A 144,179-nucleotide genomic window follows, 5' to 3' on the forward strand; every position below is an offset into this window, starting at 1 on the left:
TTTCTGAATGGTGTCATTAGCCAGGGTGCTAATCCATATCCTTGATCTGCTAATATCAGTGCACCACATGCATTTTCTCGAATCAGCCTATATGGAGCAGAATTCCTCCAAATTCTCGAATCATGCACTGATACTGGCCAAGAACAGTCTACACTTGTAAATATTTATTTGCTGTTGCAAGTAGCTTGCGCGTTCAAGGTTGCCATACCTTTCCTGTTTAGGTATTCATCTCCATGAACAGAAGGTTTGCTTATAGGAATATGAGTACAATCCAATGCTGCTATTGCAAAAATAAACTTGAAATTATCTTGCCATGCAGCCTTTGCATCCTCTAGTTCTTGCTGAGTCCTTGGAAATTTAATCCAAACATTTGCCTTCTCTGTTATTTTTTTCAATACATAACCTATTGTTTTGGAAACAGATGTCTGATGAATACCTACATCTTCACCAACACCTGACTGGAAGCCTGGATCACCAACATAACGAAGAAATACCCTAATTTTTTCTTGGCTTGATAGAGCTTTGCCTCTTGCCTCTTCATACTCCCCAAGAAAATAGTTGGCTAACCATGACACATTTTCAGGGTTAAACCTGTAAGTACTTTACAATTTCTTTCGGTAACACTTCTTCGCACATCATACACTTTCGTCTTCCTGAAGCCTCGCAAATTCATAAATTCTGCCATTTTCAACAGCTAATAACTACATATGAGATTGCATGATACCACTCTCATAAAAAATGGAGTATAAACTCAACAAACTAAGTTTATACTTTCCTTATTCATATCGTTTCGGAGTATAAACTCAGTGGTTGAGCATTTCCCCCACTCCCTGAGTATCTACTCAATAATGAGTTTATACTTCAGTATTTTATTAATATAAAACCAAGTTTAAACTCCAAATATTGTGAGAAAAAGTATATACTAATTTTTATTCATATCACTCAATGTTGTTAGTACCAAAACCACAAAATTTATATCATGCGTTAAGTATTTACTCTAGGTAATACTTACATAAACCTAATTAAAAGACACACGTAACGATACGTGAGAGCAAAATGAAGGGAAAAAATATTGTTTTGAGAGTACTGAAAAAATACTGTTTATGCAAAGAAAAACTTATTACTACAGAATATGTTCAACAAAAATACTAAATTTGTTCCTCCAGTAAATTTTAAATGCTAAATATGAATGTTATTTGGACTCGAAAATATCATACCTAGTTTCCAGGCACGTTACATAATGTCTGTTTCGTTGCGTGCGGCAATGACGTTAGTCAGTGTTGGAATGGAAGGGGCTTATACAAGCATACGAGGCCTTAACCGGAGGGGTAAGAAGGAGTGACGTGTGAGCAGGCGAGGACTACGTAACGCGGCCGGCGACTCTGGACGAGGGGACACCTCCCCCTCCCTGCCCCGCTGATCCTTGCCGCGCGTGGCCCCGCCAAGGACAGCAAGGATGCGCGTATATAAGGAGGCGGCGGCCGGCAACCCCCATCACCGCTACCATGGCTCTCCTCGCCGCCTCCCTGACGGCTCTGCTGGCGCTGGTGGCGGGCGCCGCCGCCTCCATAGCAGCCCACGACCTGGCCCCTGGTGAGTATGCTTCAAGCGCGCCGCACAGCCAGTAGCGCTGCACGCTGCTCTTACCAGAACTGTGCGCCGCCCGCAATACCACATTCCATCGCCCGAACTGAGGCCTCGCGGTGTCCCGTTTGTTAACTCTTAACCCCGTAACTAATGTAATCGTAACATGCAGTTAGGAATTGTTAGGGGAACCCATGCTGTGATGTAGTTGAAGTCACCCTTTAACCTCAACCATCGCCATTTTTGTTCTGCCCAAAACATTGCGGAAATGGTGCTTGACGTCTGATTATGGTTAGTAAGTATGAATTAGAATCACCGTCGTTAAAAAAAACTGTCATTGGAGTAATCAAAAGTAATTTTAAAACTGTTTCCACTTGCAAAAACTACACTTCAGCCAATTTTTTGGGCGTTTAACCAATATGGCGAAACAATTAGCAGAAGAAGAAAAAACTGTTTCACACTCTTACCATTTAACCATGCCACTAAATAATACGACACGTAAATAATTGTGCAAATTTTTTAAAAGTTAAAGGGTAGATTTAATTCAGTGGCATTTAATAGCTTGTTATTTTCTTTAGTTTGCTTTGAGGCATGCAGTATCACGATATCTGTGGAACCTATTCTCTTTAGATTCCAACCAGGAATTCAAGTAATGCGTTTGATTTTGAAAGATACACGTGTATGTACTAAACATATCAAAAACACCTCGACCGTTTTTGCACATACATGAACTAAAAAATTATATTGGCCATACCTGTCTATGTACCAAATTTTTTGAAATCCAATGAACTGTTCGAAAACTACCTTTGGCAAAGTCACATACAGAAATACAAATTACAGTCGCTCTAGTTGTAATGGAAACCTCACTAAGCTTGGTCGAATGCACACAATTTTCGAAATCACTAATTATTTATTTTCTGCTCACTACAAAATTTGATCAATCAGCTGTTTGAAGTATTATCAAATACTTATAAATCACTGTTTTACACTCTCAGTAAGGCTAAAATACTTAAATTTTGGTTTCACCCGTATCATTCCTATGAACGTTTTACCTTCAAAAGTTGATTTTGAGTTTAAAGAAGTGCGAATGATTTAAAACGCATAATTATCTGTCAATGCTGTAAGCATTCGCATTTGAATTGTCACTCAACACCTCATTCTTGGACAAGCGGAAAGCTGTGGCGTTTCTTACGCATGACAAGTAGAGTCTTGTAAAATTATTTTATTTAGTTTTACTTTCGATTTTTTGGAAAAAGAACGTGGGCCTCCAATAACTCAAAAAAGTATTTAAATAGTTTAAAATGAGCAGTTGGAGACGGAAGCTGAAAATTTGAAAATGCAGTAGAATTTGTCAACACACGAATATGTAGACTGGCTGAACATATTATGGCATATAGGACTGTTGACTTATTACCTAAGCGAAGAGTATGAGGGGAAAAATCCAAAGGTAGACATAGGTGGGATGGGCTAGTTTCAGGACAGAAGAAGACATTGAGTTGCGCTAAGCTAATCCCAGGACTAATACTCAAACAGCAATATGTTTGTGAAGAGATATGTATCGCGCGAAAACATTGTCCTTGTTTCATGTACCGAGCTCATTGTAGCAAATATATTTTCACACAAACCATGACGGATTGACATGAGGATTAAAATAAAAAATAAATTTGTCCTCTTATTTATAAAATATTTATAAATAATGGTTTAAAATACATATATTTTATCAATAAAATAAATTAATTCAATTATTTACTCCAGCCTAAAATATGAATTTCTTCGCCAAGTAATAATATTAGGTTTCAGTTACTTTGTTATTAGCTAAGGTGGGGCTATTCTTACTTATAGTCTTTTGACGTGCAGTGTATTCAGTAGGATAACCTTTCTCTATTATCTTCCTTACATTACAACTAAAGAAATAAAGCTTTTAAAGCAGCGTTTCTTTCTTGTAAAATCATTTGCCGCAGTTTCTTGCGAAATAATGTTTGTTTACTCTTTCACTGAATTCTTTTGCAAGGTGGAGCACATTTAGAGTTACGGTAAATGGATGACACGATCCTTATTTACTCTTTTTGGATAGATTTGATTTATCGACGAAACTACAAAAGCACATTGCAAATAGCATATTTATATTTTTTGCAAAAGCAAGTTTGTTAAATATGGATTACAGGGCTTACACTCTTACATGGTGGAGGGTTAAAAATTAGCTTTCCTCTGACTGACTCGTTATAATTGATTTTCAAGAGAAATAATTTTTTTTCATATTTTTATACAGCCATAATTTACATTTAGACGTGTAGCTAATTTATTGTTCTTACTGTTGTGTTCTCTGAGTTAATGAATATCCTTGTAATGAAAGGCTTTCAAAAGAACACTTCAGTAATAAAAAATATTAGCTGTATTTTTGAAGTATGTATTCTTAACTACCAAATCAATGAAGCTTATATGGACATAGTTTGTTTCTTGATAATTTATAAGTAACCCACAATTTTTCTTTTCCAGTTATTTATATTTAGAAGAGTATAAAATCCCAAATATGCATTCTTGACGTTATGCACTTTTCTTTTCAGGAAAAAATAACGAAGTAACCTTGAAGTGCAAATTGGGTGACAGCGATTGCATAAAAGATTTTCTGCAGAACGATCTTATTGGAAAATTCAGTCAAGGTAAGTTGCATGCACCACCGATTCAGGTTTCGTGAATCTGTTCGCTGTGATTATTAATTCCTCACTGGAAGAAACAGTGTACGAATTTTAAATCGTGAAAATTCCTCCAAACAATTAATAACCCAGGCACGTGTACTCCGAGAGTTCTGCTCCATACATTAAGGCTTGTTTGCTCTTAACTTGCAAACAATTTACTATGTAGGTGTTCTGAGTATTTATTGTTTCAAAATAGAATGATTAATATTGTAACCTGAAAGGAATTATAGTAAATATATAAACGAATGACTTGAGTGTGTTCAACACATAAACGGGTAGAGATTCGTTTGAACTGTTGTCGTCAAAACATTTTCTCGGGGGATGTTTCGGTCTGTTTCTCTGCCTGCATCATGAATTTTCAACAGACTCTTTTAACATTAATTTATATTTAGAGTTATAAATAATCCAGACATATGTTTGCAATTCATTTTACAAAATAACAAAACAATAATTTTATCCTTCATTTGACGAATTATTTCAGACACTACCCATACACATGTAATGCACAATAAAATATGTTTTTAAATGTTCAACATACACATGATATTCTACGAATACCATTTTAAAACCACTGTTAGAAAACAGAATGAAGGAAAACTATATGCATGTACATAATCACAGAAATTTAATGAAACAGTAAAGTGAAAATTCAAAAAAAGATTTTATTATGTATAATCATCCGGGTTCCCGCCCACTCGGACGAAAGCCAAGTAATGTGAAGCTCTATGAATATAACGCTAGTGCGTGTTTGGAAACTTCACGGCGCACTATCAGACTGGCCCCTGAGTCTGTATGCAAAGAGGCGGTGAGTCGTGCTTGCCGTGTTGCGTCGTCAGAATCTTAAGGGGTCCGCGTGAATAGGGTAATTTTGTTTCGCGCGGTTAAAGCAAGAAGGTCTCGGGACCTTCAGGACTCCAAACCACTTGCAAAGACTCGGTGATCACGAGTTTGAGTCGCGCCGGACTGCATGATCGAACCCGCTACCAGGGCCGTCAAGGACCCTGATAACGAGACGTATTTGCAGCGACGTAAACAGTTGTAACACTGGCCAATGTTCGCAGCCAATAAAAAGTACCCAGAAAATAATATTTCTTACTTTCAGGGCCCACATTATGATTTCTCCTATCATCCCAGGTCGCATTGTTCGCAGACTTTTGAAGTTCAAAAATGAAATGGTATAATACTGCTTCTACAGGGATACATTTTCTGTGTTACATACATTGTAGTAACGTTTAAAACCAAAATTTCTTAATTTTTTTACTTACGTAATAATGTACCATGTGTTATTTTTTACTCACGCAATTATTAACATAGACATGAACATAAATTGTGTGTTAGTGGAAGATCCGCAGTCAGGAAATTTACATTACTTCGATTAAATACCCGTAACGTATTCAATCGGGACGTATTCTGCGATCATTTCGCCTTAATCAGTGAAGATAGTGTGTGACATTTGAATGGATTAATAAAAACTTCATTTGCTTCATATAAGATGATCAATATTTAAGATATATTGATATAAATAGGATAAGTTTTGATCCAGCTAGTTATATTTAAAAATTGAGGAAGCTTCATAGAGCAACCTTTTCCAAAGGTCGGGATCACTGGTCACTAAGAATGCCCTGCCCGAATGTTACTTGCATTAATTGCTCATAGATATATACACATATTTTTGAAACTAGCGGTACCCGCGACTTCATTCGCGTGGACAGAATAATTCTCACACAAAAGATGGAGAGATACTTTAAACTCTAACACTGAATGACAAGCAAACACAGCATAGAGATTTCAAATTTGGAGGAAATATTCCTCGAGTACTCTAGGGGTGCACTAAGGAAAATGTTTTTGAAATAACTTTCCTAAAGGGGTGAAAACGGTTGGTAAAATTTGTACGATGTGAAATACCACTCACTTTCTAGTTCATCCCGAATTCTCTGGAACTATAAGACATACTGACTTGAAATTTGGCAAGTACATTCCTTTGGCTTTATAAACAGCCGCTAACAGAGTTTATTATGAAAATCATCTCCCAAGGAAGGTTGGGGGGGGGGGGGTTACAGAGGTATTAAAATTAAAATTTCCCTTATTCAATGCTACTGCACTGGTGGTGATTTTTTTTGTATATTTAGCTACGACTATTGCATTGATGATGCCTTCTGCGTATCCTGAAGTCTTTTACATTTTTAATTCTTTATTCACATTCAGATATTAATCAGCTACCAAAACGGATTGTGGAGGCGTTAAAGATCAAAATTTCCCGTCTTTCAAGTGTACGTCTTACAGACTTGACTTGATGCATAAAGCCCGGGCAGCCCCGGGTACTTCAGCTAGTATGTAATGATTTAAAAACAGACACAGAGAGGCCCTTTTTACGTGACTGATTTGCACTGATGTGTGGACCGACATCCCTCGCGGCGACGAGGCGGGCAGGTGAGGTGGTGATCGCGCGCTCTCTGGCTCCAGGGTTCCCGGACTACGGCGTCAAGTCCCTCGACCCTCTGGAGTACGGAGAGATCTCCTTCAAGTACGAGGTGGGCGCCGGCACCAACATGATCGTCACACACAAGGCACCCATCCTGTACGGGATGGGCCAGACCAAGGTCATCGACGTGACGTGAGTGTGCCTGCGGGGCCGTCTTGTTTTCGCCACTCCGCAGTTTTCCTTTCAAGTGCTGGCATGCGAGTCTCTCTCATTACATTTCACGAGCTACAGGTAGCTCGGGACTCAAGTGCGTACCCTCACTTAAAACTATTAAAACTAAAAAAAAAATCACCTTAAACACTGAAATATGTCTTGGCTTCATGCGATTTCTTCCCCTGCAGTAGCTTCAGGCATTAAACTGGGTTTGTCTTCACAATGAGTAAAATACGAACTTCATAAAGCTACGGCATTGTATTTTATTATGTAACTAGAAACGAGTTTGTAAATACATATGCATGCAACTGTATCACAAGGCTTTGTCGATCTCAACACGAACAGACCCTGAGGTGGCAGACTAAGGCGAGACTTTGTTTGTTGTGATCATTTAGACCCAGCCCCACTTTGAAATTCCCGACAGTCTATTTTATGGAGGTCGAGTTAGCCAGAGTTTCAAATGATGTGTGTGTTATGGCGAGTAAGTGTAAGAGCTGAGTTTTTTCTGCAGTTCGACTCTGAGCGGCTCCAAGTACTCCATGCAAGCACACGTCCTCACCCCCAAGTACCTCTACGAGGGATCGTACACCTGCGTCGGCGAGTGGATGCAGTTGCCTTTCAGCTGGAAGGGCAAGTTCAACATCTCCCTGGGTGAGTCTGTCCGTGATGCTGGCGCACCGATCCCGGCCGTGTTCTGGAAGCGAGTATTCAAGTCCCTTCCGAACAGCACCGGTGCGCGCCGCGTGGTTCCAGCTTCGCACCGACTGATGCTTGCACTCGCAAGTGCTGCGCTTCCAATTAGAAACATACCATTATTCAGTACTAGCGTGACATGTGACCTCGGTAGCGAGTTGACTCATATGTTCTAACTTTGAAAATACACGTATAATACGAAATTTGGACACGAAATCGAACGTAGAATTATTTAAAATAAGGTGGAGGGTGATAAATATTCGAAAATGGTGTTTTTTAACTAAATTTTCTGACGCGAATCACACGTTGTTCTCGCACCCTCTGCTAGATTTCGCTGCCAGATCAGCTACGTCAACTACTGAATTATTTGATTAGCAGACCGAAATTATAAACTATATAATGAAACAGCTCCGAAAAATTGAAAAATACTTGAAAAAATACTAAACTCTAGCTTTGGACTGGATTTTCGACAAAGAATTGTGTTAAAATACTGCCAATATTTTTACAATTCACTAAACTGTTAATACTATAAAGTTTCTCTTTGGCTTTTTGAACTATATTCGCGCCATTCTCCACAGATGGCAGCTTCATGGTTGTTACACATTTCCGTTCCTTGGCTTCCGTTGAATTCACGTTATTACTCCCACCAAATGCAGTATACTGAGAGCTAAGACGTTACACACTAATAATACATGAACACTGGGTATAAATGAAATTTATAACTGTCAGGTACACACCGAGGTAAGTTTTCAGCACATCAGGAAAAGTAGTAATGTTAAATGAGATGGAGGTCAGCATTTCTTTACAGCAACATGTCTATGTTTAAAAAAATAACAGTTTTATTGGATAAACATAATATCATAACACGTATTCTTCCACATCAGTGAGGTTTCAGAGAGCTGAAACCTTACACCGCGTAGTTATAGGCAAGTGCGACGTTCGCTGGTTTTTCTGGCGTGGTATCGCCTCTAAGAGCAAGGCTCTGTGCTGGCACGCAGTCTTCTCGTCGTGCATAGGACAACTATTAACAAATTGGTAACATTATATGGCGGGGAAATTAAGACAATGGTGTAGTATTCTTGAGTGCTTTCAAGAATGTTTACTGGATGTTTCAAAGCCAAAACAATTCTGAAATTACCCATTTCATCCATTTACATTCTTTTAAAAATACAGTTTAAAAAGGAAATTAGGAAACTACTACTCACCTGTCATAAGCCTGTTATTAAATGCTTTCCTAAGTTCTGTACATGGTATATGTGCCCAGCCAGGTAGGAAATACCCTTAAAATGGGGTTTCACAAGCCAATTTTTTTGATTTTATTTTTTTCCTCATTACTATTAGTTAAGAGCTATTTCTGTAAACTTAACACTATAACTCTTATTCATATGTTGTTCTATCACAAATATTTTCAACAGATGTTTCATAAACAATTGGGTTTAAAACAAGTGCGCAAGTGACAGAACAACAAAATCAAAAGAAGTTTAGTGTTTAATTTACCAAAAAAAATAGCGGTTAACTAATAATAATGAAGTGTAAACAAAAACAACAGAATGGCGTGTGAGATCCCATCTTCAGCAGGCCCTCGAGAGTGTTCAAGTGCAGGGAATGCCGAGTGCCGTGGAGGTGAGGCTGTTGACTCGCTGAGCCGCCACGACGACCAGGGACCTCCACCGGGACTTCCTCGGTTGCAGGCGACGTGTACGACACTTGGACGGTGAAGGCGAACCTCGTGACGAAGGGAGACGAGTCGCACCTGCACCTCGAGGAGGTCACCTTCGACCCCAGGGTCACCACCTTCAAGGCGTACGCCTCGGGCCTGTTCGGCGACATGGAGGAAGTAGGTAAGCGGCGACATGGAGGAAGTAGGTAAGCGGCGACATGGAGGAAGTAGGTAAGCGGCGACATGAAGGAAGTAGGTAAGCGGCGACATGGAGGAAGTAGGTAAGCGGCGACATGGAGGAAGTAGGTAAGCGGCGACATGGAGGAAGTAGGTAAGCGGCGACATGGAGGAAGTAGGTAAGCGGCGACATGGAGGAAGTAGGTAAGCGGCGCCTGACTGTGACTGACTGTTGCTCTTCGAGAGCGCAGTCTACTCGGTGTTTGGCACAGGGTTGCCAGCCACAGCATTCTTCCCTGCTTCGAGAACCCTCTCGCTAGCAGTCTAGCGTGGCTGACATTTATGAGCCCACGAGCTGACGTACCCAGCACTTCCCAGGGCTTTGCAAATACTTGAAAGACGAGGCATTTAGATTTTTAACGTCCCCACAACCCGCCTCGGAAACTGATTAAGATCTGAAAGTGAATAAAGAATTTAAACTTAAAAGACGTCACCAGGAGACACAGAAGGCAACAGTGTAATAGCCGTTGCCATGGAGACGAAGAAAGTATCACAACAATGCAACAGCATTGAAAAATATATATAAAAAAGTTGATCTCTAACGCCCTTGCAACCCTCTTCGTGAGCTGATTTTTCGTAAAATTCTTTCTTGAGGGATGTCTCGTAGCAAAACGAATACACTTGCTAAATTTCAAGACTGTAGGATTCATAGTTCCTGAGAACTCATGATGAGTGAGTCATTCAGGGGTATTTCGCTTCATACAAAATTTACCATCCATTTTCACCTCTTTATGGACGGAATTTCAAAAAATCCCTCCTTAATGCACCCCTTAAGGTATTAAATGAATATTTACTCCAGATTTCAAATCCCTGGGCCCACTGGTTTAGGATTTGTGTTGTCAGTCAGTCAGGCAGTTAGTGTTAGAGTTTTATTAAGTAGATAAACGTAGAAATTTAAAAACCACAAAAGTAGTATAGGAATGGGGCCCCGAGCGCACGGCGCTGGCGCGTGGTGTGTGGCCGGTGGTGTTTTCCGTCATCTTGGATTGTGATGTCACGGCGGCCATCTTGGATGGTTGTGACCTTGACCTTTGACCTTGACATTTGACCTTCAAAATGTGTCAAAATCCGCCAAAATTGGGCAAAAATTGCCCAAAATTCCTCAAAAATCGCCAAAATTTACATTTCTTAGGAAAAAAATTCCACCAAAAAATCTCAAAAAATTCCTCAATTCAAAAATTAGAATTTCGAAAATCCTCAAAAGTCGTTTTGTCCTAGAAAGAACCCAAATTCCTAAAAGAGGCTTAAGCATCCTTGTCTACAGCCTCCGATAAGCCTCTGACGTCATCTAGGATTATGACCGCCATCTTGGAGGAGTGTAACGGGACATAGCGTAACGGGACATAGCGTAACGGGACATAACGTAACGAGACATAACGTAACGGGACAAGTAGATCACGGCGGCCATCTTGGATCCGCCATTTTGGATGACGTAATTGTGTTCTCGAAAATTCCGGCATTGTGTTTTCCGCCATTTTGGATGATGACGTCACCGTTACAATTTTCGTTACGGCCACCATCTTTAACTTTTTTATTTATTATCCGATTTTAACGAATTTTTTTTTTAAAATTTATAAAAAATTCAAATAATATAATTTTAATAAAAAATATTTAAAAAATAAACTTTTACGACACGGAGTTCGGAGTCCTCGGTTCTAACCCGGTGAGGGCAAAAAAATTAAAAAATGGCGACCGATCCTTCCCTCACAGTGACTGCTGGCATACTGACTCCCACCACTTTTTTCATAGCATATATATCATCCGGCAGTATGACGTCATGTACGCCATCTTGAAATTTGGACGCCATATTGAAAATCTTTATTTATTATCCGATTTTAATGAAAAAAATTCCAAAATTCATCAAAAATTAACGTATTTGAATTCTGTTTGATTATATCGATGTACGTCCTTGGTTCGATTCCCGGCGAGAGTAAACGGTCGATCCTTCCTCCATGAAAGCTACCTAGACTGATCTACCACCAACAATACCAAGGTATATATCGTCAACTGGTATGACATCATGTCCGCCATCTTGTCTTCATCCGCTGGAGACCACCATCTTGTTTTCGTCCGCTAGAGTGTGTCGATACCATGTAGTATAATTATCTGGTCACCATACTTGTGTCCTCAACTGTTGACATTGAACATTGACCTTTACCTTGAACCTTGACCTTGAAAATTGACCCTGACCTTGAAATTTGACCTTGACCTTGAAATTTGACCTTGACCTTGAAATTTGACCTTGACCTTGAAATTTGACCTTGACCTTGAAATTTGACCTTGACCTTGAAATTTGACCTTGACCTTGAAATTTGGCCTTGACCTTGAAATTTGACTTTGTCCTGGAAATTTGACTTTGCTTTGTCGACCATCATGGATCCGACATTTTATGTTCAGTACATGCTACCAGAGGATACCACCTGCTGGAGTACGCCATCTTGTGTGTGTACTTGTATTATAGAGTACATTTCCATCTGGATAATTTTATTCTAACCCGCTACAGTGCAGTAATCATTTATTACCGAGGTGCCCCCGCCATCATGAAATTCGACCGCCATCTTGAAATCATGTAATAATGTAGCTAGAAAAGCGGGAAAAAATCCAAAATTCATTAAATAAATCACTCATTAACTTACATATCGATTCGATCCGCTCCAGTCCTTGGCTCTATCCTCGATCGATGCAAAACATTTAATTTTATGAAAAAAAAAAAAATAATTCCAATAAACCATGTTCATCATTCGTAAAGAGACTTTAAATCCTCTACTACCATCATCATATCAGACGACAAGACTACCATATTGGAAATTCGTAATTGTAATGCTAGAGATTCGGGAAAAAGTTCAAAACTCATTAAATAAATTTGTAATCTATATACTGATTGATTAGATCGACTAAGGTCCTTGGTTCGATCCCTTGTCGATACAAAACAACTTTAATTTTAAAAAAGTACCAGAAAAGTGTAAGGTTCGAGGAATAAAACACCTAAAAGTCTTTTACAAACATAATATTTATTACACAATTTCTATCCTACTACAGAATCACTTGCGAAAGCCAGCAATCTTATAAAAATTTAGCCCTGCATAGACGTACAACGACTACTTCTTAGCTCCAAATGGCTCCAAATGCTCCAAACGGCCTCCAAATGGCTCCAAAAGCTCCAACAGCCTCCAAATGCTTAACACAGTTCCAAATGGCTCCAAATGCTCCAAACGGCCTCCAAATGCTTGACAGCTCCAAATGTTTCCAGCAGCTCCAAATGCTCCAAATGCTTGACAGCTCCAACAGCTCCAACAGCCTCCAAATGCTTGACAGCTCCAAATGTTTCCAGCAGCTCCAAATGCTCCAAATTCTTGACAGCTCCAAATGCTTCAAAAGGCTCCAAATGCTCCAAATGACTCCAAAAGGCTCCAAATGCTCCAACAGCTCCAAAAAAAAGGCTCCAAATGCTCCAACAGCCTCCAATGCATAACACAGCTCCAAATGGCTCCAAATGTTCCAAACGGCCTCCAAATGGCTCCAACAGCCTCCAAATGCTTAACACAGCTCTAAATGGCTCCAAATGCTCCAAACGGCCTCCAAATGCTTGACAGCTCCAAATGTCTCCAGCAGCTCCAAATGCTCCAACAGCTCCAAAAAAAGGCTCCAAATGCTCCAACAGCCTCCAAATGCTTAACACAGCTCCAAATGGCTCCAAATTCTTGACAGCTCCAAATGCATAACACAGCTCCAAATGGCTCCAAATGTTCCAAACGGCCTCCAAATGCTTGACAGCTCCAAATGTCTCCAGCAGCTCCAAATGCTCCAACAGCTCCAAAAAAAAAAGGCTCCAAATGCTCCAACAGCCTCCAAATGCTTAACACAGCTCCAAATGGCTCCAAATGCTTGGCAGCTCCAAATGCTTCAAAAGGCTCCAAATGCTCCAAATGGCTCCAACAGCTCCAAAAGACTCCAAATGCTTCAAAAGGCTCCAATTGCTCCAAGAGCTCCATCTTCAATTGGTTCCAACTGATTGCTATTACTTTTATCGAACTTGGCATGATTACTAACATGTCTTTATCAGTATACATTTTGGCTGGCAGTGGTAACGTTTTTTACACCTTTAAGTTATAAGTTTTATTTAGAAATCAGATTTCGATAAATGATAGCTTCCATCTGGAAAGAAAATATATTAATTTATCTTCAAGTTTATACACATACATTTAATTTAATCCATTATTGTATGTAGCCAGCTTCCCTCAGTTCTTTGAGTATGAAGGATATTTCTTTAATGTTCGAATAGTTTCCTGCACAAAGCGATCCATGTAGTAGTCGTAGCCTGTTAACCAATATGTTAGGATCTTCCCATGAGGTATAATCAATCTCTTCTGCTTCCTTCATCATCCTTGCATGTTTATAATAAATATTATCTCTGGTGTCTATCGTTTTAACACCAACCACAAGGCCACTTTCGTCATCTTGCCAGTGATTATCACAAGCTTGATCAGGATAATTTATTTTATTACGTCGTTTCCATCGTTTTGGTCTCAAACCACCATCACAGTCTTCGCTCTTGCATGCTTTTGGTGCTTCAGTACAGTACTCAATCATGTCAGCCTCAGATGTGTCACCACAATCTTCAATCATGCCAGCATCTGATGTGTCACCACAGTCTTCAATCATGTCAGCACCACAAACTTGATCAGGATAATTTATTTTATTACGTCGTTTCCATCGTTTTGGTCTCAGACTGCCATCACAGTCTTCGATCTTGCCTGCTTTAGGTGTTTCAGTACAGTACTCAATCATGTCAGGCTCAGATGTGTCACCACAATCTTCAATCATGCCAGCCTCAGATGATTCATCAAAGTCTTCGACCTTGTAAGCTTCAGGTGGTTCTCCATCTTTCACATTTTCATGGAGACGACTAGATATTGGAGTAAATATATTTTCATTTCTAATGTGGTTACAACTTCCTTCGTTTGTTTTAAATTTTAAATTATTATCTTGATCTAGATCAGTAATTTTAGCATTAGCTTTTTCGCCTTCGTTCCTCTTCCGCGATGTTGTAGCCCAGTCTTCGTTATCTTTATTCATCTTAATTGTACAGGTCTTGTAATGTCTATCCAAGTAATATCTTCTACCAAAGGATTTCTGACACTGACTGCAATGAAATGGTTTTTGACAAGGACCCAAATTACACTCGCTTCTCTCATGTCGTTTAGCATTCTTTCTCAAGGTAAACACCTTGCTACAGTATCTACAGTGATGACGTTTTGATACAGCAACAAATCCCGTTTCAGGATTCATATTAGTTATTGAGACTAATGCCAGATGCAAACTAAGAGTTTTAAATTAGATATATTACTTAAATAGAATTTTTTAATTATTTCATCAGCGAGAATTAATTTATCTCATTCAAAGGTACTTGTTGCAAGTAGTTCTGCTTTTCAACAACAGATGTCGCCACATGTTACTTGCAGGTAAATAATATTTAGTTCTTTTATGCGGGATGCGGGATGCTCACTAACGATCGCAAAAGAAGGATGGCTTCGCTAGACTCCAAGGAGAAGGAAGTTCGTCCATCCTGTTAGTGCTTCTTAGATTTCTCAGAGATTATTTGACTGAGTAATGATATTTTTTTTTTTATATTTCCACCTGATAAAAATATTACAAGTGCTGATTTATTGGCAGAATTTCAATAATTAAATGCAACCTTGAATAAAAAAAATGACATGACTCATTAAGTAAAAAATTCTTCATGCAGAGATCAATTCCTCATCAGTAACCAGAAGCACTCGGAGAAAACCATCAGATGTCTAGTCAGGAATAATCAGAAGCACCCAGAGAAAACCATCATAATATTGTCAAGAATAAACGGGAGCACACGGAGAAATCCACCATAATATTGACAAGAATAATCAGGAGCACACGGAGAAAACCACCGCAAGTTTTCTTTGATATCATAAAATTTCAGGGGAAAAAATAATAAAAAATAAAAATAAATTATTAAAAAATAAAAAAAATAAAATAAAAAATACATAAAATTCTGGCTTGTACTAGAACTCTATCTTTGTTCAACAATGAGAAGTTCACAAGCTACTTGTCCCGTTACGTTATGTTTCGTTATGTTATGTCCCGTTACGCTATGTACCGTTACGCTATGTCCCGTTACACTCCTCCAAGATGGCGGTCATAATCCTAGATGACGTCAGAGGCTTATCGGAGGCTGTAGACAAGGATGCTTAAGCCTCTTTTAGGAATTTGGGTTCTTTCTAGGACAAAACGACTTTTGAGGATTTTCGAAATTCTACTTTTTGAATTGAGGAATTTTTTGAGATTTTTTGGTGGAATTTTTTTCCTAAGAAATGTAAATTTTGGCGATTTTTGAGGAATTTTGGGCAATTTTTGCCCAATTTTGGCGGATTTTGACACATTTTGAAGGTCAAATGTCAAGGTCAAAGGTCAAGGTCACAACCATCCAAGATGGCCGCCGTGACATCACAATCCAAGATGACGGAAAACACCACCGGCCACACACCACGCGCCAGCGCCGTGCGCTCGGGGCCCCATTCCTATACTACTCACAAATAATTTTCTTTTTTATAAATTTTTAGAGATAAATCTTTAAATAGCTTTAAAACTACTAACGCAAAAAATCGTTAAGTGTTTTGTCGGTTCAGCGACGGACTCAGCAGGAAACCAGGAGTGCTCTACGAGAGCGCACTCTGACTCCCCCACGGCGGGCTGGGAAGGGGGAAGCATAAAGCTGGTTCATCTACGTGGGAAAGGGTGAAGTCAGGATAGGAGAGGGATACAGATGTTGCGCCATATTGGAAAAAAAAATTGTTTCGGTTTTGAGCATAAGAAAGCGTTGAGTCCACATTATGAATGCCATAAACATAAAGAGCAATATTCCATTGAGCTATTAGTCTATGGAATGAATGTATGTTCTCTGTATTCGAAGTCAACTGGTTAGCAATTTGATAGTAAAATAAATCTTAGCTGCATAAATGCCAATACATGATAACGGGCTTTTGTATTGTTGGCGTCTCCATGGAAACGGTTGCTTGGAGTCGGGTTGGATTTGTCGATTAGTTAATACGAGGTTTTACGAAAATCAGCTCCCAAGTGTGGTTTAGTTCTGGCAACGCCAGGTACTACAGCTAGTATGCTATAAATTGTTTTAATATATTGAAAATAACTCGCTAGGAAGAATCGTGAAAATGAAATCATTCTGAACAAACAAGATGTCAAGACATCTGCAAGGAATTATATTTAAATTTCATTATAACCAAACAAAAATAAATGTTTTTCTATGTATATAGGAAAGGGAGTTGAGGGGTCGTTCTCACATTGACTTCTAAGTTTTAACGTAGCAAAGCTTGCACACGAAACCTCCCTTATTTCTTACCCCCATGCAATTATCGGGGCGCTGCCTGGGAACGGTGTATACCCGACTACGTCTACCACGGTGTGCCTCGCGGTGTTGCAGGCAAGTTCGCGCTGGAGATGACCAACAAGTACTGGAAGAACTTCTTCCACGTGATGTGGAGGAACGCGGAGCCGGCCGTCATCGGCAAGACGGTGGATGAGATCCAGGGAATCTTTGCGAACACGCCGATCAAGAAAATGTTTTATCTGTGATTCCTCCACCCTCCCGCCGTTCTTTTGACAAGTAACAAGCTCCCCGTTTAGACTTCTGACACTGAATCAGGATTACGTTTCAATAGAAGGATCTTCCAGAAAACTCGTTAATGTTTAAGGGCCCTATTTCAAACACCATGAAACCACGCACAAGGGTTAGCAATAAAGCCGGTAGGTACTTCAACATTATTCCATGGTTACTGATAAGACGCAAACTCATTTTTTATAATTATTTTAATTAATTCTGTTGGCATTTTAAAGGGTCGAAACTGAAGATATGGGATTACTACTTAGTGGTATTGATTTATTTGTTGATGAGTTTATCCTCAAAAACCTAAAAAAAAAAAAAAAAAACCGTCACGCAGCACGCGTTGCTGTTAAATTCTGTGGCGGTAAACATACTTGCTTCTGCTTCGGTCTCGTGACTACAACCGGTATGACTGAAACATTGCGCGCTACATGAGATGTCGAGACATTGACTGCACCCGAAAATGCCATGCTTGGCGCCTCAGATACAACTGCATCAGGTATGTGGGTTTGCTAACACTTTGCGCATTCTCTGAAGAAATAACCTAATCCGTCTCTGCTAGGTTCTTGGTTGCCCAAGCTATGTAGCCCGGTATGTAGCCATGAAAACAAGCAACGATATACGTGATGTACGTTACGTTCAAAACATCATATTGCACATGCTTTCTGATCGGACCAGACAAACGATACAACTAATCTTAATAAATATAGTTCTTGCTTTTGGAAAGTTTGATGCCACAAACATTTCCATAGTTCCAAAGATATCTACAGGGTAAATACATTTAAATTGTTTTAAAATATTTCGTCACTACTTTAACACGTTACGGCAAGCATATTGAAGCGTAACATAAACAGGTATACATTGACTTTTTATTGCAATGTATATATAAATTCTTACGCTGAAATCCAATCCAGAATCTCCCATTCCGAAGTTAACGACTTAAAAAAACCATGACAACGAAAATAGCATTTATCGTTTTGTAAATTTTATTAATTTAATCAATAAGCAACTCTAAAGTTTGTGAGATATTTTAATGTAAGCAATGTTGTCACTTTTTTAAAATGAGGCATTTTTTGGATCTATTTAATATTGATTTAAATATTATAATTTGACTACGAAATATTAATTTTATGTGAATTCTTCCAGTACTGCAATATGTGTTATATCAACTATGATTACATGTGCTTAGTCATTAATTAATTAATTCATGTGAACAATTTTTGTTACATTAATGAAGTGCAGAGTCATTCTCCGCTAGATAGCGCAACGGTTATCAATACCGATTAGGTAACACTTAAATTAACTGGGTTAGCATAAGCATCAATAAACCCTTTGGCCTAGATTCCTCCATTCCTGATTGATATACATTTCCCCTTAAGTCTGCCAACGATTGCTTTTAGAAAATGTTCACCCCCATAGCATCTCCGTAGTTTATATTCAACATATTTTTATTTCCTATAATGAAAACTTTTGTGTGTAGGACATTGTTCATAATACTTATAACTAGTCTATAGAAAATATTAATAACATTGTTTGTAATTGATACCTCGTGTGATGTATAATAACAGGGTAAAATTTATTTTGTATTTTACATAGGAAATAAATTATTAACAAAAATATTGTGTTTATTCTGAATTTTTTTTATATATGTGTCACAAAATGTCGGAAATACTTCGTGAGGACAGACACGAATTACAGTATTGCCACTTACGTTAGAAGTGACAAACACATTCACACAGTGGTTAAGTTGGTCACTGCATCTGAGCACACACAATCGTGTTCTTCTTGATGACTGTGATTGTAAATAAACACTACCTACGCGTAAACAATGATGTAAAACGTGGAGCAAAATACGTTTTTCGTTATTTTATGTTGAAAATAGCCAAACACAAACTACAAAATTACACCATTAACGAGCTTAGCTTTTCTCAGCTCTGGTTGTACGCTGAGGGTTTAGGCTTTTTGTCACTATAATTTTATACACGAAACCTGCTCACTATTTGAAGTATAATGCTGTTTTAGGCGCTTCGTTTGGATCTTTGGCTCTACACATATTCACTGTTTTGTTCCCATGATGCTTTACATACTGGTGCATTATTATTTTATAGTTCATATTCTGTATTCAACTTAGGAACTACGTGCCGAAATAAGCATCTCTGAACTATGAAGATGTCGTCTACGATCTTCAATTACCTTAACCCCCCTTTTTTTTTTAGCTACACAGGTTTCATTTTGAGTAACTGGCATAGAAATGGCTAAATATTTTTTTTCTAAATGTGCAGTTTTTGGTCTTACAGTAACCGGTAGGTACAGTAATGATTTTAAACTATATCATTGTTAACATTTTGTTAAAAGTTGAACGTAAGTCCAATATAATAAATTGTGTTAAACTTAAATACTCTCTTCCACCAGCGCGCCTGCCGACTAGCATGCTCCTGCCCCAACAGCACTCGCGCTTCCTAGCACGAACAACGAGTTGCCCCGACGACTGCGACACAGTGACGAGAAAAACAGGCGACAGCCCTCTTCACCCGAGTCCAGCATGTCCGCCCCTGTCACACTCAAACCAGGGGTCTTGAAAAACAGTTCTGTTGCACGCCCTCAACACTCGTACACAAAGTCAATAATAGTTGCCTCGCGTTTAGAAGTAAGTGTCGGGAAGTAAGTCAAGGTCGGGCATATAATTAACTGCCATGACATGCCAGCCAAAAAACCAACCACCGCAGTCACACACATAAACCAACCACGAGTATTTCCTTCAGGGTTTCTGCTCATTATCTCGTGTTCGCTCGGCGAGCAAAAAGTGACACATCAACGCCGAGCATTTTGTGCCGTTAATTAGTAATTTCGACACGATATATTTTAAATTTTTATTATGATTTTAAATTTTTTGTGTGGAAATTTTATTTGCTCTACTATAGTGTAATTTTAATTTGTTAGTCTGGTGTACTCCTCTGAGTTAAACTTTGTCTCAGTGCTCTGAAGCCCCTTTCCCATCGGCGTATCGGATATTTTGCTGACCTAATCCCTGACTGGCAGACAGCTTACCATTTCCCCCGCCTTTAGTCACGCCTCAAGCCTGTAATATCATTTCTCTTCGTGACCCTAACTGCATAGACAAGCCTGTAGCTTGCAGGCGACCAGTTCTCAGAGACGAGCTGAGATTGGCCTTTTTCATCACGTATTAGCGTTATGTTCGCTCCTCTGCAGCCACGACGGGACGCTTGTTCCCAGCAGCGTTGCATTTTACCCTCACCCCCCCCTTCTCAGTTCCAAGTAAGACCAATGACCGGTCGTAACCCCCTGGACAACCGTGCCCGTCCCCAAGGTCTCCTCGCAAAAAAACGTGTACACCAAAACTGATTGCAAGCGCTACCTAGCGACCAAGTCGCGAACTTCTCCGCTAGCCTACCCTCTAGGGCGGCAGAGAGCAGCACCTGCTCTCCCTTGAGTTATATGGACGCAGAGCGAGTCGATTGTTTTCAACCCAGACCCCTCCGACAGAGTTCTCTACTGTCGCCCAGTGATGCCAACTTCAAAACTCCTGCCAGAGTTTTCCGCCCGCATTCGGGCAAGTTCGGAACCTTTCGGCGGCCCGGACCTCCCTCCACCTGTAAGAGCTGGCGCCCACTTTTAATTACGGGACGCGGTTTGCCGCGACACAGATCAACTCGCGTCGCGTCCGCAGACAGATCTCCAGAGAGTATCGGCGAATCGGCAGACTCTGCAAGACTTCATCCGACCGCTAACGACTATGTAGTCGCTTTGTATAAGGGATGCTATCCCTCAAGTCAGTCCTAGTAGATTAGTCTGTCTGCATAGTTTAATTATTTGCCTTCAAAATTTTTCTCTTTTAAATGTTCTCATGAAGAAATCATCCGCGTCCTGCCGCGCAATTCGCGAGTTCCAGACCCTGGCTGACTCCACGACTGGTGTTACAATTTTCAGACCTCGGGTGCGTCTATACACATAAAACTCGCCCGACGAGTCCCCAACTCGATCCACGAGTTGACGCAAAACCTTCTTCGCTAAGTCGCTCTCCGCTGCACTGCCTTCGGGTCCCTCCTAGGCGACTGGGCTAAGTCCGATTTCCCAAGAAACATGTAAGTCGAGCTTACCCGTCCCACAGACTAAGTCCACTTTCGATGTTCGATGCGCGCTCGTGCACAGTGGCGCTCCTGGTGGTCTGGCTGGGCGGCGGCAGGACGACGATCGTGGAGTTGTGCTTCGTGCTCCTTCCTCCCACACTCTCTGTGCTCTGTACTTTTTTTCCTGACCTAACTTAAAGCTACGAGTGTGCGGGAGGGGTCTGGGTAGGGAAGACTCTAAGTGCGTCTCAGGCCGAAGCCTATACGCTCTAATCATGCAGGGTGTTAGCCATGCAGGAGAAGAAGCATGCATCATGTGCTAGGAGGGGATTGTCCAGCCATGGCAGCGATTGGAGCCATGACTATCTCCCCTCACTGACTATTCCAGACTAAAACTAGATAAGTTGGGCCCAGGTAAAACCTGCATGGACACACGGAAAACCCTGGGCTCTTACATGCGGGGTGCAAAAATCATGCATTATGCGTGCAGGTTGGTTACGGGAAACAAAAGGATGGACCTGGAAGAAGGGTTGGACAGAGTAGAAAAGATTATACTGTGTTCCGATGGGGCTTATACATTATCATCGAGCGCGTTTCCCCTTCTTCCTCGAATCGCCCAGAAGACCCGTGTTACTCTTGCTTCGGTGAAGACTAAAGGAGGGGTGGTAGTTACGTGAGCTGACACATGGCCACGTGGTCAACTCCCACCACTCCACTGCTTCAGCAGAGGCGCGCGAAACCTGCGGCTATAACTTTCCTGGAAGATAGGCCACCCGCAGCACACGGGTGTTGAGGGAGTAGAACCATTCAGGGGTACAAAGTCCAAGCCAGGGGGAAAAAAAGTCGTGTATTATTTAGACTCTTTTGCTTACATTTTTAGCAGGGATGTTTAAATATGTATCCAAATAGCACCAAATAATATAACGTATTTTTGAAAACAACTGACGATTGCAGAAAACTTAAGCTTAGATGTGTTGTTACAGAGGTGGATGTTTTCCGACCGAACTATTAACTACTATTTAAGTAAAGCTGAATTTATTTAAGTAAAGCGGTGACCTCCCCTCGTTTTGACCACCTCTAGGGGAGGTGAGCCGACAGTAGAAGATGCACGGAGGGATTCTGACAGCGCCTACCTGGTAGGCAAGCAACCAGTCACCACTGTCGGACGGGGAAAGAAACAAAGTTATCAGAAGACATACCAGATATATTATTACTGAAATAACACTGCAGCCTCCCTGGATCCCTAGGTCCCAGTAGTAGCCTACACTTCCACGCTGAAAGATACACAAATACAATGCCCAATATGGTTTAGGCAGCCAAAGTCGGGTGTTCTGAACATTATAGCTGAGTAAGGAGTGATCTTAAACAAGAGAACAAGCATAATTGTAGTAACTAGACGTTATTCTTATTTATTTTCCAAATAATGTAACAAAATTTCTATATTCAGACAAACCTCAAATGCAAATATGTGATTAAATACAGCACAATAACATACAATAAATAACATGATTTTAACGAAATACAAAGATTAATGCCGCAGCACGCTGAATAAATGCATATACATGGATATACAATTGTAATTTTGATATAGTGCGCCGCAACGCGTAATATGCAAATACAATTAAACATTAAAAAACATTTTAGTGAAATGTTACAGCAAACGACCGACCCATGGGTCAAAAGGGCAAACAAAAGACTATTAACCCACGTGAGACGGCATATTTCACAAACACGGAAACGTCCGCAATCATGAAATCTAACGGGGTGAACGCACGAACAAGAAACTTCGTAGACGCGAGAACAAGCTATATAAAGATAAATATATTTCATAGCCCAGACGGGTCGAGACTCATCACAGAACAGAAAACATAACAGATAAGAATTTAAGAATGTACTGATCACTACAAAAATGTAATTACGGAATCGTAACACAAAAAAACAAAAGGAGAAGACACTGGAGATACACACTTACCAGACATGGCCTTGCAACGCTCGATGTAGAAGCACCGCGCCCATCACGCACTAACATCAAACCAATTACAGGTAGCTAAACACACGAATTTGAATATAAAAAAATAGAAAGAAGGAGCACGAAGAATTTATAAACCACCTTAAAAAACGCGACTATCCTTGCGCTACATAGACCATACTAACACCGCATCTCGTGCGATAATAATAATAATAATAATGTGACATTTTCTTCCTCATATTAATGTGACTGCTTATAACTATGAAAATGATTTAGAACTGTTGTTAACGGTAATAAATTATTTCACATTAAAAGCACTCACGAATCAGCGAGAAGAATCGGCCCTAACCTGTGGCGAGTAAAAATTCCCAGACTTCAAACTGGATTGTAAAAACCGTTAAATCAGCATATATGGCCAGGAATTCGAATCCGGGCCTACGGTTGCAACCAATTATCGCTCCGTGCAGAGGAATGAGAACTTGGCTGAAGCAGACGCACTTCCATGTTTCTCAAGTTTTTTTTTTTTTTTTTTTTTTTTATTGGGCTTGAAATCTTGTATATGGTAACATGCAACGACTCTAACCAGGCATATTGGGACATTGAATCGGCCGTGGCTGGATATGATACGAAAACATTTTATTCTTCCCACTCTTATGATTGGAAGGTCTTTATTTCAGTGCGAAGGCAAATCAGTGATGTTCTCTAACAACAGCTTCGTTCTCATCGAGCAATCAGGAGCCGATCAGAGGGAGTGAGACAGGGAGCAACGCGTGCTGGAGACTAACGGTGACATTTCCTCGCGCTACATAGTCATCTCTAGCCACGGCCTGGGGTATGCCTGGAGCGATGAGGGAGAAATTCTAATTTCCGATAAAGTGACCTAGTTTTCAAGCTTACCCGTTAGAGAGTATCTTTCATAATAGCTACATTGATTGTGAGACGAAATTCATCAGCTATTATCACGCAAACAAACCAGCGAAAATTAATGCACTTCATTTTGGTAGCCACATACTTTATTTTTGGTGTGGCATACCAGAAATGTTGCATCTCCTACTAATTTAAATAGAAAATTTAAAAAATTTAAAAAGAAAATTTCTTACAAGAGAACATCAAGTGATTCTTGCAGTAGTATAGGAAAGTATGTCCGGGGACAGGGTTCAGGGTTGTGGATCTGGAGCCGGGTCAATGACCGATAGCTCTGACGTCACGGCGGCCATCTTGGACTCAAAAATTCCTCAAAATTCCTCATAAATTACTCAAAATGACTCAAAAATTACCGTTTCAAGGAAAAATTTCTCGTTTTCTTCCTCAAGAATTCAAAATTTCGGATTTCGAAAAACTTCAAAATACGCTTGCCTTAGAAAGTACACAAATTCCTAAAAGTAGCTTTTAAGTCCTAAGAGCTAGGCACTCTAAGCCGCAGACGTCATCTAGGAGTATGACGTCTCCGTTGCTATTTCTGTTACGGCCGCCATCTTGAAAATCTTTATTTATTATCCAATATTAATGAAATTTTTTTAAAATTCATAAAAAAATTAAATTAATAAAATTTTCATAAAAATATTTTAAAAAACATTAATTTACGACATGGAACTCGAAGTTCTGGGTTCGAACCCGGTGAGGGCAAAAAAATAAATAAAAATGGAGACCGATCCTTCCCTCATGGTGGCTACTGGCAGACTGATCCCCACAACTTTTTTCATAGCATATATCATCAGTTAGTATGACATCATGTCCGCCATCTTGAAAATCCGTAACTTGAAAGCTAGAAAATCAGGAAAAATTTTAAAAATTATAAAAAAATATATATTAATTAAATTTTAATAAAAAAATTTAAAAACACAGTTGCACTTTTCGTTACGGCCGCCAAATTGGAAATCCATACTTTTATGCTAGAAATTTGGAAAAAATCTCTAAAATTATAATAAAACTTTATTAATTACATTTTAATAAAATACTATTTAAAAACACACGTCTTGATGTCTTTGGTTTGAACCCAGTAAGAGAAGAAATAAAAAAAATGTATATAGATCCTTCTTCCATGAAAGCCACCTGCCGACTGACCCACCAATACCAAGGTATATATATCATCAGCTGGTATGATGTCATGTCCGTCATCTTGTCTTCGTCTGCTGGAGGCTACCATCTTGTTTTCGACTCCTAGAGTGCGCTGATGCCATTTTAGTGTAATTTTTACCCGCTAGAGTGGAGTAATCATTTATTACTACCGTGGCACCCATTATCTTGAAATCTGGACGCCATCTTGGAAATGTGTAATTATTTAGCTAGAAATTCGGGAAAAATTCACAAATTCATCAAAAAATTCACATATTTATGTATTGACTGATACGATCAATATTCGTTCATGGTTGGATCTCTGAACGAAGCTAAAAATAAATTTAATTAAAATACCAGAAAAGTGTCAGGTTCGAGGAATTAAACCCAGCAAGTTATTTTACAAACATAATATTTATTACATAATTTATATTCTACTATAGAAATATTTGCGATAGTTATAAATTTTATAATAATTTAGGCCTGCATAGGCGTGAAATGACTAATTCTTAGCTCCAATCGGTTCATACTAGACAGAGACCAACCAGATCCTTTACAGACATAGTCCTCTTCTTGACAGAGTTTCTGGATACCGTGCTTAAGAGTTTGCTTCACATCGTCAGAACTGTAAATTACCGCAGCCGATGTCTTGAATGCACACTTCTTCACTTTGTCATCGAACGAATATGTCTTTCCATATATACAGTCCAACCACAAGTTATATTTCAAAGGTCCGTTCGTTGCTATGTAAGCTCATTGATAATGTTCTGTCTAATATCGTCAAGAAAATTACAAATGTCTTTTGACTCATTAATCGTATTTATATAATAGTAGTCCTTCAATGTTTCACGAAATGCAGACTGCGCCAAGTAGAAGCCATTATCATTCACCTGTAGAGCACCGATAACAGTCTTAGGTTTAGTTTCATGTCCAGACGTCATACCAATCGGTTGCTCCTCATCTGTTTTTTTTTTCCTGTACGCTCACGAGCCTTCAACCTAAACCGAGGAGTCGAAATTTCTGCAGGTAGTTCATCAGTAGGAACACGGACTTTACCATTGCATTTTTTCGCATGTCGTCGCAAACTATCAATTCGAGTAAACCATTCATGGCACTCATCGCAGCGAAACTTCATGCGAGAAGGATTCTTCTTGCATTTACTCCGTTCATGTCTCCGTGCATCATGGGAAAATGCGAACGTCATATCGCAGTAGCTGCAAGGATACCGTGCTGATGGAGACGAACCTTCCAGATCCGAACCAGATGACGATGTTACTGCAATTGTACCATTTCCAGGCATACATGACGTCGTACCGACCATGGCCTCTTAGCCCGTGCTCCGCACCTCCAGAACTGGATCCCGTTTTCGGAGCGCACCCCTAGCCCAGCCGGAATGAGTCAAACGAGCGCCCCGGGCGTGACCTCAATAAATTCGAATAAACGTCAGGACACGAGACCCCGGGGACTCGATTCATAAAACAATCAATGAATGAGACACTAGAACAATAGTAATTATTCATAAGCATTAAGCAAGTGCGTCGTAGGTAATCCGTGCGAGCACCGCCACTGGCCTTAATTACAGTGACCGTGAACCTGATCAAGTCAGGTTAGGAGAAATCCAACCTAAACAGTTTACATGGAGACAATTTGTCACTATATTGATAGTCGCCAACTTGGTGCTACATTTCAAATCATTAAATAATACAAAACAGCTGTTAAGCCTTAAGCACCCAATTACCAGGAGCTAGATTTTATTTAAGCTCCTGGAATGTGTTTTTTGTTATAATTCAACCAATTAATATAATATAAGTTTTTGGCGCCGTCTCACAAGGGAAGTGAAAGTTTCCACCCCCCTCCCTTGCGAGGCGGCCATGTTCGACAGTCTCGAACCACTCCGCGCCGGGTCAAGACGTGTTCGTCCGTGAGCAGCCTTCACCTTTGTGCTCACCAATAGCTCCTTCTGTAAGTAATGTAATCACGTAACCTTCTAATTCGCTGCTGCTCACGTCGACTCGGCGTGTATTCCGCGGAACCGGGCCTATCCCGACCGTCTTGTTAGTGATTCCGCACCTCGTCGCGGATCACGCCACTTACGGTACTGGCCGACTCCAGCCACAGTGTTTTTTTAGTTAATTCGCCGCGCATACGCCTGCCAGCTCCAACGTCACGTAAATGTTACAGTTAATTTAGGGTCACGCTCGTTGAGCCCTCCCAGACTCGTTAACTCTCGGCGCTGGCCGTTTCCAGCAAACATTGATCACGTTCCCGCGAGACTGCCGCGGTAAAACCCAAGGGTTGTTGCAGTGTAGTGTTTTGTTTTAAAGTGTAAATGTAATACGGCGTAGATGCCGCACAGCACAATAAGCGCGGTTTGTGTAGCGACTTTGTACCGCGTAGTGTACGTGTAGGGCGTACAAGGTACCCACGCGTACCACCGGAAAGTACGGTACGTGAATTAAACACCGTTTAATATAAACTGTGTCGTCTACCGTCATTCTGCACCCTTCCGTCCTCCACACGGCCGAGCGCCGCAATTCAGGATAGGTTTCAAGCCGCGTACCTGGCGGGGCACGCTGGGGCAGAGTACCCACGACCCATCACCAACGGCCTAGTACCGCACTAGCCTGGCGCCCCCCGGACATCAGCAGCATCGCGACGCCCGTAGCGCCCGTCAGGTACCTTCCGTGCCTTAATCAGAGGCCCGGCGACGGCATTTATTATACATCCTACGGAATGAGGAAAATGGCCTTACTCGTAAAATTGTAATGTAACTAGCTTCATAGAATTAACATTTTTGTACACTGGAATAATTGAAGTAATTGTAGATCAATATTTAATGAGTGCAAATCCAACGCAAATATTCAAGGTTTTTAATGTGTATAATAAATTACTTAAAGTCTACAAAATGTGTTTTTAAGATGCTGAAATGCGAGGTAAGTATTTTTTGTAGTGTAGTTTGTTGGCACAGGGCAAGCAGCACAGGCGCTCTAGGGGAGACATAAGCTCGTACATTTCGAATGTTGATGAGCTTTGCACAGGCTTGCAGTCTTTCAAAAATAAACTCTGCTGAAATTTAAGTATTTTTTTATATTAGAAAAAAAATATTACTATGCGTAGCATATTATCCTGCTTCATTAAAACAGTCAGATATAATTGTAATTCAGTTTTTGTGCCTTACAGCACCTATTATGACATAAAATAACAACAAAAACACAATTACACATCAATGCGACAAAACACGAAAGAACACATCAATAAAGGTTACTTTGGTTTTCACAAAAATCTTTAACCGAAACTAAAATGGTGTATACAAAATAAATATGTAGATTACAAAAGAGTTACCAATGATTATTCAAAATGAGTTATAATTTTTTACACATTTTATAGTTGCTAATGGTTTTAAAAGTGTAACTAATTCTGTATATATTTGCAAGTTGGATTTCTTAATCCAAACCAAGTCATTCTGTCTGAACAAAAAAAAAGGCAAATAATTGTTTATAATAAAAAGTGCATTACTGATTGAACGTTTAATAAATATAAAATGCAAGTAGGTTATATAGGAATGTAGAATTTTCAAAATAATTAAAATGCCTGAAATATTTAAATATTAATTTCAAAACTTTTTCTGCATACTTTCAATTCTTTTCTAATTAAAATCTTTTGATGCAGAGAAAGTTTTAAATTTAATAAGACCTAAAGATCTTCATGTGTTGCTAATAGGATTATCTACATGTTGGTGAAAAAATTCTTGGCATCCAATATAACTCGAAGGTCTTAAAAGAGGACACCACGTTTAATGTCATTACTTACTAATATCTAATAATTCTGATTAATTAAATTAGTTTATATGACTAAAGGTTATACAATAAATTCTATCGTAATTCAGAGACGTTTGTTAACTTGAAAATCAGATCCGGACAGCTGAAATATCTTGCTGAATAGTTTCACAAACATATAAACCAATTTTTTTTTTCATCAGCATATTTCCTTGATCAATTCTGATGACAGTTGGAATATCATTTATTAATAATTAAAGAGTAGTTGGGATAAACTACTACTTTGCGGAACACCTAATACCATGAAATTGCATTTGCAAATTTGACTGCAAAGCGTCTATTTGTAAGATAATTAATCTAAAGATTATGTTGGAAAGTATCAAAGGCTTTGCTCATTTTGTGTGTACAAGTATAAATCCAGATGTAAATAAAAAATATGTATACATATATAAAGCGTGTGTTAAAGACGAAATTCCTGATTGAAAACTATGTGGTTTTACAGAAATCATATTTTTAGAAATGAAATTTATGTGCCTATGAACATATTTTTCGTCAAAAACTGCTAAAATACTACAAAACAAAGGTTTCTGACTAGAATTTAACCATCAACAATACTTCAAGAAAATATATACCGATAAATGTTTGAACACACAACCACTCACTGACTGATGCACTCTTAATTAAAATATTTTTGTACAAAAAATGTTTTTAATGTTTGTTTGAGCTTTATATAAAACATGTTAGAATGATAATTCTACAGTAACTAAAACGCTACAAAACTAAAAAAAAATATTTTTGCAAAACTCCGTTCCCCCGGAGAAACCCCCGGTATGGCCACCGCATGGGGAGCCCAAGAAAAGAAACGGGCTCCCCATTTGGAAGCCACCTGGAAGGTTTTTTTCTGTTCCACCCACCGTTTCTTTGGTAGCCTGACTTGTTACAAGGGATTGTATTCCTACCAGAGAAAATGCCACCATTTTGTCTGGGCAATCCGCCTTGGAGGAGCCGGGGCGCGAACCCGGGTCCTACAAGTCACAAGGCAGGCGCTCTACCCCAGAACCAGAGTGGTAGAGCGAATAGTTGCAGTCTTCTTAACACTGGCATGATGTTATTCCACGAGTTTACTGTAGTTTCGTGTGTCATTAACACGTGCAGTAACCTCGGTAACGAACAAATTTATGTGTTCTTATGTTGTTCGTTCAGCATGAATTATGTAATTTTATAACATTGAAATATAAATTGTATAACTAGTCTGGCAATTTTTTAGTTACTTTCCTGCATACAAACTTATAATCCCGCTGTATAATAATTATATAGAAATATACACTAGAAAAAACATATGGTTTCAATTTCTTTCAGAAAATATTAATAAATTATTTTTACCTAGCATTTCAAAATTATCAAATTTGTTATGATTTTTACAGCTAAGAAACATGAAATTAATTTTTGTGATGGAAATAAAAACCATATCATTGTAGTTAAACCTAAAAAATTTTGTTCACGGTAGGGGAATAATATTATTTGGTATTTATAACACTTTTTTTAACAAATACGCATCCCAAATACACCAAACTTATTTATAATGTGTTACAATATTTTTTAAAACATTGTGCAAAAGATCCCGGGTGTAATTTGAATTATTATGTGTAACTGTAAAACACCATTGTTCGTTAAAAAAAATTGCTTGTCTGTAAAGTCGGTTTACGTACGATAGATTAACGTGACAACGTCATTACAAAACATTGATTAAATGATTGATCCAGAAGAAAATGAATTATCCTATTCGGCCTGAGACTGAGCCGTAATAGGTTTTGCAACCAAACCATTTAGGCATTAAAAATATTATATTCTTTAAGGAAATTTTTTTTTAATTTTTCAATTTTTTGTATGATAAAATCTACCTCTGCATACTTTTATGAATAAAATTGAATCATTTCTATTGAATTATCACTATTTTGTATGGATACAAAGAAGGAGTGAAATTAAATCTACAAATTAATTAATAAATTTACTTTTATTTGCATTCATTAATTCAAATATATTTATTACTTTTGAAGTGTCGCACGCACCGTATTTATTTTTACAAGTACAAAAAAAAAAGTAGTGGCCGGGATACGATCCGTCAACCATTGGTCGTCAGCGATACTTACCGCACGACCACAAGTCCATATTGGAAATAATTGTTTCCGATGTTATATATATATAAATTTTGTTTTGTTTTGTGGAAGTTTTAAAACGTATTTGAATATTCAACAGTACTTTGAAATAACCCTACCGATTGTTCTGAAAATTGGTGGACAATCGTTAGATTACATAATATTAACAATTCAAACGACGAAAATATAATTGAAAAGTAAAATCGATGGTTGTTCCAATCGAGTGGAAGAGAGATGCCACGCATGATTACAATGAGCATAACAGGACACATCCGTAGTGGGACACTTTTTCGTGCGTGCAGCCAGCGTTCATCGATTTATTAGACGTTGTCACGTCAAAAGTTTCAGTTCTGCAATAAACTAAATTCTGCTTATTTGTACAACCTAAAAACGTTAAAAATGTAACTTTGGCAAATAATTATGCAAAAAGTATACGCTGTATATATTTTTCATTCCGTGAAAGTTAAACAACTGAAAAATTCTAAAACGTGATCAGTGATTAATTTAAATATAGGTATAATCATTACCTGAAATGGGAGGCACCCCCTTAAAAGTGGATTATTTGTCATTAAATTATAGAAAATATATGTATACGTATAGGCTAACTATGAAATCCGAAACCCACTCACTCACTGACACACACACACATGTATATATATATATATATACATACATATATATATACTATCATGTTAAATAGCTTACATAGTGCCATAGGTTCTTCGCTGGCCACAGAGCATCAGCAACATAAGGTATTTCGGGCCTTTCGCGTACAATGAGCAGAGCTAGATATTTCTGTTTGGCGACTTCCTTAGCCAAGCACGGGCACATCAGCTAGTTCATTTTATAACGTGAAAGGGATAAATTCGAATGTTAATGATAATAATATTGACATTTCTTACCGTAAATTAGCAAAACAATCGTCTAAAATTTAAATAACAGATTATATTAAAAAAGTTTATCATCATGAGTTAATTTTGAAAAATTTTCCTAGAAGGGGACCAACCTCCTTTCCCTTTTTTTTTCTTCTCTAGGGGCGATTCTATACCTCTCGGGCTCCCCGGTATGATATCTTCCCAAATGTTAGGGTGCCGAAGCAGTAGATGGCCCTGGGCCCCAAAAAGTATAGGGCCGCAACCGCATGCATTCCTTCCCCGACATCCTCCACGGGGTGGATAACCGCCGTGGTCTTCCAGTTTATACGTCTGTCTGTCGATGGGTAATGCGCCCCATCAATCCCTCCGCTTTCCTTACACCTCAGGCAAACTCCCAACATGTCACGTTTGAGAAAAATATGTTAGGTAATGAAATGAAAAAAAAAAAAGAGTTTCTGCTCAGTTAATTAGAAGTGAAAGAAATTTCAAAGTTTTCCCTCCATTAAAATAAGCCATGTTTGTTGGTGTCATATTACGTTTTATATTTGTATTAGCTTGATACGTTCAAAGTTAATTAATTTACTTATTATCTATTACAAAACTGTATTATTTAACATCCCATTATTTTATGTGACTCATATTGAAAATGTAATGTTGATAAAATTAGGTATATATTTAAAGTTTCAGTATTTGTGACATATTACGGCCAATGTATTTTGAATTCCGGTCATAGTTCCTAGCCGTTTAAAAAAATTCAGTTTAGGGGAAAGAGATACGGAAAAATTTATTTCTGAATAAATGGTTGTTTATTGTCACTTCGTGGAGTTATTTGTTAAAAATTTAATCGTCTTTGTATGTCATAGGACAAGATCGATAAGAAACTAGCATAATATTAGACAATAATGCTTTTGTACAAATCTTGTCGAGCACTTTGAATAACACTTTTTTTTTAAAGGTTGAACAACCTTTTGTGTATTACTTATAATATCATTGGACTCACAAAAATATTCAGGAAAGACCACAACTAAAATAAAAAAAATCTTCTGTTAGACAAAATTTAGAATTAAAGTAAACGTTGCTATCTTTGATGTATTTTAATTATTTTAGGTTTACAAAAAGCAAATAATTCGTTGGATATAATTATTTTCTGAAACAAATGTCTTTTTAATACTTTTGTACTAAAAGTTTTATTAAAATATTTTAAACATAGGAATTAGCAAATCTTTTCTTATCTGTAAAGAACATGATACTTCATCTCATTATTTTTAGATATTACATTTTATGTTAGTGTTCTGGTACCTAGTTGTGAGTATTTTAATAAATTTACTTGAAAAAATTACATTGTCAAAAAGGAACTTAATCCTACAAAAAATGCCAAGCAATTAAAAATATGTAAAACTGCTTTAACCCCGCAGTAAGAATACGTGTATTTTTCCCCCGTAATATATCAATACAATTAACAAGTCTTAAAAGTTTGTTTTTAGGTACTTAATAGTATGTACCGTAAGCAAGTGAACAAAATAAACAGTAGGACAAATATTAATATATACATATAAGAGGATTGCTGGCTCTTCATTCATAGGTGTTTCAATATCATCACGAATTTTCGCGAGTTCAATTTTGGTGCTAAAATCCTTGACCATCAATTAATTTCGGACCACTTCTTAGTCTTGAGATATTTTAGATTATTATCGTTAGGGTTCAAGAGGGAACCTGCAACGTTCGGGAAATACATAATTAATTATTTTTGTGTAATTGCAAATAATGTTTCTAACAAAGGCCCAAAAAATAATGATATGCTATTGCTTACAAGCAAAAAAAAATTGGGTTGAATAACAAACAATGTTGAATTCAATGACTATAAATTTGCTACCACTACATAAACAAATAAAAAGGTTATGTTGAGACCCATATCAAGAAAGCTGTTTTTTCTTTCGTTTATTTAATGTGTCAATTCGGAAAGAATAAAAAGTTTTAATTATTTAAATGAAGGTAAAATGGAATAAATTATTGCAATTTCTGTAAAGGCTCCATTAATTTATGAGAGGTAAATACAATTAATGTACCGAAAGGGTTTTATTAAAATTGTAATTATGTTTGTTATCCAAGTCAAAATAATCTAGAAACGTATCAAGCAGAGGCGTCATCCTATTGTTAATAACGTATGGTTTCCCTTTACCGTTGCCTCCGTGTGGAAAGAAACCCTCAATGCCATTACATTCTTAAAACATCTCTTTCAAGCCACCTCACCACGACAAGGCGATGAGATCCATAGAGGTGGGAAGCTGGACTCTTCCAGAGGACTTCCAGGATTCCGTAGTGCACCAATAAATGTTCTCGAAAGTAGGCGAGTTAACTCCTGCTCTAGTTGTAATAGTGACTCGAGTCTTGAGAATTCGTTCTCATCAACCTGTACACGTTGCGACCTGCAGAAAAAGCGTACATCATTAGCAGACCTGTCAATACCACGATAGCAATGCATATGCATACCAGAACTACTATGAATATGATTTCGAAAGTGGTTGGGGATAAAAGGGCAGTTGGCCCAGTGCCGTCTTCGTTACCCTCCTGTCCATCATAATTTGTTTCCTGTGGGAAGAACGCATCGGTTTCTGGGGTGACTCGTGATTGTTTCTCCGCGCGCGCTGCGATTGACTGTTGCACACGCTTATCCTCCACATAAATTTTCTCCGGTTTTGAACTGTTGATTGCCGAGCCATCTTCCGCTTCTGTTTCATCTTCCTCTTTCGGATTTTCTAAGTCTCTGTCGTCTTGCGGATATTCTTCTTGTTTCTTCATGTTGAATATTTTTATCCCCGAGATTGGCCAGTGTTCCGTTTGTTTTTCCGGCGGTGCCACTGGAACTTGGTCTGGTTTAGCGTTTGCGTGTGTAGTGACCTGACCTGGTGACCTCGTGACCTCGGAGGGGCAGCGCCGACCCTGCTCCTCGAGGTACCACAGCTGCTCGTCCCCGCCGGCCCCCGAACACGCGGCGGGCCTGTACCGCGCCGGGCGGCCGCGCGAGGTCTCCGTCCAGCCCAGCAGCTCGTGCAGGCCGCAGCCGCACCGCCACTTGTTCCCCTCCAGCACCAGCTCCTCCAGCAGCGGCAGCGGGCCCAGCACGGCGCCCGCCGCCAGCGCCGCCAGCCTGTTGGCCGCCAGGTCCAGGTGCCTGAGCCGCGGCAGCCGCGCGAACGCCTGGGGCGACAGCTCCGCGATGCCGCAGTAGCTGAGGTCCAGCTTCTCCAGCGAGTCCGACACCAGGAGGGGCCCGTCGGGCAGGCGCGCGAGCTCGTCGCCCATTAGCACCAAGGAGCGGAGCAGCGGGTTGCCCGCGAAGGACTCCGGGTCGAGCTCCTCCAGCGGGTTGAAGGACAGGTCCACCTCCTCCAGGGTCGGAGCGCTCCCGAAGGCGTCCTTGCTGACGGCTCGAACCCCGGCGTCAGACAGGTACGCGACCCTGAGCTGCGGGTAGGCGGCGAACGCGAGGCTCGGGAGGGCGCCGAGGCTGCTGCCGGACAGCGCGAGGTAGCCGACGTCGCGGCTGCCGGCGCCGACGGGCACCCTCGTCAGCCGCGCGCCCTCGCAGGACATCACCACGAGCCCGGGGCCGGAGCAGGAGCACGCCGGCAAGTCCTGGCAGGGCTGGGAGGACCTCGAGGGTCGCCCTTGGACCGCGGCTACCACCAGGATCACCAGGACCGCCACGGCGGCTCGCATCTCTCCTGCTGCGCGGGCACTGTGACAGTACAGGTACAAGGTACAGCACCTTCACACGAGGAGGACATCGAGCCTGGGCAGCGACAACCCTGGTCGAAGGACATCCAGGCCAACAAAACACTCAGATGTAACGAGATGAGATTTTTTAAAATTTAATTGAAGTTGGAACTTTCACTAACAACGACATAAGCAAATTGACATTTCCACCAGGGCTATTGTAATACACCGTCCCAGCATTTGCCTTGCGTGGTTTCGTGAAACCATCAAGAAACGCGAATGGAGCAATGACGAAATTAATTGCGTTGGAGGGTGGGGAGAAGGGAGGACTTCGAGAAAACCCACCGGGTTGTGGCAACGTCCCATACATTTCCACTTGCGAGAAATCCGGGTTTGACCTGGCCAGGAATTGAACCAGGAATTCATTGACCGTAGCTATGAGTAAACCAGAGACCCTTAAGATTGTATCAAAAGAACACGTTTATAATCCATAATAAACGCTAACCAAAAATGCTTGAGTGATTATAAATGAAGTTATATTAAATTAATCACAGCCTAGCGAGAAACAGCGATAAATGTTCATTGAAAACATTTACATTATGATGCTTATAATTTTAATTAAAATTTTACTTCTTGTTGAGTCACTTCAAGTAAGTAAATAATTTAAAACAAACTTTTTAAAAATGTTCCAGTCTATAAAAGTGCAAAATTTTTTTGAAGGAGTTTTATATTCGACGTTGTTCCACACCAAAATTCATATTTATTAAAAAAAAAAAAAATAACTTTGATACTCTCCCTGTAAAATGTATTGGTCATTTAACAGGCCTCGAGAAATTAAAATATTCAGATATGTTTTATTCGCGCAGTATATAAAACAGGGTAATTGAATAGAAAATTAATTCACATGAAATGCGAAGATAATATTAACCATAACTTTTGACCCGTGGTTTGTGTTTTATGCATGAAGTCTGGCATCTTATGATTCATTTCAAGAGTCCAATGTAAATGGGAAGTTGTGCGTGTTTGATGTATTATGTGTTGACTATAAATTCATTTAGCCGATATATGGCCTACATGTCCGTTGGTTACCCTAGGTTTGAACCCGGAGCTTGGCACTCATAAGGTAACATCTTGGTGATTTCGATATGAATAAAACAAAGTCAAACTAATAAAATCATTTAAATCTGCAATGAAGCATAAGTTTTTTCGCTTTAAATTTAGTTGATATACACTATCATGAAGTTCGTATAGCCATTAAAAATATTTCACTTTAAAACAAAGGATTCCATTATATCTAATATCTATAGCTTATCATGAGATTAAAATCGACCTGAATCAATAGAGATCAATCTGCTTTATCTAAACTTGCTAAATGTGCTGAGAAACACTGCCATGCAAGAAGATTTCCCTGTCCCTTGATGTCTAGCGGGGATCTCCTCTTGCGATCGTGAGAGAGCATCCCGCTTCCCACATAAAAATAAATAACTAATATACTTTAACACAACATGTGGTGAATTCTGTTGTCAAGAATCGGAACTACTTTGCAAAACGTTTCTTGCTTGTGATAAATAAACTATTCCTGACGAATCATTTAAATTTGCACATATAAGAGCGATAATATTGCAGAAAATATTTCGAAATTGAGTGTTGAAATGTGGAAGAAGATTTTGATGACATTATCAAGAACAGTTAGCGTGGTTCCAAAATAATTAGTGTCACCGTCACCATATATGTGTCCGTACTGTGGCATTTCGTTCACTAAAACTAACAATGCTCGACATCATGAAAACGGAAATTGTGGAAAAAAGAGCCGTTATAAGTTGCAACAATTGTGGCTTTCAGTTGGACGAAGTGATAAAAAAACCTGAGTATGTACAGTTTTTTTCGTTTATTAAGAAAATGTCAGAGTTTGGACCGAATTTATGTGGAGTTGGCATAAATCATCACACTTGAATATATAGTTCACCTGCATTGAAATGTAATGAGATTCCAGCCGCGAAGAAACGGGGAAAAAAAAATTATTACAGGAAGAAAATGTTGAAAAGTATTCTTAGATGAGTCATGAAGAATTTGACCTTCTTAAAAAATTCTCTGATGGATTTTCTGTTACGCAAGTAAAATAATTAAAGAACACTAGTGAGACTGCTCCTGGCTTCGCTTAGTGCAGGAAAGTACTCGCACATGAACGAAGCAGTCTTCATACTCGAAGAACTGAGTGAATCTGGCTACACACAACAATGACTTGTTTTACCTGCATGTGTATAAAAGTGAAAAATAAATTATATTTTGGATTTGAAAAATATTTGTTTTATTTCTCGAAATCTGATTTCTAAGACTGAGTTCTCATAGTACAACTTCTAACTTAAAGAAGTAAAAATATTCACAATTGAAAAACATGGAGAGTGATAGCCATTCCAGCAATCTGGGCTGTTCGAGCTAAATGTTCAAATCATTTGGAGACAAATGCAGATGCAACCATTGTAGCCAGATGGAACTGGATCCTATCGCAACCTGCGATCGTATCCTATATACGAGTATTATGCAAACTTACTCATGAATACAAATTAAGGGAAGTATTGGCGAGAGATAACAAAATTTTCACTTTGTATTTTGTAGATGTTAAAATATAAAGGGAGACAATGTAATAATAAATCTCTAGCATAATCAGCAGGAAGTTAGCCTATATAATCATGAGAAAAAAGGGTTAATATTAGCAATGGTAACACATGTGACTATTCATTTGCCTGTAAAAGAAGCCAAGGGTAGCGGGTGTAGAGAAGGTGAAATAATGTTGGTGTGCTTTTTAACAAAGGCAACCAGCAGTGATAAGTTTACTGTGATAGTAAACAAAGGCCGTGCAACGACAAAATCATTGAGCTGAATATTTAGAGTAATCAACTTTATAGAAAATAATCATATTATAGATTATGTATGTTTACTTAAAGACTACTCTGGATATAATCCTTTTTATAAGGTTTGCAAGAGTAGTTTATTTATATTTATTGCACACATGATTATATTTTTAACACACATATATATATATTATATAATATAATACAGTTTATATTATATAATAATTCATATCCTTTTAGCTTGCTTATACAGGTTTCCAGGGCGTTATTCTGTCATAATTCTTATTCTTATTTTCAAAGAGAGATCTGGTGTATATTTTTAATTCTCTTATTCTTAATTAATTCTTTTCAGTTCATTTATCTAATTTGATATAATATTCCGGCTGTTCGATTACACTATACACAAGAAGTACAGCCAAAGAAACTTGTGTAGGAGATTCAAAGAGTTATTTTATTTTTCTGTAGTAAGTTATTCCGTATCGGAAAGCAGATCTTCCATCAGAGATTGTTCGTGCATCCAACTATCGAAACGCTCCAGTCTCTTGGATACTTCAAAGGTGTAATTTCTCCATATGTCATAAGTCTTCTTATCTCTCACAATTTGATTAATATCCTTAATATCAACATCCTCCATAGCCATCTTCCTTGTGTACTTGTTTCGTATGTCTTCTATTTTAACGCAATCATTTAGAACATGCTCTACTGTGTCTTCTTCCATGCACACAGGGCACATAGGGCTTTCCACTAAGTTAAAAGAGTTTAATTTGTGTTTAAAATTCCCGTGACCTGTTAGGAATTGTGAAGTGTAGTGGTCAGTACTTATCCATGAAAATTTCATCCGTTCTTCTATTGAAGGGAATATATTGTGTGTATGCCTTCCCTTGTCAGAGTTTCGCCACCTTTCTTGCCAGATTTCAATATTTTCTATGTGAATTCTGCGATATTTTGAAGCAGTGTATTCCTTGTTCATCTTTAATATCACAACTTTTGCTCTTTCTTGTATTAGTAGGTCTATAGGTAAGGCTCCAGCGATAACCTGCAGTGCTTCTAAAGACGTAGTTCTGTAGCTTTTTGTTACAGCAATTAGAGCTGTTCGTTGGGATGAGTTTAACCTTCTTCTTACATGTGAATTGCGTAGTAGTTCATACCAGACTGAGCAAGCATAGGTAAGTATGCCCAGGTATACTCCATTGTACAGTGTTGTCATAGTATTAGTGCTCAATCCTACATTTGTAGGTTTATGACTCCTTATTTTTTGCATTAACAGTAGGGCCTTTTGTGATGCTTCTTGTATGTGTTCTTGGTATCCTGTTCCCGTTGTGATTTGTACCCCTAGATACTTAACTTTTTGTTTTATCTTCACTATTCGTTCTTGAAATCTTATTAAAGGTGGTCTGTCTTTATGTAATTTTCCCTTTAGTAATACGCCTTCAGTTTTTTCAGATGATATAAGAAGTCGGACACTGCTTGCCCAGGTGTTGATAGAGCGTAGAATAATTTCTGCTGTCTGCTCTAATTCGTAGCGTGAAGTAGCGGGTATAATGAGCAAGCCATCATCTGCATAGCCATATATAATGTTATTTACTGGTAACTCAATTTTCAGAAGCTCATCAAATATTATATTCCATAGTAGCGGACCAAGGACTGAACCCTGAGGACAGCCCATGGAGAGCTTCTTTTCCACAACTATGTGGCCCAATCGACATTCACACTTTCTATCTTGCAGAAAGCCCCTTATGGCGGCATACAGGTTCTTAGGTGTGTTAAGATTCTTTAAGCGCCATAATACTTGAGGCCACCAAGCGTGGTCGAATGCTCCTGCTATATCTATCGTCACTCCAAGCACATATTTTTCTTGTAGGTTTTTAATATATTGATTTACATCGTATAGCGCTTTTTCTGTACTATACCCTCTTCTGAAGCCATACTGCTGTTTATCTATTCCCTGTATTACTTCCAAATAAGCTGTTAGTCTTGCATTAATGAGCCGCTCATAAATTTTTCCCATGTTAGGCAGCATAGTTAAAGGCCGGTATGACTTAGTTAATTTCGGGTCCTTAGCATTTCCCTTGTATATGATTTTGAGAACTCCTTCCTTCCATATTTTTGGAAATGTTCCTGAAGATAAGCATAAATTATACAGATGTAACAGTACTTCCTTGATTCGAGGGTAAGCTCGCCAAATTAACTCAGTTGTTATATTATCTTTACCTGGTGCTTTTCGTGGTTTTAACTCTTTAATGATCTTGTCAAGCTCTTGGATGGTGAAAGAAACTGTGTCTTCTGTATCAGGCAGTTCTTTCATCGCTTCTCTCTTCATCTTTTGAATATTCGTATCTTCATCTGGGTTGTCATTAGGTAGTAAATCATGTAGAATAGTTTCCAAATTTTCTGTAATGTCAGTAATTTGTCTATTTGCCATCATCATCCCAGGGATTTCAAAAGAACTTCGTACTTTGCCAGCCATCACCTTGTACACATATCCCCAAGGGTCCATATTCCCCTTGTTAAGGACAAGTTTTTCCCAGTATACCTTCTTCTTTAATAAAATATCTTTCTTATATTTCTTTCTCCTTATTCTGTACTGTTGTAAAATTAAAAGTTTATAAAATCCATTTGCCGCTCTCTTCATGATTCTTCTTAGTCTTTCCAGATCTCTTCTAGTTTCTTCTAATTCAACATCCCACCAGGGATTTCCAGGAATAATTTTCGTTTGTTTCCTAAAGCATTTCTCACAGATATTCTGTAATATAATTGTTAATCTCATGGCGAGTGCTTCTGCGGAGTTATATACATCTTCTTCATGTGATAATTCATTTATTTTGCTTGTTATTAATTCATCAAACTTCTTCCAATCCGCGTTCTTATGTATGTACCGTGGACTTATTATTATGGGAGGCATCTCAGTTCTTTGCAATTGGATTTCATAAGTCATCAATCTGTGGTCACTTGAACTGTCCAGATGAATCTTCCATTCATTGACTCTTTCTTTCATGTTGTTATCAGTCAATGTCACATCAATGAAAGTCTCAGTATTAGTTGCTGGTGATAGATATGTTCCTGTTAATGGATCATCATTAATAACATATAGATCTCTTTCCATGATAAAATCGTTCATGATCTCACCTTTTTCGTCATTCACTGGTGAATTCCAAAAAGAAGATTTTGCATTTGTGTCTGCACCAATTATTATATTTTCATGTCCAATTGTATCCAATATTGAATTAAGCTTATCAATATGTACTTCAATAGGATCTGAGAATTGAAAATAGGATGAGATAACGTATATTTTCATCATCCTCATCTGCATGATCATGCAAACATGATGTTCATTAGAAATGCCGGAGAGTAACATCGTAGTTAGAGTAATCAACTATAATAATAACGTCAAGAAAAGAGGGTTTATAAAATTCTTGTTCAGATAACAGTGCTGTGTGTAGGTTTGGGAGGTAAGACCTCGCCGAACAAAGCTACGCCGAGTATGAAATGAAACCATCCGACAAAGAATGAATATAGTGTTATTTATGAGCATAACCAGCAGATACAACTTATTGGTTTGGAAATGTGAACATAATAAATGTCGATGTACCCACACAATAGGCTAGAATTGATGGCTAAAATTGATTGAAGGGATGTTAGCAGATAGAAAAAAAACTCATGAATCGTCCGCTTCGTAAATAGAGAGACGGCGTCGACTAGTTAGTGACAACGAGACTTGACCATCTAGGAATGCCAGCACAGGTAACGATGGACGTTTGAGATACAGAAACGGCGATAACTGCAGATATTCAGAGTTTATTCGCTTGAAAACTGAGTGCCGACTGTGATCTGGAAACTGTAAGATGGCTGAGAGCATGCAAGTGCAGACAGCATTGCGGGAAATAATAAAGTAAGAGTCGATTGGCAAAGGGCATCACAGAGCGAGGTGATTCCTGTCAAAGTTACGTATTTTGGTGCGAGATGTGCCTCTTCCTCCACATAACAAGCAAGAATAACTTCAGATGTTTCGACCTTAAGATCGACAGAGAAACAGGTATTGGGAGCACCCGGAAAAAACCCGACCAGCCTTCAGGTATGTCTGCCAAGTTTATCACTTGAAAATTATTCTATTCTGTATCATAGCACCGAGAAGCCACTGCACAAGACACACAACGGACGAGAACCAATGAATACACGAAAAATAGTCATCCGTCAACTAATAAAATTAGTTACTGTTGCAGCCTCTGAATTCGCCCTACATTGAAACAAGATTATAATTAAATTTGTTGCCATCGATCATGAAGGTATTTCTTAGGTATAATTCTGAATTGAACTCCCGCACTACTGAAGACTATACGTACCTAGGCTGGAACGGACAAGTGAAGTCTTCCGACACTCTTCAACAAATGTTTGTGTTGTGGAGTTTCAGAACACCGATCAGTAGATATATTTGAAAAGTTTTGCTGCCACGCAGTTAAAAGTTTCCAAGAAATGGATTTGACATGTAGCTGATATAAACATCGTTGATAAGATAGTAACACACTGATGGCGTGTGGCTATGCAGTTCAAACTTCGTATCTGGTTTTATCTACTTGAATTATTTTTTTAGTTTAACGTCTGTAATTTACCTAGCAGTGTGAAACATGGTAACCAACTGCACGTGTTAAATACTGTTATCGTGTATTAAAATGATTTAACAATGCGTTGGCAAACTTGTTTGATAACTGTCATTGATCTGTGAGGAAAGAAACCTTGAAGGAGCAAGGAGAGTTTACAAGTTAAATCAAATTTTTTTTAGAGGAAATATAGGTATTGGATTCGACAGGTATGCTTAGAATTATTGTTAATTATTAGGTTAAGAAATAATTCATTAGTATAGCCTGAATGTCACTTTTGAAACGCGTACCTTCTTACGTAGCCCATGAAATGCAGTTTGCCGGTGTGTGAATGCTTGCGTCTTGTCCAATATAGTCTTGATAATGAATGAATTTAATTATTTGTTTATGAAAATTAACCTTTAATGCCTATGGAGAAAAAATGCGCTGTTACATATTGTTTACTCATTTAACGAACCAACCTTTGGCAAAAACTGGCATTATTATGTGTGGCGATTAAGACGTCAACATTTTAATTTATCATTCTTTGCACAACTTAAATTTTCAATTTATTTTTGTTAAGTGACTCTAGTAAGTCCAGTTTCCTTTTCAAGTTTCTCCATAATATATTAAATTAATAGTTAAACATAGTTATTATTTAAACAGTTGACAGCACATTATATATATGTATATATACATATATAATATATATAGGGCTGATTTTAAAATGGCCGTGGGAAAACTTTACAAATATTATTTTTAAAAATTAAAATAAAATCTCTTACGGCACAGTCTGCAGTAGAACGAAGATTTAGAAGTTCCTATTTATTTTGAAACATTCTGGAAACTTCTTGGACATCTTTCTGTACAAAACATCCGATAGGCCAATGTTCCCCTATATTCCAAAAGTATCGATCAAACATTTTCGCATATTTCACGCAGTCAAAAAGTTTCGATTGTTTTATGTTCTAAATTCTCTATAAAAATGGCACATCCATGAGCTTAAACTGACCCGATTCAAGTTGGTAGGTTCTGCGCTGTGCTGACAGTGATAACTTCCATGAAGATAACATACCATTTTGACTCATAAGCTAAGCATTAAACCAATTTATTCCCCGCTTACGCTAAGGGTTGCTGTTATAAAATAATTAAACAAAATATTTTAGTAATGTTTTGGATGTTTAAAAAATTGAACGTATTTCATACTTTGCCTACTAAAATAGTTGTAGAATTGTTTTTCTTAAAACCCATATTTTTCCCACCTCTTGCAGTAATAGATTGTCTGATCAAAAAATGTTTCCAAGACATTTTTAGATAACAATAAGAAGGCTTAGTTCTTTACATTACATTACTATTCATTGAATTACCTAAGAACAAATTTCATTCTATGTCTAATAAGAGAATTATGAATATTTTGTCTTTCAAACCCTTTACGTAGCCCCTCGCAGTAATAAATGTCCATATAAAATTGTTTCCAAAAAAGGTTGAACATAGTATTTAGTATATGGTTTACAATAATTTTGAACGAACTTTGTAGTGTATCTACTAAAGGGATTAATTTGTTTTTGTTCTTAAACCCATGTTTTTACCACCCCTTACAGTAATGGTTGGACTTATACAAAATTGTTCCAGGCAAACGTTTTACATATTCTTTAGAAGGTTTACAATAAATCTTAACGAATATGATAGTGCATATTAAGGGCCTTGTGATATTTTTGTTCCTCAACCGCTTCCCTTGCCCATTGAAGTTAAGGTTTGGTTTATCGAAAATATTTCAGGCAAACGTTTCTGGTATTATTTTAAGTAGTTAAGCTACCTTCATTAAAAAAAGATAATTTTAATTTTAAGGGAGTTAAAATAATATTTCTGTTATTTTCTAATTCCATTCCCTTGGTAAAATTTCTTCCATTATCGAACACGACAGAGATTATCCAATTGTTTATTTTGTAAATCATTCTGGAAGTAATTTTATCCATAAAAATGTGATACACATTAACACCCACCGACCTACCTACACACAAAAAACATATACAGATTCATATACTTACAAAATGCTCCTGAACATAGCGGATTAAGTAAAAAATTACAAGTTTTGAGTTAGCTACATATATCACATCTGAAAATAAACTATTTTCTTAGTATGTCAATCCCAAATTTGTAACAATCTTTACTTACATCACTGTGTTCTACAACTTCTCATATATTCAAGTAAGGCCAAGTGCCGAAATTTAATATTTTTTCACTAAAAATTATTGAAATTTTATTTTATCTTAAAACTATTTTTTTGTTCTGCGATGTAAATAGTTCTTAAAAAAATAAATTAATATAATTTTGACACCATTAATAAGGCATAAGTTTTGATTTGGGAAATAACCACTTATAATTATATAACAGAAAGTTAAAAATATCATTCAAATCCGTTTTTATAATCTTGAAAAAGTTATATATTAAATAAGTAGCTTATGTATCCGGCGTTGCCCGGGCTGAACACATGCCGAAGAGGATATTTTTAATATCAGATGTAGACAGTAGTTTTCTTCTTAATTTGAACGTCAAGTGCGCAAATTTAATTCAGAGTTGCCCAAATTATGATCCAAGGGGTGGAAAAGGGTGATGTGGAAGAGAGGGAGAGGGAGAAAAGCAGTTTTTTTAAATCTTATGTATTCAATTAACTATTTGTTTGAATTAACATGTAGATAGTAGTGTTCTTCTAATTTTTAACGTCAAGTGTTCAAAATTTCATTCAGGAGGGCCAAAATACTGCTTTAAGGGGTAAGAAAGGGAAATGGGGTTGTTTTTCGTAATCTCGTGTTTTCAGTAAACTTAGTTTTTTTTAATTGGATGATGACGATTAATTCCCATTTGTTTGTATGTAACTGTTCGACATTTGAACAACGAGAGCCCAAAATCTGCAGGGGCAGTAAAGTGGAACGGAGGTTTTTATTTCTAAACTTCATGTAGCCAGGAAGAAGGATGAGTTTAATAGTAATTTAATTTTTATTTGTAACATGAAATGTGAACAATTTAATTAAGTAATGAAAAATTCTCCCTAAAACTTGGGAATGGGTGATGGGGTTGCTTTTAGAACTATCAGGAATTAAATAAAGTTTTTTTTATTAAATTCAGAAAATTCCTCCTCTTTGGTACATTAGGTATGCATGGTGTTATCAAGTTGTGCCAGTACATTACTTTAAGTGGTGAGAAAGGTAGACGAGGGTGGTTTTTTGAAATATTATATAATGTTATGGGAGTTAATTTTTAATTAAATTTAGACCGTTATTTTCACTTAACTTGAACGTTGGGTAAGCAAAATATCATCAAGAAGTACAATAATACAGTTTTATGATATTAAAGGGAATTGGGGATGTTTTCCGAAATCTCGTATATACAAGGGGATGGGATACTTTTTTTTTTTTAAATCGGACGTGTACATTTTTTTCCCTCTTAATTTTAACGCCAAGTGTGCAAAAATTCATAAAGAAATACCAATATCCTGTTTAAGGGATGGGAAAGGGGGACGGGGTGGTTTCTAAAACCTCATGTGAACAGGAAGAGGGGAGTGGCTATTTTTAAATCAGATAAGCAGTAAATTTCCTCATAGTTTTAACACTAATTGTGATTTATATTATTTACATGTACCAACATTATGCTTTAAAGGTTGACAAAAGGGGATGGGGTGGTTTTTTCAAAATCACATGTAGGCAGAGAACTTACGCATTTTCCTAAATAATAAGTTGAAAAGTAATTTTCTTATTATTTTGAATGTCATGTGTGCAATATTTCATCAAGAAGAAGAACCAAATTTCTGCCTTAAAGTGAGGGAAAAGGGATGGGGTGTTTTTTTTATTTAATGTAGAAGGTGACCCAGCTCTTTTTAGAAATTAATTATAGACAGTAATTTTACCCTTATTTTGAATGCAAAGTGAACAAAATTTCATCAAGTAGTGTTGAAGTTCTGTTTTAAGAGGTCATCACGGTGGATGTGGATGGTTTTTCAAAATCTCATTTAGACAGTGAACTTCCTAGTGTTTCGAAGGTCAAGTGTGCAAAGTTTCAATTCAGTCGGATGAAAGATGCGCGATATTATAGAAAACAAACAAAATAGAAGTGTAAGATACATTTATTCTTATATTTAGAATTAAAAAATAAATTCTATTAAAATTGGGTAGAACGCTTACCCATGACAGAGCTAGGCATCGGCTATCCGCATCACTATGCTTGTTTGCAAGCTCCCACAATTAATATTTTTGGAGGCGCACTAACTCAGGCCTGAGATTTTATCTATTATTAGAGAACTACGCACCAGATCTATTCCACAGGAACTGTGCATTTTTTCGGGAAAAAAATTAGCCTCTGTCACTCTCCGGCACATAAACTATCAATATACCAAAAATCATGTCAATCCGTTGCTCCATTGCTGTGAAAAATGACAAACCAACAAACACATTTTCTTATGTATAATATTAGAGAACTTGTTTTAGCTAAATTTTGTAAAACAAATCTTTCTACATTTAAGGATGCCATAATTCGGAGAAAATTTGCCTGAATAATGAAGTCTAAGTGATAACCATAACATCAGCTTGATAAGCTTCAGAGAAGCGAATTTTTATTATAAAGCAAAACTTAACACCCCTTTATATTTTTAGGGACAGAATTTCATAAAATGGTAAATAATAGTTGGCATTATTGTGTGTTTGCAATTCATACCCAATATCTTAACATATCTTCTACTGCCATGCCCATATTTTCAGTCCTAAACTAACATGACGACAATTAAATTACTCGTATCATGTAAGCTTTTAAGCCTAAAAAATACAAATTACGGAAACTCATCAAACATTTTGACCACAAAATGGGCTCACATGTTCATTTTGATTTTTAAAAAAAAAGCCAATTGGAATCCGGTACAAGCGTCACACGCGGCGGGAATCACACAGGTTTTACTATAAAATATTTATTTAAATCAGACAAAGAATTATCATTCATTAATGTCGTCACTACCTGCTGGAGTTAACAGTCAGGAGTGAATCCTGAATTTTGTAATTAAATCTCGTTCGTCTACCGCGCTTCGCTGAATGACAGAGCATTCCAGCTGATCTTGGTAAATTTAAATTCTTTCTTGATGTTTTATTTCTGTCAATACGACATTAAGATAAAAAATAATAATTATTGGCCTAACACGCTGTTGGCTCTGCGTGGCATACTAAGTTCAAGTAAAAATGTGGAGTGATATAATTTAATGCACTACACATCTTTACATCCCCTGTTGTCGCATCTATTGCTTCTCGATCCACTGCACATCGATTCCAGCCTTAGCTTCGGCAGTTAAAAAAATATATATTATTTTGCGTTGTTTTTAGTATGTAATAAGTAGAGACCTGTACAATTCGCGATTTCAAATCCCTAAAGGATAGACTCCATGATCCTCTACGCACTCGTGCAAATTACATCTGCTGATTGGTTACCGACTCGTAACACCTGTTGACTGGAATTATCGTGATTCGCAAATTATTCTGTTAAAGATTTTTCATTGGCCCAGAGTCCTTCAGATAAACTGTGGCCCAATCACTGAAGGAAAATAATGTCAAAAGTATTTGGACTCTATCCTATCGCGAAATGAATCCGCGAATTTTACAGGTCTCTAGTAATAAGTTGCACCCGCCAATTTCCTGTTTATTCAGGGCCAATGTGCGTTGCATGAGCGTAGACTTGCCACATCCCAGAAACAAGCAGATAGCTCCCAGCCAAAGCGCGGAATGAATAAGATGGACTGGATGTTTTGGCAGCGGCGGAATCAAAGTGGTCTACTCTCCGGTACTCAAGCCAACGCCCGCCACGTTACCCCGTGCGAAAACCTTCGCAGGGACTCGAATCCGGATAGCGTAGTTGAATGGCTGATCGCGGGGATTACAGGATCATGGAGGTGGGGCGGGGACGAGGCTGCGCATTAGCGAATTTTTCGGTGCCAACATTCACAGAGTTTAAAAAAACACGTGTCAAAATAACTGTATCAATCAGCATTAGGAATGTACACAGAAAAATAAATCAGTAGTAAGTGGACTTTTTTTAACATAAAAAAGTAATCATATGATAAAATAATTTTATTTGAAATATGTAAACATGACGATAGCAATACATCTACTTGAGTATTTAGAATTGCTTTAAAACTCATGACTTCATCTAATATTCACCCTTCATCTTCAGAAAAGATACCTACAAACGCACTACATCAATAAAACAAGATGTAAAAACTTGAAAAATATCATTCTTTATTTTTTTTCTACACTGTGACATATCTCAGCACAGTGCGCAGAATTTAATATATATATATACATATATACATATATATATGTATATTCACTCTGTGGTTGGGTGGGCTGACATTTTTTCAGAAGCTACAACTGCTCAGTGTGTTCAACGTGCCGTATTTGATGCCGTATGACTCCCTGGTAAAGCTGAACTAACATCACCGTTACGGTCCTCATAGAGGCGTGGGGAAATGGATTTGCCGTTTCATCGCGACTCGAGGTGTTTGAGGAGGAGCTACTGAGAGAGGCTGAGGCCACCCACCCCAGCATCACTGCCACACGTTCCCCCTGGCAGTGGCCCCTTGTTGTTTTACCATCCCCTTCTGCTTTGTGTGTTGCAGGGTGAATCTTCAGTCTTCTGGATTCCTTACGAGGTGCCACCGCACCAGCTGATCAAGAGTTGCATTACAAGCCCCGTTTTATCCGCCGTTTTCAATGCAAGAATGGTGCGTCACATACTAACTGCAATCTTATTTATCATTTCTATGTCCATGGTTACCGTTATGCCATGTATAATAACCGAGGTGACAGTGACAGGTCCGCTCAAGCTGAAGGCCTCTTGTAGTGGCGCGAATTTGACAGCGATACCTCGCCTCGAAGGAAGCGAAAATATCATTACTCTGATTGCGTCCGGAAACTCTATTGCTTCACTGGGGGAGCGAAGTTTCCTTGGGTATGAAAATGTCGAACTCATCGATTTGCAGCGGAACATGATTGAAAGAATAGACGGCAATACGTTTCGTCTCCTCCAAAGTCTGAAACACGTTTATTTGTCGGGAAACAAACTCAAATACATGAGCAAAGACTTGTTTAGTAATTGTTCTAGTATGAGGAAACTTGATGTTAGCCATAACAACTTTTCTGGCGTTAAGCGTGATTATCCTTTTCTAGCATCTTCAACGCTTACATGGCTGGATTTAAGTCAAAGCAAGTTGGAGAACCTGCCTGCGAAATTTTTCTCAGATATGCAGCAACTCGAATATATTTACCTCAATAAAAACAACCTCACGAGTTTAAATAAACTGGCTTTTGAACCGCTGCGCAACCTGAAGTTAGTCTTCTTAGACGAAAACCCGTGGAAGTGTACTTGCGAGCTGAGAGACACTGTATTGCTATTTAAAGAACTAGCTATTGATATTCGTCCCTCAGAGATTGTATGTTCCATGGGAATTGAGAAGATGAACATCACTTTCATTGTTCAAAATAACAGTTGCCTGTCTCAAGACACAGTAGTGCGCACAATCGATGCTCCTGTTCGTACAGAAAAATCTTCAACTGACAGATACTCTAAAAAAATTGTAGCTGGTGACCTAATAGGAACATCATCGCCAAAAAACGACGATAAAACTGTTACTCTAGAAAATGGCACGTCCGAGGAAAACATAAAAACAGCGCACGAATTACTTTTACAAAAATTCAATGAAACAAAAGAAATGGCAATAAAAAACAGGAAAGAAATTGATCATCTGAAAGCTCTTGTCACAAAACAAAATAACTATGTAATTCTCATTAGCTTTCTGCTTGTGTTGGTAGTTATAATTATCACAATCTATTTTTATCAATTAATGAAAGATAAACGGTCTGAGAAGTCAAAACTTAAATCAAAAGGTAGATCTGAAAAATATGAGCATTCTCAAGAGTCATCTTCTGAGAACATAAACACTTCAAATGAAAATACAAAAAAGGGAGCTAAAGAAGATACACCATTAACCTGATGGCTTTCGCTGTAAACTGCTAACAATAGGTCGTCATACCCAAAGAGTTACAAGCCTTGAAATTCCTTTTGTAGGCGAAAAAATCCTGACTCTTCACCTCCATTTCATCATCAGAAGGCCCGCGTTAAAGTATTCGGACACTTTAAGCAATTAGCAAGTGGTGAGAAGACCTGTTTCTACCACCGCAGAATGTACCCTTTAAAATGGTCTAGGGCTACTTGGACTACGTCTAAAAAGTTACGTTCTAAAAGTGCATAAAAGGATTAGAAAAAGTGTTGACACGCTCATTGAAATTTATTGGGTCTTTTAAGTGTAAATTAGCAGCAAACACATTTTATTCCTTTAATAATAAAATTTTCATTATATATAGAGCTCCGATTATCTCTAGGCCACAAGTAAAAATTTAAACTTTGTTTGTTACATATAAACTCGTAACATTTTTAAGCATTGACACATTAACTTTAAAATTTCAAAGTTAAGTATAGAAATGTATTTGGGATTTGTGTTTTATCAGTACTACTACTGTTAATAAGATATGCCTTATTAATGATTAAAATGTATATAAAACACATAAAAAGTTGCTGCTTTACGCGAGGACCAATTTTAGGAACATTGCTATCATACATTGTTAGTTATATATTTAAAAAAAAATATATTTTTAATGTATTCAGTATATTGTACCTAGTGCAAATATTAAGGCTAGGTCCAGTTAAATAAAAGTAATTTATATTTCAATATTTTATATATTTGTTGCATGTTAAGATTTGAATCTAAATATTCATTAAATACTGTGTTGTTTTACATTTTTTTTTTGCTATCGCAGTTTCACTGTCGCGTAGGTAAAATTTATGAGACTATATGTGGTATGACACTCGCTTGTATGTTAATGGCAAAATTTGGAAAATATGTATGGACAAAACAAATGTAAAAGAATTTGTAGGAATCTGTTTCGTTTTTAATTCGATATAAAATATATTATTTATTTAACATTATGATTTTAAAACTCTTTTAATTATTTTCTGATAAGAAAGTTTGCTAAATTTGTTTGTAATTATAAAATATTTATCTCATTATGAATATATTTATTTTACTTTTTGCATTCATGGCTAACGTATGCTCAACAATAACTATTACTAAAAATTTATGTCTGCAATTCGTAGCTTACTTTATACTAGTGGCATTGTATGCCTTAATGTAAACATATTTAAACCAAGATTTGTAGTTTTAAAAACATAAATTTACAGTGTGAAATAATCTTAGAATTTAGTTGTAATTTAAACGTGAGGTCTTTCAAAAATGGCAAAATTATGTGTGACGTAATTGTACATACATGAGATCAAAGAATATGATGAAAGAATATTTTTTCTTATCATCGTGTATAGGCAATAGTATACATACATATAACCCACAAATACGAGCGTATCATTTAATTTTTAATAAACATAAAATGATGATAAGAACACATACCCATATATGACATTAAATACACATAATTCTTTAAATATAATAATCATACGTACGTAATAACAAGTGTATAAGACATCCAAGTATGTTTTACAGGAAGTTAACTAAAAAATTACTCTTCTGATACGAATTATTACAGTATTTAAACATACTCAATAGTACACATACGTTAACGTAAACTTTTATTTTAATAAACAGAGAATTTAGACAGGACACGATATACAAAAGTTCTGATTACGTTAAAATACAACTATTCACTTTAATTCATAAAAATAGGTATATGGGGTCGCAAAATTTATAGATATTTTTAAATTGCACTCGGCTATATATCTTAGAGTATAACATAAAATCATTCACAAGACCTCTGGCTTACCCCGAGTCTTGGTAAACAGAACTATGTTTGTGAATAAAATTCTTAATTTGGAGAGTTGCGCCCAACTATCAAGTCCTCTTAGTACTAAATTATATGTAGAATACAATAAACAATAGATTATGTCTGTCGGACTTATAGTTTATATGCAAATGCAGTGGCGTCACTAAGCATATAAGTGGCTTCTCAGGCTTACCTCAGGAACCGGCCACTATTTTGAAGTTTTTCACTCCTACGTTTGATTTCGTCGGATATCCACCTCAAAATTAACACTTTACGTTTCTACGGTGTTACATATGGGTTACATATCGTCGCCTGAGAATTGGAGTGTTCTATGTCCATTGAAGTCCGAACTGAGATATAAGCATTTAAAAGTTCAAACAACTATGAATATCATGGCATAGAACAAAATAATATTGGTCTTAAATTAAGAACAAACATTTTTATGTGCGTATACGTGTGTGGATATAGTACAAATTAATACTAATATTAATTTCGTGTCCATAGCATAAAAAACCTAAAAAGTGGACATAGAACACTCCAATACTCAGGCGGCGATATACTGAAATTCCCAGCTAAATACACCAGAAATGATGGATACAGCACAGTGTTACTTTTATCGCCCAAAATGGACACAAGCCATTTTAGAAGCCATCTACTTAAGACACCGTTCAATTAACCTTAATCTTCACCATAATGACGTGGTGACGTGATTATAAAAATTAATTTCAACAATGTAAAAAAACAATATTTCGTAAACCAAATAGAGTTATGATAATCATCATTTTAAAATAATAATTTTTGGCATATTAAAATTATGTACAAAATTTCTAATTAAGCTTATGCCAAACGTAAACATAGCTATGGTGCATGGACGTGGTTATACTAAAAATACACATCACTGCAAAACAAACATGTACCGATTCGATGTTTAATATATAATTTTTCGATCAACACACGTAAAATCTATTTTTTTTTGTTTTAAGTAAAATATGTATTTTTGCCAGTGACGCCCTATTCTTGGATGCGTATACCCCGCATATATGATGCAAAACATTTTGGGTTAATTCAATGGCTAAAAATATTTTAAATATGGAATATGTAACAATTAACCTTGAAATGCTTCTTATGTGCGGGAGAATATGAATACAGTATTAGTTTTTAAGAAAAAGTGCGAACTTTTAATGATTTCCATACCACGCAGGTACGTTATTACACAAATGTACGAAAAGTTTCCATTTAATCGACTTTTTTCTTCATAAAACAACTTAGGGAATCGTATTATGATGTTGTTATCACTGGGTCAGCCGTTGATAACGGAAATAACATAGAGAGGGTCGCAGTAACTATAAACGCATTAGTTCATTATTAGGCAATTAACAATAGTAGTGAGTGACATTGAATAATACTTAGATACTTCAGCTGAAAACATTTATCAGCGTATACTGGCCGTTACTCGGTGATGACTGACACGGTAACAAAAGTAAATTTACTGATCCTGTATATACCAGCAAAGTGTAACTTGTATTTAATAATAATGTATTTTAAGGCAAAAGAGCACTGTGTGCTGGCGTGTCTTGTAAACCATTGTCAAATAACTGTGAAGTGTAAAAATGTATAATAAAAATCTTTTGAATTGAATTGAATTGATCCTGCCTTCACAAAAATTAAACATTGGCAAATACGATTTCCAACCGAGCGATTAAAAATATATCAATTGTGTTATTGATCTGGCTTAGACTATCCTAAAGTGGTTATGTTAAATAAAGCAATACAAGGCACTTATATATACATATATTAATTTGAAGGTCCACATCTATACCCTTTGAACAATAAATATGTGCAAATTCACAATAAACAATGATGGGGCTTATAATCGTAAAAAAACAAAAAAAAAACATTGTCAGTTAAAGACCAAACACCAGCTGTTATACAAAATTCGTTAACTCTTAAAAAAATAAATATTTTATTGGGTTTTATGGCGTGTCTTTAGTCAGTGTTCGGCAGTTACGCAACAAACTCTGTAGGCCCACCACCCAGTTTTCGTGTTGTTTTTTTTTTAAGTATTCGTAACTTTCCTTTCGCGATGCTAGCGAGTGGCCGCTCACTGGCGCCGACTGCAGTGGCCGCGACGCGCAGAACTCGCTCCCAGATGACTCCTCGATCTGCAGGTGGAAGTGTCCGAGCCAACTGAACACCGACTCCGGCCTGCCAGACGATCTCCTGGTACCGGGTATTGGGAGACATCCGCCAACAGTCCGCGCATGCGCTCGTCTCTGCGCATGGAGTGGAGGGAACAGGCACACCACTTCTTGCGCGCTAAAACTATTTCACACTTCACCGAAAACTTCAAACGCGTACTCCAATCGCGTTAAATATGTACATTGAGCCTGTATGTGTCTTACGTAACTTATTGTTAACACAATATATGCACTTACGAAAAACTATGTTGGCCATTGATTTTAATTGATGGCCCGCCGTACTGTCTTTAATTCAGCATAGTGTTTTTTTTATTACGCAAGCGTAACACACGTTACGTGACGTACGTAAGGACTGGTGACCATATACTGACGTTGAAGACCTCTACCTCCAACCACCGACCAGCTGAACGACTCCAGCCACAACAGCCACCAGCCACTATGTCCATGAAACGTGTCGCCAGCGTAAACTCGGCGACGACACGCGACGTCCCCAGGAAATGGCCAAGTCCAAACTCGTATGAGAATGTTTTTAACCATCTCTTGCAGTGATGCACCCCTGAAACATTCTATCACCCCAAGTTTCGAAATTATTCCTATCACCCTATTTTGACTTAGCGTTTCGTTGCCGTACCAGACGTGCGTCGTCCCAGCGGCGATCCGGCGTCTATGGTATCGGAGCGTCGGCGGGTGTACGTGTAGTAACATTGCTTGGTGTGTCAGGCACCGGCGGACTCAGCTGTTACTCGCTCTGGAGGGGCTTATGTACCCACAGAAGGGACGATTAGCCCGGAAGAGAACCTTCTAGAACAGTCTGCTAGGTATTCGTAGCAATGGCCGCCTTTCGGTATGACGACATCTCCTGATGTTGACAATACGAGGATTTATTTTTCATATCCCTAGAACACATTTTTTTCTTCACACAGAACCACTGCTTGCCTGGTCGACAGACTGCTCTCTAGACGCGCAAGCATTGCGGGTTGCATGCCCCGCAGAAGTCGAGTACAATTTCTCACTAAATAATAACAATACAGGCGAACCAAGGGGGGGGGGGGGAGAGAGAGAGAGAGAGAGAGGGAGAGAGAGAGAGAGAGAGGGAGAGAGAGAGAAAAGAGAGTGCACATAGGGCACAACATCGTTACTACAGAGCTTTTTCTTTTAAGAAATTCAAAAAGTTTTATAACTGATTCGTGACACGTGATTAGAAGAGTTTAACCGGCTTATAAATAAAGAATGTTTGATTTGGACAGAATGTAAACGTTACAATGAATATTTATTAAGGGTTGTAAATTTTATTATTTTGATTTCAACTAGCAGTGAAATGATTTGGTCTTTTTCTTCCACATGTGAAAACTGTACAATTGTCGAACGCGAAGCTAACAAATACAATTTTAGAACAATTATTTACCTCTCCAACTTTTACGCCTGTAAATTTGGGAGATAAATCATCAACATTTTAAATTTTATTATTTAAAATACTAAAAACAATTTAGTAGCGTGGATTGTGAATTTAATTTTAAAACTCAACAAATCAGACAACGTATCTTTAAATAATAGAGCTTTTGAATTATTTCCAGGCTGAACGAATGAAATAGTGCTCTTCTTCTGAAGGCATCGGAGTCATGAGAATCAGTGAAAGGTGTTGGGAGGAGGATGGAGCATGAATGGGTGACAAGTGATATCATCACTTTCTTTTATATATATATATATATATATATATATATATGTGTGTATAGAGAGAGAGAGAGATAGAGAGAGGGAGGGAGGGAGAGAGAGGGAGAGATAGTGTGTGTGTTACGAGTGGGAAAAGTAGGTCCAAGGATAGCTCAGTAAATTACTTGCAATTTTATTTGGTAGCTAATAATCTTACTATAAATTTAATTAAAAATATTTTAATGTATGTCCACAAATTAATTATTACTCCTTCGCGAGTTCACTTTTAACTATCTCCACTGGAGTTCAGCTCGACTGAGGCGCTCTCTCTCTCTCCTGTTAGTCCCTTACAGCGAACCTTTGGTCACACTACTCACTCGTCCACCGCACACACAACACATGCCATTGAGCGCTGCTGTTGGCATCCGTGTTTTCGGCAAGAGCTACTGAAGTACGCGTTGGAGGTGCACGCTGGAGGATCACAATCGTAGCAAACATGGCGACGAAACACTGTTAAAAAGTCTTATCTCCATTTATTCGCTTTCGGCGTTACACTTTTTCGTTACGCTCCCATGACGTCAATGCCTCGACTCACCCTACCAGCTGTAAAAAACGTTTCACTTAAAAAAATTCGAACATGTTGTCATGGGGAATTTTTTTCAGTTCCTTTGTATTACCATAAAATCCTCTCAAGAAACTAAAAAATTATCCCCGTAGATCTTTGACTTGCGGTAGTATACAATTAGGTACATATGTGTACATATGAAGGACAACGTATTGCCCAACATTTAAGGAGAATAATCACCGATTGTGTACCCTGAGGTCTCTTCCCCTGTTAAATTTAGACTTAGGACCTTAACGGGATACGTCTTACTTCCAAAAACTATCCTGACCTACCTATGTCGGAAGCAGGTTGGCTTCTGCAGGGACTCTAACCCATGTCCTAGTCAGCAAGCGGGCTAGGGCGTAAGTCAAGACGTCCGAATCCTCCCAGCTAGTAGGTACATAGTGAATTATTGCTTGTACAATATTGTTCGTTGAACCCTCTGCCGTAATCACTCTCTTGATTATCGTCTACCAATAAAATTCCCTTTTGGCACAGCCTACAGGCGTAGGTATATTTCGAAGTAACTATTTTTTACGGAATTTTTTCGATAATTTCTAAAAACTTCTGGGAGATTTTAAGAACTCAATGTACATAACATGTTTATGTTTTCTAATACTAAAAAAAATATCGATTAAACATTTTCTCATATTCTATGCAGCGAAAATATTTTGAATGTTTTTAACTACATAAACGCATCCAGCATTTAATTGCTTAGAACGGATTTCGTATATCGCCTACTATGGTAGATATACACCTTTTTTTACATTCAAACACTATTTTTCAACCCTTGCGAAGATACGTGGTAGTATAAAAAATTTCTTTGAACGAAGGTTTAATATAATATTAAGGTGGTTTAAATTAAATTCGAACGAATTTGATACTAAGGAAATTTTGGATTATTTAACATTTCAACCCCTGCTTTTGCGGTAAAAGTTAGTTTCACCACGATAGGTATAGGTAGGTGGTATAGGTGGTAGTATAGTCCTACGGGTGTGAAGGAAAAGTGGAGCTTTTCTTGAACAAATTTCTCGATGGGCAATCAATAAGTTTCGTGAGTTGCTGAAACTTTCAGTCCCACCGAAGTCGTGTGTGGACTATAAGAGTCTTTCCCCAGGTCTATGTGTTCGTAAAAATAAAATAGGGAAGAGGGTTATTACATTATAAAATTTCATGTAGTGTACTGGGTATCAGCTCCTGTAACCCATACAAGCCTTCTTTCCTGCAAGGACGTTGCATTATTACTTATATTTTGGCAGGGACATGAAGTTATTTTTTCCTCACACAAACAGCTGTGTGTGTATATATATATATATGTGTGTGTGTGTGTGTGTGTGTGTGTCTAGGGAAGAAATTTGACAGCGTAGCTACGCCCTTTTATTCCCCCCTCCCCCGCAAACTTTTCCCTTCTCAACCGACTGAAGTCCCCCATATACGATCAGTCCAGCTTCCAATTCGGACTGCTCAGTCCGAATTGCGATTGAGGCCCTCTGCACACACGATCAGTCCAGGATCTCGGTTTGAACCGAACAGTTCGAACTGACAGTTTGGACTGAACTTTCCCACGCATGATCAGCCTTGTGGTCGCTGCTGCTGTTGGATGCATCGTTTCATCGTACAATATGGAAGAAACTTTTGATGTTGCAATTGCAGTTGGAATTTTAGTTAGAAGAAAGAAACAGATAAGGCAAAGTAACCAAGGAGTATAAACAAAGATGACTGCCACGATACCCAGCTGATGGACTGATTGTTTGGACTGACAACGTGGACTGGTGAGACGCTATTACCACCCACGGCAGTTCGAACTGAGGGCTCTTGAGCCAACAGTCCAATTTGATGGGAAGCCACCAGTTCATCAGTCCATCAGTTCCAACTGATCAGTCCACCGTCCTTGCACACACACACAGCAGTTCCGACTGTTAAGTTCCAAACTGATAAGTCCGAACTGACAGTTCAAACAGATCGCGTGTAAAAGTCTTAAGGCCGTGCCCGAATTCGCTTATTAGGTATATGCATGCTTGTGTGTATGTGTACTTGTCTCGGAAGTGACATCACAAAGGCTTTCCGAACTGGAAGTGATGTAAGCAGGTATGCAAGTAAACGAATCTGCGTAAATAAACATCGTTTGAAAAGCGTTTTGTAGGTTTGAACACTTTAGCAGTTAAACGACTCGTAAAATAATTAAAATTTTATATTTTACCAGGGTTAACTAATGTAATGAAAACATTTGACCGGTTTATGGGAAATTGCAAATATAAACGTGCACAAAAACAATCGTAGGTGTTTTATGAAACGAAAGCAGAAATGTAAGTAGATTGCCATAAATTACTGTGTGTCGGAGTGTAAACATAATTACTCTTTTAAGCTTAAAATTTATGCTGATATAATTTTTATTTATTGAGAAAAGTTAAAAATATTTAGTTTGCTAATATTTTTATAGACGCCAAATAACTATACTGTCGAAACTGCTCAAATTAATCATAAGTTAAAGTGAAACATGTGGGGTTGTAAAAACAAAACTACCCAGATTTATTTTAATATCCGCTTCTGGAATTAAGTTGTTACAATATTGCGAAATGTCTTACATCTAATCCAGCCCACAGCATCTCACTCACCTATTTTTTAAAATGATAAATTCGTATCACGTGACACAAACAACGTATAAGCTATTTCGTGGCTAAACAATATGTTTACATTATTTGTTCCGAATCAGAGAACATACAGACAGTAAATATTTAAATGAAAGATCTCAAAGGCTAAACAAAAACCAAAAGTACAATATTTGTAGACAAAAATAATGACATTTATTATAACTGGACTTTTATTACGACGTGGACATACAAACATGTTATCTAATCTAATGTTTTCGCCATGATAAGATTTTTAACTCGCGAGTAAATTTAAGTGCAGTAATGCTTGCTAATCGAATTGCAGGAGCCAGATGATATACTGAAATATATTATGCGGCTATTATTCCTAAAAAAAAGTAAAAACCTATTTCTTTACCAACCATGTCAGAGCGGCAACAAAATATTGAAAACGGTAGATACTGTGAATGTGCGGAATATTTATTATTATGACTATCAACAAGTACCTAAATTTAGGTAGCCTTCGCCACCAATTATTCAGTTATTCTTAAAACATGATTCTCAAATAATCGCCTTAAAATTCAGTTGTATGAATAACAAGGAATCAGCGAAAGATGCTACATTTGCGATGCTAACATCAGGATTTCGCTACGTACACAAAATTGGATTTTTTGTTGTAAGCCCAGTCCAAAATTAAAATATTCATAACACTTCAGTTGATACTATAAAAAAATCCTACGCACTTATGGTAAATTTTGAGCAATCCTCTCACGTATTTGAAATATACATGTTTTAACTATAAAACCAAAAATGAGTGGTAAGCCGGGAAACGTCTATAAAGTTCAGTGTAATAAAATTGTAAAGAAAATTATTTATTTACTTTAATTTATTACTAGCATTCCTATTTATCAATCAATGATTCCTAAGACACCGATGTCTTGGTTACAACTTCATACATTGTATTAACTTAAGATAATGTCACTGCGAATATCACATCTAACCGTGATATAATCAACACATAGCCAATAGCCAATATTATTTTGATCGTAAATATTATGTTAGTTTTATTTCAGTGGAGTAATCAAAGGTTTAAAATATGAACATAAAATTTGTTTCTTGCTTATCATTAATTAATTAAAAATATAATATGAGTGTTTTAATGCTTAAACACTGAGGCTAGTTGCATCTGAAAACCAAATCTCACTGCAAGCAAGTTTCAACACACACAAGGTCAACACTAGCTTTCTCAGATGGGGCCTAACCTGCATGTCAATATTAAAACATAAAGAAAATAACTTAAGTCAAAAATCTTTAAAGGGTTCCAGAACATCAACAAAAAGATAAAGTATGTTTGTTTGGATTTTATTTCATACTTTTTTTTTCACTTATAAAAAAACTACACTACCAAAATTGAACTGGCTTTACAAAATATAATTTAAATCTCAGTTACATATTTGATTTTATTACATAGCAAATGTATCTTGTATTGAACAAGGTAATAACAAAAATTAAAGGCGGTGATGTTAATCACATTAATTCTATTAACAGGTTCATTTAAATATGAACAAAAGGGAAACAGCGTGCAGAAGAAACATCAAGCTAAATTATTAAATCCTTGAAAAAATAATGTTCAAGTACTTGGAGGGATAAATATTTTCCTGAAACTAATTGGCCACCAAGAAAAACAACTAACATTCGTTAAACAAAGAGGTACAGAAAATGCACCAATGAAAACAAACATATGACTATCCATAAAAAAATTAACTGTCCTATTTTCTTACATTTGCACTAACAAGTCAAAAAAACTTCAATCATTGAAAACACATTAAAATCTAAAAAAAAAAAAAAAAAACTATTGGCCATTACATGAAAAATACATAAACACTGCCGTACTTAGCTCTCCAACATCATTTTATATCTGTGAGCCTCTCTCTCTCCCTCTCTCTCTCTCTCTCTCACACACAATGCTGTTACTCGTTCCGTCGGCATCATGATTCTCTCTCTGGCTCTGCTGAAACGCAAGTATATTCGTATGCACCCTACAAATCCTCTCCTTTCCCTCCTATTGCCTATCAATCCCCCGGGAATTCAAAACTTCGGAGAAGCATACATATACATTACAGCCAAATATTGCATTTTTTTTCCCTTACTATTCATTCTCATCAAAATTGAAGCTGGCTAGCTCCCCCTTGCAAAAAGCAGTCAAAGGCTTGCATAGACAATCCTACAGTAGACGCCGCGGACTGGACTTGTTGGACGCAGCCGAAAGCAGTCCCATTACAAAATGACATACCCTACTGGGTGCAAATATCTGTGACGCGGATGTTTCTTCCAAAGGCATTTCTTCATCAAACGCTTCCCCAGTCACGCGTTTTGAAGTTGCAACGGTCGCCGGGCCGCACGCAACTTCGTCACGTTCCCCAGCAGCAGCTGCCTGTAGTCACGCCCTGCAGTCTTCCTGCTGACGCAAACCCACGTGACCAACGAGGAGAACGCGGCCACCAGAACCATCCCCACCAGGACCATCACGCCGATGGTGACGGGGCTCAGGGTCGGTGATGGGGTAGCGGCTTGCAGGCACCCGCCGCCCATGGAACGGTTGTCGGTGGTGCCAGGGCTGGGGGGGTCGGTGGTGCCAGGGCCGGAGCAGTCGGTACTACCAGGTCTGGAGTAGTCGGTGGTGGCAGGACTGCGGGAGTCGGTGGTGTCAGGACTGGAGGAGTCTGTGGTGCCAGGGCTGGGGAATTTGCTGGCCGAGGTCCGCGCGGGCACTCCCGGAGACACCAGGGAGACGTCGCGCACCACGAGGTAGCCGCGGCGCGCGAGGCGGAGGAAGTCGCTCTCGGCCAGCGAGTACCCTCGCAGCTCCAGCACGGGGACTCCCCCGAGGACCTCCAAGCTTCGCTCGTCCAGGACGAGCCGGGAGTCGCCCGCGAGGCTGATGTTCTCGAGGCCGGCGTAGCTCCGGAGGGCGCCGCCGACGACCCTCGCCAGCGGGCAGTCGGCGCAGAGGAAGGACCGCGCCTCGCTCGGCAGGAACCGCGGCAGGGACATCAGCCCGCGGCACGCGACGTGCGGTTGCACCGACCGGTTGCAACTGCACTGGGCCGGGCAGTCTTCGCTGAGATCCCCCACGGCCGTAAGTCGGGCGCCGCCGCCAGACGGCAGAGCCAACCCTAGGATGGCTGCAACTTCCATGTACGTTGTTACTCCAGTCATTCTGAAACATACGCACATGAAGTTATACTTACTTACATGGGTTAAGGGTAAACTCATAGTATGAAACAATATTGCGCACGCACCGTGCAACGGAAATTTGACAGGATGAATATTGCAATGTGCGTGCGTGTTTCGTGCAGATGTGTTCAAACGCGTAGCTAGAACTACTATACTTTTTTTTTTTGCTGAAAATCTTTAACACACATTCTGAAAAAGGTTTTCTCCGACAAGCATGGCGTCGATGATATTCACCCTTTTCTTTAATCTCTTAAATGTGATGAACTATGCGCTATATCTTTTCTTTGATGTTAACTATATGCTTTATTTAGTTATGCCAAATAAGTATAATTAATAACACTCTTAAATACGTACATACAGTATTTAATGTAAATTAGGCTTTTGTGTGTAGCCTACATCTTTATCTACAAACATTAAAAAAAAACTTTCGTTTAACTCCGGAGTTTTGGGACGAGAGGGAGTACATAATATCTTACCACTCTTAAAAAAAATCTTGCTATCTGGTAATTGCCATGATACGCACATCTGGTTCACGTTGAAATAAACATTTCCTGGAAACTTACTGAACGACCTTTTTTTCATTATCCTTCCGCCAGAAGCCTGAATGGCATTGCCACAAGCCTATTGACCTGTTGCCTTGCGTCGAGTGCAAGACAAAACTGATTTTGTTAAAAAAAAAAAAAAAAAAAAAAAAGGCTTGATATTATTCTATTGGACATGAACGAAAGTTAACCAATTCTATAGAAGCCAACGAAATTTAAAACATACAACTTTTCTCAATACGTTAAGTCGTGCAACTCCAATTATTTGTCCGGCGCACACCAAGGTCATACATATCCTGCTCAAAAATAAGAAGGAATAAAGGAAAGGTGGTTCAGTTGATTTAAACTCTTTCATGTGGGAGGAGGATATATAATTCTAAAAAATAAATTTCAAAAACAAAAAAATATATATATATATTTTTTTTTTTTAAATTTAGTTGTGCAAACATGTCAAAAATTGTTTTAACTACACCTCTTTTTTTTTTTTTCCCACGTAACCTGGATTCCCCCTTGGCGGAAACCTAACTGGTTAATACCAGAGGAGAGAGAACTTTTTTCTATGTTTCTATAGTTTACGGACAGTGATTACTCATTTCCTAACTGTTAGTTTTCAAAACCTGTTCAGATGAGTGTATATGGACAGATTTAAATGTGTTGAAAAATGTTCTGAGGTCAAAGTGTCCCTCAATAATGCTTATTGAGGTAAGTACAGCGGAAATCAATAATACGGATAACTTGATCAAAAAATCTGTCTATTTCAACTTTTCCTGGCACTCAAAAAATAAGACAATTTGTGTTCTCAAATGATGTGCTTGAATTTAGAACTCTATCTTGTTTTGACTGAGTTGGGAAATGCCAACCTTTTCATCTTGGTTACTATAAAACTTCTACAATATCGGATAAGGACACACCTGCAGTATCAACGCGACGTAAAAGAAAAGATGTTAAAGTAGAAAGTGATGTTAAGATTTAGAAGATTACTCCTTCTGAAAAAGGGACCTATGAATATAAAGTTGGTGACCATGTCCTTATAACATGGAATAACGAGGTCTATCCTGGTAAAATTCTTTCATTATCTGATGATGGGGCCATGGTGTACGGTGTATGAAGAAAGGATCAAAATTCTGGAAATGGCCAACAGTTAAAGATGAAGAACGTTATGCTTAGACTGACGTTCTTCGAATAATTGAACCCCCAAAGTTACTCAGTCGAGGTGGCTATTTTCTTAAAGAAATCGATAAGAAAAAATAAAAATTTTAAGAAGATGAAAATAACTGAAGCCAACTGCGGTTAGATTGCATAGAGACTGATACCAGATAAATAATATTATATTAGTAATATTGCAATTTATGTTCTCTGTTAATTATTTTAATACATTTAAATCTTCAATATAAAAGTATATATTCTTGTCTTTACTATGTTAAAAACAAAAGTCAAATTTTAGACTGATTTTATAGTTCTTTAACTTCATTCTTTAAAATATTTTAACTAAATTAATATTTAATGTTATTTTTATAAGTCAATGTGTTTTGTTTGGAACAATTAAATTGTTACATTATTGATTTCATTATTATAGTTTTACAATACAATTATTTAATTATTATAGTTTTGCAATAAAATTAATAATTGGTGCATTATAGGGCTTTTAATTATTGTAGAATCATATTAAAAATCATTCCCTCACGAATCTGTCATTCCCTCATTTTCGATTTTTTAATTTTACTTTTATACTCAATACAAACTCAAAAAAGTTGGGGACCACTATAATATTTTCCTCAAACAAGACATATAGTACGACTTGAGCAAAAAAATTTCAATAATGAGTTTTAAAAAACTGATCAACTCGATAAAGCCATTTTCGACTTTTTATGAGAATTAGCCATATACGTATTAAAATTTTATATAATTTACTTACAACTTTAAAACATACCGATTTCAAATTGTGTATTTTAAACATGTTAAATTATTTTTAAGTAAATAAACGATCATGAATTAAAGTGTTTCAAAATATGTTAATATTGTTTAACATTTCGAATCAGTATAAAATTATTATATATTGACAATTCACTCGTGGAATATACTATATGATTTCTGAGCACCAGAAGGTAATTTCGCAACAAATCTTTTTCTGTGAATTTAAATTACAAACTTCTTTATCTATAATAAAGCAGAATCTTAATTTAATAAATTAAAAATATTCACAGAAAATAGGGTTTAGAGTTAAATTAACATTTTTTTATGGGTTTAATTTTAAAAAAATATCTCATTTTAATTTTCTTGTGGAAAATAAAAATACATTAAATGTGCTGAAAATCTTGTCGCAATAAATCAGGCATGTCGTTCAATACTCAAGCAATAACAGTATGCTATACATTTTGTAGTATTTCAAAGACAGTTGTTTCACTGAAGAAACTATACACAAAGGAGAAATTGTACTAAGAACATAAAATTACTATCCACTCAAAATATCATTTGCAAAAAGGCACCTTGTTACGTGAAAGGTTTGTAACCCAGAAGCCAAGCTACTTCAGACAATGGCCGTGAAAGCCTACGAACATTATTGTTACGTGAATGCCAATTGCATCAAACGTTAATCCTTTAATTCCACCGTCAACAAAAAAAAAATAACTTTTAGAACATAGTAATGAACTCACGTTTATGCTTGGTGACTCAGGCTATGGAATGATTAATAACGTCACTACTTTTGAGTCAAATATTACGTAAATAATTTAATATACGATTCTTATGTAAAAATAATATCTATATAAAAAGTTTAACAATGCATTTAACATTTAAAACATTGTTTTAATAAAACAATTTATGAATACAGCCTGTATGTGCCATATGCGATATCAAGTGTATACACCGTTCAGCAACTACGCAACGCATGCTTATGATTACATCAGCATGCAAACTACGCCTTTAAAACTGCGTATCCGTGACATAAAAAAGTTTAATAGGTGCTGGTTCCAATTAGCCAATGAATAGGTGTTTTTTATTATTGTATTTGTAAAAATTTTACGTTAAAATCTCCTCTTTATGCAAGATATTTATAAAGTAGGTTTAAATGAAAAAGGTGCTGTACTTCGTATCAGATGAAAAATACTAATGATTCTCGAAAGCCTACCTAAAATTTGAGCTAGCTTTAGTTGTAACGCACAGAAAAAGTTTCGACAAATTGAGAACACGAAATCAGCCAATCGCCATGACACTGTTTAATATTTTACTTTTCGCGATTATCTTCCGCAATGACCCATCTTATAGTTACATAACATAATGAATTATTTGAAACCACTTTGAAGAAATTTCATTACATTTAAGTGGCCAATTTTCTATGAAATTTTTGTTCAAAAGCCATTCTGAGAGAGAGAGAGAGGGGGAAAAAAATTGTAAGGTTTTTATGTGACAGATGGTGCTGGTCTCAAAACACTCACTGATAATAAACGGTGACGAATGTATGAACATAATTTTTTTTTTCAAACTCAAGTTATTCGATTGATATAAATATGCACCTGAAATATTTCCCTTACCTTTCTTAATGACGATGGAACTCTGGTTAGACAAACGGTGTCCGTTTCTTCTGTTCGCACACGCTGCTCTCCTAGCTCTGACGTGAGTGACGAGATTGTGTGAGTTATCAATTCATCACGTGAAGATAAGGCGGCTCGCGCCAGCCTAGAAGCTTCGGAAGCGACTTCCTGGAAGAAATTGTGGTGGAGGGGAGGGGGGGAAGGCGCGCCTAGGAGCGTCTAGATACATCGGCTGGTGGCCGGAGGGGAAAGTAGGGGTAAGGAACAAGATGGCGAGGGAGGAGAAGACCGACGAGGGTAACGCAGGAGTAGGAGAACAGTACTGCGTGAGTAAGAGAGAGCCGAGGTCGATTCATAATTTAACCTCGGTAACGAACAAATTAGTGTGTTCTCATGTTGCAAATACATTTATAATACGAAACTCGGACACGGAATTTTACTTAGAATTCTTTTAAAATGATTCCAAGCGTGTTAAACATAAGCAAATTGTGTTTTCAACTAAATTTCTGGACGCGAATCACAAGTAGTTTCCGCAACCGCCGCTAGAACTCGCTGCCGGAGCAGCTTCGCAGACTATCGAATCATTCCAAAATTTTAAACCGTGTAATGAAACGTCTCCGAAGAAAGCGAGAAATACTTGAAAAATACAAAACACCCGCCTTGGACGTGATTCTCGACAAGTAATTTTATCAAAATATTGCCCACTTTGTTGAAATTAATAAAACTATCAATAATATAAAGTTTCCCTTTATCTGTGTGAACTTTGGTTCGCGTCATCCGCCATACTAGATGGATGGCAGTAGTGGTTACACATTTCCGTTCCAAGCGAGTTCTGTTACATTTACGAAATTACTCCCACCAAATGCCGTATACCGAGATCTAAGATGTCACACACCAAAAACTTGTTTAATGTGATTTCAATTCATTTATTTTTTTTAAAAAATAAAATAATCATTACTCTTTGCGTGATAAAATTAATTGTTCTTGACGGTTTTGAAAGTTTTTTGACTGCTTGTACAAATAACTGTAAACACTTTTCTTTATTAATTATTGCCTGAAACTTGCTTGGAAGAAACTTTCTCGGAAAATTCCAGAATCGATAAATTCGCAGGATTAAACTCACGAGAATGACGCCTCATTGTAAATTATCGACTGAAGTAAAATATTTCTGAAATGCGTGCGCAAGTGTGTGTGTTGGAGTACTTAAATGTAAACATAGTGCATGAAATTTATTGGAAAACGTAAAATAATGATGTAGCTGTGTGCAGAAGAAGAGAATTGGTCTACATACATCCATTATTAGTCTATGGAGAAAACAAGCTAGAGTAGGTATAAAAGGGTTTTGTGAGTGAGTGTGAGTAATCTTTTCCGTGTTTATAACAAACCATACTTTGACCGAGTTGAAGTTTGCTTCTTATTAATTACTAATGTGTTGTTAAAATATTTTTCTGAAAGAACTTCATAATAACCTTTTTTACAATTCTTCCAATCGACTTTCTTTCAAGCTATTAAACTTCAAGCATTAGTTGTTGCATTGCAGACTCTCTGCACCCTTGTAAAGATGAAGCTGAATGTATATACTTTTTATACTGCAGTATTCCTAATTGTTTTTTAAACTATCCAGGAAACGTACTTGTTTTTGATAATCAAATGAATTGGGGTTACGTTTTAATTTTTCGGTTAGTAATTTTATGTAAAAAAATATCCTAAGATTCGTGTTTGGTCAGTTAAATCAACATGTGTATTACTACGTTGTATTTTTTTGTTACATTTTAAGGTACCTACGGTATTTCTGATTTTCCCTATTTCGTTTCTAGAATAAAAAGTCTCAGGAAGTAAGGCAGGGGCGTGACAACCTAACTCCAGTCCTAGGTACAGAATTATTTCTTGTTATTTGTTAAAATTAGTGACTTGGAAAATTCAGCACGTAGGGGCGTGACTGAACTGCTAAGAAATCACGCAGAGTAGAATGTTCGCTGGAAGTTGTTTCGGCAGCCAATCAGGACTAACCACGCCCTGCCGTGATGTGACACTCCAGTTACTCATCGAACAGTTGTTTTATTTGTTAAACCAAGGGATCTGACCTTTAACGTGCACTGTTATACATTTTCACCTTAAATTTACTCAGAATGCTGGTTACTAATCATCCAGGGATATTCGTAAATGAACGGACACTGAGTTCACTTAATTTGAATTTGAATCCAAAAGAGTATTTTTGGTATATTAACAAAACATTAAAAAACTGGTCAAGTCTACACCAAAAACATCCTTCTCTTATACATGCTTGTGTTTTGCCTTCGTTTAGAGCGAAACACACAACCCGGAAGTCGAAATAAGGCAAATATTCTACGAAGAGTCTGTTATTTTAAATTACGAAAAAAACATTTCGTCTATTTCAGGTAAATTTTTCGTTTTAAAGTCCGTGAAGTTACTTGTTATTTCTAGCAGTGTGGAGGATACAGTTTATTACCACTAAGGTGATGTTTGTTGTGATTGGTCGGTTGGCCCCACGGGGCTGCCTCCCTCTGTTCACCTTCGCAAGGGAAAGTAGCTGCGTCGTCCAACCAGTTGTCGCTCGATCATTGTGTATGCAGGTGTCTTCGACAGCTCACCGACGAAAAGATAAGGTGAATCGCACGGACGATTTTACGTCTGTGTGTTGGAGACGAGCCGTATCATTTTAATATAACGTTTTATAGTTTTTGGCTGAAAACAATCTTCAAAATTAAAAAAAAAAGGTTTTGTGTTTTGAGTTTTGTGTTTCCGCACGCACCAAGTGTTTGACTTGCTGTCGGGTTGTCTTTTTTTTTGGGACAGTCTTGACACGCAATATATTATTTGAACAGCTACGGTTTTATTTTGTCTACAGTGGCTAACTATCAGAGTAACTCCAATTTTATAACGGACTCCCACTCCAGGACGACGAGAGTTTTGTAATGGCGTCCCTAGAGAAGTAATGTAACGGCTCCAGGTGCGGCGAGGTTTGGAGAGGGGGGGCGGCAGGGCGGGCGACCGTCACACAGAGCTCGGTGCGTCGACTGGAGTCTGGAAGAGAACGCGTCGAACCGCGCGCGACCCCGTCTTGACGGCCCGCGGCTCGGCCAGCGTCCACATCTCGTCGAAGAAGAGCTGCCAGTGCTTGTTCACCATCAGCAGGGCGAACTGGCCTGCACACACCGGAGCAGACGCACGGGTAAGTCACTGGCGACACGCCGGTGCTCACTGAGAGAAAGGTTTGTTTGCCTCAACGAAATATTCATTCATATATGGCGAAATAAATATAATTTGTTAATTCAAACAAATATTTTGTGGTAGGAAAGATACTGTTGACCCAAAAAAAAAAAGATTTTGTCAACTCAAATGTATATTTGGTTAGGTGTAACAAATAAATTTTTGTTACTTACCAAGTTTGTGTAAGTTAACAAAATATTTTGTTACAGCAAGTACATATAAACAAATGTTTGTTTGATTCAAACAAACCTTTTTCTCTGTGTGGCCCCAGGCCTTTTACTTCTGCGAGGCCCCGTCGCAGTACAGAGTGTCCCAGTTTTAACAAATCGTACATACAATTGAAGGTAAACTATTCAATATGTACAACTTTAGTTATACGGCACACATCCAACCTAAAAGTCCAATTCTTCCCACACTTTGTTTAACACGAACGAAGTAATGGAAAACAATAGCCTCTTCAAATTCTGTGCCTCAGCTCTTGGAAAATCATTAGGCGGTGGCGAAACGTAGACATGAACTTTTATTATGCCCCAAAAGGAAAAAAAAAACGCATGTCGTTATGTCAGGCGAACGTGGAGGCCAGAGAAAAAGAGCTCTGTCGTCTCGACCATTACGACCAATCTAACGGTCAGGGACTTCGACGTTCAACCACTCTCTCGTGAGGAGGGGCTCCATCCTGATGCCAAATAAAGTTTACAGGTTCACCCTATACTAATTGGGGAAAGAGCCATTCTTTCGCGCTGCAAGCAAGAAAACAACAAAGCAGTATTCGCGCATGCGCTTGTCTAAAACTGTTTGAGTTACTCTTTGTGACTTTGAACCAACACTCAACAATGCTTGCAGTTGATGCCATTAATTTTTTTTTTTTTTACTGGGACATTATTTTATGAAGATACTATATTTTGGTGATGGGCCTAGGGGGTGTATGGAATTTTTGATAAATTAACACTTTAAAACAATTTTTTTTAAGTCAGTTTGGAACTTAAATCCCGACGATCGTTTTCTTAGAACGTTTTGGTATAATTTCGTAGTAAATTATATTCGGGTTAATTTTATAAACTATAATGTTCAAATTACTGTGAAATCGCGTCATATAAGACAGTAAAATCTTTTGAAGTTTTTTTTTTTCAACAGTGAATACTCAATTGATTCTTTTACACTCTTGTCCTGACACAAGCACAACGAACCACAGTCGCGGGTACTGACACACTGCTAGAAATTTTCACCTTTCATTTACGAAGAAAAAAAAAGTGTTTCTTGTACTTATTAAAATATAATATATGCCTAATAAATTAACTTCAAACATTTGTAAACGTAACTATTGTTATTGCAATAGCGTAATAATTATTTTATAATGCCTTCATAAGATTGCCACACTAAAAATAGAAATTGAGTGTTTCAGTTACAAGCGTTTTGTTAAAAATGTATGTTGTAACAAATATAGTCACTGCTGGAGTTATTAAGGTACTCACCTAGTGCAACCACCAAAAACGTACACGTAGGTAAACTGAAGGATGATTGTAAACTGAGCTGTCAGTTCAGTAACGGATGCAGCAATCTGACGTGCAGATGCAGGTGTCGAATAAGAAACCGAGGGTGGAACATGCTTGCCTACTTCCTTCAGCTCCCCGAACAGGCCCGTGGCGTACGTGCTGAAGGCGGACACTTCAGGGCTGAAGACGAGGTCCTGAAGGTCCAGGTAGTTCTCCTTCCCTTTCTTCACGACATCCGCGGTCAGCTTCCACGTGTCCGTGACGTTTCCTGCAAGCACAGGACCAACCTTGCTCGGGCGAGGAAAGACGTGCCGTACCGCACGCCATCCCTATCACCTTAGGACAGAGCTCGCAATGTGACTTACTTTTCTCAAAACACGCTGTTCCCGAGAGCATATAATCTACAAGCGTGAGATTTAAGGCCCCCTGCTCACGTCCAAACACGACTTCGATACGACCGAATGTCCCAACCAAACCAAATGTTATGGCCAGAGCCGGATTTAGGGGAGGGCAACCGGGGCGAAAGCCCCGGGGCCTCCTCAAACGGAGGGCCCCCACAATAGAGACTTCGGGAAAAAAAATCTTTCAAATTCCGACAAGTAAACACTAGTAAACATATTTTCCTTTGATATTCTTTTTCCGCTGTTTTACTTTTACCTACAGTACTTTGTACATACATGAATATATTATTGTTAAATATTAACAGAAATATTCATTAACACTAAAATTTAATTTCATATAATTCTTGTCTCCGATTATATTTATGTATGTTTTTTAAATACTAAAAGAATCTACTTGATTCCACAATAAATTATTTATTGGAAAACTCGACTGAAAAAATTGTTCATTTTATTTGTAAAATAATTTGGGGCCAGGGGGTCTACGCTCCTCTGTTGCCCCGAGGCCTCCAGACCTCTAAATCCGGCCCTGGTTATGGCCACCAGAACAGTGTTGGTTTTATATGCTTAAGTTCAGTGCTTTCCGTTTGTAAACGGTTCACATTTTTCCCCCCTGTTCTTCATAAGCAATCAAATCATAGTACCATGACTTATTTTATTTTGTATGTATATATGCAGTTTAACACTGGATATATATATATATATATATCCAGTGTTAAACTGCAAGCTTCAATTTCTCTGTTCCCTGCTGGAATAGTTGCATATACCAAAGGCTCCCGCATTGTTTCCAAAAACTCAAGTAGCTCTATAATCACTGCCATTTCTTCTTCCGATGAATCAGCTATATTAGTTATTGAACAATTTTACGGCATGGAGATGACTGATGACAGCGGACCGGCGTGATCGGCGTGCAGCGGTACGATCCGACAGAAAAAAAAAATGTGGTGGTTTAAAGTTGGATGGTTTGCCATATCCAACCGACACTTTCCATGACACGATCCAACCTTTGTATCTAACGGAGGTTGTAGTTTCGGAGCGTGTGTAGGGGCCTTAGAAGTCAATCGCTTCACGCCGGCGAACCCACGACGTATCCTCGCAATGTTTATTTAGCGGCGAAGTAAAGCATCTTCAGACCCACCACTTAATGGCCTATTGCCAATATACATGTAAAATAACATAAAGTTTAAGGCCTACGGGCAGTTGACTTGTCAGTTTGATTGATAGGCCTTTACGTCGTACGGGTAATGCACAGAGGTTTAGGGCGATGGGTTTTCAGATATTGTAGTGGGCTCAGACTCACTGGGATGGCCGACCCAGTGCTTATGAACTGAAGTCAGGTCGGGGTTGTTAAAAAATTAAAGAATAATGTGTTGGAATTCCATAAACAAATTTATACTACTAGTGAAAAAAAAATTGAAATAAATTTGGAACAAATTGAAAACTTTCGCTCTTAGAACAATTCTAGTTTTATTACATGGTGTCCTTTACCTCAGGAACACAGATTTATTAGTTTTAAAAAATGCGCGAGTCTTTGCATACCAAAGTAGGCACGTGTCATGTTTACATGAGCTCAATTGGACATTTCTATTTGTAAAATCGTAAGCCAGCGTAGTTGCCACGAACGTAAGACATGAATTGGGGATCATCACTCCATGATTCTTGCCACTTTCACACTTCCACAAAGGACGCACGCTTGCCACTGAGTCCTAAGTTCAACTCACAGAGGCTCACGTTCAACTCACCTGGGTTCATGTTGAACTAAACGAGACTCACGTTCAAATTCGCCGGGGCTCAAGCTAAAATCACCGACGCTAAAGTTAAACTCACCGAGACTCAAGTAAAACTCGCCGAGATTCAAGTTCAACTCACCAAAGCTAACGTTAAACTGACCGAGACTCACGTTAAACTAACCAAGATTCAAGTTGAACTCACCGAGAATCAAGTTAAACTCATAAAATCACCAAAGCTCGAGTTAGACTCACCGATGCTCGCGGCCAACTCACCAAGACTCAAGTTCAACTCACCGATGCTCGCGGCCGACTCACCGAGGCTCATGTTGAACTTGCCGCTCCAGTCTACGGGCCGCAGCAGACACCGGCCCTGGAGCGTGTACGAGCCCTCGTAGAACAGCTTCGGGATGGAGACGCTCGCTTCCAAGCTGAAGCTGGAGCCGCTGATTCTCGACCTGCAACGATGGCGCATACAGCAATTTAGTCAGCTAGAAATAAGACAATCATGACTACGATATGGGACATGAATTATTTCTGGTTGAACATTTGAATCTAAAAAAATGTTATAATGATCCCAAATGGCTATCACTTGAGACCTGAAAAATTCGCGGGTTCATTTCGTGTTCTGCTAAAATTCAAATAATTATACCTTAGTGCTGCTTCTGTCATTGGTTCTCTGTTAATCTGGAGGACTGAGGGCCAATTAGAGACCCTCACTCATAGAAGTGTCGAATCACAGGCCACCCAGTCGAGACGACTCACAAGTCAGCAGCCAATGAACAGTTGGCATTTGCCCGAGTGCGTAGAGGATATTGGAGTCTATCCTGGAGGTCATTGAACCCGCGAATTTTTACGGTCTCTAGCTATCACTGACATAATATTAATTCAAACTCACCAAGACTCCTATTTTTCTCAACAGTTTTTAGGCTCTAACAATTTTTTAACATTTAAATTAAGTTATTAAAATTTTTGGTTTGTTACAGCTTAGTATAAGATTTTATGGATTGCCTGAATTTAATTGTGAGTGGCTGCCACGAATATTTTTCACTGTAAATTCATTGGTATTATGTGATGGATTCATTTATGGGAATGAGTACAACTGTAATGATATCGTTAATATGCATCATTTGATTAATTTTAAAATCTATAAATGTGTGTACTTTACCTTAATGAAGGCCAATTTTTGATATTAAACGATAAAAAATGGTCACCGCTTATAAACCGTTGGAAAAAAAATACACATTTCGGTGCTTACCCTTCGCCATTAGCTAATTATACTTCGACAATACGGATTTGACAATTCCAGAGAAAAATACCTATACAAAGAAATTTGCACGACTTTTTTAAAAGTGGAAACGATTTGGTTATTATTATTTAATTGAAACGTTGTACTAACTTTAGGGAGAATGTTGGCATAGCACGGCCGTAGTGTTATGCCACACACATTACTGCTGCGAAACTTTGGGTTGCTGAGTTTGAAGGGGCGTAAGATGTGCGAAACGCGTTTGCCGAATGCTGCCATGCAACGGAGAGGCATGACGATGCCTCGTGCGCACAGGCGGTGAGACATGCGGCATGCGTGACGCGGTGATCCAGTTGCCTCCCACCAGGGGCCATCCTGATTTCGATCCCCGAAGAAGTCAAACCCGAGTCTTTCCGCAAATGAGGAATATGGTGGAAGGTGATCCACCGGATTTTCTCAGGGTGCTCCGTTTCCCTTTCTGGTGCATTCCGTCGCAGCCCCACCTCGCCATTTCACGCCCTCCGTCAGTTGCCAACACCTCTTCCGTTGTGTCAAAGAAGTTTAAATCAAACCATTTTTGTTGCAATTCATTTAATATAACAACAGCATGGTTATTGCTAGAGACCGGAAAAATTCGCGGAATGATTTCACGATATGCTAGAATCTAAACAACTGTACATTTATATTGTTTATGTGATTGGCTTGCAGTTTATCTGAAGGACTTTTAGCCAATGGGAAACCTTCAACCGAAAAAGTATCGAATCGCAAGTGTCCCAGTTGACAAGTGTCACGAGTCGATAGCCAATGAGCAAGTGGCATTTGCCTGAGTATGTATAGAGGGTTGTGGAGTCTATCCTAGAGGTCATCGAAAGCGCGAATTTTTCCAGTCTCTAGTTATTGCTCTTAAGGGTCGGTTATTTTCGGGGGCTACAATAATTTGGCTTCAGAGGCATACTTTTATTTATCACTAGCCGGAGTACCGCTCTTCGCCACGGCAGTCTGCAGGCAGAACACACTCGCTCTGCTCATTATGCACGACCCTCCTCATAGGTGCGTCACTGTCGTTGCCATGGATACGCAGAAAGCATAATCCATGAAATAGCGAAATTTCATCAAATCTTGCTAAACGTATGTAGTGTAGTACAGTGACTCCCTTGGAAAGGGAGCTCACCTTATATTGGTTGCGCTTGGCTGTGGAAAACATGGGGTTTTATTGTAACATAATTCCGGCTCCCGTCATCGTAAGGAGATGAAATATACACAATTTTAACTTTGGATCATACTCTTTTAAACACAATAATTTTTTATAGAAATGTGTTGAGTATTTTCTGCTCGAACAAACAAACAGGCACGCACTTCTGTTGGTTTTATTTTTATATCTACAGCTTCCGTCATCGCAGCGAGATAAAATATAAACACCAGTTTTTAAGTCAGATCATAAGCTTTTAAACGTAAAATGTTTCGTCAAAATTAGTTTAGTAGTTTTTGCGTCAACATCGAACAAACAAACAGACAAACTACAGTTTTATGATAGTAGTCTATAGATAATAGTAGCTCAACTTAGTCGTAAAGTAAAGAAAGTTTTTTTACCACTATTTTAACTACAGAACAAGCTTGATTTTACTGTAAAATACATGCAAAACCAAAATTTTGTTTGCAGCAACATAATTTATCGGTGACTCATGTTGAAAAAATAATAATTTTCTAGCAAAGAACGCGGTTTGATAGTGCAATTAGCATCGCCATACTAGAACCTTTGGACCTCTAACACGTAAATTAGCGGTAGGTGCACTTGGGTGGTAGTCCGCCAATGGAGTTATTGTACTAGGCAATTTTCCGGCTGCACGAATATTGCTTTAGGATTAAAATACAGTAGCCTTCCTACTCACAAACACGCTCTGAGTAAACTGTAAACATTTTCACCTTAAATTTACAACTAAAGCTGATTACAAATTATCCATGGATCTTGTAAATTTACGTCTACCTTCGTCTACCTTAGCGGAAGCTGATTCACTTACTTTAAATATTAGTCCAAAAGAAAATACTTTGTATACTAACAAAACGTTTCAAAAACCTGTTAAGTTTACATCAAGAACAATCTTCTTTTGTCCAAGTGCGTGTTTGCATTTGTTTAGAACGAAACATGTAACTCGGAAGTCAAAATAAGGCGTAGTTTATTCGCAGCTTCAGTCATTGAAAACTGCGAAGACTTTTCCTTTTATTGGAGTTATTTTCTTCGTTGAAAGGTCCGTATGCTGTAATTTTTAACAGTGCATATTCTTATGAATGATGAGCCGTACTAATGAAGAAACTAATGCCAGTGAAAGGACTTTATACGGTAGGTTCCTGAGCACTACCATACCAAATCAGCGATTATACTGGATTATCGAACGATAATATAGTTTTTTAGGCACTACCAAACGTGAAAATATGAAATGTAACCTTCTAGAATAAAAACGCGTGTGCGTGGAGTTCACGTGCGACACAAGTGAAACTTCTTGCCTTTGATATTTATTCGCTAAATGTGCTATTGTGTAAGAATACAAGTGTGAAAGTATGCAAGTATGAAAGTGTGAATGAATACGAGTGTGCAAGTGTGCTGCGTCAATTCTACCTCTCCCCTTCCGGCTCCTCCTCCAACAGTTCCTCCACCACGTACCTTGCTATTCCCCTCATGCGTTCGGAATTTTCGTAACGCTTCGAAAATTGTAGCCCTCTCTAAGTAAAGAAGTTCCACTGCATCAAGAAACACTGTACTGAAATGAAAGCCGAAAGTAACGGTAAATTCTGGGCGAACTAAAAATGGCGACGGTGCAGCAATGCAACGGCCGGAATCCAGCCGAGAAAAATCTGAATGCAAGCTGCAGGATTGGTGGCGGATTAAAAGGAAATGCCGAACCATATAACGGAGGATCAAAGTATTTTTCACTGCAGAACGAATGCTTAACGCAGAGTCGTCAGAAGCCGCGAAAGTAAGGACGCGGTTAAAAACTCATCGGAAAATGTTTTTTTTGTTTTTTGTTGTCAATTTTGAGATTCTTCCACGTGTCGGGCATGGGAGGTTTAATGCATTCCAGGCCACTTAACAAACCGGTTTTCTGGCGCGACCGCGACCCCACGTGGCACTGGCTGTTTCGTAACACTAAAAGGTTCTCGCCGCAGATGCAGCGTGAGTAGGCGTATTATCTTTGAAAGATTTGTGCAATGGGAGTGCATGCCTTGATGTAAGATTTTGGACATACGCCATTGCTACGCTTGTTTCTGTTTTAGAAAACTATTGTGTTTGTTGCGTATTTTCGTTTTGTCGTGTTTTTTTCTCGTTTCAAATGTTGTGCTGAATTTTTTGGGGTTCAATATTTTTGTGCTGTCATCGTTTGTGGGAATGTTTTTCGTTTCTTCTGGTTTCTTTTTTTTTTTTGGAAAACTATTGTGTTTGTTTCGCCTTTTCGGTTTGCTGTGTTTTTTGTCACGTTTCAGCTGATGTGATGAATTATTTTTGGGTTCAATATTTTTGTGCTGTCATCATTTGAGGGTTTTTTTTTCGTTCTGTTAGTCCATTTTCTTTGTTTTTCATTGTTTGTTGACCATATTCCTGTTATGGAATATTATGTGGTGTTTATATCCTGTTGACAACAACAATTTTTGCTTAATTTGTGTTTTTGTCTTTTGTGTTTTTTGTAGTTTTCTTCTACAGACATACATGTGCTTAGCAATGGCGTATGTCCAAAAGCTTACATCAAGTCGTGGGTAAGCGTGTCACGGCTGACGAAACAAAAATCCACTGGATCAGTCGTCATCTCGGAAAGTTCTCTAGACGACGGGTAGGTTGTATGTGGTGCGCACAATCACACGTTTATACATTTTAATCGCTTAAAAACGTGAAAAAAAAACATTTTGAGGCTTGCTTTTTATATAGCACAATGTTATAAATAACAGTAAATTTACGGACTTTTTTTAACTTAAAGGAAACGAATCTCGTATAACTGTAAATTCACAAGGTTTCGACTCCGAGTTGAGTGTGTTGTAGTAAACAGGGTAACACAAGCATGGGAGGTAAAAATAAGTGTGTGTTTTTTTTTTGCCTGTTTATTCAACAAGATTCTGAATGTTTTGTCAATATAATAAGTAGGGACCGGAAAAATTCGCGGGTTCAATGACCTCTAGGATGAACTTTATAGTTATACGCAAACTCGGTCAAATGTCACCCTCTTATTGGCTGCTGTCTTGCGAAGGTGTCCCAATGTAGCAGCCTGTGATTCGACACAGCTTCGGTTGAGTGTTTCTCACTGACCCACAGTCATCCAGGTGAGCTGCGAGTCAATAGCAGAGGCAGCACTGAGGTATAACTGTATGAATTTTAGGCTGTCGTGAAATGAATCCGCGAATTTTTCCGGTCTCTAATAATAAGATATTAAGTATAGTTGATTTTTGTTGAAAATACGTTAGCTCAGTACAGTAAATTTTCGAAGATAAACAGTAAATTTACGAATATCCCTGGATAATTTGTAACCAGCGTTCATCGTAAATTTAAGGCAAAATTCGTTAGCAGCGCACAGTTTATGCACAGAGGCTTAAGGCCTCCGCCTACCCGGGCACACATACGGTGTGCAGAGTTCCAGGAAAAACAACGCGATTCCAAAACTAAAGATATTCGAGTCGGGTCCGTTTACGAAAAGCATTTAAGAGTTAGCTGAGGACTGAAAAGTAGTTTTGTTTCCAGCTAAAGTTTTGAACCTGTATTTTTAGAAGAGTTAAAATCGCTGAAACACATGATTTCAGAGTAATGTTTAGGCGTAAAACAGCCAGTACAGATTCTTGAAAGCACTTAAGGGACTTGCATTAATCCTTTATCTTCATTTTTCCGCCATATAATATAACGGTCACCGCTCAAATTTCACAGTTATCCTCTGACGACGAGAATACTGCGCGCCAGCTCACAGCCTTGCGCTCAGAGGCGATTCCACGCTAGAAATACCTGCAAGAGTCGCGCTTATAATCTCGCCTCTCTAACACAGATACACCCCTGACGAGGCGGGCCCCTTAAGTCGATACGGCCTCGAAAAATACAGCAATCTCAGGACAACTTGCATGCCTAATTGCGTCATTAACCAAGGCCATGGTGATTTAGGTTGCCCATGTGAAACCGGACTCTGTATGGTCCAGCATGGATGCTATACCGGCTTCTTCGGTGAACACGTCTTACAACGATAACACACCGATATGTCATATTTTTCCAAGAGAACATATGCTGTATTTCGTGTTGGGACGTATTTATTTACAAAGTTTTACAAGACATATTTTCAATTAACCATTAAAAAAATAAAACAACAACAATAAATACAGCTTGTAAAGGCCAAATAAAAGAAATTGAAGTTATCTCACATTTAAATTATCAAATTTAGGAGCCCAGCTTAGAAACTATGAACGGTATCCTTTTGTGAGGTATTTATATAACATTATTCCTACCAGCCTTGCAACCTACACGCATAAGCGCAAACACAATTACCATGATTCCGCAATAATATTTATCATAAGTAAAACACTGCTCAACCAGCCAGCTGTCAGATTCCGATACTTTTGTACGTGTAAGTATATATTATATATTCATACACACCTGCAAGTTAAGAAAGTGTGTATGTATATATATATATATATATATATATATATATATATATATATATATATATATACATATACACAATAAACCACAGGCTTAACTTGCCAAATAGATTATAACATATACCCACTAAATGAACAAAACATTTTAAAAATTCTGTGGTTAAACAATACACGACGCATTGTTCTATATAACTTTGGTTTATGCGACGTTTATTCCTGATCTGCGGCTTTAGACAGTGAGTTACGGGAGACTAGTATTAGAAATTCCAGTCGTCTCCCCGCAGATACTAGAGTGGTTGAGTGGTCAGATCACTCACACACGGTCAAATCGGGTATTTTTCACAAGTTAGTGGGATCCGTGGCGGACGTTCCCACGAGCCTTGGATTTTCTCGGGGTAGCTACTACTCACTGTTTCTCCCTCGCTTAACGCATTCCGTTTCTGCCCCATCTCACCAATGACTCGTCATCCGTCATAGCTAGATACCTGCAAAATTCGCGGTTTCGATGGCGTTCAGGATAGACTGCACATACCCCTGTACACTCGGGCAAAAAGCGCAAGTTCATTGGCTGCCGACTTGTAAGTCCTCTCAGCTGGTTTGTCTGTGATTCGATCCTTCTTTGGTTGAGGATTTTGAAACTGGTTGAGATTCGCCCAGATGAACAGTAAGCCAATAGCAAAATTATCTAAGAGGTGTATATGTGTTTGAATTCTAGCCTATCACCGAATGAATCCGCGAATTTTGCAGGTCTCTAGTCATAGGTAGAGACCGGAAAAATTCGCGGATTAATTTCACGATATGCTAGAATCCAAACAACTGTACATTTATATTGCTTCTGTGATTGGCTTACAGTTTATCTGAAGGACTTTTAGCCAATGAGAAACCTTCAACCAAAAAAGTATCGAATCGCAAGCGTACCAGTTGACAAGTGTCACGAGTCAATAGCCAATGAGCAAGTGGCATTTGCCTGAGTATGTAGAGGGTTGTGGAGTCTATCCTAGAGGTCATCGAAAGCGCGAATTTTTCCAGTCTCTAGTCATAGGTAACCTCGTCGATTAGGAGTCGTTAAATTCTAACTCTGACAACAGAAATACAAATATATATTAACTTTTACATGTCATGGTGGTGGGAGAGTGCTTGGAAACTGATGTATTAATTTTTTGAGTTGTGATGTTGAACGGAAACGAAGCTGGCATGCTTGAACTCACCTTTACTGAATCTTCCTACGATCTCGTTCTGAAAGTATTTCTTCAAGCACGGGCCATCCTCTAGTTTGCATTGAGAATCCTTTGCGACTGAGCAAAAAAAAAAAAACACGAACGAAGTATTTTAATGTACCGTAGCTCACATGATGACACTGAGTTTACCTTAAGCTTTTATACGAACTGCGAAAGCACGTATTGAATAAATGATAAAAACAATTTGTAAATAACCACTGTAGTTATATTATAAATTAAATTAAAATAATAAAAAAATAACCAAATTTTGAATGTATAATAATTTATGAAACTACCCCTTAACAAGCAAGAAGCTCTCCAGTTTGACATTTAAGGAGAAGAGATACCCTCAATATTGTATGGTTATATTTGTATTCTTTTGTAAATTACTTTACCAATTAAATATTGAGAATAAACTTATATCACGTTAACGGTACTTTATTGATTTTCCGTGCTAGCAAAAACTTGGAAAACAGTTTTTTATTACTACAGTTAGTTAAACATGTTTTATTTTTACATAAAGATTGCTATTATTATTTTTGTCTTAATTTTGCCACTTATGAAATAACAATTTTAAATTTAAGTAATGAAGAAATATATCAAAATCCAAGATGAATCCATACCTTCTTTAAAAATTCGTGTCACTAGCGATCAACTGCATGATGAAATCTCCTGTCTGTCACAAGTATGCTACTACGTATTCTATCATTTCTGATTGACCACCTACTACAATAACAAACAATGCAAAAAGTTCATAAATAAATAATACTTTTATTTGACCTAAAGAAACTAAATTATTTAACATTTTGAAAAAAATATCAAGTAAAATGTTTCTTCCTGTATAATAAAATCGAAACTTTTTTTAGAGGCATTTTGTTTGTTTTATGATATTAATTACTGGATCGTATGCAAAGAGACTAATTAGGGGACGGCTTACAAGCTACATAAATCTAAAAGCATCCATCCCCGAGATTGGGTTCGAACCCAAGACTTAGGTACATAATTTAAGTCGCGTACAATAGCCCCTAGACCACAGAAACGAGCCTAAATGTGATGTAAATTAAAGAACGTAACTAAACTAGTTTTCACCCGCGGCAAGAACAAATCTTGGCGCCTCCAATCATTTTTTTTTCAAACCAACCAAACCAAAACATTTACCGTGGTGCGGAAGACTGCCATACTGGAAAACTACCATAATGACAGAATTCCGCCTAGCCTAGTGAGAATGCGAAATAGTTTTTGGTGTATACTGTGCTGGCATATATAATCCATGAAACAGGATGATTTCTAATGGACGTAACCCGCACTTCATCATCACTGTTCCATAAGCTTGTCGGCTGTGTCGAGTGCAGACGGCTCAGCTACAAGTGCGTACTGTTGTTTTTAACGTGTTGGGTTTGACGGCAACTGCTCTCTGGCGACGACAGTGTCGCCACCAACACGGGCTGCCTAGAGTCACAGGGAGACGGATACGCCCTTCCGTCGCGGACCCTGAGGTGTTTGAGGAGGAGGTACAGCCGAGAGGCTCGAGGCTACACATCCCAGCATCACTGCCACCCCACCAGGCTGAACTGCGGTCGACTCAGACACAACCCACAGAGTCTGCGATCTGGCCGAAGGTGGACCGTGGACTGCGGGTGGTACTCACGCGAGGATGCTGCGGAGGCGGCGGTCCACGCCACCACCAGCGGCGGCAGCAGCACCAGCGGCGGCGGCGGCAGCGCCCGGGAGGCGGCGCGGAGCTGCATGACGACGTCTGGCCGCCGCCGGACCGGACTTCCCTTTCTTATACGAGCTGGAAGTCGCGTGACCTCGCTCCTGTGACCTTGGGAGCGAGTCCTGCGCCTGTCCTCCTCCGAGGATGGAGCCGGCTGCCCGCGCGAGGAGAACGCCTCCCGCATCCACTAGTCTTTCAGAGGGACAGCTGTCATTTCTGAAACTATTCCGGGGGCCGGACTCATATTAATTAATATTAAACTTCTTACAACAGTTTAAACTATGTCGTGTTATTCTGTACAGTGACGTTAACATCCTACAATAGTTGGTATGTGATGGAGAAACGAAAAAAAAATTCAAAACATAACTAACAAATAATTTAAAAAGAACACTAAATATAACAAGAAATGCCACGAAAAAAAAATATAAATCACATAAAAAGTAATAATATTGTATAACAGTGTCTTCTGAAAAGAAAAAAAAAACTAATCTACGTATGCAAGCATAGATGGCTGCTACACAACAGTTTATCTTTGTTGAAAATTTCTCTAGGTTGGCTGCCAATTGGTAACTACTGATATAGATCAACTATGGTCATAGATTACGATATTTAATTAACAATTAATCACGATTCATCCAAATTCATCATAATTCAGCACAATTCATCACAATTCCTAACAATTTATCACTATTCATCACAATCCACAGAGTTTTGTGTATAGCACAAAATAATATTATACAAACAAGGCGTATCATAAACAACGTTTAGAGTTTTACACCTGACGTAACATATGAATATCACTGTAGAATAAATAAACTCCGCCAAACGACGATTAAAAAATCTCACTAGACGTAAAAAAAAATTACAACGCACCATACGGCGTTATACATGTCACATAACAGGCATGCCATTTGTCCTGAATAACATTAATCCAGTACTATTGTCAAAACCAGCGAAGATGTAAACAATGATAAGTGATTATCCCCCCCCCCCCTTCCTGGTTCTTGTTTCTCTAATGCTACTCAATAAACACACGCTTTGGTTGAAATCATTTAACATAAAGTGACGTTTTGACGCAGTACATATTTTTACAGAATGGGGGAAACAGGATTCGAAAGGATAGCCAATTAATGTATTCCATGTCTCTTTATTTACTACCCTAATATTTACAATTGTCTATTAAATGGTAATCAGTCTAAAGCATGTTCGCAAATTGATAAAAATTTGATTGTTCCACTACATGCACACGTCTCTTGTACCTATGTCCTTTCCCTCAAACATTTGCGCGCCACTCCGCGCGTCTGTCTTCCTCTCTAGTCCTCGAAGTCATCGCTCAGTCACTCGTCACTCAACTCACTCGCTGGTATCACTAAAGGCCATGTCACACCGTCAAATATTTGTCTCATACTATATTTAATAATAGAGTTCGAAGGGTGGTACTGATCGGCAAAAAGGCTTCCAGTTTTCTCCATCAAATAAATTTTGGACAGATAACCTCAAACAGGTTTTAAATCATGTCCCACTATCATAGTCTATTTTTGGTCTGAGCCATCTCAAACCTTTGAATTTTTAATCACATTTTTAAATTAAATATTGTATCGCAGTGCTGGATGGAATTTTTATAAAACTTGTTATTCTATTTGTGCATTAATAAATTTTTAAACTGGCGTTACTTGACCTCAAAATAATGTTAGTTACATAATAAAAAAAAGTTCAGTGTTTTTTTTTTAAATTATAGAAAATAATTTTCTTGTTACGCATAAAATTATTTTGCGTACGGCTTTCGTACCATCATTACCGCGCACGGCTTCACAAGAAACAGTCTGCTGGAAGCCTGCTACTTTAACAGAGGCACATACACACTGCAAGTGTGGCCCTACCCAGTCAATACTACCAAAGACAATTCATAATATGTGGTATAATATATAGATATAACATCTTAAGTAGGTTTTTTTTACGAATGTGAATTGATTGATTTGTATTTATGAAAGGACTTGTATTAAATTTTTATTATGTTAGTGATAAAGTTTCATAGTGGTTTTCTATGGCGTGGTTTTGTATTTAGTATTACCCTGTTATTTTACTTTTTGTAATGTGTAAAAAAAAGTACGAAATAATTTTGTAAACCGGCATAGTGATGAATTTTGATCGTGTAAAAATAAATAAAATAAAAATGAAATAAACTTAACATTATGGAATTTTTTTTGGGTAATGTCCAAATAATCACTAAATAATTTTGAATTCGGCGTTTACTCGTGTACGCCTGGGCGTGCCCAACGCTGGCTGGGTGATGCTAGGTGTTGCGTCATGTTTGATCACGTGACACGAAACGCGCGGACGCCGACTTCCCCCACGCCGCTCAGTGACAAAATGGCGGCCGAACAGTGTGCACGTGCGGCGTTCCGTAAGCGTTTTAATAAAAAGGTTCAAGAGTTATTGTCTGTGGAGTAATCGAGTTGCTTTTACTTTAACAATAACTGTATTTGCAATTTACATTAACGAACGTGGAACTATCAAGGAAATGTTCTCAAGTGACCACTTTTCTGTTTGTAAGGATAAACTGATTTATGTTGAAAATGTATCCCGAAAAAAGAAAACTTACGACAACTTGCAAATGAACAGTAATTACTTTCAGGAGGTTAAGGCTATAAAATATGTCATTATAAAACAATGTGTGCTACAAGAAATTGTAAATGAAAGGCTGCAGGAAAATTTTGCAATTCGAAGTGTCATTGCATTTGGTCTTACTTAAATAAATAACAATATCTTTGTTATTAATAACAACAAAAGTACTATTTTGTGAAAGTACCATTTTGTGAACTATTGTCATAATTTAGTTACATTTCATTATGAATTTTCTCATTCAAAATGCATTAAGTAGGTTTGTTTAGTTAAGGTATCAATGTTTGTCGGTCGATAAATTCATTAAATTAAACTAAAGTAATCAATCATTTGGTTTTTATGACTTACCCAGTCAGCTTTAGGTAGACCTAGGTGTACACGAGTAAACGCCGAATTAAAATTTATTTTAGTGATTATCGGACTTAAGCTATCACAAAAAACTTGGATAATTTTAAGTTAACCCGGATAAACCTAGGTTACCCTTCCTTAACATATATAAGTATGTATACACACATACACATACATACACACGAACACACACAACAACACACACTATCTAATAACCCACGGCTTCTGGTAATTGCTGATATTTAGCTAACATTATAAGAAAAAATATGTGATAAATTACAAAATTTTCGCTAAAGAAATTGACACAACAAATTATCAAGTGAATATAAGATTTAATTAGGTAATAACAAAATTATTTATAATAGATATTTTCTAAAGTTGTAATTATTAAGTCTGTTTAATTTTTAATTCAGATTAAGTATGCTGATTGTATAACTCCCATTTTAGTGTATTCGAGGATATGCATATTTTACTTTCATGAAACCACACTTAGTCTACCTACTTTTCATTTAATGAAGTAGCAAAGTTAAAACATTGTGAAACACGCTTCTATTTATTTTTAATTTGTTTCAGCTTCACTCAGTAATGTTAAACATTTTCACCTTATTACAGAATCCTACATTAATTTAAGATTTTTTTTGAAAAATTTGCCTTATTTAATTGAAATAAAAAATACATGTATCAATTTTTTTGATCATATCTATTAGTTAATTAGCAGTAATGAATAGTATTAATCGAACAAAATTACCTAAATTTCAACCCTGCGCCTATTTTCCCACAAGGATTCCAAAATGAAAATTCATAAATACATATGTATTGAAAATAGCGATATCCATTACAAAGTTTAACCTAACTGATCCCGTTTTTTTCCTACCACAGATGTGAAAGCAAGATATTTAAAATAAACTTTCATTTATATTGAGTTCAAATTTTTTCTTGCACGACAAAGGTACTTGATCATGAAGACACCCACAAAGAAGAACGTGAGAAAAGTTGACAGTTATAAACTGTGTTAAAGTTAGTATGAAACAAAAACGCTGCAGGTAAACCCGCTAAGCTGGTGATGTGTTTGCCCGCAGTCTGCAGTTCCTCCGATGTGGACATGTGGAGTGGCTGAGCTCCGGTGATGACGACGACGACCTCCGTAGCGCAGTCGGATGCACACCGGCTTGCGGTGCGAGGGGATCTGGGTTAGAGTCCCGGGTAAGGCATGGGTGTAAATTTACATACAGAGATTTGATTGATCAGAATGATAAAGAACGCTTCGAATAAGGACACATTTCTAGAAACTGGAAAAATTCGCGAGTTCAGTGACCTCCAGGATAGATTACACGACCCTCTGCCTACTTGGGCAAACGGCGCCCGTTCATTGGGTACTGAATTTTGAGGCGTCTCAATTGGGTAACTTGTGATTGGATACTGCTTTGATTGATTGTCTCTAATTGGCCAGGAGTCCTGCATATTAACAGTGAACCAATAGCAGAAAAAGCACAACGGTATGATAATTTGAATTTTAGCGTATCGCGAAATGTACACGCGAATTTTTCCTGTCTCTACACATTACCCTATGACCGTGGGCTTCAGGCTGTATGCCACTATCAACAAAAAAAAAAGTGTTGACGACGGCCCAGAGGTTCCGACAGTCCGCGCATGCCTCAGGCCGCACTTGTCGACGGCGGCCGTCAGCAGGGCGCTTGGTGGTGACCCCCTGTTTCCGCGAGTTGGCGCGAAAACACCTCGCTTCGCCGTCGTGTATGACCCGAAACTTGACAACTATCGGGTGCGGTTTTTCCGCTCTTCCCAGCAACCGACCCGATGCCTGCAATCAATAACGTCATCAGTGGTGACGCGCGGGAGATTTAGGCGAGGACGCGCGATTAAGCTTCGCTATGTTCGCGATGTTCGCTATATTCGCTGCTACAGGTGGCCACACAGTATGGTCTGATCGAGTACGCGATGTCGGAGAGACGCTTGTCGTAGGATCATAGTGATGATCCCGACGATGATGATGTTCCGCTGGCTCACGCAGTATGTAAACGTAAAAAAAAAAAAGGAAAAAAAATAGATTTATGAAGTAAATTAATAGAGAAAATAATGTTTGATTAAAAATGTGCGTGAGGACGAAGCCAAATTTATGGATTATTTCAGAATAAATACAACTCAGTTTGATAGCATTTTGTTTCTCATCAAGAAAAAAATTGAGAAGGAAACCTTAAATTACACGGAAAAAATTTTTAGCAGAAGAACGATGAACTATTTGCTTGAGGTCAATAAACAATGATTTCATGACGATATAATTCTTTAAAGATTAATCGTCAACGAAATAAAAGAAAATAAAGAAAAATGGAAATTCATACCAATAATAATAATTTTCTTAGTAGCCTCACATGAAATCCAATCCCAGGCATTATCCCGCATATCTTGCTTCTATTGATTTATTATGTAATCTTGCCTTATGGATTTAATATGTAAACATGGATATTTTCGTACTTTAACATTGCATTTTTCCATCGACATGATACTAATTTAAAGCAAACGCAGAAGTACAGCACAATTCCGCGCGAAAACATGTTTTTTGTTTTTCTGCGCATGCGCGAAGTCAGCGACGTTTCAGTAAAAAAAAAAAAAAAAAAATAGCCGAGAACCAAACACCTGGCGACATTGCTAACATATCTAACATAGCGAACACATCTTTGTGTGGCCAGTGACACCTGAGACGCAGCTGGCTAAATTTCGCGTAGCGAACATAGCGAACATAGCGAGCATAGCCTCTCTGAGTGGCCGCAGCCCTAGTCTGTTATGCACACGTCCAGAACCAAGGAGTCGAGTGTTCTCTTGTTCGTGCTGGGCTGCACCAAACACTCGCGGACTCGTCCTTGGACAGGAACAGGTCGCGCTCTTTCGACGACCCCATCCATCCTTTTTTTTTTTTTTTTTTTTACCTAGCCTCGCTATTCGAAGGATATTGTGTCCTTCAGCTCACGGATAACCGCCTCCGAAAAAGCGGCGGCTACACCTTCAACAATATCCTTCGAGGGAAGGAGATCTTTGACTTGATTTTTTGACGTGACAACGTCTAATAAATCAATGAACGCCGGCTGCACGCACGAAAAAGTGTCCCGTTACGCACATTGTCCCGTTACGCTGTGTCCCGTTACGCTCATTGTACGCTTGCGCCGCATCTATCTCTCTTCCACTCGATTGGAACAACCATCGATTTGACTTTTTCGAGCCACATTAAACTTGAAACACTCCCATTCGTTTCCTACTTTTCCTATCATCGTCCTATCCTTAAAAGAACAACACAGATTGGAAGAAGTTAAATAGCAAACATGTATAAAAGTTATAGTTAAAATAATCTCTTCGTTAAAGTAATAAACGTATTTGAATTAATGAGTGCAAATAAAAGTAAAATTATGAATTAAATTGTAGATTTAATTTCACTCTTTCTTTGTATCCATACAAAATAGTGATAAATCAATGAAAATGATTCAATTTTATTCATAAAAGTATGCAATCATTTCATCAATGTTTTGTTATGACGTTGTCACGTTAAACTATCGTCTGTAAACCGACTTTACAGACAACCAATTTTTTTTTATTTCAACACTCCGACGCTTTTCCTGTTACTATAGCAGATTACAAAGGAATACACAGAAAAGTTCACCTGCATGAGTTACAGAAAGCAGGAGCGAACCAGTCCAACCGCTGTCCGCCATGTCCTCGTAACATATGTTGTTTGTGTTAGTAAATAACTATATTAACTGACAAATGTTAATAATTATCGACATATAACCGTCAATTTGTGAACACAGTTCTTCAACATTCAAATTAGTTTGGGTCAAAGAATGTTAATTTTAATTTACCATCCTACCCACGAAACATTTATATTTTTATTTCAATTAATTGTTAGTGACTTTTTATAAGTAATACCCATTGTAAATTTTTAAAGCAGGAATTACGTACACTTGAGAATGTAATATTTCGATAATTTCTTGCTGCTTTATTATTTATAATTGAAACTGTTATCTACTTCTGCCAAAATGGCACCCAACTCTACTCTCATTGGCCGTTGCACCATGCGTCCGTAACAGAACTAAAATATATTCATTTCCCTTCTATGCACACGACAGTCTCATGCATGGAGGGAGGGGGTGACCGCAACTCAATAGATGGAATATGGCCACTAAAAAAATACTGTACGGTTAAGAAATGCCAACTTAAAAAAATGCTTTAAATATGAATAAAAATCAAAAAATTCTTAAACATAATTTCTTAAATAAAAATAAAAATTTTACAGACATTATTATTTCAGAATTTATGGAATGGTGTATTAATGGAGTAGTGTGGTTGAGTATAATTGCAAACTATTGTTTGATGCGTGCTATGAGGCAGGACCGCGACGCGTGCTGGGTGACAGCGGGCCTTCCGGCGAGTCTGGACCGGTGGCCCCGCACTGCCACTGACGTCATGATGGGGACACCCCCTGCCCCCGCTCCGTCCCTCCTTGGGCTATGGTTATTGAACCTCGGTAGCCTGGGGATTCCGCGTGCTTTCAGAGGCCGTCACTCCGAGAGCGTTTCTGGATGCTTCGGAATGACGCGACACGTCACAGCCACTCCAGTCCATTCCAGAAAGACGGCCAAGGGTATAAAAGCGCCGAAGGTGCGAGTTCGGCGAGGAGGACGAGAGACCCCCCTTTTGTGATCGGCGTGACGCGGAGTGATGGGACCATGAGAGTGCGACCGAGTGGCATGAGACTGTGTGTGCGGAGAGGTGCGTGTGGTATGGGGTGAACCACTGTTGAGCCTAGCTCCAATGAGGAGCGTGAACTCTGTATTTAGCAGATGTTTAGTGATTTATGAATATACATTAGTAGCAAATAAAACTGTATAAAATTAATTTGACTGTCATTAAGACCCATTTTCCCCCACTCGTAATATCTCGGTAGCTATGAAATAAGCATGTCAGCCATGTGCACATGTGCAACGTACGCTCGTGTGTATTTTATTGCAAGTTATGAAGTTATGATTCTCAACAGTCATACTTTGCTAGTACGCAGTTTTTTTTTAATTTTGAAACAAATGATAAAGCACTTTAACATAGTGTTTTGGCTGTACCGTGTTGGAAAATAGAAAATCTGAAACATTTATGGTGAATATTCCCAGAAACGAAAGACCAAAAATGAAATCAAGCTAGCCGAGATTATCTATCAAAAAGTTAACGGCTTTTAAGGTGTTAAGTTGCCGATAAATACCGGACAGTTCGCTTATTTCCAAAAGAAAATAAGAGTGTTAATTATAGCATTGAGTTGTGACTCATTATCTTCCTCGCTTTGTGATCCTATGCGCTATTGTGGACCAGTTGGTTCGAAAACATGGCGATCAAATCTTGTGCGCAAGACAAACTGTTTTTGTTACTGTTATTTTTTTTTCAATTGTGCACGCGGCTTAACGCTTCTCTCGTGTGACTCGTTACTCACGCGCAGTGACTCACTGACGAGGGCGCGAGGGTAGGAAAGGAAATTGTTTCGGTCGGGAACTCCGGCGCCCATGGTATCCTCTCTCTCTCTCTTTCTCTCTCTCTCTCTCTTTCGCTCTCTCTCTCTCTCTCTCTCTGTCTCTCTCTCAGCGATGACGCGTTTTCGTGAGCTTCCCGACGACACGTGATTGCTCGGTGCTCTGCTGCCCTGCATAGATTAAGGGGAAGAGTGAAAGGAACCTGTAAGGCCGGTATTCCAAGACACAAAAATAAGGGTTTAGCTGTTTAATATGCCACACCTGTAACATAACCATATTCCATAGTGCCAGTCCCTTATTTTTAGGCAACGGATTTTGGTGACTTATCCGTTGCCGTTCTGTTGCCCGAATTCCGCGCATGCGCAGAGCTCACTGTTTCGTGGATTTCGTACAGATGGCTGAACTGCATCCGCCGCCATTAACTCGTATATAGTTTTTTATGTGATCATCGGGGGTGGTCGTACCAAGCGTGTTGGTGTGCCAAATGAAACTTTATGATAGCGAAAATATCCTGGAATACATTTTGTACACTTCAATCATAAAAACAAATAATCGAAACTTCAAAAGTACTCCAGAAAATTAAAATTACGCCATTTAATTCGCGCGATAGTGCTGCTATCTATAGAATTTTTGGCATACCAAATGTCTCGATGGTTGCCAAACGTCCGATAGAATGCATTGAGATCAGTTTCTAGCCTCGTGCAGGGCACAGTTTATTAAAACAGATGCTTTTTCGTTACCTATGAGGTATTGGGTTTGTAAACGTTCTGGAATACGGTCCGCGAGTTAGGTTACGGTTGTATCCCAAAAAGGCAGTGCTTATTCTCTACGTCACCCGAATGTCTTTGAATACCGTCTTAAGAAATCCTCACATTAATGGCCATTTTTCGCCAATTAGAGTCCAGGCGTGATCTCGAGACATGAGCTGGACTGACCATCGTCCGACCACGTTTCCTGCTGCACCATTGTGTTGTGAGCGCTGAACGAAGATCGTTGGGAACTTCGATGTGAACCGACTCTCTCGGGTCGGGTTCATAGCAATGATCTCGGATCGTTACTGCGCCAACAGATATGCCCGACATTTTCACAGACCCTATGCATGTTAATTTAATCAGACGTAAATATTATAGTATTATTTAAAAAAAAAAATTGGTTGTCTGTAAAGTCGGTTTACGGACGATAGTTTAACGTGACAACGTCATAACAAAACATTGATGAAATTATTGCATACTTTTATGAATAAAATTGAATTATTTTTATTGAATTATCACTATTTAGTATGAATACAAATAAGGAGTGAAATGAAATCTACAATTTAATTGATAATTTACTTTTATTTGCACCCATTAATTAAAATATGTTTATTACTTTAACGAAGAGATTATTTTTCTAACTATAACTTTTATACATGTTTGCTATTTAACTTCTGCCAATCTGTGCTATTCTGTTTAGGATAGGACGATGATAGGAAAAGTAGGAAACGAATGGGAGATTTTCAAGTTTAATGTGCCTCGAAAAAGTCAAATCGATGGTTGTTCCAATCGAGTGGAAGAGAGATAGATGCGGCGCAAGCGTACAATGAGCGTAACGGGACACTTTTTCGTGCGTGCACCTGGCGTTCATCGATTTATTAGACGTTGTCACGTCAAAAAAGCCTATCATATATAACACGCATAGACATTTTTTTTTACTTATCATAGTAGTAGAACCTATTCTCGCGCGAAATACCCATATTTTAAATGTATGAAATGCTTATTATTTGTTTAATGTTTGAATATTTTATTTCATCATGGACACTTTTCATATGAAATAAAATCTGTCTATGACTGGATCTGCCTTGCCACCTACTGGTCGTGTGGCCACTGAATAGGCATGCCTGGCCACCGACTTTGACATGTATCAGCCTGGCCAAACCTACTGGTCGCGCGGGTCTGGTCTCTACCTAGCTGATGTTCCCAGACAGCTGACTGAATCTGGTTGGCGACGAATGCTTGTGCCTGGCCACTAATTGTACGTTGCTTGTTAACCGACTGTCACGTAGAGAACTGCCCTGAAAACACACGTCGAGAGATGCAAAGGACTCGCTTCGCCTTCTAAGCAGGGGCGCAACAACAGGGGCGGGCAAGGGTATTTTGCCCCCCCCCCCCTTCTGAAAACTTGAAGTGGGGGCAAACGGGGGCAAAGAAAGTGCTGTGTAATCAATTTTTAGATGATAAAACTGCTTAAATAGCACCATTTTCCACCTTGAAATATAAATCTTACCAGGGGAGGACCCCCGGACCCCCCACTTCAATAGGGGAGATCGATGATTATTAATAAAAAGTTATATTGCCCCCCCCCCCTTTTGGAAATTTAGTTGTTGCGCCCCTGCTTCTAAGTAACATGTATAAATCGGAAATCGCTCGTTATTTACTTGTTTTTACTTGTAGAATTTATGTAATAAATTTTTATTTGTAGTTTTGTTGCTTTTTTTCCCATTGAACATGCCACTTAAAAGTTAAATTAAAATAAATAAAAAAATTTATCTGAAATTATTTTTTATTCTATCGTTCCGGAATCCAACCTAGGACGAAAATCGATTTAATGAATCGGTAAATTAATTGCTGATTTTTAAAAGGATATTTAGAATTTTTTCCCCGAATTTCAAGGTTAATGATTACGAATTTCCAAGATGGCATCAGTAGCTTTCTAACGGCTGGTGTATGAGGAATTTAAGCCCCTTTTAGGATTTTTCGCCATGTTTTATTGAATAAAAGGTTTTTTTTTTTTTTTACCTAAAGTTACTTTCTTTTTTTTTGGATCGAGCAAGGATCGAACCAAGTGCAGAATTCAATTTAATCAATCAATAAATGAATGAGTGATTTTATGAAGAATTGTAGAATTGTTCTCGAACCTTTAGCTTAATAATTACGGATTATCCAAATAGCAAATAGCGGACTTGGCGTCATCTAAAATGGCCGCCGACCTCCTGATCTAAGCAACGAGCGTCTAACACGACCGAACATGGCCGAATCCTCACGATTGGCAAACCACCAAGCAATTAAATCGTAGTCCCATAAGAAATACATTAGGTCCGAACATACAAAATCACACTACTCATATAATGCATATGTACCCATCCAAAACTGGGAGCCACTAGTCCAGTACAGGGCCGTGGTATGTTTTTTTCCCCTACATAGTCAAGTGTAGCTTCACAAACAATTCAGCGAGCGAAAATATCATCACTTCCCAGACTACCACTGTGCTTCTTCTCATCTTCGAGCGTTTCGGCATTTCCGCAGAAGATCAATTATTGACCTCCCAGTAAATTTCCGAACACATCCGAAGCTCGCAGCTCGCTCGCGCAACTTCGCGGTCGAAATAAAAAAATTGATTAGACTCTTTTCTACTCTGACCAACTATTCATCCATGCCATCCTCTTGTATCCTGTATTCTCCTGCGATATTAAAACACGCCCTCGTATCCTGTATGCCTGTGCCCATGGTTTTCCTCTGTGTTTATGCAGGTCTTACCTGGACCCAACCTTACATAGTTCTAATATAGTTTTTAATATAGGGGAGTTAGTCATGTCACCAATCGCTCCCACGGCTGGCCAATCCCCGCAAAAAGTACACAGTGCACACGGCCCTCTCCCTGCATTACCCGTCCTGCAAATAGGCACACTTAGTTTTAGTTGAGTTAGGGACGTCAATAAAAAATAAAATAAAATTCTTGCGAGATTTTATGCATTGTCACGATTTTAGAGTAGGTATTATTTATGTAACTGACCTAATATATCTAACCTGTAATTTTAGTTACTATAACCTAACCTTGCCTAAATTTACCATTCCAGGGAAAAAATAAATAAAAATTAAAAACTTATGCGGGAATTGTATTCATGTAAAACATATAACTTAACCTACATTTTACGTTTACGTTTTCAATAAAAACGAATAAATTAATAAAAAAATAAATTCCGAATGTGCATGAACGAGGATTATTGGAAGCCTTCTTTTCACAGACGAGAGAACCAAAACCCGAAGTTCCCCGAAGTTCATGGGTTTTTCCGTATCTTTAATGTAGCTATCCTAACCAAATCAACCGTTCACGATGTTTTAAAGTATTTATAATGTAGCTAACCTAACCTAATTGACTATTAGTATCCTTTTATCAACACCGCCATATTTATTTACAATGAACAAAAAAAAAAAACGAAGATGAACGATCGGGCGTTTGGCTCTCTCGTCTGTGAAAAGAAGGCTTTCCGAGGAATATTCGGGTGTCTGACTAGGGGTCAGTGAATAGGAAGTTCACTATTTCCGGCTGCCCAGTGCGCATGCGCATACCCGCGTTGTGACTCACCTCTGCCGCGCCCATCCCCCGCAACAAAGGTACGCCCGCCCCGGCGCCTGATTGGAGGACGACTTGCGGTCGGCGATTGGGCCTCGTGCAGTGTGCTCGTGGCAGGCCTGTGTGCGTCAGACGCATTTGCGGTCGGACCTTAGATTTGACCCGAGGAAGCGCCAACGGGTTTTACCGCGGCTTACTCTTATTCCTTTGTTTGTTCATCGGAGAGAAACTTCTTTACAGCCACGAGGGTAATCCAGTCGTTGACGTCATCAGAACTTAACGAAAAATAGTGATTCGAAAAAAAATTGTAACGCGCAGAACCTTAGGAAAAGAGAGAATTTGCATTACTATTTGGCGCCATGTTTGATCCACCTGCATTTATATAGTGAAACCAAGCGATGGATTATTATTGCATAATACATACATTATTCTTAAGCCTCTTAACACTACTACATACTGAACTATCAGGTTTGCCTAAATTTTACACATAACCTGTAATCGTTCTGTATTAAAATGAACACTAAAGTAGGTACCTCAAACTGCAAATTTATGTATCGTATTTTAGCTAATAAGTTACTTGCCGAAAAACACAGGTGGAGTCAGCTGCCTGCTACGCCGTTAGTGAGCTGACGTGGAACTGAAACTAATCTGTGAGGTTTCACTTCTAAGACAAGTGGCGACCTCGACACCTACCCAGTTTATTTAATTTTTAGAGAGTGAATTTAATCCAATGCGCCTTTTTTCATAGTTTAACACATTTCTAAATTAACTACCATTGAATTAGCAATTTTTAAAAAAAATTATTCAACATAACAAAGACAGAGTTGACAATAAAATAGCTGGTATGCTAGAACACAAACTTAACGCATTTTTAGTTTTTAAAACTAGAGTTAAATGTTACAGAATCTAATATAAACCATTTTAAAAATTCTAAATTATGTTTAGGCATACAACTAAATGTTACATTAAATTAAAATTTAGTATAGCCATACACCTGCTGCAATTAAATAAGAAGAGGTGTAACATTTCACCTGAACAATCCAAAGAAAAGGAAATGAAATTACTTTAAAATAAATCACACACATTTATTCAACTATTCACGCAGTAGGTAAGACAAGAAGTGATTATTCAAAGTAGGTGTTACTGAGATGTTTTTTTTTTTGAGTCTGTGTTTGAAGTTAGTGCTCTCGCTAGTGCTCGGAAAATGTTTTTAAACTACTGTCTCTTGCTGGTTTTCCTACAAACCTAATCTTAAAAATGTATTATATATGAAACATGATTTTTTATTTCTTTGCATTTTGTTATAACATTGTCAACTAACTGTCAAAATATTTATTTGGCCTAGGCTAAAAAAAATTGATGTCTCCAAAACAGATAAAAGAAAACAAAAAAAAATATGTAAATTTTTTATAACATTTTAAATATTTTCCCGAAAATTAGAGCTTAATTTATTTAAAGTATAAATCTAAATCATATCAAGGACTAGTGATGCTTTTAAAATCTGGACAGTTTTATTAAATAACTTTAAGGAATTATTTTGAAAACTAAGTTTTGAAATTATTAGGTATAATAATTAAAACAAATTTAGTAACATTCTTTAAGAGTTTCAAAATTACAATAAAATCAATTTCATCGTATAGGGGGCATATCATAATATTGTTAAATATTCTAAAATAAATAAAACCATTTTACACCATACATCTTTGGTGTCCGTCTATCCGAAGCCTATAACGGCATTTTTATATTCGCTTATTTTTAACACAAATTATATAATCTTTTAATACTTAACAATTGTTAATTTACTAAAAGAACTCGCATATTAGTCAACTAGTTAACGGAACTTCCAAAAAAGTTATACAAACTTTAATTACAAAACATTACTAAAAAGAGTGGAGTCAATTTTTATTAGCCTATATACAAACATTATGACCATAGTAATAGCTGCATAAACTTTTAATTTTTTTTATAAAAATGTAGCATGAATGCTATTAGGCCTGTAAGTAGTACACTACACGATTCAGATCACTTTCATCTAGAAGCACTACAGTTGCATCCTCGTGGTACCAGAGCAAATTTTTCCAGAGAATATGGGTAAGGCACGACTACTCCAAACGTTTACTCCGAGAGGAAGAAAGCATTACCTCCTTCAGGTTACTGGAGGGTGGAGTCTGAGGTTAGAACTGGATGGCCAAGACAAAGATAAAGTAGTTAAAGTACTTTACTGTGTGTTATCGATACAATCATACAAAATATTGCCGGAGTCTTTCCATGGTTACGCGGTTTACAGACAGCAGAAAAAATCTCCACTGAGGCGGGTGGATGCCTTATATTTAGAGACCTGAAAAATTCGCGGGTTCATTACGTGCTGAGCTAAAATTCAATTAATTATACCTTAGTGCTGCTTCTGCCATTGGTCCACTGTTAATCTGGAGGACTGAGGGCCAATTAGAGACCCTCACTCATAGAAGTGTCGAAAGACAGGCCACCCAGTCGTGACGACTCACAAGTCAGCAGCCAATGAACAGTTGGCATTTGGCCTAGTGTGTAAAGGATATTGGAGTCTATCCTAAAGGTCGTTGAACCCGCGAATTTTTCTGGTCTCTACTTATATTATATTCCATTACTTCTGGAAAGTTAAGACTTGCGCACAGCCGCACGATGGCTGTCGCTCTCTGTTGCTCCTGCAGATCTCTTGTGGTCGGTGTTCTTCTTCCTCCACGACTCCTCCACTGTTTGAGCTGACACACGCTGTGCTTTGCAATCGCAGCGTGAGACGGATTTCCTTCCGTTTCGAACACCGCGCCGCACTCGTGACGTCACACGCGGCGCGCACTGCGGCCGGCGGCTACTGCGCATGCGCCCCCCGGCGGAGGCCGGGCTCGATGTGGGGAAGCCTAAGATGTACATCAAGCTCTGTCCCTGCCCGAACACGCCCGAATATTCACCTTCGGCCAACCTCGGGTTTATTTATATATATTTATATTTCTCTGTTTATTTTAATGTAGCTATACTAACCTAACTAACCGTCCATAGTGTTTTAAAGTGTTTTAATGTAGCTAACCTAACCGACCACTTTTGATATTTGAATTAATTTAGCCTGCGCAAAAATAAAACAAATCCCGAGGTTGGCCGAAGGTGAATATTCGGGCGTGTTCGGGCAGGGACAGAACTTGATGGACATCTTAGGCTTCCCGTCGGGGGGCTGGCCAGGAGGTCGTCGAGACAGACATCGTCGGGCGGTCGCTGGGACGCCTGGTGTGACGGGGTGGGCCAGTGGTAGTTGACGGGAGTTGGCACGGAGAGGGGATGGTCTTTGGTATGGTTCGTGCAGACGGAAAACTAATACCGTACTGTCCAGGCCCGACAACTAAGGAGCAGCTAAAATGGCTCACTCTCGCACAAAGACGCAAAATGCACAATATACTTATCCTTAAAAGGTGCTGCAGCAGGTATCACCTCATTATATGTCAGCCAGTATTAATTACCTACATAGCTATCATAGCCATGACACGCGATCCACACGCAACCCTGTGCTATCCATCCCAGTGCACTCATCCAAATGTCTGACGGGATCTTTTGCAACCGTGAGTAGCAGGCTCTGGAATAAATTAGACCAAGCGACAAGGCAAACAAAAAACCTATCTCCATTTACGTACAGGCTGAAAAAACATCTTTGTAACAACTGCTTACCATGACCACTTAGCCGCTACCCTACTGCGTGAATCTGTGTGTGAATGTGCGAGTGACTGGTTTTAATGTAGTAGCACCTATTTTTTTTATACTATTTGCTGCATGTTTAATCACTTTTCATGTATGTCTATGCTTAATTTTTAATTTCTTTAAATTAGTTATCTTTCGTAATAGTTAATATTTGAACATTAAGTTAAAATCTTAATTTGTTCTCTTAATATTTAGTCAACATCTGCTTATATCATGCTCAATTTTTAATGTTCCACTATTTGATGTAATTGCAGAAAAGTGGTTAAGTGTAAGAAAAGGCGTACCGCCTTAACTTCGCCACCAATAAAAACGATAAATAAATAAATAAGGACATATTGGGGTTTCCTGAGCCGGTGAGAACCAGCAGGAGTGCAGACCGCGTCCTGATCTGCATGTCCTTGCTTCGTGCCGACGAGGGGAACTACGTACGGGGTCGCGAAGGAGCGAGTGCAGCGCCAGAGAGGGTTGAATGGGTCGCCACGCCGAGAGTTCGTCGACCGGGGAGGAGAGAGAAGTGACGTCAGCATAGACCGTCGTCGAGTGGCTCTGAACTCCGCAGAATCTGAGGTGGGATCGACGCGTAGTAAACTAACCCAGAGGCAGGCATTTAGCATGAAAGGAAATTTAATGGAAAATGTCATAACTGTTTATGTATATAGTCATGTTATTTCATTGCAGTATTGGATAAACGCCCATATTTTACCCAAGGTTTATTATTTATCAAACGCCCTGTAGTTACGACTTTAAATCTGAAGATTGTTTGTTAAATCTCCAAGAAGGCTAGCGGGCTTTTAGCATTATTGACAACGCTAACTTGCTCCTACAGAAATATCACAGCATTTTCTACAGGTATTTTAATTATTAAATTGTAAAACGAAGTAGTAGGATAGCAGCGGGATACAACACGACTGCCCTGCACAGTATGGACAGGGAAATAGCAAATTATCTCACAGTTAACTCTGAAAAAAAACTGCCCACAAATTTCATAGACGTGGTAATGAGTCATTTGTGGGTTCAAGGTTTCAATCCCATTGCAAGCCCAGAATTTTGTGAGCTCCGAGTCGGCATTCGTGGTCTGACCCCTTCGGTGCAGGCAACCAGCCCTACGTAGTAGTAACGCCTGTTGCATAACACCGCGACTTGCGGTACGAAGGTTGCTGAAGTTTTACCTACCACTCGTAGTTTAGCAGCCAGCCACTTTGTGGACGGTTTTCCGTGGAAATGACGATACCAAGAAGGTTCCGTCGACAAACATTTACAGACAGCTATTAAGTGCAGATCAACGATCGCTCGTCTAGTGAAACAGTCCCCCTTAAAGGCCGTATTACGTCGGGCTACGACTCGCTCAAAATTCCTACTTCGAACGAATACTACTCTCACTTCATTGTCATTCCTCATCTACCGATACTGAGTAATTTAGTGCTTATTACTGAGCACACAGCAATTCTACGCTTGTGTACAATATGCCAGACGCGCGCACAGTGCTTTCCCATACAAAATAGTAGCTGTTTTATTCACCGCAATGACGATGTGGAAAAAAGCGTTGAAACTTCTTATTTAGAACATCATTTTCATATGGAAAATTATTAGAGAATGATGCATTTTTTTCAGAGAGGTTCCAATTTTATTTTTTATTTTAAATCCTTTCTTTGTAGTTTTAACACGATTAATAAATCAATTACACCCTACTTCCTTCTCGACACTATAATGTACGTTATTGTGAACGTGAATGAACTATTTTCTCTCTTGCTGTCAAGCTAGAAATGATCTATGCTCTATGTTCATTAGTAGACGACTGTACAACACCAGATGTACTCAGCAGCTACATTTAAATTTAAAGAAACACGATCATATAAGTCGGAATAAAACATTTAAAAACCAGCTCACTATGGACCACAAACGACAGTTCCACTTTATTACCCCCACTAAAAAATATACTTTAAATAATCACCAAGGTTTTGTATTCAAAGCTCTCTGAGCAGTTGGTAAAACATGAATAAAACACCAGATAGAAAAAAATAAATATATTCAGATACCAAAGCACCATAGCCCCTTCTTTAAAAGATCATTTAGTTACGTGGCAAGCCATCTCTGGAATTACATAACATACTCTCTTCGGCAGAGCACGTCCAACGTGGTTTTCAAAACACTTTACCTCTCACTTCTTCACGAAAAACAGTTACCAACATTAGCAGTGTGAACCTGTCGAGCCACAATGATCAAATGTAATTATTAGAAGTGCTTTAATGCAAAAATGAATTTTTTTAAATGTTTATTTTAAGTTTTTTTAATTGTCAAATTTTATTTACTAAACGGTTTGTATTTTTTTTCAGTTCAATAATGTTTCTTTGAAACTGTGTTCTATACCATAGTATAACATTTTCAGTTTTAAATTAACACACGAAAATTTTTAAACCGACCAAGTGCTGAATTTTTCTCACGTATGAATCTGCACCTCGGAGACATGTCCACTTTAGGGCAAAATTCACTTTTAGCCATAAACGTGACCAACATTAACGCACTTTCAAGCGGCATACAACACTAAGATATAAGTTGTGTAAAAATTTCATATATTTTGGGTAGAAAATAGTCGAGCAAGAAAGTGAGGTAGTAATTAAAAAATTTTTTTACTGCTCTCACGAAAAATATTGTTTATATGGCATAGTGTGTTATGCCTCTGAGGTACATAAATAATGAAATAAAGCCGAGCTGGCCGGCGTGTGCGCTCGCCGCTGGCGCTGGGGTGTCGCGGGGGTTATTATCCCCCGGGGCCGACCTTGAACCCCAGGCAGCCGCGCCAAGGTCGCCCCGGGCACGTCCGCAGACGTCTCCGGCTGGTTCGGCGTCCGGCCGCCAGGCTGCTCCACTGTGCTGCTGCGTCCGCGAGGGAAGACTTCGTTTCACAGACGAGAGAGCCAAACGCCCGATCGTGCATCTTCGGTTTTTTTTTGGTTCATTGTAAATAAATATGGCTGTGTTGACAAAAGGAAAGACCATAAACAAGGCAACGGTATTTATTTGTACGCCGCCATGTTTTTCGTTTGCCGTGTGTCCGTGAATGTTTATTTTGGACAACTCATGATAACTAATGGTCAATTAGGTTAGGTTAGATGCATTATAAATACTTTAAAACATTGTGGACGGTTGATTTGGTTAGGATAGCTACATTAAAGATGCTGCGAAATCATGTAAGCTCTGGATAGCTACATATTAAAAAGTTATTTGCTAAGCAACCATAAAATGATTTTACAGTATTTTTAATGTAGCTATACTTACCTAATATAGCCAACCATCCACAATGTTTTAAAGTATTTATAATGTAGCTAACCTGTCCTAATCAACCGCAAAAATTTAATGCCACACCGGTTTATACAATGAGATAGAGCGGCGTATGACGTATGAGTAAGCTAAATCCCAAATAAATACACCTGTTGTGGTACGGGAAAAAAAGCGAGCGTGAACTTCGGGTAACTTCGGGTGTGGCTCTCTCGTCTGTGAAATGAAGGCTTCCTCTGTGCTGCTCCGTCCGCGACGGGCGGGAGGTAAACAAAATAAAAAAAAACAATAGCGTAGTTGTTTCCACTTCACGTGACGCATCAGTGCTTCACAGCAGCGTGGAGGATGCGACGTGAATTGAAAACCAACAATCAGTTCCTCACAAACGTGACGTCAGCGCGACAAACTTACCGATCAAAAAAATATAACGTTTTTCCATCGCGGATGTGGCGTTAGCGAAACGTTATCAGAATTTTGTTGTCTAAAGATAGTTGGACTGGTTTATTAGTAATTTATATTACTATACGTTTATTTTTGGATTTTGATTACTAGATTTATGTATAATGATTTTGAATTGTACTGACGCAGAGTGTTTTTTTCTTCCTTCCAAATAAATGTTAAATTTGATTTAAACTTATTTCTCCCAAATATGTCGATTAAAATCCTTGTAAGTATTGACGTCTCTCGAATGTTTGGTGCGTATGCGATGACAAATATATTTTTACAAGTGGGGAAAAAAATGTCCTGAAAGGATAGCCCAATAATTTAAATAGTATATTTACACTTTGACCACAAATTGAATCATTCAGTACAGTTAACTCTCACCACTGGAACTCGGCTCGACAGTGGCTCTCCCTACCGCTCGTGTCCAACCGCGCACCTTGGTCCCAGCACACGGTCTTGCACTACTCTCACTCGTCCACGCCGCGACACAGTCCCCGATGCACCAGTCTCCGCGCACGAAGCCCGTCGCCTGTCGTCCGGTTACCGCCCACCAAGGTCACACGCCATCTTCGCTTCACTGGCTCGTAGGCTGAAGTCACCTCTTTTATACCCCTCAGCTCCCTCCTCCTTGTGGAATGAATTCGCACCCATCTGACGTGACGCCCGAAACTACCAGAACAGTGGCGAACTAGTCTCGCCATTCCACGCTGCGGTCTCTGGATGCCCGCAGAACCCTCCAGATGGCTGCTGGTGAGATCGATGACAAAGCGCCGCAGAGGAAGGAGGGTAGCTAGGCCGGGCAGCCAATCCGGGAAGGAATGTGCCGCGCACCATCACGCCCCCCCCCCCCCCCAGGGGGAAAGGGGGGGGCGTGAACACCCCAGGTCCGGGCCCAGCTTTAATTTCGCTCGTAGCAATATAAACATATATATACTTTATCTTCGTTTGTCGCGCGGGTGATAACTGCATGTTCACCATAACGCGGTATTTTGTCATCGCATGGCGTCTTTCATGTCGCGCCAGTCGTGCTATTTTGATTCCAGCATAAAGAATATGAGCAATGAAAGGGCAACCTCGTAGTTCTGTTACAGGTTTACAAGGTGTGATCACACACACTCCAGTACCGCAAACAGGGCGATCTGTAGTTTATAACATAATACTTTCACTTTGTCTAAATCGTCATTGTGGAAAAATTTCAAGTGATCGTTCGAATACGTAAACCATGCGTGCATTCTTGGCATAGAGTCAGGAAATGTCACATTTTACCTCACAATCGCCGCATTTTCAACGCCAAAAACATTGCGGAAATGTTGCTGGAAGACGCCTAATGATGGTCATTACGTATGAAACAGGATTTATGTCGTTAAACACAGTCACCGCCATGATAAACAGTCACTTAGAACTGTTTCCACAATGCAAACACTACACTTCACCTAACGTTGTGGGTGTCCCGAAAAACATGTCGCAGACCCTCAGCTGGATAAAAGACGGCTTCACGCAGTAAGATATGAATGGTTACTTCCTGATTTTTGGCATACTGTAGGCGCACGTAGAATGGTCATATGCATTGTTATAAGTGATTTATGGTATGTAATACCATCAGATGTAAGCCTGAACGTTGATAAAGGCCTTCCGTCAGACGGAAATAAAGCACGGAACGTATTAGCCAGCTGGAGCCTTCTATGAAGTAATATGATCTCCGCTGTCGTTAATGAAATGTTTATTTTAGGCACAGTAGATAGTGAACGTCTATTTTATTTTTCATTCAGGCGATGCACCTAGAATATAGCAACAATCTGGCGGGGAAATTAAAATAATTATTTCGGAAATCCAACGAGGTCAAATGAATTTTGAGGGAAGGCATTGACAAGACAAGAGAATATTTTTGACGTGACAACGTCTAATAAATCGATGAACGCTGGCTGCACGCACGAAAAATTGTCCCACTACGGATGTCCCACTACGGATGTCCCACTACGGATGTGTTTTTTTTTTTTTCCTAGCCTAAGTTAATTCTAGTGTGTAGGGGAGGGTCCAGGTTAGGGGAGGACCTAAGTGTGTCTCAGGCCGAAGCCTATACACTCTACCATGCGGGTTTTTAACCATGCAGGACAAGGGCGCGTGCATCATGTGCTTATTGGGGTTTATTGGCCAGCCATGGCTGCGATTGGCGCCATGACTGACGCCCCATAAAACCTGCATAGACACAGGGAAAACCCTGGGCCGGTTCATGCGAGGATCAATTAACATGCATTAAGAAAGCAGGTAACTACTGGACAAGAGGAAGAAGGGTCCAGGTAAGAAGAGTTGGAGGGGCTGAAAAATCAACCTTGGTGGAGTTGGGAGCTTGGGCCTTGCGGCCCGCATTTAAGTTGGGAGCTCCTGGGTTATTATTAGCCAGGGGCGCATGCGCCCCCAGGGGCGGGCGACTTTACGTCAGCCCAGCCACAGCTGCCCAGGCAGCCACAGTTAAGACAGAGTGGGCAGACGAGCCAGTAAACCGGCTCGAACTGCTGGCTCTCGGAGCGAAAGGCAGCCTGACGTTGTGCCATCTTCATCTTCCTTCTTCAGGTCAACAGCAGTACTTCTCAAGCCAGGGTGGGGGGAGGGACCCAACCTCGCCACCCAAAATCCCCGAGACGGTTGAAGGTCGCGCCGCTCGAGGCTACTGCTGCCACACCTACAGCAGCCCCAGCTGGAGGTTCCTGATGTCTTCCTTCAGAGTTCCGATGCTGTTCAGTTCCGTTGCGCGCGCGACAGTTCACAGCTCCGCAAGTTCCAGCCCGCAGTTCGTCTACACTTCGCTACTGTGGCACATCGAGCTCCCCTGCGGTGCCTTCGCTGACGAAGCTGCTTCCTGCCACGCGCAGAGCTACATTCAGGCTACCTTTCACCCCGATAGCCGTAATAACGACTCCACAGGCCGGCCATTGGTCCGCGGACTGCTATTGGTTATTCACAGCCACCCCAGCGAGATTGCAACTCTCGGGCTGGGCTCCCGTATCCGCCACCCGCGGGACGCGGTCGGTAGCAGTTGGCGCTGCTAGGCCGCCCCCAGCACGCACACAAAACCCACACGCACTGCCAGCCTTCGGTTACCCAATAGGTCGCAGGGAACTCCCAGCCAACAGCCCGCGAGAGAGATGCGCACCTCCCGAGAGACGACCACCGACACGGATGTGTTTTTTTTTTTTTTTTTTCCTAACCTAACTAATAACTAAGTGTATTTGGGAGGGGTCTGGGTAGGGAAGACTCTAAGTGCGTCTCAGGCCGAAGCCTATACGCTCTAAGCATGCAGGTTATGAACCATGCAGGAGAGGAAGCATGCATCATGTGCTAGGAGGGGATTGGCCAGCCATGGCAACGTTTTAGCCATGACTAACTCCCCTCACTGACTATTCTAAGTTAAAAACTAGATAAGTTGGGCCCAGGTAAAACCTGCATAGACACAGGGAAAACCCTGGGCACTGACATGCGGGATGCAAAATTTCATGCATTAATTACAAGCAGGTTGGTTACAGGAAACAGAAGGATGGTTCTGGAAGAAGAGTTGGACAGAGTAGAAAGACTACTAAGCAAATGGGCGGGAGCTTGGACATTTTGTCCGCATTTAGTTTGGTGGCACTGGTTGTTTCGGGGGCGACTTTAGTCGTTTCCCCCAGGCTGCCAGCCAGCCTGGTGTTTGAGAAGGGGAAAAAAAAATTTGTGTTATGTATATATATATATACACGCTCAGGCATATATACATATATATACACACGCATACATATCGTTTGGTATGCATGTTGTGTGTGTGCGATGTCACACTAGTTGCAATGGTAGCTGGTATTCAAAATCTCATGCCATCAGAAACACGACCGGCACTGGAGGTGAGGCCTGCCAGGCGAGCCATGCCCATCAGGCATAAAGAGTCAGCCCTAACAACACAGGCAGTGAACCCTGAGGCAGGTTAGAACATACACCTGCGTGCTTCGGACCATTTTGAATAAGCATCATGTTTGGTTATCACATGTATTACAGCCATCTGTGTGTTTATTTAGGTGTAATTCAAAATCTCATGCCATCAGAAACACGACCGGCGCTGGAGGTGAGGCCTGCCAGGCGGGCCATGCCCATCAGGCATAAAGAGTCAGCCCTAACAACACAGGCAGTGAACCCTGACGGATGTGTTTACGCATGCGTGGCATCTCTCTGGTATGTTGCGGACGGTACAGAGAACTCGGCCGGCACGTGGCGGCGTACTGCTCAGGTTTCACCCCGCCATGCTGCAGGGATAGGCGGGTCGCGCCTTGGGGTCGCGCCGGTTGGATCACGCCTGCGCATGTCGCCACACACGGCTTGGGGCAGACGACAACATAGCGGGGTTCGAGGTTATTGTTGTGCACCGCGCCACGGGAGTATATTCGCAAGGATATGGCGTCCTTACAAGTACTTATTATTTTAATTACTAGTTTAAATCAGTATATTTAAACAGTGTTGTATGAGTATTGTTTTAGCTGTGTAACTAAATATTTATTGCTGGTATGATACTTTTCACGCTTTAGTTTGACATTCGTAATTATTTGTCATGAGTTATTATTTGATCAAATAAATCACACACCGTATTATAGTTATGATCCCACGAGCGTGTAAATATTTCGAGTCCAACAGAGAATATGCTAGTTAAAATAAATTCAAACAAATATCGTGCGTGGAATATTATTAATTTATAACATCTGAAACAATTGTTTCCAATATGGCCTCGTGGCTGTGCGGTTAGCATCGATAGGTTGACGGATCAATTCCCGGCGGCTGAAATTTTTTTTTTTGTACTTAACGTTTTCTTTCTGCTCAGTCATCTTGCAAGCGTGACGTGTACGACTGACTGATTGCTGTAACCTTTGTTCTGGTTCGGTTTGTACAATGAAATGCGTGCTGCGGTGTCATAGGACATTTCGCAAGTGCATACACATGCTGGTCACATGTTCGCGAAGAAATTCAGGTGGTGCCAAACTCGGCGACACGCGAATAAACAACTGCGTGCCTGCTCGGGCGCGCCGCAGCTACAGGCGGGAGCAGCAGACACGCTCCGCTCGCCCATCAATCACCCGGCAGCTAGGACAGCCTGCTCCTGTCTCGCCGGGAGGGCGAGTCGCTCCGGCCTTGGCAGGCGGTCGTGATTAATGTCGCCCGCTGATTACTTTTATTCCTCCTGTTTCACTTATCTTCAACTCTCCAGCACGTCCCAGTGTTTCATTCCTCGGCCAGGCTTCCAACTCGACTTGAGAATCACTCGGAATTAAAGAAAATCCACGGCGTTTATAAAAAAAAGGAAAATGTTTACTTGTAAACTGATTTTTACTAATGATTTCTCCCGCTTTTTGAGCAATTGAATTATTACATCAATCATTAGAACAAAACAATCTGATATAATTATTTAGACACAGTTGGAAAATACGCTCTAACTTAATGAAGTAATTTCGCCAGCAATTACATTGTCATAATCGGTTAACTGCTGTATGTATGTTACGCCAAACGCACATTTGCATTTGTGCAATATTTAAATATGGTCCACTCTTTAGGTAGGTTGTTGGGTAAAGAGCAGGTTTTTGAATACAACAAGCATCAAAGTGTCTTAAAAACTTATTTTAAGTGCAAAATATGATTTTAATTGCTTGTTATTTTTTTCTTCTTCATTACTGTTGTGTTATCATTGTTCTTCTGCTTAGCATGCTGACACAGATGTACGTAATCGATTCGTCTGAGCTTCTCGATAAATACTATTTATCAATTTATGTTCTTTTAATAATTTTAAATCAAATTTTTATCACGTACAAAATCATAAAGATGTCCGGCCTGTATTAATCAATTGTTGGTTGCAGAATAATACATAGATAATGCATAACTAGACTTTTTTTTAATATGAAATGCAGATTAAAGTAATAACTAATGAAATGATTCAATAGTTTATAAAAATGCTCATTTCTCATCCCTTGTTACCTGTATTCTCAAGATGCACCTATAAAGACTATGGTAGCTGTATAAATAAAATTAATTTAAAATTATTATTATTACACGAATGCCATTTTTATGGCAAACTAACTTTTTATGCTAAGTGATAAACTTGAATGAATTTTTGTAGGGAAATTTTGTTCACTTAGTAATAAACCAATGAATAAAAGAATATCACGACAGTCCTGTTATTTGAAAGATTGTTTCAAATGAGGTAGATGATAATCTATTTTTGTGACATATGACAAGACCCTGCAAAATCGCATGCCAAATTTTTTTTTCCAACCTGTTACGTCAGTCTTTTTTGATATGTTGTCTTGATTTATGTTAGGTTCTTTAAATGATTCATACAATGGGTAAATTTTGATTAAATTTGATTTATGTTGTTACAGTCACGGCTAGTAGTGTTTGAAACAGCTGCAATAACTTACTAACATTGCTTAGTAAAGCGAAATCGTTACATCAGTGACATTATATCTTATTGCAAAACAATAATTTGAATAATTTATTGCACAAAATCAGCAGAACTCTGAGTGTGTAAACTTCTGTCTGCGTGAGGCTTCATTTGTGAAAGTATTGCCTTTTGGGAATTCAACCCGAGTTTAAGGCATATCTCTGTGTTGGTTTAAGCCATTTTCCCGCATGTTTTGTTACAGGGAAAATACAAGTATGATTCCATCTAAATACGTTGCTTATTATTTTTTAAGTTAAAGATTTGCTGATAGCTTTATTATATTCAGTGCCATTATTTTTATCTTTGAGGTATGAATTGTGACAAGCTGAAATTTTGAAGGTTGTGGCATGATAAATGGGTACAACAAAGTGATAATTTCGTGCGCGAGGACAACAAGAACATGAGGTGAAGCAGTACGGTTTGGCCGAGTCTGGGACAGTCTTCAGGCTATTGTGGAGGGTGCTGGTCAATGACGGGCCGCCATCTTGTATTTGTGACTTCACGTCCGCCATATTGGATGGTCCTGACCTTGATCACGACTGAAATACTATATCAGGCGTGTAATTTGACACCTCGATTCCATTTTTACCTAAAAACTAAAAATGGCAATTAAAAAAAAAATATGTTTTTAATTTTTTATACCTTTAAAGATTTTTAAATAATATTATTTTTTGATTTTTTTTAGGTATATTGGAATCGAGGCGCTACATTACATCCTAGGTATCGTGTTTCTGTCGTGATAATGGTCAGGGTCATCCAGTATAGCTGTCGTGACGACACAAATACAATATGGCGGCCTGTAATTCACCTGCACCCCGTACCCCAGCTTGAAACCTGTTTCTTACTCGGCTAAACCCTACTGCTTGGTGACACCCACGAGAAAGACAGAAATGAACAGGTAGAGCAGAGAGAGAGAGAGAGAGGGAGAGAGGGAGAGAGAGACTGTGGAAACAGAGGATATCGTAATAAGTTCAAGGACCTTAGTCATTCACGGCTTTCACCTGAGGCTTGGCTTGTTGGCTTTATCCACGTCGAATCGACGAAGGGTTCACAGACGTTTCAGCTGACACTGAAGTTACATTTGAAAGGTAGCAGACCACTGCTACCTTGGATATGGCGACGGCCATCAGAGGCGTAAGAAAGGCAAGCCGGTGGTTGTGGATCGTCTCGCTGGGGGGGGGGGGGGAGGAGGGGGTGGACGAAATTTAAAAAAATCAACGAAATTGGGCTAACATAATTTTTTAATGATATAATCTCAAGCTAGTCCAATTAAATAACTAAACTAAAATGACATCACAATAAGCATTGGAACTTTTTTTTTTTGGTTCGATTATCAAATGCAAGGAAATTCGGCTGTATACTCGACGCTTTGTTTGGACAACTAACTATCTCTGCAGATTTTAACCACACGAGCGAGAATGGAACCACCGGTGGCTCATCAACATTAAACAAAGCAGCGAAAGAAATCGATTGTTATGATGTGATTTTGCAAATTTGCATAGAGAAAAATGTTGGAAAAAAGGTTTTTGCTTTTAATATGATCACATTGTTAAGTTTAAAAAAAAAGGCAAGAAAATAACACTTGCAACTTAACGTGTCTTATTTTTTATTTATTTATTTTTAAATTCATTTCGAGAAAAAGTGTAAGAGGGACGGGAGGAGGGACAGTAAATTTCTCACACTGGTCAGCACTCCGAGCTGGCCACGTCACGGACTGCGATGTCAACCGGAAAGTCGGTGAACTCCCCGTGCCTTCGACGCCGTTGGGAATCCACAAGTCAAGCAACCTCGGAGAGAGTTCCTTGCCCCCTGCTCTTCCGAGGAGAAGTTACATCGCACCTAGTCCCTGTGCCGTCATTCACAAACAGGACGAGAGCGGGACCGCAGGTGGCCGAGTGGAAGAGCGAGAAGGAAGAGGCAGCGGGTGGTCTGGTAGATCCCTGCCGAGATGTCGGCCGCTCATCTTGCGCAAAAAAAAAAAAAAAAAAAAAAAAAAACCACTGAAGTCAAGCTTTTACCGTACAAAAATAAATGTTAATCGAGTCTCTTTGAAAAGGCTTAAAAAAAAAAAATTGGTTGTCTGTAAAGTCGGTTTACGGACGATAGTTTAACGTGACAACGTCATAACAAAACATTGATGAAATGATTGCATACTTTTATGAATAAAATTGAATCATTTTTATTTTAATAATAAAAGAATAAATACTTGAAATTATACTAGTAATCAGATTTTTTAAAATGCAAGAATAAATAACCTTTATTGCCGTAATTGTTCTTGTAATAAGCAATGAAAACCACATTAACTTTTCACTTCACTTTATAAACAGTCGAGTGGAAGAGAGATAGATGCGGTGCAAGCGAACAATGAGCGTAACAGTACACAGCGTAAAGGAACAATGTGCGTAACGGGACACTTTTTTCGTGCGTGCAGCCGGCGTTCATCGATTTATTAGACGTTGTCACGTCAAAAAAAGTCAGACATACGGCGAATTCTTTGCTGGTGTATGAACGGGGATCTTTATTAATTGTTTGTTTTTGATTCAGAAACGCAGAAAAATACGAGTTTTTCCTCTTACGATTGCCAAGAGCAACAACGTTCGAACGAAAACATGCTGGATGAACTTCAGGGTGTAAGTACAGAAAGAAAATTATGATTATTCCTGCCTGGTGTCCTTACTCTACGAAGACTAAAATATGTTATGAATTTATAATCGAAGGATTTGATGCATGTAGTTCAACCGTACTACGTGAAATATGACGGTTAAAATAACGGGTTTGAATGGTTACTATTTAATCCTTGCTGGTTGACGCTCACTTGAATATCACAGAATCGTATGGACAGACAGACGTCACTCACATGTTGGCGACAGTTTCATATTAGATAATTTCTTCTGGGGGTGATTGTGGGTGGGTATTAGGTTGCTGCAAACGTACCAACCTCAGTCAACTAATACAGGAAACAAAACAATGAAAAAATGGTTTGAAAAGTATTTTTAATATGCATTAGTGCCTATATCCTGCATAATAATTCCAATAACTAATATACACACGTTAAATGTTTAATTTCTTACTTTTCTCAAAATACATTTGATATTCTCATAATAAGTAGTGTATATATGTAGGTTCAGGGGCAGTGGATAGTGGATACGGATTCTCGAATTAGTGACCTTTAACCTCTGATGTCACTACTGTGATCTTTTACCCCTCACGTCATTGTCACATCTTGTATAACGTCATTACGGCAGCCATATTTTATTACGTCATTTCCGGTGGCCATATTTGATAATGTTATTTTGACCGGCCATCTTGTACTATGTAATTTCCGAAAGCCGTCTCGGATTACATTTCTGACGGATTGCATCATCATCACTTTTGACATGTGACATCACCACCATCATCTTGGATTAAATCACCACTGACGGGTGAAGCGGCTTGAAGGATCGGATCACGGATTTTCTCATTATTGTTATACAACCGCCATTTTGATCTAATTTGAAAATACTCTCATTCCACTTATGCAGGCGCCATATTGGATTACATAATCAGTTTCTGACCAATGACATCTCCACCATATTTTTGGATTTAATTATTTCTCATGCTCTATTATTTAACTTACGTTGCGGCCATCTTGTATTACATCACAACTGACGAACCCGTAGCCTGAGGCTTCCGGATTTGGATTTAGGGTTTTCTATTTACTGGTATATAAATGCCATGTTTGTGTACAATCCACATTCTCTAAACCTCGGAATATTTCGTAACCTGCTACAGAGCACAATTCATGAATATAGTCTCTGAACCATGAAGCCTACTGTACACCTTTGATTAGTATGAAATATGTCTATTATGTATCAGTTACGGCACATGAACAAAGCATTTCGCAAACAAGAGATTTTTTTATGATTATTTATACATGGCACATTCTCCACTTACCATAGGTCCACAATCAGTACTCTTTGTACTACATATCTAGTCAATTACAAACAAAATACATTTGATGGGGAGAAACAAGACTACTCTGATAAAACCCAATTACTCACTCAACGTCTGCCAAGTTTTCTCATTTGCGAGAAATACGGTAATCGTAGGTAAAATAATTTTCTGAATGCAACTTAAAAAATTTAAATTAGGTATCCGTAGATAAATTTTAATTAATAAATTGATGGCCTTGTCTTTTAGTAACGCTTTACGTTTAAAAAAAATGCGCATTACAAATGGAAATAGGAACAATGGTTAAAAGTTGTGGTTATAACAAAATCAAGACGAGTAAACCTTAAACCCCCGATGTCAGGCTTCACTCATGAAGCATGGAAAAGGGTTTCTTTATATCCTCATTTCCATTATTAATCATTATTTCTCTATACAGCACTATGCGAATAAACAGTGCGAGGACGTAGAACCGCCAAGTATTTACTGTTTTATTTCAGCTGTTGCCTTGATCCATAAAGATACTGCAAGACAGCGTTTAAAACGTCTCAAACGTTTCTACTCGGAAAGAGGAACCTGTACTCCCTAGAGCGATTACTGTTCGCATGAAATTGAAACGCTGTCCGTGACAAAACCGTGTTACCATAAATAATAGTAAACACATGTTTTTAAATGTAGTATTCATTGCATGTTTGGTCCATTGAAGAACCATGCAAACCTCTTTCGCCGGACCTACCAAGAAAATGTAATGCATGTGCAGGTATAAATAAAGGGCACTGAAGGCCAACGAACAGTCATAATTCCCCGCTGCACCTAAATCATCGTCCCTACGTACCTTACTTCAATATATATTTGCTGAAATAAGTATCCTCTGCTTTAAAATCCTTAAGTCTTAACAGTGTATTATTTTAGTCACTTTCAAACCGTCTCAGATAAACCTAATACTGTGTACTTTGTGCCGGAATGTAATAACTATATCTTCGGCATTTCGCTGCGAGCTGTTTTCGCAACTCGTGGTGAATCTTGACCACGCAATTAAGAACGGAACTCTTTTCAAGTCCAGTTTTAGAGCGATTTAAAGGTTTCACGGTGCTGACTTGTTTAATATGAAACCAAAAAAGTTAGACCAGTTGGTAAGCTGTAGTGGTTTTCGATGTGTTTTTCAAAGCTATCAACAACCACATGAAACCAATTTTAGGCGCGTGATTAATGTAACTTTTGATTTATTATTATTATTATTATTATTATTATTTACTTGAAAAGTGACATTTAACTGCTCATAACCAGTTTCCAACATTGCGCACCATCGATGGCAATGTGTATCAGGGCAGGTTCGTTTAAATAACATAATTAAAAACATTTCTCTCGAGCATCTAGGGTAAGGAAAATTGACACTGGTTAGGAGAAAAATTCTTATGGAAAATTCTTTGCTTGAATTTCAGTTAAAAATTAATTTTTCAATTGATGATATAGTTCTTATTGTTTGATTCCCAAATAATTGTTTTTTCACATTGAAAATTATGAACTATACATAAAAAGTTTAAATCGTCACTGCCATAAGTTTTGCTAATTAAATTGTCTTATGAAACTGTGGGCTTATTAACACACAATAATACACTCACTTGAAATAGAAACTACGCTAAAGAAAATAAAGCACAGAAATTTAAAAATTAAAGTAATTGCTAAAATCTGAGTGCAAGACGTAAGAATGGAAGAAATGTATGAGGTGTAGCTTCCTTTCTGCGTAAATGGCTTCAACAGCTAGGGCAGGACGAGATGTTAGTTCTTAGAGTGGTCGTTGTGTAGGCAAGTGGCAAGATTCAAGTTGTGTGTTTCATCAGACAACTTTAGTTAGCAAAACTTTTGGCACTAAAGATTTAAATATTTTATGTATAGTTCATAATTTTAACTGTGAAAAAAAAATGCAATTGGGAATCAAACAATAAGGGTGCGTAAGATGTCAGAGGAAATGCTAAAAAATAGCTGACTTGGTCACCAAACAACCTTGCAGACGTCATTCAATGGATGGTGTCCGAGCGTCCGAGTTTCGGGATGATTCTATAGTGAACTACAATTGCCTTCCGCAGAAGGTAAATGAAGAGACAACACAACGCCCAGTCCTAGAACAGGAAAGTAAAATTTTCACAAGTGAAAACTCCACAACCTGAACAGGAATCGAACCCGGGACACCAGTCAGAAGCTCTATACACTGAGACAACAGTTCGGACCAATATACAATAGCACCCTTGCATATACGACGTGTTTTTCACGGTTTTACCTTTTCCCACCGAATATGTTCTTTCATTTAAAAACCCTTTAAAACTTTTTTTTAGTCCCTCTAGTATACATTTTTGACATTTCCATGCATACGTGGGTATTAAAACAAGTTCATTTCGTATGGAGTAGAAAAAAATAATCACACAAATAACGATGGGTGATGAGTAATTGCACTTAGATACACAAACTATCACGATATTTTTCATAGAAAGAACTGGGTTTCGCTTCCCTGAGGTCGCAAAGAATTGTTTTTAGCCAATTTATAAACCACTGTTCAAATTTTTCACCTACGGTAGTTTCAAACAATTTGTAAATCTCCATATATTTACGGATTCGTCGCTCAATTTACGAGTAACCCACAAAAAAAATAATGGTTGGTTACAAAAAAAATTGGTTGTCTGTAAAGTAGGTTTACGGACGATAGTTTAACGTGACAACGTCATAACAACACATTGATGAAATGATTGCATACTTTTATGAATAAAATTGAATCATTTTTATTGAATTATCACTATTTTGTATGGATACAAAGAAGGAGTGAAATGAAATCTACAATTTAATTGATAAATTTACTTTTATTTGCACTCATTAATTCAAATTTGTTTATTACTTTAACGAAGATATTATTTTAACTATAACTTTTATACATGTTTGCTATTTAACTTCTTCCAATCTGTGTTATTCTGTTAAGGATAGGACGATGATAGGAAAAGTAGGAAACGAATGGGAGTGTTTAATGTGCCTCGAAAAAGTCAAATCGATGGTTGTTCCAATCGAATGGAAGAGAGATAGATGCGGCGCAAGCGTACAATGAAAGTAACGGAATACAGCGTAACGGGACAATGTGCGTAACGGGACACTTTTTCGTGCGTGCAGCCGGCGTTCATCGATTTATTAGACGTTGTCACGTAAAAAAAAACTGGCTCAATCTTATCAAGCCTACAGCAAAATAAATAAATAAATAAATGTCGATGATTTTAGTTCTCGCCAGTGATGTGTAATATCTAACTTCAATAATGAGCAAATTTATGTGTTCTCATGCTACAAATACACTTTATAACACGAAACTCGGACACCAAATCGAATGCAGAATTCTTTAAAGTAATGCCGAACGTGATAAATACACGCACATTGTTTTTACAGCTACATTTCTGGACGCGAGTCACACGTAGTTGCCGTACTAACCGCTAGAATTCACTGTTGCAGCTGCTACGTCAACTATCGAATCATTCCATTTGTAGTGCGAAATTTTCAACTATAGGTATAATGAAACGGCTCCAACAAAAGCGAAAAAGACTTGAAAGAAATACTAAACCCCGGGTTTGCACCTGATTCGACAAGGGATTTTAATAAAATACGGCATATCTTGTAAAAATTCACTAAACAGTTAATACTATAAAATTTCCTTTTGGCTTTGTGAACTTTGGTTTGCGCCATCCAGCACAGATGGCAGCTCCTTGGTAACACATTTCCGTTCCATTCACGAAATTACTCCAACAAAATGCCGTATACCGAAAGCTAAGATATTACTCATCAAAAATACACGTCTTCCTCCTACGCGCCTACATAACCTCTTTGCTCCAGAATACAGAAGTGGGAAGGCGTAGTTTATGCGAAGATCTAATTGTCTGGATTTCCATTAAAGTCTTAGCAAATTCGAGGCGTATTCATGGCTACAAGAACAAACAAGCAAATGATTAAAGTATTTTTAAGACTTTAAATATGGCGGACATTACATTATAATTCAAAATGGTGTAATACAAAATGGAAGAAAGTTCTAGAATCCAAGATTGCAGACATGATGTCATAATTCGAAATGGTGGCCAGGGTCAATGTTTTCCAAGATGGTGGCCAGTGTCAAGGTCATTCAAGATGGCCTCCATGACGTCACAATATATGGTGGCCGACATCACCGACACCACATCTGGAACTCTGTTTCCGAAGTCCCTATTATATACTACTTACAAAATAGTTAAATTATAGGCCTATTAACATGGAAGCCTCGGGAATGCATGGGTGGTTCTCTCAAAGAAACTGAAGAGTTGAATTTCTGAACGAGAGCGGGCACATAAATGTGGGCGGTTCAATTAATCGCCACATTATAAGATTTAAAAAAAAAAAAAAATATACTCTACGAATCGTTTGGATTAATTTCGCTCTTGCGTGCTTCGTTCTGCCGAACCACCAGGCGGTCTAATAGCATCGTATCGTTTATTTTACCTGGCGAATTAATCTTGCTTCTTCCGTGCTTTCTGTGGAGCCGTAGCACAGAAGCGAAACGAGCCGTAATTTATTTAAATAGAAAACTTTTCATTTAATCATTTCCCTTGTATAATCCTTCGAAGGAGCGGCAGGTAAACAAACCTTCACGCGACTTGAGGAACTCCCGTTCGGTTCATTTCCACTAAAACAAGCATGTCGGTATACAACAAGTTTGCTACGCCTTTCGCATCTCTTCAGCCAGTTTTAATTTAGTTCCAAATACTACAGCTAATTTTCTATAGCTGTTGAAGCGGATAATATGGAAAGTTGAACATGATGGTTGGAATGTGTTAAGTAAGAAGTGTGTGTGTGTGTATGTGTGCGCGCGCGTTGTAAAAAAAAAGGGAGGCAGAAAAGAGAGAGAGAGAGAGAGAGCGGAGTATGGTTGTGAAATCAAAGAAAAAAAAATATTGAAGCTTAAAAGTGACAAACCTTAAAAAAAAATGCCGACTAAAATGCGTGCTAAAACCCTTAAAAATAACGAATCTAGCAACTTTATAATGTCAGAAAGAGAGTGTTGACTGTTCTCCTATTGTGTAAGACTTTCCATGTAACAACGGACTTCTGTCTCTTTATTTTGTAATCTTTCAGGGTTAGTTTTCGAAACTAGGGACTTAGTGTGAGTTGGCTAAACTGTTCGAAACTAACTGATAAATTCCGAACTCACCTGATTCCCAGAAATCGTCAGCGTACTCGTCGATATCTGCTTAACCATGCTAATAGAGCTTTTAGGGAGACCATTTCTCTGCGGCTACAGAATGTTGCGGGTAATGACGATGTTAAACCGCGAGCGTTTTAGACGTTGTACTGCACGTCGCGCAGTGTAATTATCCCTCGGCGCTCGTCGTTAGACGCAGAAATAAAAATGGCCTGCTTGTCGGCGTCATGGAATTTGCTGCCACTTGTGAAACACATCGCGCCAAATGAGAACCGCTTTCCGAAATTGGTCACTCGATCGCACCCGTGTCAAGAGACCTGGATGTGTTCCGATGTGGCTTCTGTGGGCCGGTCCTGGTGTGTGGTGTGCAGTCTATAGTAATATAGTGCCTTAATTCAAACTGCGAAGAAAATAGCTACATGACTAGCGTAGAAAACCTCGATTATCATGGCAAATATCATGTCGGACAGAGATTATCAACTAAAATAATACTCTTAAATCACTTCTCACTTGACGTAAGAAATTGGATAATAGTCCAAAATAGCAACTTAGACTTTAATAAAAAAAAAGACTTTTCGGCACACCCTACAAGCTAGGTAGCTTTATCTTCGGGAACTGACTTTTAACTTCTGGAAACTTCTAGAAGCTTCTGTAATAATTTGATAACTTAATGTACATAACATATTTTGTGTTCTCCATATTCCAAATTTATTGATTTAATATTTTCTCATATGCCATGCAGTGAAAATATTTCGAATTGTTGCCTACCAACGTAATTATAATTTTTGTTTGACCTTCACACACTATATTTCATCCATTGCCTAGTAAGCGGTCATACATAAATTTGTTTTGCACCAATTTTTAAGCTAATGTTTTGTTCACAATAAGTTTGAACGAATTTTATATTGACCGCAGTAATAAAGTTTTGAATTTTTTTTTAAATTTCAACCCCCATTTTTTTCGAATCCTTGCTGTTATCGGCTCCACGTTGACGCGACACTTTCTATCGGACCCCGTTTGTAGTGCCACTTTCTATGTAACACCACACCTTCAACTTTGCTATCGATTCGTATCAAAGTTGAAGAGTCAAAGCCCATAGAAACCAACACCTACTTCTAAAATATACTTGGTCGGTTTAATGCCATATTTAAATGTACTCTGAATATTAAAATTTGAGTATAGTGTAATAAATTTCTTCCGTATTCTAGGGCGCCAATTAACCTTCATAAACTGTATATCACTGACATGTCCAGCCAAATCTACCATGAAATATAAATATTAACTTTGTTAGATCTATATTTATAACGACTATCTGGCCAGGTTTCATTAAAAACATATGAATACAAATTCCTGCATCATAGTCGATCAGTAATATCTTAACACCTAAATACTTATTTACATAACTTTTTAAGTTAATACTAACATAAGATTTGATATTCCGATTTCCATCGGTGGAGATTAGCCAGTTTCAGTTAGTGATACGAGTGAGTAGGTTAATATATATATCATATAATTAAGTCAAACAATATTATTCTGACTAAGCTCAGTGTGAGTAAAGCAAGTGCAATAATCTCTTTCTCTCTAGGATACTCTAATAGGCTTTTAGTTAGTACAGAAATGAACAGAAGATTGACATTAAAACTGGTCAAACAAAGCAGGCAATTTAAGTTAGTTCAAGACAAGTAAATATTTAGTAATATGGTAAGGAATAATATCAATGTGTGGAGATGTAATTTGGAATATCACAAAATTACATAAACACTTTCGACATTTACATACATAATACACTAACTTGAGTACATACCGTTCGATAATACATAAAATTGGACAATAAATTAATCAAAGGATATATCGACGATTTTGTACGATGGAAGAAATTGGAATCGTCAGCAGCAGTCCTCGTCGGGCGTGTTCTTTGCATTGCAGACTGGTTCCAGATGATCGCGGCGACTTCTCTTCAAAGACAATTGTAGTACCATCTCTTGTAGAACGCAGCTAAATTGGTGTAATTCACAGTTTATCAGCTCCTTCTCGAAGTTCACCGTCGAATTTAAATTAAAAGTCTTTGTAGCTCAACTCCTTAAAACATAGTTAGTTGACTAACTTCAACATAACTTGAGTTCCTGCTAGTTTCATATATAACATAGTAGCAAACTGTGATTGTATTTCACAATTTCTTGATGTGCATTTATCTTTAATTACGTAGTCAGTACTTTTGAATAATATTTCATTTCATTGCCTCAATGTCTTGTGAACAGTAATTCATTTCCTTACACTTCTGATATCATAAAACGTTCTACCATTAATAAAATTTTCTTACAATAAAGAATTCCAATCAACAGATTGTCTTTTTACTTTACATCATAAAGTCAAAGCACTATTGCATAGAGCAATTAATATAAATGTTATTTACAAAGAATTATCATTTATAGTTGGGAGAAACAAAATAAAATATTCAATTATGTGAGATGTAATATCACACGGTAATAGCTCGTTTTATCAAAAATTGTTCCAACCATAAGTTTTAGATAATGTTTAGGTATTTGACGATAAATTAACACCAACTAAAGGAGTTATAAATTCTTTTTCTCTTCGGTTTTTTATTATTTACACCTCTTACAATAATGGCTGGTCGTTTGAAAATTTATTTTTGACAAAATATTTAGATAACATGAAGAATTTTTAATATAAATAAGAAAGAATTTTATTGTGCACATGGTACGGAAGATATCACTTTTTTAAATTTTAAATCCCTGTTTTTTGAACCAAAAGCAGCAATCGATTTATCAAAAATTGTTACAGAATAAAGTTTTAAAAATTATTCATAAGGTTTCCAAACAGTTCAAACGGGAGTGCGTCGTTTGCCCTACAGGCGTTTGCCCTAAACGCATTTTCGAAGCATATTCTCGCATTCCTCATTCCAAACAGGCGTTTGCCCTAAAAGCGTTTGCCCTAAAGGCGTTTGCTCTACAGGCGTTTGCCCTACAGGCGTTTGCCCTACAGGCGTTTGCCCTACAGGCGTTTGCCCTAAAGGCGTATGCACAAAATTTTTGATAATCACATTCGGACCAAGCTCCGGCATTTGCCCTAAAGGCGTTTGCCCTAAAAGAAGTTTTTCGACAGTCGTTTGCCCTACAGGCGTTTGCCCTACAGGCGTTTGTCCTAAAAGTTTGCGAATTTTCAATAATCCGAAAATAAATGCTTGCCGGCGTTTGCCCTAAAGTTGTTTGCCCTACAGGCGTTTGCCCTACGAACCGTTTCGAAGATAGATGTCCTTACGTGTGTCGCCCCTGTTGACAAATGTTGGAACCATTCTCCAAATGAGTACAAAGTACAAAATTCACAAATTAGATGGCAGCACATACGGTTTGCTTTCCCAACGTTGAAGTCTAAGAATACAGCTGGTAATTGAAACTTACTTACAACAGATGGTGCGCCAATCTCAGTGACTGGATTGTATTTTTTAAATCATTTTTTAACAGAGATGTTGATGATTTAATATTTTCTATTGCTGGGGGGGGGGGGGGGGGGAACTAGCGAACAAATTAACTGAATTTAATATTGCTGCTATATATAAAAAACGCGTTAGCAAAAGGAGCTTACAAATTTTTATTATCCTTGCCTGCTGGAATTTTCACTTGAAGTCGTCCAGAAAACGATGACCCTAAAATAATTTAATGCAGAGGATTATACATATGCATTTATAAAAACATTTTCAGTGTTTAAAAGTTACTGTTAAAATAGTCTTTGAGACCTTCATGCCTATTTTCAATTTTTATATAACATGTGCCCAACTGAATCTGTCGTTTTATTAATATGTTTGTAGAATGCGGTGAAAATACTTCCATCGAGAGTGTGCATATTTTGCTAATTCGCCCAGACCATCTATAGCTTAACCCCTAATAAGTTTTATGGGAACAAGTGAAGTATAATAAAAGACTGATTTAATGTGTGACAGCCAATGAAATGTACAACTTTTCAAAATGCATTTAATTAATTCATCCATATTGCCACAATATTTGAATTAATGTCATAGGTATGAGTGTAAACTAGGAACGATTTTGATATGTCGTGGAATGTACAATAATGAATTACGTAAAAGTATAATACACAAAGAAAGATCATTAATTATAACTCTGTTTCAGATGCTAATGAATCAGCATATTCGCAAAAAAAGTGCAATTTTAGTTAATATATTTTCAAAACAATTAAACAAACAGAATTTACTGGAAAATATGTTATTCATAACTTAGTAGGAACAAGTGACGTCTATTCACCATCACCTATGTTTAATAAATAAATACGTTATTTGTTATTTTTGTTTTGTCTCATTGCTATGTTCATGCTGTGCTGGAAAGACTTCTAGACTTCTAGATTGCAATGACAGTTTTATTTTTGAGCGCGCAGTGTATGCCATGTTGCCTACGTGTCGTCTTTGAAATCGTACAAATGACTTGTAGTTTTTATTAGTTTAAGGCCGGGCTACATTCGCAATAGCACGCAAACAGCACACAGATAGCACACACGCACAGAGATAGCACAGAGCTTGATGCTACATTCACGCACAACACAACACAAAAGAATACCGGAAGCATTCAAAAAAGTGTTTTAAATGTAAGACTTCCGTTAACAATTTTGGTCACTGAAGTTGGCATAAGTGACGTTTGTTTAGATTTGTGTGTTGTTATTGTGGTACGGTTTTCGTTAAACCCAGAAATATTTTAAATACTTCAATGTTTACATACAAAACACAATGAGCATTCAAAAATACATCACACTGTTTATTTCAAATCCGGCTTCTTTAACACATTCATACACAGACTTCCAAGCATTTAATTTAGCTTCTTCAAATTTGTATCCTGCGGATCCCCTGTCATACAAAATATTTTTACTTTCTATTACAGCAATCAAAAAGTTATCAAATGTGCCTTCCATTTTTACGTTATCGTGCGTTTGAAAACAATAACAAACTACTCATGTCAACAGCACCAATACTTTCGTGACAATTGTTCTTTTATAAGCCCACTAGAGTAGTACTTAAACTGTTTGCTGATTGGCTACCACCAGGGTCGCGCATAGAAAATAACCTAAAAGTTAAAAGTTAATGAACTTTCTGTGCGTCGATCCTATGCTATTTTTCTGTGCGCGTGCTATTTGCCAATGTGGCAGCTCATATCTAATAGTGTATGTTGAACTTCTGTGCGTCTGTGCTGTTTGCGTGCTATTGCGAATGTAGCCTGGGCTTTAGTTTCATATTTTGACATGGTTTATGAATCAAAACAAAACATCAATTTGTATACAACCTTAGTACACATAACATGGTAATTGTATGGTTTCTCAGCCGTATTTATAGTGATATGCGATTACGTAATAGAAAAGGTGTTTTCGTGTATGCTGCTGAAAGAGTTCACTCCTTAAAATTTTATTTATGTGCTATGTGATGAATGCCCTATTGCGATACTTATGTAGGCCCTACCCGGCAGCCTAGTATTGAGAGCTAGGGCGGTTTAGCATTGAGCTTGAAACCATTGTCATCAAATCCCACTCGCAGAAAGCAGTGCTTCACTTGTTTTTATTTCGTTATTATTCATGGACACTATTACTAAAATTATTTATTACCGCGATTTGTAATTTTTTTTATAAGAATATATGTATAAAGTTACACAAATGTTTCAAATTAATAGTTTTTAGGGTATTCCTTAGTAGGCATACTAGGCAGAGATTTGCTTAATTAAGTGTGGTAGGGACGGCATTTGGAAATTTCTGTGATTGTTCGGAAAATGTCTTATATATAACATAATATTATTTGTTTATATTTATATATATGCAAGTGATTGATTACTATCATGTGTTGAATATTATTATTACTAATTGCGTGGGCTAGTTTCAAAATTTCCCGATATTTTATAAAATTTATTTTAATTTGTAACTTATGTTTTAATATTTGTCATTAAATATGAATATATTTTGTCGCATATAAGGCAGGTTTGTTACTAACAAACTCAACATTTTCGGTTAATTGAACGACAGTACCCTTCCCCCTCCTTTTACCCATGTATGTGAAGTATAATTACTACAGTTCATACTAGGTAACTTATAATCCATCTCAAGTTTCTTTCGACACATAAATAGCGTCACTTAGATAAATCGAAAGTAATTAACCTCACAAAAGCTTTGAAGTTAAAGGCTGTATTTTTTTTGTCCTTTCATATTTTGTTTCCGTGTCATACTCATTTGAATCGTAAACAATATGGATCGGTATAAACTGATAGACTGTAGTTGATACCGGCCCAAAAATATGTCACATTCATATGAAAGCAGTTAACATTTTTGCATTGTTGCAACGAAAGTATTTGTATGAGGAATTCAAATATGCGCTTTTTTTTCTTTTTTATGTGCCTTCTTTTCTTCCCCTTCCCCTTCTCCCTCTAAGGACATAATTTAACGCATTAAATAACAATACAACGGAGTTGACAGTTGTCTTTTTCGGAACATAACCGTCAAATATCGAGTAAAAAATATATTTAACAATATATAAAGTATTAATGTTGTATAAACGAACATATAATTTAACGCTTTGAGTTTATTATTCGCACATTAACCATCATCACCACTAATGCATTTTGACAATTCAGATAGGCGCTATATGCGTAAGTAATTACTTATTATGTTTTTTCTTATTTTTATAACGTATGCTTCACAATTAATACTTAACTTAGTAATTTTGTTTAATTTTTCTTTTCAAGTATCAATATTATTTATTTATTTTTGTTTTGTGTCTGTCAGGTTACACAGCTTGTTTACCTCTTGTAACATGGGAAATTACCTCGGCTACCAAATCTATAGATTATCTATTTTCGAGATGAAAAGTCTATACAAAAGTACTGACGAAACAACTATTAAACGCCTATTTACGTTATTGTGAACTGGAAAATATAGTTTTTTAATTTTTTTTATGTTTGTCTATTTGTCTGTATTTCTGTTCCGGCATCAATTGAAAACTACTGGTGGTATTTTGATAATTTTTTTTTCAAACAAAGGTCTTCGGATATCGTATATACTATGCTATATGAAATTGCGGAATTCCACCCCTAAAGGGGTGAAAAAAGGGTAAATATGGTTTTAAGATTAACAATTGAATCTCCTAATTTAATGTAGCAAAATGAAAGATATTTGGTACCAATAATAAACGTAACTTACTGGAACTAATAACCGCAAATTTTAATTACTATTTCAACCCCTAAGCGGTTAAAAAGGGATGAAAATTGTGTTCATGATTATATTCATATCTTTGAATTTAATAAAGTATTACAAAATATAATGGGAACCAATAATAAACACACAAAAACTATAAACAACAAAATCATCATATTTCGAAATTCAACCCCAATGGGTGAAAAAGGGATAAATATGGTTTGAAAATTGAAAAATTATATCTCCGAATCTAATAACGCGCAGTAAAATACCATGGGTACTAATAATAAACATTCAAAAACTACCAACAAAAATTTTATCATTTTGCAAATTTCAACCCCTAAAGAGGTGAAAGGGGTACCTATATATGGTTTTAAAATAAAAGTTTTATCTGTGAAAATAATCTATTATAAGAAAATATATTGACCACCAATAATAAACATACTAATTCTACCAACCACAATTTTTCCATTTAGTGGAATTCAAGCCATAAGCTGTGAAAAAGGGTTATAAGTATATATATTTTAAAAATAACTAAATATAAAGAAAAGAAATGTTAGTAATAATAAAGACTTAAACACTACTAATCAAACTATAATCATTTAGTGAAATGCAATCGCTAAGAGGTTAAAAAGGGGTGAATATGATTTTGAGGTAATTAATGCAAATTATGGAAACCCCAGAACAAAACGAACTGGAATACTTCTTCATTGTGTACTTCAGCTGTATGTTGTGTACACATTACGGAATAAAATAGTATGAACAATATGTAGGAGTTTAACCGCATTAATACTATTATGCTAATTAAGAAAATGTTTAACAGCTAGTATTCGCATTATTTACCTATTTGCTCGAAATATTTTAAGTAATGATAGCGTAATGCACGTCTGACAGCTGAAATTGAAGTAAGCAAAGCCCCGGGAAAAAAGTTGAACCTTTTTCCAGCGATTTTTTTTTTAAATCACCAATACTGTTTTTTTTTATCATACGATTTTTTTTGGTCGAAGACCTTACATCACCTTATGTTCCGAAATATTTTACAGAAAAAATATTCGATAACATTGAACTTAGCGCACGGAACCATCTGTTGGTGAATCTAGGAAGTTCATACCAAACGAATTCCCACCAAACCTCGATATAGGCTTACATAAGTGCCATCTAGCGACTTTTTTGTAAACTTTGCATTTAGAGGGAAAACATTTATTAAGGTACTGCCACCTGCGGAGGAAATATAAACTACAAGAACACTGTTTGAATCGATACATAATTTAAAAAACATACATTACCCAAAATAACCTAAACTTCATTTACCCTAAAGTCATTTGCCCTACAGGCGTTTGCCCTAAAGGCATTTGCCCTACAGGCGTTTGCCCTACAGGCATTTGCCCTAAAGGCGTTTACACAAAATGTTTGATAATCCCATTCGGACCAGGCTCCGGCATTTGCCCTACAGGCGGTTTGCCCTAAAATAAATTTTTCGACAGTCGTTTGCCCTACAGGCATTTGCCCTACAGGCGTCTGCCCTAAAAGTTGGTGTGGTTTCGTTAATCCAAAACATAAGTGCTTGCCGGCGTTTGCCCTACAGTCGTTTGCACTAAACGGCATTTGCCCTAAAGTCGTTTGCCCTACAGACATTTGCCCTACGTTTAGGGCAAACGCCTGTAGGGCAAACGATGTGTACCCGTTCAAACAGATTTGATGGTATTATGATTAGTAAGGGAGTTATGATTTTTTTGTCCTTTTTTATACCTTGGAGTTATGGTTGGTTGGTCGCATCCAAAAATTATTTTGACAAACGTTTTATGTATTACTCTAACGTTAACGAACTCAGAGATTTTCCATTACTATATTTTATGTATCAGTTTGGAGGTGATTTGTGAAGCATTACGTCAGTTATCGTGTCTTTAAAAATTTAAATGTATAAACTTTTGAGTTGACGATAGTTTTTGGGGGTCTTTGTACCATTAACTGATTAACATGTAAAATGATTCTTCGTAAATCACACCATGGTAACTGCTAAAATTTGTAGACTTTCTTCGAAATATACCTCAAGAAGTCTAAATACATAACAATCACCACCCCACAAAACTGGTAATATTCTTCTTCATATATTAAGCAAAAGGCATTTTCAACCAGCATCATAACAAACAGTATTTACTTAGATCAAAAATAGTAAAAACTGGCTTACATGTAGTCAGCGCGTCTGCAATAAAATACATTAAAAATATTATTTTATTACCCTTTTTTTGTTTTTCATGCTTCCCCACAAACAAACAATTTCAAACACTTTTTTAAAATAGTTTTTCATTAAATTCTTGTTAAAACTAAGAACTATTTTAGATACCTACATTAGTTAAATTTCTTGTTAAGTTGAGCTCCTCTTGTAAACGGCACTCAATACCATAATCTTTTGGATTTAAGTTTGTTGCGATATTTTGCTAAATCATTAGCTATCTAATAGATGTATAATACAGTCTTTAAAAACCAAGAATAGCTATATTTACAGTCATGGTTTGGTTATATTGTCATATTTCAGAGTATGTGCTGAGATATTTTAGTTTTGTTGCATGACGTTTTTGGGTATGCGAGACTATAAATAATGTATTTCTGTTTTATTATCCAACACGCTTCATGATTAGAGTCCCGGAAATTTCGCGAATTCATTTCGTGTTATGCTAAAATTCAAATAATTATACCTTAGAGCTGCTTCTGTCATTGGTTCACTGTTAATCTGGAGGACTGAGGGCCAATTAGAGACCCTCACTCATAGAAGTGTCGAATCACAGGCCACCCAGTCGAGACGACTCACAAGACAGCAGCCAATGAACAGTTGGCATTTGCCCGAGTGTGTAGAGGATATTGGAGTCTATCCTGGAGGTCATTGAATCCGCGAATTTTCCGGGACTCTATTCATGATTAACAAAACTATTCAATAAGCGGTGACATAATCTTGCAAATTTTTTTCAATCTTTTTTTTCTTCAAAAAGATTTTTTACCAGAGTAGAATATGAAAAAGTGAATTTTCAATGTAATCACGCACTAATTTTATTATAATGGCTTGAATTTTTTTTAGCCTTATGTTTCTTGCAAATAAGGTAGGCCTAATAGAGATTTTTTTGTAAAAGTTTAGAACATTTTTTTTTTCTGTGCGGAATATAAGGTAGTTTCAGTGAATATCTGCGGTTATCTGATACGACGAAGGGCTCTTCATTTGCTCGAGGTGCCTGCTTCGTCTGAAAGTCCGTAGATCTGCTCTAGTTGCTAGCAGCGTGCGGGTATATGGACCCGCATTGACGCCTCAGCGCCTCCTGGGCGTCGGGCCTTAATATAAACACGTGTATGAAACTAATTATTTTATTTAATAAAATAATTTATATAAATTTTAATTAATTATTAAAATGATTAATATGCTGAATTTTAAGCCTTATTTATTTACTTTAATGATTATTAAATGATAATGTAATAATTTTAATGCAAATAAATAATACATACGGGAACATAACCTCACTTATATAAATAGATACTCTTGAAAAAGTTTCAATTTATATTTCTATAACTAATATTCACAATAAATATAAATGTTTTAACTATATGGACCAGTATTCAATATCAGTCACTAAAGTATGAGGTTTAAAAGCACATATGTAATATTTACTTGTACCTACGTAGCTTTTTTTTTTTTTTTTAATTCTGTGAATATTTCGTTGCAAGATGCGCGCTCGTCGTAAAAAAAATCACTTTCATCATTTTAATTTCATAAACTGTAGCTTCAGAAAGTTTTCCGTTACATTATAATGATAGTATGTCCAACGTTGCGCTTTGTGGCATTTCGATACCCAAGCCTTCGTCACCCCACGGAGGTCACTATCGCGGTTGCTATTGCTGTTAGGCTACACCAATGATGGCCGAAGTACACGCAGAAAACAAAAATTGATGAATCGATCTCGTTTTGCCATGTACAGTAAATTCAGTCGTCGCTTGAAAAAATAAAATCAGTCTTTCCTTTCCCGACATCCTTCACCCAGAAGCATCCTTCCCCCGACACAAGTGCAACAGATTAAGTACATGCATCTGGCGTGGCTGAACGCTTAGCTAATAACCTAAAACAAAAGAAAAAATAATACATGCATTTTAAAGGCAATTGTCTTTCTTTCTGAAGGCACAAACGTGCCATCGTGCATTCTATGTTTTTTTTTGTTAAATTTTGAAACCAAACGCATTTTCGGTCTCAACAATTTTAATGTAATATTTCTTTTTTCCTGTCCTTATTTTTACAGCACCACTCACCTTGAAGACAGCTGGAAAAAACGGATCGCATTACGGATTAAGAGAGTATGAATTGCCTTCTCCAATGGGCAGCGCAGAAACAAGCAAAAAAAAAAAAAGTACAATATTCAGTGTACATAGGATGTCTCAATCTTAGTTTGCAGTACGGAGTAAATGGCACACAATATTGCCAGATTGAAGCACCCGGCTTGTTAACAGTAAAAATATTATTTTTATGCCAACGTTAGTTATTATAAGTTTAAATATATATTTAATTTTACTTTTTGTTGATTTTTCTAAGCCATAAAAAAGTGTCTTTTGACTGTGTTATGGTTTTGGAAAATATGAAGAAAAAAATCAATGCTAAACTAATATTATTTCACAGGAGAAACCTCTTATAGTAGTCAGTCACTAATAATAAGAATTCATTCCATTAAATTATAAGCTATGCTCAAACAGTACCGAATTTTTTTTATATTAACTGATGTACAAAAAAAAAGTTTTGCCCAATATATCGTCTCTCCATTACGTCTCCTTAGAAGTTAAAATTGAATATTATCAGACGATACTTTTGATGAATACAATAAGAAAACCTATTTAAAAAATTCTCATTCCAGGTTTTCCTTTACAAGAGACAGATACATAAAAAAAAAGTTTACCATTACAGCATAAAGTTATGTCCCAAGTTTGCACTTCAAGACGTAGGCTATATCTGGCCCCAGAGCACACCGAAAAACAAGGACAGAACCAATGGCAACAATCGTGCATCAGAAAAATAAATTAATGCCTATTTAAATGCACACTGAAAAGTAAGGATTGGACAGGCTATAGACATGAATTACAAAAGAAAAGATATAGTTCGCTGATAAAAATTTTCTTTTGTGTTTATATGATCGTTCTACCGTGAATCGATTTAATAATCGATTATTGGAAACTACTTACTTTGCCCGTCCCCTCCTCGACACCGCGGCGGCGATGAACCACGGGCGAGGGGGTGGGGTCGTTACCACAACGCCGAAATACCATAACGCCGAATGTCAAAATTGACCACAACGCCGACAGCTAGAAAACTGCTGTGTACCACAACGCCGAAATAACAAACTGAATGAATTTGTGTGTGTTTCGAAATGTACCTTAACCTAACCTAGCGTAATATAACCTAACCTAACTTAACCTATCCTATCGTAGCCTAACCTAACCTAACCTAACCTAACCTAGTCTAACCTAACCTAACCTTTGTGGCAGTCCTGCAATGATATTTTTCGGCGTTAGTGTATTTCGGCGTTGTGGTGCGTCCCCCGAGGGGGTGAGAATTGGAGGCGCGCGCCCTTATTTACTCTCCGAGTTCACGGGCGAACACACGTCACCCCCGCCCGTGTCAGAAGAGATGACTCGCGCTGCGTCACGCCGCTGGACCAAGGCTCGCGAGGAGAAACAGAATGAGAAGGGGGGGGGGGAAGTGGAGGTGCTCCGCGATTGGCGAAGGAGCATCAGGAGAAGGAGAATTCCTACGGAGGGAGGGGAAAGGCAAATACAAGAGGAGAAATCTAAAATTCATTGATCCCGAGTCAGACACTCGAATATTCCGTGTTTCGTGCACCTTCTTGATTTTTTTTTTTTTTCCTGTCTTAAAAATTAAAGTTTAGCTAATGTTACGTTCGTTACATAAATAAAATCCTACCAAGAATTCGTTCTTGGTGATCGTGACTAAAATGGAACATTCAGAAAAACGTGAAATGCATGAGTTCTTGCGCTATGGTAATCTTTTATTCCCCCCCCCCCCCCCCCCCCCCCACCACCACCACCCAAAATTTCGGCCATGAATTTTTACAAGCGAGCGGCGAACTTAGATTTTTTTTTTCGAGATCTGGTCGGGGGTCAATGCATCCTAGGCCTCTCGTTAAAAAAAAAAAAAGTGTGAGTGGCGGTATACATAATTTAGCGAAGGTGCGCGCGGTCAGGTGTTCCCTTGGGCGAAAGAAAAGAAAGGAAAAATAAATATTAAGAAGGTGGTTGTGGGATTGGTATGGTGGGGGAAAAGGCGTCGAAGGAGGGGGGGGGGGGTAGGGTCAAGGAACCAAATGCAAACAGTGAGCATGTTTACCAACTGGTCCGCGCATTCCTCGACGACCACTTTCTGTAAGCACGGAGCACCGTTCGTCAAGATGCGCGCGTCTTCCATCCACTTCTTGTTCTCCCCCAAATGGAGTCCAGGCAGACGTGTCTTTTTTGGCAACGTTGCCACGCACTGGCGAACTGCGTTTCTCCTGAAAAGGTCATCCCCGCCGAGGACTTGCGAGCGAAAAAATAACTTGTCAAACGGCAAGATGCTTGAATATTGTGCATGTTCTCGCTCCAGGTTGTTTCTCTTTTATTTCCCTCTTGATATTACAATAAGACAAACTATATCTAAGATAAGGGTAAGGAAAGCCTTTTTTTCATATATAGCTGCTGCAAAGAACATACAAAATTTATACTTGAATATTCCTTTTAAAATAATCTACAAAATATATATTGATACATGATTAGCTAATCTAATGATACGTTAATCAGCGGAAAAAGTTCCATTGTTCCTTGTAGCACCTGTGATAAAAGTCTCATCTTATCCTAAACAGAGTGTACAATGCAGACGAACGATAATTTTGTTTTTTGTTTTTACGTCGTGAGACTGTATTCAAAAAGCTTGGTTGGAATAGGAGTGATGCGGAGTGACTAGCACGGAGTGACATTTTAACGGAGCTAATCTTCCCTTCTCTCTTCACGTAAGACTGGGCACAGCTGCGTGGAGTGACATTTGCATGGTGTCCTGTCTCCGTGCTTCCCAAAGGCTGCGCTGCATTCGAAACGGCACGCCCACGGCAAAAACGCGCGCCAGTTGAATGTATACAAACAGATAGCAGCAGTCACATTGGAGAATAGCACGCGCACAGCAAAACAACCACCTGCGCGGCGCACAGAGATTTGACGAAATTATAACCTTTTTTGGTTTCAATATTTTTGTAATGCCATGATTTGTGGGTTTTTTTTCGTTTCTTTTCTGTTTTTGGAAAACTATTTTGTTTGTTTCGTCTTTTCGTTTTGCTGTGTTTTTGTCTCGTTTCAACTGTTGTGCTGAATATTTTGGGTTCGGTATTTTTGTGCTGTCATCATTTGTGGGTTTTTTTTCGTTCTGCTAGTTCATTTTTCTTTGTTTTTCTTTGTTTGTTGACTATATTCCTGTTGTGGAGTATTGTGTGGTGTTAAATCCTGACAACAGCAATTTTTTGCTTAGTTTGTGTTTTTGGCATTTGTGTTTTTTTTTGTAGTTTTCTTCTACAGACATACATGTGCTTAGCAATGGCGTATGTCCAAAAGCTCACATCAAGTCATGCACTCCCATTGAACAAATCTTTCAAAGATAATATCTAACCTTTAACTATGCTTTGCGCCGATTTCTGTTTGCAGGAAATCAGCGTACGCTACGTCAGAGGCACAAAATAACTGCCGGTTGTATTGATATGTGCATTCCAAAGATGAATATTGAAAACTAATATGAAATTGTATTTATTTGCGTGTAAATTCTTTTTAATTTTATTATTCTTAAACGTTAAAAACAAAACGGACTAATAAATGCTTGGATTTAGGTAAACAATAGCTGACAAAATTGAAACTGAAATTTTTCTACAGAAGTAAATAAGGTAAAATCTAATTGATTCGAATTGCTGTGTTGTGTGCAAATGTAGCTTCAACGTTTGTGCATTGCGTGTGCAGATGTGCTGTTTATAAGGCTGTTTGCGTGCTATCGCGAATGTAACTTTGGCTTAGAGATTGGCAAAAGTGGGTCAGATTATGTTAGGTTATCGGTGAACTCAATTGTCGTTTACAAATTTTAATGATGCGTTCGTTACTGATGCAGCCTTCATCAAATGATCCTTTAATATAAATGATGCATTGTAACTTTGGCTTAGAGATTGGCAAAAGTGGGTCAGGTTATGTTAGGTTATCGGTGAACTCAATTGTCGTTTACAAATTTTAATGATGCGTTCGTTACTGATGCAGCCTTCATCAAATGATCCTTTAATATAAATGATGCATTGAGTAATATTTCAATTCTAACACAACCTGGATTATCAGAAAAGAAATAAATTTTCAGCGGTCATTTGTTTACGTTTAATATTCTTCACCATCTATTTAAAATCAGAGTTTAATTCATAAGCGTTCAAGTTTATCCATACACAGAAAATATATGAACAGCTGTAGGTTGGTTCAGCTACTGACTGTCGTCACATGTATACTCAAGGGAGCGTCACAAACTCCTGAAAGGACGCAAGGGTGAATGGAAGGATGCAATCGATTCATTCTTTCACTAAAGGCTGCATAGGCGATTCTTTTAGGATCATTGAAACTATTTGGAAGGTCAACAAAAAATGGCTGACATCATTTAAGGTGCATTTTTCAAGGTACCTTTAAGAATGTACTTAAAAACAGCTCCACGTTGCAATGCATTCAACCATGTTGAAAAACCAACGAAACGCAACTGTATCAGTGAACTAGCGTCAACGCAAGAATCACAGCTTCATGGAAACTTCTAGATTAATTTCTTCCAGAACAATTTGTTATATACCGAGCAAATTCTCTTGGATGAGACCATGCGAGGACCTTAAACATTTTTTTTATTGTCACGTTTGAGCGATGTCGACCAGATCACGATTGACCGTTTGTGTGGATGACGTCACCAGTGCGATATAACAGCTTGAATATATATCCTCATGCAGAATAATTATGAGGCTTACATAGCTATGTGGGCAGGAAACATTTGCAAAGATCTCATAAATTTATTGCTCCTTTCGGCACACAATGCAACATGTCTTGCGTTTAATGGGTTTTATCCACTTGTTGACCACGCAAAGCTGCAAAATTGTTAAAAGCATAAATTTTCTTTCTTTTTATTCTTTTCAGCTCTTTCTCTATTGAAGATAAAACAAATTGAACCTGATGTCAGTGGCATTTGATCAAAATATTACACTTACAGCAACTTACCTACACCGAACGGCCTTTCACAACGTGCTGTGATGTTGTTTTATGTATGACATTAGGCAATTTTTTTTTACTTTTATAATAGTATGCTGTTATGAGACCATAATTTTTCAAATGGTAGTTCCGTAGCGTGTATCTAAAAGAATTCATCCAGTTAAATACATTCGCAAGTAAACAAATAGTCAACGCTGTTTCGTTGTATTGCTGACTCCAGCCTCATGTCCCCAATAAAATGGCATAAAGCTGAATTCACAATTTATTCAGTGTTTACAGACTAGTTTATATTAGAAAATTTTGACAGAAAAATTTAAATTGTGTTTTTTTTTTCAAACTGTTCTTTAACCATTTTTTTTTTTTTATAAATTGAAACCAAGTTTAAATATCACAGTCGGAAAAAGGGTGGCCCATTTATGTGCCATTACTTGGGAAATAAGATATTAAGTACTATTTTGCATATTTAAAACCATGGTTTCTTTTTACAGAGATTTAATGAACTGACAGATATTGCACCTTCCCCTACAATTGTAGGTTAGGATTCCATCAGAAGGTCAACTAGGTAGGCTACATGAAGACGTAAGTTTTTTTTGTTCCTGAAGGGATTCAACTCTGGCTTCATGACTGTCAATGGTCTTACATAGCGAAGTGAAAGTTTTCGCATTAGTGGTTTCTCTCAGCGTTGGACGGAGAATGTAAAAACGCTCTATATGCATGTGATATTTTAAGTTAGATCTTGATGCACGGGTGCTTTCATCACTAATTACACTTTATTCAGTTTGAGTTTTAATAAAGAAAATCAGATCTACAGTGGATATTGTGTTAGTGTTTACACGCCGAATAAAAATATTATAAAGATTTTAACAATCAAATTTCTCCGGTTTACATTTATCAACTGTCATTAGAAAGGATAACATGACTTACGACAAGGGTCGTAAATGAAATAATTTTGCAAACTCTTATTAAATTGAGCTACGTGTAGTGACTTTGGAATCAAGCTGTTAAAATTTCTCCATTGATGCCAAGTTTGATGCGGTTGGGTACACTGCTCAAATTATGACTTTTAAAATTCTTAACGTAGGAAGTAGCTTGGCTTAGTAGGTAACTGCTCCTTGATGATGGCGACTGCAATGTCGACTGAAACTTTGGTGAATTATTTGCCAAGGACACGGCTACAGCCCAGAAGCCAAGCTACTTCAGACAATGGCCGTGAAAGCCTGCGAACATTCTTAACGTAGGAGTTTTTCAAGGATATTATTTTTTATTTGTATTACGCGTTATGAAATAATTAGTATCTCCTCCGCGCCGTCGGTTCGTGTAAACAAAGAGCGAGGCCCGGTAGCCACGTGTGAATCCGTGACGGTCGTCAAGCAAACAAGCCGCAGCTTGCTGCCTCACCCCCCACTCCCTCCCCCCTCCCCCCTTACCCAGCACCGGTCTTGAAACCACGAGCCCTCTGCCCGGTTCAACAACCTACTCAACTGGTCGTCCGCGGTCAACTCGGCTCATACATACCTCCTCCCGCGTTCGTATTTTTCGGAACACTGCTCCCCCCGCTTCCCCACGCACAAGGCCCCTGTTCGGCGAGGCAAACACAGCGTCACCTCCCCTTAAGTTAAGGCTCTGCTACACCCACCAACTTGAATTTTATTTGAGCTTTTTTTTTTTGCCAATATTTTGAAAATGAGATTACAGTAACAATTTAGTATGCGTTAACCAACTTTGGAAACCCAGGAAACTAATTCTTAATGAGCGACCAAAGGGCGACTATTTAGCAAATAATTTAATCATTAATATTTTCCTGAGTTTTAATACATATGTTAAATCAGTATACATCATTTGGTAGGAGTAATTTCGTAAATGGGACGGAAATGTGTAACCACGGTGCTGCCATCTGTGGCTGGCGCCAACCAAAGTTTAAGAAGCCTAACGCAAACTTTAAAGTATTAACTGTTTAATGAATTTTAACAAGGTGAGCAGTATATTTAAAAAATCCTTGAGGAAAATCAAGCCCAAAGCCGGGGTTTAGTTTTTTTTTTTTTAAGTCTTTATCACTTTTGACGGAGCCGTTTCTTTTCATTATTTAACCTTTCGCTCTGCAAATCGAATGATTCGATAGTCGACGTAGCTGCTCCGGCAAATAATTCCAGCGGCGAGTGCGGAGACTACGTGTGATTCGCGTCAAGAAATGTAGTTGAAAACACAATCTTCGAATATTTATCACGCTCGGCATTCTTTTAAAGAATTCTACGTTAAATTTCGTGTCCGATTTTTGTATCATAAGTCTATTTGCAACATGAGAAAAAAAACATGAATTTACTCGTTACCGAGGTTAGATGTAACACATCTCTGCCGAATACTAAAAGACTAGCTATTTTTATTTTTTTATTTACAAATAGCAGATAACAAGTGGCATATATCGGGCTGAAACAATCCGTTATTAAAATAAAGTCGGTTTACGGACGATTGTTTAACGTGACAACGTCATAACAAAACATTGATGAAATGATTGCATACTTTTATGAATAAAATTGAATCACTTTTATTGAATTATCACTATTATGTATGGATACAGTGAAGGAGTGAAATGAAATCTACAATTTAATTGATAAATGTACTTTTATTTGCACTCATTAATTCAAATATGTTTATTACTTTAACGAAGAGATTATTTTAACTATAAATTTTATACATGTTTGCTATTTAACTTCTTCCAACCTGTGTTATTCTGTTAAGGATATGACGATGATAGGAAAAGTAGGAAATGAATGGGAGTGTTTCAAGTTTAATGTGCCTCATAAAAGTTAAATCGATGGTTGTTCCAATCGAGTGGAAGAGGGATAGATGCGGCGCAAGCGTACAATGAGCGTAACGGGACAAGGTGCGTTACGGGACACTTTTTCGTGCGTGCTGCCGGTGTTAATCGATTTATTAGACGTTGTCACGTCAAAAAAACATTTGATGCTCGCAAAATGAAAAAAAAAAAAAACCTAAGTAATTGTACCTGACATTCAAATGAGGAAGCCGGACACGGAGCGTGGACCCGGGCCTTAATTATTGTTGCCCAGGGCCAATGACACCGGCTCCTCGCTGGCTTGGTTCGTCACGTGGGTTTCGCTCGCCTCGACTCGGCGATGACACCGCACTACATGTAGTCGAGGTCGGGCTGTGCTAGTGATAGTGAGTAGTATACAACAGTTTCTCCGGGGACTGTGTCCTGGCTCTGGATTGGGGTTGTCCAACCGCCATCTTGGATTGTGACGTCTCGGCGGCCATCTTGGATGATTATTTCACCATTTCACTTTAAGTTACGGTCACCATATTGAATTCTGACGTCACGGCGGCTGTATGGAATGACGACTTTGACCTTGAACTTGACCTAGACCTTTGACCATTGAATTTGACATTGACCTTGAAATTGACTTTGACCTTGACCTTTAATCTCATTTGCCATCTTGATTTTCGCTATCGCCGAGAGCCCCAATCGCCGAACGTTACAATTTGAGTAACTGCTTCCATATTGAAAATATTTAATTATTATCATATTTTAATAGGAAAAAATTCTTAATTTATAAAATATTTTAATTATTAAAATTTTAATCAAAAGAACTTACACCATTTTGAAATTTATTTATAATATTTAAGCTATAAATTCTGGAAAAAAATGTGAAATTCATAAAAATGTATTTTTTTTAAACTGTCAAAAAAGTTACAGATTAGAAAAATAAAAAAATGAATTGCAATTAAAAATTTTATTACATAATTTGTACTCTACTACAATAATGTAAAACAAATTACGAGCGTTTATCGGTTTTTGCATCTACCATAAGTACAATTACTAACCACATCTGATTTCGAAAAAGGCCCCCTTCACCCTGTGTTCAGCCCTGGCAACGCCGGGTACTGCAGATTGTTTTTTACAATGTTTTGAATATTTTCAGGTAATAATCATTAAATTTGATTGCGATACTGTTTCGTTATTATTATTTTTCACTTTGTTGTCCCCTAGGATTTTAATAAATTTCCACAAGTTAACAAACTACATTAAAACACCTTTATTGTGTTTTTGAAGTGATCACTTAATAAAAAACACAAACAAATAACTTAAAATGAATTGATGTCATTATTATTTACGAATTTGGGTATAGTAAAAGTATTCATGATATTCTCTAAAACTTTCACTTTTACAAGGTTTTTTTAATCATCCCTCTATGTTAATTGGTAATCAAGAAAAATTTTAATAAACTAAAATTGTCTCGTTTCCAAATTTTATTTCATATCTCCACAACTACCTTGCCTTGGACCAAAAAATTATGGATATGAATTAATAATAGTCTCACCTAAACGATAACGCAGTTTATGATTAGACATTTTTTTATCGGGGGTAGATTGCCTATACTCATTTCCCTTCAAGGACTGTCAGTCATCTTGGCTTGGCAGTCTGTATTCCCCTGATTGTGTTGGAGGCAACTTTACACTAGGTGTACTCATTTGTAATTCTTTATTTGATGAAGACAGGTTAATGTCATTTAAAGCTTAGGAAGTATGGAAAAGAGAGAAATGTTTTGAAAGATAAGTACTAAAATGTTCACAGCAACAGATGAGTTGCTGAATTATGATAAATCTAGTTTTCGAACAGGCATCGGGCGTTAAAACGGAGTTTGAAGTGTCAGTTGCCCCAACAAATATCTATTCTTCGCATCTATAATTTCCACTAAAAAGCAGGAGCAACACGTATGCAATTGAAAGGCCACCATAGGATACTTTTACGTAGAGAGATAACCTGTTTTTAAAAATCCAAGACGGATTTTTTATTACGTTGTTTACAAGTTTTAAGGATATGCGTGTGCACGATAAATCTTTATCGTGTCGTTTACAGCCAGTTACCGCTAACAAATGGGGCATGTACGCTGATAACTGGTTGTAGCCTCATTAGGAATAAGACCTGTAGATGCCCAATAAAATTTCTTATGCTGTCAAGAAGCGACTTACGTTATTGATTAACGTACTAAATAGTTAGGATCTAAAGCAGACCTATTGGACGTCTGACGTATAAATAGGGAGGATAAAGTATCATTTTTATAAAACCTGCGCGTAAAAGATATTTTTAAATGTCATTTAGACTAAAAAATTTAAATATCAATTTTTAGCCTTAAAAAGAGGAATAAACTGCTAGACGTTCAAAGTTAGAAAGATTCTGAGTAGAGATAAAAATGTAACGGGCGCTAATGGTTCGTTATCAAAAAGCAGAATATTTACAAGTATTTTCCATTTCAATACTACGTAAAGTTACCTACACTATAAAAAGAACCTCCACATTTACATACAATTTTATGGAAATATATCATCAACGTATGGAAACGCAATCCTCACGTAAGGAAGAATAAAAGAATGACGTTAAGTATTTTAGGTACCTACAATGTTTTACGGAGCACGAATGAACATTACAATAGTACAAACGCCCGGCAGTTAATGATTACATAGGTACGTTACCAGCTAAGCGAAAACTGACTGAACAGATGAATTTCAGAGCGGTCCATCCACAAACGAGTTCGGCTCGCTAGGCCGACATCTCCTGGTGACTTCGATATTGCTCTCGAGTTGGCCCGAGTGTGGCCGGCCTAACGTGTTCCAAATTAGCTTAATAATTTCCTACCGTGTGAACTGCAAGAGAGAAAATCTGGCTCCGGCTGGCTCTACCCGTTTCGAAGCCACAAAACAGGTAATTGACTAAATTCGTCTTTTAAAGTTTTTGACGTGACAGCGTCTAATAAATCGATGAACGCCGGCTGCACCCACGAAAAAGTGTCCCGTTACGCACATTGTCCCGTTACAATGTGTCCCGTTATGCTCATTGTACGCTTGCGCCGCATCTATCTCTCTTCCACTCGATTGGAACAACCATCGATTTGACTTTCTCGAGGCACATTAAACTTGAAACACTCCCATTCGTTTCCTACTTTTCCTATCATCGTCCTATCCTTAACAGAATATCACAGATTGGAAGAAGTTAAATAGCAAACATGTATAAAAGTTATAGTTAAAATAATCTCCGACGCGGCAGACGGCGTGGTTTCCTGCTCCCAAAGTCACACGGACTGCAGCGCCCGGCGTGTTGCACCCCGAGCCCGACTCGCACTGCCGAACACACGCGCACGAGCCAGTGTCGAGCCAGAAGCGAGCCGAGCCCTCGTCTCTCCGGACTTCGAGCCCAGCTCGTCCATGCCGACGAAGACCGAGTCGAGCCGGTCTCGCGAGCTAAGCTCGTACGGGTACGGGCCGATTACACCATGGCGAAGATGGGATAGAAATTAAAAAAAAAAACCTGCTTCCGAACCGAGGAGGTGGCCTATGCAGGGCATAGACACAGTGTTACATGCATTAATCAAGCGTTTAGTTTGTAAATTTGGTTGTTTTGTCCCTTTTTTTTTAGTTTTTATGTGCTGCTGGAAGCCATGTGGATGGTGAGTGCAGGCACCCACCACCAGGGGCGCTGGTGTTCCTGGTCAGAAACCCAGATGTGTATTAAAACATGAAAGCAGAACAAGAGTCTAGGTGTACCGAACCCCCGCATGGTAGACTCTTTTCTACTCTGACCGACTCTTCATCCAGACCAATCTCTGTGTCCTGTATCCTACTGCTATATTAAAGCATGCCCTTCCATCCCGTGTGTCTGTACCCAGTGTTTTCCTTGTGTCTATGCAGGTTTTACCTGGGCCCAATTGTATAGCCAATCCCCGAACAAAGAACACGATGCATCTGACCCTTCTCTGCGTGGTTAATCCCACCATGACGAGGCGTATAGGCTTCGGCCTGTGATTCATGTAAGAGAGCCTCCTTCCCCCTAACCTGGACCATTCTTACAAATACACTTAGGGTGTATCCGAATACCAAGGGATGCGTCCATTAAGTTCACGTCCCTACATCCCTAAACAAATACACCCACAATTTAAAGGATACATTATAAAGTATGTACGATATCCGAATAGTTATACAGCTAGCACTACCTGTTGGTTTGTCATTGTACTAAAGTGGATTGGCCTTTTATATTCATGACATCTAAAGGTGGGCAAGTAAAACATAAATGAATATTCAAATTTCTAAACAATTTCGGATTATTTAAATTATTGTTGGCAATTGAAATATGGAAGAGAATTTGAATCGGGCACTTGTTCCTACCAATCAAATTAATTTACTGTTTATGTGAATTATTTAAACATATAATTATAGTATAAGTATTTATAAATACCATAGTTACATTTTACGTGTTTATCTTTAAGTTAAAAATCCATTTTCATTAACTATCTCGTATCACACTCTCGTTTTTAAAGGGTTATGTTCACAATAACAAAACTAAGGGATGTATGGACGTATCAGTGGATGTGAGAGTCGCGTCCCTTAAAATCTCGAAATAGTGGACGCATGAGAGGATGCATCGACATCCCTTGTGAGAATTCGGATACAACTCAAAGATGGCCGCGTCCATTACGATGCACTATCTATGGATCCCTTAGCTAAGGGATCCATTAGGCCACTATTCGGATACAGCTAATACACCATATTTCAGAGAATTACTTCACTTTCAAGATTTTAGCGTATTTTAATTGTTGGTTTAACTCCCCCTGGCAACATTTAATTTAATTTACAATCACCCGGACGTGTGAGAGCCTATCCTGGAAAGAAGGGAATAATTTTGTGAGATTTTACCGACCTAACAAATCTACCTACAAAACTAACCTACCTATAACTTTTACGACAGAGGGGAGAAAGGAATTGTAAGATGCACGAACGTGGATTATAAGGG

At 38.2% G+C, this 144,179-nt stretch overlaps 4 protein-coding genes across 4 annotated transcripts; 1 reads left to right on the forward strand and 3 right to left on the reverse strand.

The window, feature by feature from the left end:
- Window positions 1-33,163: 33,163 nt before the first annotated feature.
- Window positions 33,164-43,184, reverse strand: LOC134531403 (trophoblast glycoprotein-like). The gene is made up of 2 exons (XM_063367106.1): window positions 42,988-43,184; window positions 33,164-35,817 (listed from the first exon to the last, which is right to left on the reverse strand). Exon 2 carries the CDS (start codon window positions 35,796-35,798, stop codon window positions 34,443-34,445), a length of 1,356 nt encoding a protein of 451 aa, XP_063223176.1. The 5' UTR covers window positions 35,799-35,817; window positions 42,988-43,184; the 3' UTR covers window positions 33,164-34,442.
- A 75-nt stretch (window positions 43,185-43,259) lies between these two features.
- LOC134531404 (nephrocan-like) lies at window positions 43,260-51,660 on the forward strand. The gene is made up of 2 exons (XM_063367107.1): window positions 43,260-43,451; window positions 49,871-51,660. The coding sequence occupies exon 2, from the start codon at window positions 49,973-49,975 to the stop codon at window positions 51,242-51,244; it is 1,272 nt and encodes a 423-aa protein (XP_063223177.1). The 5' UTR covers window positions 43,260-43,451; window positions 49,871-49,972; the 3' UTR covers window positions 51,245-51,660.
- Window positions 51,661-61,467: 9,807 nt separating this feature from the next.
- LOC134531405 (uncharacterized) lies at window positions 61,468-67,518 on the reverse strand. Its single transcript, XM_063367108.1, has 2 exons — window positions 67,431-67,518; window positions 61,468-63,341 (listed from the first exon to the last, which is right to left on the reverse strand). Exon 2 carries the CDS (start codon window positions 63,338-63,340, stop codon window positions 62,486-62,488), a length of 855 nt encoding a protein of 284 aa, XP_063223178.1. The 5' UTR covers window position 63,341; window positions 67,431-67,518; the 3' UTR covers window positions 61,468-62,485.
- Window positions 67,519-70,445: 2,927 nt separating this feature from the next.
- LOC134530017 (uncharacterized) lies at window positions 70,446-78,201 on the reverse strand. The gene is made up of 4 exons (XM_063364544.1): window positions 78,140-78,201; window positions 74,577-74,737; window positions 72,273-72,422; window positions 70,446-70,597 (listed from the first exon to the last, which is right to left on the reverse strand). The coding sequence occupies exons 1-4, from the start codon at window positions 78,199-78,201 to the stop codon at window positions 70,446-70,448; spliced, it is 525 nt and encodes a 174-aa protein (XP_063220614.1).
- Between the last annotated feature and the right edge of the window lie 65,978 nt (window positions 78,202-144,179).

Source organism: Bacillus rossius, chromosome 3 (genome assembly GCF_032445375.1).
Source record: "Bacillus rossius redtenbacheri isolate Brsri chromosome 3, Brsri_v3, whole genome shotgun sequence".
Taxonomy (NCBI): domain Eukaryota; kingdom Metazoa; phylum Arthropoda; class Insecta; order Phasmatodea; family Bacillidae; genus Bacillus; species Bacillus rossius.

Excerpts from the sequence above, each read along its gene's own strand:
- LOC134530017 (XM_063364544.1), bottom strand. The coding sequence starts at position 78,201 with ATGAGGGGAATAGCAAGGTACGTGGTGGAGGAACTGTTGGAGGAGGAG. Across the intron at positions 74,738-78,139 it reads GAGGAGCCGGAAGGGGAGAG|GTCGAGAATCAGCGGCTCCA; the intron begins GTAGAATTGACG and ends CCATCGTTGCAG. Across the intron at positions 72,423-74,576 it reads TGAGTCGGCCGCGAGCATCG|GAAACGTCACGGACACGTGG; the intron begins GTGAGTTGAACT and ends CTGTGCTTGCAG.
- LOC134531405 (XM_063367108.1), bottom strand. The coding sequence starts at position 63,340 with ATGACTGGAGTAACAACGTACATGGAAGTTGCAGCCATCCTAGGGTTG.
- LOC134531404 (XM_063367107.1), top strand. The coding sequence starts at position 49,973 with ATGGTGCGTCACATACTAACTGCAATCTTATTTATCATTTCTATGTCC.
- LOC134531403 (XM_063367106.1), bottom strand. The coding sequence starts at position 35,798 with ATGCGAGCCGCCGTGGCGGTCCTGGTGATCCTGGTGGTAGCCGCGGTC.